The sequence below is a fragment of the Anastrepha ludens genome, chromosome 4 (assembly GCF_028408465.1).
Source record: "Anastrepha ludens isolate Willacy chromosome 4, idAnaLude1.1, whole genome shotgun sequence".
NCBI classification, from domain to species: Eukaryota; Metazoa; Arthropoda; class Insecta; order Diptera; family Tephritidae; genus Anastrepha; species Anastrepha ludens.
The window spans coordinates 72,063,387-72,180,433 of NC_071500.1; the positions used below are offsets into that span (position 1 = coordinate 72,063,387).

The following is a 117,047-nucleotide window of genomic DNA, read 5'->3' on the forward strand; positions in this document are numbered from 1 at the left end:
TTATCTATAAATCATTTAGACTTGACATACCCCCACAGAAGTGTGATATCAGACGATCTTATTGGCCAATCCGTTAGTTTACGGGGTGTGCGGTAAGTAGCAACGTCTTCATTCATCGGCTTCAATTTCTGGCATCAAAAATTTGAAGAAATATGGGCCAATGATTTCTCCAGCCTATAGGCCGCACCAAACGGTTGTTTTCAATAAATGTAATGACCGTTCTTGAATTGCTTCGGGTTGCTCTTCAGTCCAAATATGGCAATTTTGCTTATTGACGTAGCCATCAAACCAAAGATCGGGAAGAGCGATGAGGGAACACCATAAAGTGGTTTGAGCGCGCGATGAACTCTTTCCACAGAGCGTCGACGTTCGTAACTGTACGATTTGTAAACATTGTTGAGGCGTTAGTCTTTCCATGATGAAATGTCAATGAATGCTGAAAAAATTATGTATTTAGTTTGGCAGTAGTCACGCGTTATCTGCCAAAAAACCCCCTCCAACCTGATCACCCTTTATATTCCACAACCACCAAAAAGCTGTTTATATGCAACGATATATATGTAATATCTGCTTTCAAGATATATGGGGCAATACTTTCATTGTTTCACCACGGCACGTTTTCCACGCCACGCCAGTCAAATGCAACGGACACTTTGTGGCAGTCCTATAATAGTGGCAGTCTAAAAAGGCACTATGAACAAGCCAAAGGCGAATCTATTAAAGGTGGTGTTGGTAAATCAGCTGATTTGTTTTTTCTTTCGCTGTATCTATGTAGCTATAAGCACAAATTTCTACTTCGCCAATACCTTGCCGTGACAAACAAACGTACAAAACATTGTTGTTGGTCTAGTGGCACTACCTTCAATAAATGTGCCCTGGAACAAGCTATTCATTCAACTAGAATTCGTCTCGTGTAAATTGTTTCACATAAAATTTATTTATTCTTTTTATACATATGTACATTTATTTATTTATTGTTAAAATATTTCCAAATTGTTTTAAAAAAGTTAAATTAATTGAATAGAAAAAAGTTTTTATATTTAGTGTGCTGTCCTTTGAACCTTCTAGTCTGTTAGCCACGCGCAAATTTTTTATATTTTCCTATTGGATTCTCACGTTCGCTTCATTAAATGCGGGCAATTCCATATCAGCTTCGCTTTGTCTTTTGTCCTTGAGTTCTTGGGCGGTTTTTTGGTAGTAACGGAAATGTTGACGGATTCTAAGTTTCTCGGCTTTTCGGAGGAGGTTATCTTTTAGAATAGTGAAGTATATCGTTTTATTCATAATACCTTCAACAAAGACTAAATTTCCGACTCCGATTGCGAACATACACGCCCATATCAAAACACTACAAGCATCACGTTTTACAATTGGCTTAATGTTACTGTTGTGGAGCTCAGTATTGGGTTTCCATTGATTCTATCTGGGTTAAAAAGACTGAACGTCGATTGGCCAGAAAAATTTACCGACGTTCGTCCATTGAATGATGCGCATGTAGTACAAGACACACATTTTCGGCGCAAATGAATTGCCACATTCCGGCTGAGGCTCTGTGCTTTGTTTGACAGCCGATAGTTTCAGGTTTTCTTTTATTTTGTCTACGATTAAACGCTCGTCACATGTGTACATTAAAAATTTTACTTGGTGCACTTCAGCCTTTCATTAATATTGAGCACAAAATAACTAAGCATCAGCTCTTAGCCTTGATCTTTGGGCGGCTACCGGGCAAACACCAGTTCACATAGAAATTATGTGTCGTAAGTGGCAATGGATCGGACACACCTTGCGCAAACCACGGGATGACATCGCAAGGACAGCGCTAGACTGGAATTGCCAAGGAAGCCGTAGGTGCGGGAGACCAGCCAACACATGGAGGCGACAAGTAGCAGCAGAGGCGGACAGAGCAGGGCGTTCCTGGCGTCAATTTAAACATCTAGCTCTCAACAAACGAAATTATAACTTGTTTATTCAGGCCCTATGTTTCATCTGTATATGTATGTATACATGTAACTCTTAGCTCACTACTAATTAGCTCTGATCAGGTCTTTAACAAAATTGTATCCAGGCCAGAGACGTTTCGATTCCCCATCCGTTAGCGAATGGCGAGAAGGTGCAGCAACTGGCATAAATAAACCTAAATTGACACGGGGTATTATTTAATGGGTATTAGTAATGGTCTGCAGACTGACCAATGTAACGCAGTCCATAGAGAACACAAAATTGAGCAAAACTTAACCCATAGAAAACAACTGCGTTCTTTTCGTTACATATTTACACAATACATCGGTTTGTGTGTGTTTGTGTTTGGTTGTAACGACATCGGCCATTGATGTTTTTGCATACACACTTTTTCCCACATCTGCGTTATAGTCCGGGAGCCAGGGGTCATTTTGACCTCATCATTTCATGCCGACTGATTTTAATACTGAAGGCAGACGCTACCCAATGGATTACGAAACCAACCGTCAGCTGGTCCAGTAGTGGTGGGTACATGCATGGGATGCTGCGAAACGTGTCGAAAAAAATTGTTAACAAGTCATTTAATACCGACTGAAATTTTTTTTGTGTATTGTTGCATTTAGTAGAATAGAAAAAAAGTCTAGTCAGCTGCGCCGTAGAGGAGGAAAATACGGCATCTGAACAGGCGAACTTGTAAAATAAATTAAAAAGTAAAACTATTTTATGCCGATTGAATTTTTGTTACATAATTTTGGAAACATATGGAAATATAATAATAATAATCAGCTGCGTTTATAGCGGTGGAAAGACCGTCTTGATGAAAATACAACTTTATTCTGAAAAAATAGTTACAAGTGAATCATTGAAAGTATTGCCCATCGCTGGCTACTACTTTTTCCCCATCTTTCTGGTAGATCTCGTATACCGTCGCGGTAAAACTGTTCATCTTTTGAGGCTATCCACGGATCAAGCCATTTTTTGATGTCTTTATATGAATGGAACTGCTGCAGTGCTTGGCTCAATCATATCAATTGAAGTCGATACCGATCCCCAGTGATGGTTTTGCTTGATTTTAACAGTTCATAATAAATAACACGAGCTTGGTCGCACCAAATACATAGCATAACCTTCGCAGTGTGAGTATTCGGCCGAGGCGACGACGTAGAAGCAGTCCCCATGACTTTTTTTTCTTTGGATTGCTGTAATGAATCCATTTTTCATCACCTGTTACGATACGATGAAGAAAACTCTTCCTTTTTTTGCCGCTGGAGCAGTTGTTCACAGGCAAAAAAACGACATTCAACATCCCTTGGTTTTAACTCATAAGGAACCCAAGTCCCCTGTTTCTAAGTCATTCCCACAGCATGCAATCGCTTGGAAATCGATTGGCGGGTAACTTCTAATACTGAAGCAAGCTCTTCTTGCGTTCGACATGGATCCCCATTGAGCAATGCCTCCAATTCAGCGTCTTCGAAGGTTTTTGGCCTTCCTTCACGCGGACGGTCGTCAACATTAAAATCACCGCCTGAAAAAATCAGACGTTTTCACAAAACCATAAGTATTATGATACCAAAGCAAAATCACCAACGTGTCGAAGCAATTTGTTTACCATATGTCTAAGCTTGGTTTACGACGTTTAGGTTATGTTAGAATCGACTAGCACACACTGCTGGCGGCATCTACTGACAAACAGTGAGAACTTAGTTGCGCACCTAATACATGAGGCTCTCATTAGTTTCATGGTAGCAGCTGACATGGGCCTGCGTTTACGTTGGTGACTATGAGCACCATAAGTCTGTGTGAAAGATGAGAAGATATTTCTTATAACTTTCCTCAGTGGTGGCATACCGTTGTTCTGGCGTTAACCGATGCGTGATTAATTGTCAAATCTTTCTGAACAGTTTGCCATTCTCAGCTGTCAAAGCATAGTTATCGATGTTGATAGGTCTCACGCAGCTAAAAAACACCCGATGCATATGTATGTACATACAAAAGTTTGTGAAAGTATTTTGTTTAAATCCGTTTTGTTTGACTCAAAACACACCAGCCATTTGCTTCCATTTAAGGTAATTTTTTTTTATTGCAAACATCAATTTTACAATCAAGTTCTTTTTTTAATTAAAAGACTTTGCTGAAAATATTTACATACATACTTATGTATACATACATGTATAAGTAAATTAGTTTTTGCCTCAGCATAAAACTATTTTTTTACAATAATTTTAATATATTTTGTGGGAAAAATAAATTCTATTTCACTTTAAAGTCAATGTTTTACGTACATACAATATATATATATATATATATATACATATTAGTATGTGTATATATGTTTATATGTACGTTTAAATACACAATTGCAACCATAAAATTTAGCTATGCATGCTCATATATATCATAAGTAAATATGTATGTAAGAACATACAAATGCGCCTCACATATGTGTGTATAATTATATATCCATATAATTGTGTGTAATACAGCAAACATTTATCACAAACGGTTCAAATACACATATTCATATACAAGGTGGCGCAAATTAATCACCCTATCGGAAGCTTTATAATTTTTGCAAATGGCGTCGTATGCCAATCATATATGACACTCGGGAAAAAGACAGCTGCAGTATACAAACAGGTAAGCAATGGAGTGCATAAAGATTTCCATCACTTAAAATAATGTTTTTTTTTTTTGTGTATTTAGTAAAAAAGTTAATTAAAGGCAAAATTGGATGATCAATTTTTCGCTACCTTGTATATATTTATGTATTTATATATATTTATTTAATTATTTTATTTTTTATTTATATGTTTCAATAACTAGTTTTACATTTTTTTTAAAGAAAATTTTAAAATTAATTATTTCTTTACTCTAGCCTAGAAACATACATACATTTGTAAATTCGTCATTTCGGCATCGGATTCCAGTTCGGTTGTGTAATTGCATATGTTTATGTATGCATATATACTACGCATACATACATATTTGCTTATAAAACTTCATTTACTCTCAACTTTTTCGTGCACTACATCAACGACATACCAAACCAACAACATACGCTAGTAAGGCTGTAAGTTAGGTTATACAGTAAAAGGTAGGAAAAGACAAAAAAAGTGTATCCACTTATATACCTAGATAAAAAATAATAAAAATAAATAATTGGCGCATACAATCCTGTTAGGTGTTTGGCTGAGCTCCTCCTCCTATTTTTTTAATTCCATCATTGTGAATATTTTAGAAAAGGATTCTTTAAAACCCTAATTTATGATGCCTTTCTACGTGTTTATATGTGCCATCTGTGTTTTGCTAACAATTTAAAATTAATAGAAGATAAAATGAGAAATCAACTACCAAATATTTAGAGTGCCAATTAAAAAAATTTAGTTATACATAACTGTCCAATCGAAAAAAATGTTAATCCCAATAACATTGGACATTTTATCATTTCATACTATACAAATTAGCTTTAATAATTTAAAAGCCTCGGATTTGACATATAATATGTACTTATGTGTGTCCATAGATGAAAGGTGAATTCGTCCCAAATACGTTATTTTATATGAAAAACTAAAACTTGTCAACTTCCAAAACGATGGCAAAATAAATTTAATTTATTTTGTATGCCATCAGCTGACAGTTTTTGTTTTGATTGACAGCTTACAGGCAGCTCATCTTCAGGTAAACGGTATTATGTTCCCTAGCTATGCATTGAGAAATCCATTTTTTTTAGCCATTTTAGCGATTATGCTCTGATTAAGCTCTTAATTAAACATTGTGGAAACGGCCCTAGATGCACGAGCTCTCATAAATCTCGAAAATATGGGATGTAACAAATAAGCAATCGTGCGTAAGCTAAGCTAGTATATAAAAAAGTACAAAATATGAAAATAAAAATAACGGTAGAAACGACATTGCTAGGATAAGATTAACATACATATCTTAAGCCTTTCAAAATGGGGGGTTTTCGCTCCGAAAAAAGTACAAGTAATGGAGTGGACCTAAATGTCAAGTTTTTTTTTGCGCACTACGGAGAATTTCTTGCTATCTATGTTAGGATTTAGAGCCAATTTACACGATGTCTTTTCACCCTGGGTGGAAAGTCATGAGTGTCGAACTTAGTGGCAAAAAGTGTAGAGAAGTCCATGGGGTGGTTTTTATTTGATATTTCGCTTTCAAGGGCACGTTGGGCACGCTCAACGAATGAATGACCAAATAAATTTATCCACTTAAAAATCAAAATTACGCAAGGAAAGGCGCAAGCAAAAAGCCATCGTGTAAGAAGATTTTCGAGTACTTCCTTACAGGGAAATGTTCAAAAAACTCAGGGTGAAAAGTCGTCGTGTAAATTGGCTCTTAGACATTATTACTGAATTCAAATTCTGGTGTCTATTATAATATATTTTTAACCGACAATGCACTTGATATCGTGCTTATTTCCACTTAGAAGACCTATATAAATACACCAAATTTCGATATTTATTATACAATACAAATCCCCCTGGCAACAAAGCTCATGGAGGCGCAGCTATCATAATAAAAAGAACAATGAAATGCGTGGCTATAAAGCAGAACATATACAGGCGACTACAGTCTGCATCAACACTTTGACTGGCCCAATAAATATATCAGCTGTTTATTGTCCCCCCAAGTATGATATAATAACACGAAACATCAATACCTCGATTATCGGTTCCTAGCAAGAAGAGTCTAAAATGCTAAGCAGGTAACCACCACTAAAGGAGAAGACCCCTATATGAGGCCATTAAGGCAAATAACAACAGCATATTAAGCAAAAGAGAACCGATATATTGGCCAACTGACACTAAAAACTTCCTGACTTAATCAACTTCTGTATTGCGAAAAACCTGACTCATGAAAACATTGCAATAAAATAATGCCTTGACTTATCAACAGACACTCAACAATAATAATAACGCTCCAGGATAGACCTGTTGGAAACATCATCACCTCGTTATATAACCATAAGACGAACTGGAATACTCGTCTATTTCGTGATGTCGTAAAAGAAAACATGGAAAATTGAGTCTCTTGGAAATCCACCACCGAACTGAACTATGCAATTGTATATGTACTTAAATGATAACATAATAAAAGCAGTCAGATCATCGACACCAATATTTGACACTTTAACAACAAAGAAAATCCCTGCTCACTAAAACAATCATACACAAGCCTCCAATAAAAACAAATTGCAACACATGGGCAAGAACAAGCTAAGAGAAGGCTGAAATACTAGCTGACCACTTTAAAACAATACTTACAAATAGTATGGGTAATAAATGCATTAAGCTGCCCAACTCAATTGGAAATGCAATACAAAAGACGACAAAAGAAGAAAAAAAATATTATACAAAGAAACTTAAAGACAAAAAGACACCGGGATATGGCCAAATTAAGGGGGAAATTCCTCTTTCAACGGAATAACTAGGCTACAATACTTTCCAAAGGCATGGAAAGTTGCACAAGTTATAGCGATCGTCAAGCCAAACAAGAATGCCACTGTTGCTAGCTCGCTGCCCATGATCTCTAAATCGTGTGAGAAAATACTAGTTGACAGAATTTACCCGATTCTAAAACAAAAAGACGCTATCCCCTCTCATCAGTCCGGTTTCCGAAGACAACATTCGACTGTACAATAGATTCACAGAGTAGAAAACAAAATTACAGACGACTGCGATAAGAAGAAATATTGCATTGCCGTGTGTTTGGACAACGCGAAAGCATTTGGCAGAGTATGGCACAAAGGACTTCTATATAAGCTAAACAACTTTTTACCATTTAACATATTTAATATCCTTAAAAGCTACATAACTGATAGACACTTCTTCATAAAATACAATGATGAGTGCTCTGAAATCTTGACGGCAACAGCTGGACTACCTTAAGGAAGCGTACTGGGCCCCATACTATACCTAGTATACACAACAGATATACCAACGCCAACTACTTGAGGCTCCATGATAGCTACATTTGCAGACGACACAATTTTAATGTCAGTTAACAAAAATGAAGAAGCAACAACAAAAATACTGCAAGATACGCTATCAGCTACATCTCAATGGTTTGAAAAATGGCGTATTGAGGTCAATAAAGACAAAACACAACATGGTAATATACACGTAGAGAAAATCTGCAAGACATCCAATCTAAATTAACGGAGAAGGCATAAAAATACACTCAAGTGCAAAATATTAAGGCATCACGATTGACTCAAAACTCACATGGAGACAACACATATTGAACAAGAGAAACGAGATGAAAAACAAATTCCGACAACTTTACTGGCTACTAGGAAAAAAATCACCCCAAAGCTTATTTAATAATCAATAATTATACCAACACGTAGCTACAGGCAAGAAATTTGGGGGACTGAAAGTAAATCAAACCTACAAATTATACAGAGAAGTCAATCTAAGATGCTAAGGACAATCACAAACGCAAATTGGTATATATGAAATGACGATATTCACCGCGACCTCGGCATTGACACTGTCACTGAAACAGTCAAAAGAAGCAGCAGTAAGCATATCTTCCGACTATTAGAGCACAAAAACTATTAAATGAGACTGATACCGGAAAAGGAACTTCAGCCAAAAATTCTAACTAAATATCATCAAAGATAATAATGTTCTTTTCCAAAGGGAAGGGACATTTTAATTTCGACCCCAACACCAGTTTTTGTTTTTCCTTATTCACTCCTCTCGGGAGCTTATGGCCTCGACAAGACTCAGTCTTGCGTTGGTTTCGTTAATCTGTTTTTTGATTTCTGACAGGGTAGGTGATTAGCCTGCCTCTACCAGTCCTAAGTAGTGGGAATGCCCACCTGCCGTTGCTTAAGAACAACGCCTTCTTACTGCTTGAAGCGCCATCGGTGTGTCACATTTTACACAACACAACACAACGTCAATTACTTATTGTTAATATTAACAGTTTGTAATTTATAAAAAATAATTAAAATGGAATGGGGGTAATGAATAAGACCTTACGACTCATTCATGTTTGTCTGTATGCACACGCAATTTAAGAAAAAATTGAGATATATTATATATTGTAGGTATCTCAAGAAAACCTAATTCAAATGTTACCTTCTCCTAAGGTAGGTTTATTTACTAATAGTTCGAAAATTCAAAAACAATGTGAAATGTCTACCATTATTAATCTATTTATTTCCATAATTTTTCTAATTCTACTTGTTGCGCACACTTGGTATAAAAACTGCCTTTTGGTTTTTTTTACTACGAACGGAATTTAGTATGCATTCCAATTTCGCATGAGTTTTCAACCGCCGTGAACGTTAAAAAAATATGTGCTTTATATGGTTAAGCAACATGCGCCAGGTGTTAAATGTTCGATTGCTCGGGAAAGTAGACAATTCATTCATTACTTGTTGTTTTTTCAATGTATGAGCGTTGTGCTTTTTTGCATGGGTCGTAATAAACCCTTCAGGGAACAGTTTCTTAGTTTTTTAGTGTTTATAGTTTAAAAGTTGTGTTTTACCTATGTATGTACCACAATTTTGATATATGAATTTACGTGTATATCTTAAATATTTGTCTATATGTTTCTCAACTAGTTAGTTGTCTCTATTCATAGAGACTCTTATTAAAACTGAGCGCCGCGCGTAGTCGATTGCGTATTCGAGGTGAAGTCCATCGTGAGCCTAGTGCTGGTCCATTAATGTAGTTTGACATGGCCTTTAGATCATTTGGTGATACACCTTCATCCACGTCGTCAGCCTCGGTTTTAATTTCCATTTTCTGAAACGTAAATAACATACAAATTCACATACAACTATACAAATTGGCGCTATTTTTTAAATATACGTAAAATAAAAATGTTATATAATATATTTTTTTTTAATTCCTAATTTTTAAATATTTCTGCCACACCTGTACAATCAGACGCAAGAGCTGGTGTTGTTGGTCCAATAGTCGTGTGATATCACGCAATTTACGACGTTGGCGCTCCAATTCAACATTGATAAACTCGTCGTTGCTCTCGAAGGCAATTGCATCCATGGTACCTGGGGAAAATACAATACGGTGGAAGTTCAACATTAGAATTTGTATAAATAAGAATCTTTCATTTGCGTTTTGAAGAAAGAAAGATGAAAAGGGGATACCCCGAAAAATGCCTGTATATCATTGCTCTAATTCACAAAGGTCCTAACCAAAACTTATTTCGAAACTGCGTTTTTAACAGATTTTGTTTTTTTTTCTATACAAACACTGAAATGTTTAGTGAAATGGTATTTCAATATACATGCACAAGACTGAGCTAAAATAGAAACGACAAGAGCTTTGTTCTTCTTAGAGTTTATTTACTCAAAATAATCCCCTCTGGACTCGATACTCTGTTTTGCGCGACCTAAAAGTTTTTCGTTTCAGGTCATTGACCGGAATGTCCTTCAGGATGTCGGTACAAGCCTTTTGGATGGCCTCTACGAACGCAAAACCTTTTCGTTTCCTGACCAATGCAATTTTCCGAATAGGTAGAAGTCACACTGATCCATATCAGGCGAATACGGTGAGTGATTGATGGTTCAAATGCGGTTTCTAGTCAAAAAATCAGTCACAAGAGTGGATCGATGAGATGGTGCATTATCATGGAATAAGCACCAGATTCCTCCTTCGCGGTATTCAGGGCGAATTCGACGAATGCGATGCATCAAACGCCAAGATAGAAAATTGCATTGGCCTATTGGCACGAACTCCTAGTGGACAATTCCCTTGGAATCGTAAAAAAAAGAGAATCGACTTGATTTTTGACTTCTCCAAACACAATATTTTGGGTGGTGGATGGTATGGGGCCTTCCATTCGGCATTTTGGCGCTTAGTTTCAGGTTCATGTTGGAAACACCACGTTGGATCACCAGGTACAATGTCGTAAAAGAAGTTCTTTCGTCTTTTCTCGCCTCTTTCATGAGAATCAGCAGCTCAGCCAAACACCCAATAAAAGAATGTAAGCGTCAATTAATCATATACTGGGGTGTTTAACAATCTTTGCGGTTTGATAAGGAAAACAAAATTTTATGGTTTGAAATACACTTTATTATTCAGTATAGATGTGAGAATCTGGAAGAGCTGCGAAATAGGTTTCCAGAGACCTATGCCCTTATTATTTGATGAAAAATGCTTTGCGCACATGAAAGTCACTAGGGGCCAAATCTGGCGAATACGGAGGATGCTTCAACAATTCGAGCTTTAATTCAAGGATTTTAGCCATTGTCAAAGTGCTCTTTTGACACGGTGCATTGTCTTGATTAAAAATAATTTTTTTCTTTTGCAAACTGGGTATTTTTTCACGAATCTTTGCCTTCAGCTGGTCTAAAAGGTTACAATAATATTCAGAATGTATTGTTTTACCAGTTTGCAAGTAATCCACAAATAAAATTCCTTTTGCATCCCAAAAAATTTATGCTACCACCTTCTTGACCGATTTCTGGACACGAACACGTTACGGAGCCGAAGAACGAGGTTTACACCACTCTTACACTAGTTTCCTGTTTTGATTTAAGATCATGGTGATACACCAAAGTTTCATCCTTTCGAAAACACTTTAAATGTTGCTGAGAAAGTTGCATTTGAATGTGTTTTTGTTCCATTGCTAGCGAATGCGCCTCACATTGTGCTCACAGTTTTCTGAAACCCAATACTTCAGTCAAAATATAGCTTGATGCTACATACAAAGAGATGATTAGGACTACTACTAAATCTTTTTCAGTCACTCGACGATTTTCCAATAAGATATCCTGTATTTTTTCTACGACTTCTGGTGTTGTTGCTGTTTTTGGACGTCCTTGACATGGATCATCTTCAAGTTTTGTATGGCCACTGTAGTGATGCCAAAACATTCGTTTATGAATTCCCTTTGCTTTTAAACCTTCCGAAATTAAAAAAATTCAACCAATGCACGATGCATGATTGTTTCCATTGTGGAAACTACTGTGACTCGTTGGCACTAAATGGTTTGTAAACAAAGACAGATTGAAATGAAAGAGCATGCCAACATATTAAACGAGAATTTAGGCTAGTAGCAACGTCTCTTTTATTGAGCTGCAAAACTTATTGAACAACCTATTATATGTATATAATATATCCGAATAAAGCGCTTCGGTTCATTCAAATCTTATGTCAATTGGAGTTGAAGAAGTGCATTGAAAATTAATTCAAACGCATGGAAAAGTATATTGATGTTAATGGACAATATTCTGAAAAAACAACAAAGCCATTTCTGATTACTTATCTATCTTAAAACTTAAGCAGCAACCCTCGTATAGATTACTTACATATTTGTACAAGATAAACAAATACTTACTATCCTCACTGAATGGATTCGAGAACCATTTGCGCAAAAAAATATCCAGAAAACCCAGTTTGCACTTCGTGTTATTTGGATATTCGATGAGCTCCATTTTATCAATTTTTTGCAGCCACATTTGAGGCAATTTATGCTCCAGCTCGGTATGCAAAACCACCTGCGCGAAAAACAATGGTTATATTTGATTTTAAAATATATGCGCGAATGTATGTGCTAGGGATGCCACCCACGTGATGCCGATGTTTTTCAGGTCTTTAACGTAAGCATACCCTAGGGTCCCTAAACAATTTTAATGCCGAATTGAAAGCAGTTGTTGTTTACTACAGAATTTGGTTGCAGTATAAGATTTTCAATTTCAAAGAATCTGGCTTTAATTTACTTACAAAAAATGGTGTAAATTAATGGGGATTCAAAAGTGCAACATTAATATCAATAAATAAATCAATTAATTTAGTCGAGCTAAGGCAGCTTTTGTTTTTTTTATGTTTACACATCAAGAGAAAAAAGGTATTAGCTGTGAGTTTAACTATATTTATGTACATACATGTCTGTATATTTATATGTATATATTTGGCGGCCGCTCCGTGCATGAAACACCAAAATGAAAATTTTTGTCTAATAGCGGTCGCCCCTTGGCAGGTAATGGCAAACCTCCGAGTGTATTGCTGTCATGAAAAAGGTCTCCATAAAAAGTATCTGCCGTTCGGAGTCGGCCATATTTATGTATAAATATATATATATATATATATATGTATGCATATATTTGATATGTATATTGGACGCCTTTTTTAAAACCTTTGGTTGATCACCCGAGTTTGGCCTTTTTTTGACCTGTTCGATGATTCTTTTTAAAAGGTTATGTCCATAAATCGATAGAAATTTAAATTCTAGAAAACTAATATACTTGGAAGCTCAAGTCGTTAGCTATAATAGAAATATGTTAAATTCGCGATCAAAGTCGAAAAAAATTCACGTCCAAAGTGCTCTCAGATATTGAGGTATATTAAAAGAATATGTCCCAAGGCGAACCCCGGTATTATAGGATTACTTTAATAATTTTCCGAATAAAAATTTTCTGCAAATATTGGCATCCCTAGTATATACATATATACTAGTATACATATGTATATGTAATCCAAGTTCAAACCTGCATAGCTAACCGCTTGAGCTGCGCATTTCGTCTGACAGACTCAATATCACCAACCGCCAAACCGATCAGTAGATTCATTAGTAGAATCGGCATGATAATCATGAATACACCTGGAATAAGATTTAGCATAAGAATAATTGAAAATTAGTAAAAATTTCTAACTTATAAGTAAAGAACAAAAATACACATCGAACTGGATTTGAGTCAAGCGAAAATTTCAAATGAAATATTCTGATAAGTTGATATATGCAGATATTTCTTTTCTTGATGAATAAAAAAGGTATGCTCGAGTATATCAAGAGTAGGAGGTGTTCTTGTTACGATAGTTGATGTTCTCACAATAGCTGTGTAGGACAAATTCGATGGGCAGGCAAAAGGATAAGAACTATTTTCGATGTTTGGCTTGTGAGCAAAATTTCACTGCCATAGGCCTTGGTGTTCACTCACTTTGTCTCAAAACGATATCTCATACGAGGTGTGGCAATTAAGTTCCTGGAAATTAGTTATAACTCTCCGATTGCATTCGACAATCCGATGTAACATAAATCCATCGCAAACCATCAATTGGCAGACAGTTCGACCACGCATCTACTGATAATCAATTAGATAATCGTTGTTGATTTCTTTCACCCCTTTTACATAGCATGCGCTAGCAACTTTTTTCAGAGAGTTCGAGAAGTAATTTCTTTTTTTTCCTATTTTATGTGCCAAAAGAATCATTGAAAATAAGACGAAAAGCGATGTTTGGTGTGGTGTTTGGGGGAATGGCACCACATCATTTTGAAAAAGTATTTATATATGTACCAATTGTATTCTTAGACAGTTCAGCTTCAATATATGTAGATAACTTGAGTTTTGCATTGGGCATGTAATCCTATATCATGGTCAGGCAATTATCATTACCAAGCAAGAAGACGAAAATAAGTACTCTTTTCCAAGAGTACTTCAGAAAGCATCAAATGTATTTCAGAATAGCCAATTGTACTTCGTAAAATGTATTGCAATTGACTATTCCGAATTACATTTTACGTATTCTGAAATACAATTGACTATTCTGAAACACATTTCCCGATTTCTGAAGTATATGAAGTTTTTTGAAGAACTCTTAGAAAACATGTAGTCCTAAGCGAATAGTAGAGTATAAGTTAATGGGTTACTCCCGCATGCGATCCCCATAATGAAATCATAGACAAGCGAAACTATTCTGGTAACTTTTTAGAAGAAAAAAGTCGCAGAGACTTATGTGATCCCCCGTGAGTGCGCATGCGTAAAGCGCTTATAATTTATATATAAGGATAGCTAATTGAGGTTAGTTGTGGTTCAATGGTAAGGCTACACAAATGCAAAGGATATGAATCATATGGTGAAACTGCTGCGTTTTCTTCATAAACGCAAAAAACTCCGAAAGTTCATTGAGTCTAATGCCGTTGGAAATTCAAAGACATATGTTTGAAGACAGTGATGTCGCGTCCTAGCCAAAGCGAAACCATTACCGAAATAATGCTTGGCGCTCTGCATCTGCTTCCCAGTTCTGCAGCTTCCAAGTTCTGCTTGCCATGCGTCCCATTAGGCGGAGTCTTGTAATGCTATCTACCACACACATAACCAATTGAGAAAGTAAGATTAAGAGGTAAGAGAATAATATTTTATCAGAGCTTGGTTGTCAGAACATTTTGTAATAAGACTTTGTAGAGATGGAGGCTTTACTTTAAGTTAGTCAGAAAGATGATGCAATAAACATGCAAACATGTAAGCATGCCAAGTTCACTGAGAGCTCTTTTGAGCAACACTTGAGCCATAAGTGAAGAAGAGAGTACGCCCATACAATTCGCTTCTTCCTCAGCTATTCCTATGAAAAATTTGTTTCCAAATTTGAAAAGTGGTATAGCCTGGTTCATGATTCAATGATAAAAGGTTTGCTCAGTAAGCAGCTTTCTCGTTCTCTCTTGACAAATCGGCTCCCTTAGCAAGCTAGCTCTAGAAATTTTGAGTAAAAGCGGAGGAAAAGTAGAATTTGTAGAAAAAATATTTCATTTTCAAAATGGCCTGCTTACGAGCAAGAACTCGCTAAAGAGTTTTCAGGACTATGGTAGTATGACTTGAAATACATACCGCTTAAGTCAGGACATGATAGAGTAATTGACGCAGTCCGAGATCGATGAGTGGTGAATTTACAAAGCTTTATTTCTGATGATGTGGTGATTTAGAAGGAATTCATGTATTGCAAAGAGCTAGCATTTCTCAAAGAGTTACGATAGGGTGAATAAGGCCTCTTCATGTTTGAATAATTGGATAGTCTCTACGCGATCGATAACATTGCAGACCTCATTATAAAAAAGTTGGGATTGACGGAATTTGTTTCCAATGAGCCCACCTTCCCATGAATGGATGAAGTGTCTAGAGGAGGCTTAGCAAAGCACAGTACCAGCATGAAAAAGCTTCTCATTAAAAGCCATCTGCCGGATTCGGCTTAAAACTGCAGGTTTTCCATTTGTGGAACGCGCACTACAAATAGGAGGAGGAAGTGTTCGTGCCAATTATTTATGGCGATCGGTTTTAAATTTAAAACTTAATTCACAAAATAAAATCTTGGATTAAGTAAAATAATTTCTTTTTTTAATATTAGACTAGGCAATTTCCATTAATAACTTCTATTCGTACCATTATTTACAATAGATTCAAATATTAACTAAAATTTATTTTCTAATTCGTTCGCAGTTTGTTTCCATTGAAGTAAGAAAATATTTTTTTGCTACCATTTTTACCAAAAATGATTTATTTTTTTCCAATTTATTCACCTTCTTAAATACAACCTTATGTAAGGGAGTGTCAAAAAACGAATGTCACTAGTGAGCAAACCCTTAAAAATTGAATCATAAGCCTGGTTCATATAACCGAAGTTTAAAGAAATAAAAATCTAAGGCCTCTTCATGTTTGCATCGCATTAAATCTAGTTGAGACTCCGTTTACTTGGAGTTTATCTAATCTACCGGGAGCAGACTTAGTAGAAGTTGTATATGTATACGAGTATACAGCTACAAAGGTGGCAGCATTTTTAGTTAATTCTAGTCGAGATTGCTTTTGGGTATTAACTAAAGTCTCACCTTATTTAAATAAGTGTCCGTACTGTCCGATGCATAGGTGCCATATATTCTATTTCTTTGTGATCAGTTGCATTTTCACATATGCAGTGTCTTAGTTTTATAAAAAAAGATTTTCTAATACTTACTCAAAATCAGAAATGATGTTATTGGCACTTTCAGCTGGTCACGGTAAAAGGTATTAACATAAGTGCCCACAAAGTCCAGTTCGCCCAACATCATTGAAAAAGTGCGCAACAGTGACATCGGTATGTTGGAGAACGATAAATGATTCGGTTGCGCATCGTTTATCTGTAAAACGGCATAGAAGCCACACTTCATAAAATAAAAAGCCGGCACGAAAGAGCGTTTACTTTTATATTTTATCCAAGATTCTGACAGCAGTTACACTATTAATGAAAAGTAAAGAGCCTCTGCGACTAGTAATGGCTATTTGAGTTCCTGTATAAATTTATTTAAAACATACACGCAGATGCATGTTTTTATGATAAGGATTACTAAATATTTTTTAAGGAAATAATAAATAAAATAAGGTATAAAACTGAAGTAAAAATATAAACGATTAATTTTTAATATCGTTGAATGAAAAAACTATATGCAATTCAAAGACTGAAATATATTTTCACAAATATTTTTGATTGAATAATACTTTTTTCGCGTCCCTAAAAGTAGTCGGTGATCACCCAAATATCACCGAATATAAGATTGCGCAGGCTATAGCAGAAAAATGGGCATAATAATGGCGCCACATAAATGTAGATGAGATGTGCGAGAGGATTAAGGAAATATAGTCAATTTAGCGAAGATTTATTAATAAAAAATGAAAAGTTAGCTTAAATAAAGGTAAACAAAGAAGAAAATAGAAAAGGATGGCATAACTTTAGTCAAAGGTGAGATGCGCGCGTGAACTATGAATATAGGACCAAAATTTGGAAGATTTTATAAACAAAAATGGTTAAGTTAAGGTAAACAAAGAAGATAATACAAAAGAGAGGCAATCTCTGACTTTCAAATATACGCATGTAGGTGAGATGTGCGAGACAACTATTAAGAAAGGACCAAAGTTAATACTTGTAAACCAAAAATGCAATGTTAGGTTAAGTTAAGGTAAGCAAAAAAAATAATAGAAATAATGACAACCTCTGACTTTCTGAGGACCCAAATTTGGAATAATTGTAACAAAAAACTAAAGTTAGGTTAAATAAAGGTAAACAAAGAAGAAAATAGGAAATAATGACAACCTCTAACTTTCCAATATAGGTGAGAAGTGCAATAATAAACAAAAGTTCAAAATCAGGTTAAGGTAACAAAGAAGAAAATATAAAAGATTGGCATTCTCTCACCTTCTAATTAAGGTGAGATGTGCGAGAGAACAACTAAGATGGGACCAAAATTTCGATGATTTATAAACAAAAAAGCAAAATTGGGGTAAGTTAATGTAAACAAAGAAGAAAAAAAAAAGGAAATAGTTGTTTGTGTATTAAATTTAAATAAAAAACTGCAATTGCATCAGATGAACTGTTAATCTGTCCAATTTACCGAAAGCCGTGTAGCGGTATGCGCATTTTTTTGTATTTCCTCAACTGTGTTCATTAATAGTTCCCAAAATTTACTAGGGACTACTGTCAGAATCATAACATTACTCGGTTATTTCTTCAAATTTCTAAGTAGTTCAGTCAGACTGATTGATTTTACCTTTGATAAAAGAATGTAAAATGCTAAACCGAAAGCAATGATTAGTATTGAAAACACGGTCAGCACTTTTATCAGAGTTTGTAGTATCTCCAAAAACATCACAACGTATATGCCAACCTAATGAAAATATAATTATTAATTATTACTAAATTTCTTGGAAGTATTCTAGTTTTTCAACAGTACTTGGTCGAATCGTTGTAGAAAGAGCAATAGACGGAACCACGATAAAAATACCGCCACTGCCGCAGCCGAGTAGTGCACAGTCGATATATTACCATCAGAGCAGAATACAGGCCATACCATGATCAAGGCGGATATGTATAGAATCCATGATATTAAATTGACTATCTCGAATATGTAGTGTAAGCGTTGTTGATACATTTGTAGAAATTCGCGTAAAGAATTGCAGCCGATATAAACGACGATTGCTACAGCGCAGAATACCAAGGCGGTAGAATGTTGCAGGCACTCATAGGTCTCACCATATTTCATTGCAAACGATTCATTTCCCTCCGTTGGATTTTCAGACCATCCAGTATCGGTGTTATTAATATTTGTTGTAGAACTGAAAGATATATGTGCATAATAATAAATTAATACAAAGATAAATATGGTGAGAGTAAGCAAAGTTTCATTTTTCTTTGCGCTACTTGTTTTGGCAGCACGATCATCCATGGTAGGAAGGCTCCACTCTTTACCCATAAGAGTAGGTATCTAATTAAGAGACAATGAATTGGGTCAAGCAAATGAACGAGGGCCGATTAATGTTTACATGTCTTAAGAGAAACCTAACTGTTGACGTGTTTTTCGAAGAACTGCCAAACAAGAAAATATCGCAAGGCAATGCAACTAACAGGGGTGTGACCAGGGCACATTCAACAAGGTAGAAGTCATTTCGACATTTCTCTCTGTTGAAATGCGATTAAAATGATAAACCTTAATTTTACCGACTGTCGATAAATGTAAATAAACTCGTAGGGGCAGGTTAACTCTTTGTTTTTTTGATAGGAAAAGGGAACACTTTTTTCTTAAATTTTTTTAACTTTGCTTGCAAGTTTTAAGTGGCGGATAGAAAACAAAGCTAATTTAATGTCTATTTTCGTGAAAATAAGACATCTTTTTTAAATACAATTTCATTGTGAGGCAAAATGAAAATAAAAATAACCGTCATTCCTAGCGTGTTTCAGTTCGACCCCAACTTTAGATCTCATTCTTCAGTACATTGACCATAGAATGTAATCTTACAGTCTGTGTCAGAAAAAAGGATCCGCGATTATTGATGAAGTACATAAGTGGTCTGGCTTTCCGGCAAGATGCGTTTTCATAATTCCACACATTTTAAATAGGGTTGTCGTCTGGGGACACCATCTTATTGTTTTCAGGCCTTACAGAGTCGACTTTGGTGTTTTGGGTCATCAAGACCCAATCATTGTTTCTTCTTGGATACGTCTTTTTCACCGACTTCAAAAGTCTTCGGTTGTAAATTTCGGCCATTTTTACGGCGTTAAAATTTTGGGTGAAGAGTTCCAAACATCCAAAACCGCGGTCGGGTGTTTAACAGTGCGCTGTACGATATGGCTCGCGGACCAAGCTCGCTAAGTGGAACCAAAACCCAGAAAGTTGCTTCATTCGAGAACCTTACCTTACTCCAATCGCTTTCCATGTTTTCGGTAGCCCAAGCCTTGCGTTTCTCGCTGTGTTTTTCTAAGAGCAGTGGTTTTGATGGTGTAGGACTTGCCCATTCAAAAATATTTGACCCTGTAGACCAGGAACTTGTAACCTTGAGGGAATAAGTTCGAAGCGTTTTTACCGAAGACTTTTATTTAAACAAAATAAAATAATTATATAAATAAGCTAACCAATTATATATTCGCTGCTGCTATTTACAACCACTTTCCATCTTGTTGATGGCGTTCCATCAAAAATCGCCTGGTCTGGCGTCAAAGAAGTTTTTGAGTCTTTAAAAACTTCTTTGTTATGAGAGGCAACGCCCTTCATATGGTTTGACAGGGGGCGGAAAAGATGGTAAACGGTAGGTGAAAGGTCCGGAGAATACGGCGGATGCTGAAGGACCTCCGATTCGAACTTTTAGAGTGCGCCTTTGACCACTTATGCAACATGCGGCCTGGCGTTGTTGTGAAGGAGTATGGTTTGACTACGTCGATCAGGTCTTTCCAGTCGATCACGCGGTGCAGCTGGACAAGGTAGGGCTCCTTATTCACTCTTTTCGAGAATTTTCCAGTGGACCATGACCTTCCAGTCCCACCAAACACCCAAACACATGCCTTCTTCTTTGAAAGAAGATCCGGCTTGACTCTCGGCTTTGGCGTATCTCCTGGAGCCACCCTCTCCTTTCTTTGCTTCATATTGATGTATAAGCACCATTTCTCATATCTCGTGACGATTCGGTATAAAAAGCGCTGTTTATGACCGCGTCCTGCTCGATGGAGGGCGAGATGCTGAGAAGCAATTTGAAGGCGACTTTCTTTATTTTTTTCGTTCAGCTCGTGAGGCACCCAGACCCAATTTTCCGGTAAATCCCATTGAATGGATTGAGAATCTTTTTATGATCGTAGTTCATTTTTTCCGCCAATTTACGTTCACCTTCAAAAGAGATTTGAGACGTTCTTCATCGGCCTTCTGAATGCCTTCCGCTGCAGGACGTGTTATCGAAGTCAAAGCGCCATTTTTGAACTTTACAAATCATTTCTGTAGACTCGCCTGTGATACCTTATCGATACACGTCGCAAATGTCCCGGGTAGCTTTTTGATCTCGATGAAAAGCAAAGAAGAGGAGTTGTCGAAAATGTTGATTTTTGCCTCCTGGGTATTCCATTTCTAAGCCTCAAAACTAATACAAAATTAAATAACTGAAAATTACAATTAACATAGTTTTGTAGAGCAGAAAGAGTTATATCGAATGAATTCTGATACAAACTGCAATAAAATCGTTGTAAAATGAAAGAACTTATAAAAACGCTACGAACTTATTCCCCAACCCTAAATATTAATGATTTGCTTAAGGTCATTAAATATAGTGAAATACTTGTATAGGTGCCGATGATGTTCAATTATATGTTAGTTGTCCTTAACTGCCTTAACTGCATTGATATTTGCATCAACTTGATTAAAAATTTAGGGGTTACATTTAACAGAACCTTGACAAAGAGTAACCATATTTTTACTACCATAGGCATAGTGTATGGCTCCAGTGAATATTCGACTGCTTCTACCTACAACATTTTTGTTACCAACGTTACTGTATGGTTGTGAGTTACATACTCATTATGATTGTGTGTGCGTATTAAACTCAATGTTTTTTTATAATAATATTGCGAGATAGGTATGTTTACTAGAAAATACGTTATGACCACATTTCTGTTTTTATGAAAGCAATTGCATCTTTGCACCTTTTCATGATTTGCCTAAGTTTAAGAGATCGTAACTACTCAAGAACCCAGATATCTCAAAGATCGACTTATGTTTTCAAAATCTTGCTATTCGTTAAACTGGTGATAGAACGCCAATACTTTGAGTTATGTGCCTGTAGAAAATCTTCTTATACAACATTACCTTAATACGGTCAGGAAGTCTAAAATGCAACCCTACCTTTAACAGCCTGCTGTTAAGGCCAAGGTACATGGCAGAGTATACATTTTTCTTCTTATCATCTAGCAGCAGCAAAAAGCAGACGTTTTACGAACAAATTACCTTAATATTCTATCATTAAATTCAATAACTGCTTCATTTTTCATTGAACTCACTTCAATACTGTCCGTTTTTGGAATAATTTATCCCTAAATATTAAATTTATAAAAGAGAAGTTGCGAGTCAGACATAAATTGCTTCGTTATCTTGACGAATATTGCTGAATGCACTCAAATGATTTCTCATTATTTCAATCACTACTACTACGACTACTATTTATCTTTTACAGCTTCAACTTCTTTACTACTACTATAATTTCAATTTTAATTTTATTGCTAATTCTTTTATCTAGGATTTAGTTATGTAAGCTACTTTTAAGGTCAATCATTGTAAAATAACCTTTGGTTGCATGTAAATAAAATAAATAAATAATTAAATAAATATAATTTCGCATCACAATTTATGGCGTGTTTCCCGCTGCTGACAACACTATTCGTGCTTCTGAGTACCGATTAATAGAAACTGTACAAATATTGGTCAATATACTTTACAGCATATAAGAAATCTTGTGCATACATATGTATGTATTGTATTTGTTACTTGTTCCGGTAATCATTTATATGGAAACATAATTAAGATCACTCTCACAAAAGTGAACTCCTTTAAAGTTTCTGAAGCCTATTCACTTAATTTCTGATTAAATCAGACTAGTTCCGGAGCAGACTTTAAAGACGCGAACAATTTGAGCAACCATTCTTAATTTGGGTCTGTTATTGATCGACCTTCGTATTCAGTATTCCATATTTTAGGGTAAATTTTTCAATTAGTTTCCAATTAGTGAATGGACTGGAAACTGGAATGGTGAAACGAATTCAGAAAGCCAAGCCAAGATCAAATCATTAACTGGTTCTTAGCGAATTTGACAGAATCAGCTGATTGGCTGACGTCGCGGTTTGCGTACAAAAAAACTGAGATTATGTATGTTGGTGATATACGAAAAAATCAACACAGTCTACGTCCATCTTGCTTCGTTACCTGACTGATTGGACGAGTGTCTGAATAAGTGTGCCTGAGACCGAATTTGGCTGCCACGTGACCGGGTACGCGGCAGCTGAAGTTGCTTGCGCAATTTTGTTTTTCGTCATAGCAGATTGGCAAAACCTTGTAATTTATCATCTTTGGGTAACTGAACTTCTTGTCTTTATGAATACTTTTCACCATCTCCCTAACTTTTTTCACTTCATACGTTCTTTCGAGCGCGTTCAATTTCGGTAAATTTGCACTGAAAAAATAATTTTGTCAAAAACTCTTTGCTAATTTGAGCACTCCATTTCTAAACAAAAGTAGGCATATGTATGTAGTATATATATATGTAAGTAGTTTCTAGGCATTGTGGTATTTATACGAAATAATTTTGAAACTCACTTCAAATTGCTGTCATTAGTGAGCGATAGTCTCCAATTGTTCAAAGCCGTTGAGTTTACTGCCAAAGGACGAATTTCAATGTCGTTCATCATAAGCGAAGAAAAAACGGTGACGAATAGAAGAAATATTGAATAGATCAACAAATTGGCAAGATGAAAGTATTTGCCGTATGAATTCCATTTCATTTGCAAATATTTTTGGCTGAGTGGATGGGCAAGCAGTTCGACACGTCCATGTGTGACCATCGTCTGGCAAATGCGTGCAAATAAATAAATATGTATGTATATTGTTGGTGTAGCTAAATTTGGAATAAATAACATCACGACAGCAACACAAATGTTTAAAATACAGGCATACAGAAAAATATTTTCATTTACATATAGAACAATTTACATATAGGAATAACAAGACGGCACAGCTGAAATTTGAAATTAAAAGGAGTTTTCTGTTTCCCACGCAACATGCAGAGAAAACAAAAGAATCGAAAAAAAGAATATATTGTACAATTAATATAGCATTTATTTTTTTCAAAACATTTGATTATGCAGATAACACAAAACAGACACCTATTTACATATGTATGTATGTACAAAACATTTGTCAGGTCTAATGGTTTTATAAACTAAAATAAATCTGGTTATCGAAAATGTATGGGGTGTTTTTATTTGGAGTGATTAAACTTACTATAGAAATACATCTCGTAAGGCAATTGAAAGCTTTAAAGAATGGCGAAGAGATGGAGCTCTCGATTTTCGACCAGTCCGGACGTATGAGCAACGAGTAATCGCACGGCTGTTCGATGCTTATTAGTCGAAAATTTTCGCGCGCGAAATCGAGTATTTCGAATTTATTCCTATAATTTGAGCGATTCTTGTTTTGATTCAAAAGCTCGGAGCTTTCGAACAAACATTTGAGTAGTTGAGCAATGAACGAAATTCCAGCGAGTATAGGGCTTCTCGCCCTGCTCGATACCCGGGTGTCTAAGCTTTAGAATAAACTAGTTTTTCGTTTATTAGATACATAAATAATCGAAATTGTTTCTTATGTAGTGAGACGAGGCAATTTCATTCGACGCGCGTTAATATAATTGGTATCAAATCTTTCCGTAATTGTATTTATTGCATAACGAGATTAAAGTCTCAAAATACGAGTAACTTATTTTGATTTCATACATATTTACTTATTACACCGCCTGAGTTCAGGTTCGGATTCAGTACTTCATCATGTAATCTGTATTTTAGTTTGAAATTTTTGTTCGCTTATGTTATCAGCTCCTCTATTGGGACAACGTGCCTTGCAAGTTTTTTATTGTTCGGTAGTGTTGAAATTATTCTTCTGTCAGCATTCTCAGCACGCGTGGTGTTTTCACTTTCAGTTACTTTTAAGACAGTTTCACTTTAGGAAAATGATAGAAATTGCACGGTACAAGATCTGGTGCATAAGCTGATGGCTAGACATCAGGATGCTGCACTTGACTGGATCCTATTGACAGACAATGCAGAATGTTACATTGTTTTTGTGATTATCCCATGTCTTCTCCAAATTCGGGTCGGATTTTTCTCCTACTTTTTAACAGACTTCAGCTGAAATGCGAAGAAAGCAATGCCAATGACTAGTAGTTTAATTTTCCGGAACTCAGTGCAGATGATAAATCACTATTATTATCCATATTTGACGGGGAAGTGCGATCTGGGCAGGAATTATCTTGAAAACGCGCTTTCTTCAATAAGTTTTAAGTTCCAGTAACGGTGATTCGAGTTTCATGTGAGCGATGCAGGCAAATAATTTACGACTTTTTGGTTTGCCATACCAACTAGCCATGCAGCTGACCAAATCATCTCAGGAAATGGGCAAATCTCTGTTGATAAGGCTGACATGGAAGCCCACATTCGGCGTATTGCGGGTATTACGGAGATTCGATCGGTATTGCTACTAACAGTACAGGGCACAAAAATGGAGCGACTTAAGGGGGTAGTATGGTATTTTTTTTTTTTTTTAATTATTCTATAACATCTTAAGATTATTGTGTGAAAGTTTGAAGTGCATTAGAGTAAAATTGACAAAGACACAAAGGATTAAGTATCTACCTCTCCAACCGGATTTCACGCTGCCGAAAATAGCTACCTAATCTTTAAACGCGTTTTTCTCACACTTGCCTTTTTTACGGTCGGTGTCCACTGTAGAATCATATCTACTGCACCGATTCTTTTCAAATTTGTTTTTTTTGTTTCTTTACTTTATTCACGAGGTAATGACGTCGAGTTTTTTTTTTTAAATTTTGTCATATTTTAAAACAACAAAGTTTTCAAGTTTTTTTTATGAAAAATCGGTGTTTTGACTTCAAAGCGCTTTAAAAACTTTAAAAAAAAAAAAAAAAAAAAAATTCGACGTTGTTACCTGCGAAACTTTATTAGCTGATGAAATCAATTTGGTTTTTTGATTTTAGTTGATCCAGTAATGAGTTCTGAGGGACACCGCAATAAAACTTTTTTATGAGACGTCCGCGAAGATTCGCTGCCACCAACTCATTTCTTCATAAAAATCAATGAAAATTTCACACAATATTCTTTAAATATGACTTTATAATGAAGTAATTTTAAAATTTTGAATAAATCAACTGTGTCGACAAAAAAAATTTCGAGAAATATGCTTGTTTTACACCGAATTAACCATACTACCCCCTTAACATTCCTCCTATGAAATAAAGTATACGCCATGGATACCTCAGTTTACGTTTCCCCTTTGAATTTATGGTTATTTAAATTTATTGCAAAATGAAAAACTGAGTATGCAACATTTCTTATACATATAAAATCTGTAGCTTCACGTGCTTTTATCTGGATAACAAAAAAAGTTGATATGTGCCGCACGGTGTAATATGATAATATACTCTCCAATAAAGTTTGTATTTTGGCTTTATATATTCACTCCCTCGAAAAAATTCACATTATATATAAGTAATATTATAAAATATATTATCATGGTATAGGGTGTCTGGTGGCAGAATTAGGAATGAACAGCCAAATTAAAAAATAATTCCTAATGATAATTATATCCATAATTATTACAAATTCAAGTGCGGATTTTAGTTTTTTTAATTGTTTCCTCTAAATGTTGATCATTACGTCGGATACTCTCTAGGAATGTAGACTACGGAACTCTGTGCCACTCGCTGGAGAAGCGATGTCGGGATGGCATTAACCTCGCGAACGATATTTTCTTTTAGTGGTCCGATGTTCGCCGGGTTTGTTTCATAGGCTTTACTTTTGAGGTACCCCACAGAAATAGTCTATAGGGGTAAGATCGGGCGACTTGGGTGACCATCGTCACCGAAACGGCTTATCAGTTTATTAACGTTCCCACGACTGTCGGTTCTACGTATATGTATGGGGAATGTTTATACTGCTACAACAACATCAGTTTGTTGGGGAAGAAATCTTGTCATATAGCCACGGTACCTTTGGCCGTGCGTCACATGACGCCATCTTGCTGAAACCATATGTGTGTACTGAAGGAAGATATTCTCTCATTATGGGCAGAAAAAAATCGCATGCGCTGATAAGAGACACTGTTCACTGAAATTTCTTGCCCTTGACGATTTTCAAACAAATATGGTCCAAATATTCCACTGCTTCATAATGCACACCAAACTGTCACTTTGGGACTGTGAAGTGGCTAATGATGCTTTAATAGTGGCTTTTGGCCTTTAGGTGACTAATAACGGAAATTTTGCTTATTTACACTTCCATTTAAATAAAAATCACTCCAACATGTCTCGCAGAAATTTGTACGCAAATAGTAATCGTTAGGCTTAAGCGCTTGCACGATTTGAATGAGTGAGGTCTAAGTTCCTTTCGTAATATTTGCACAACATTTTTTGGAAGTCCCAGGGCAGCTTTCTTGCGCACGAACTGATGCAGACTATTGTGCAAACTTGTTCTCGATGTCCGGCTGGGCCTCGGCTTTAGGGTGTTTGCCACCGAACTTGTTACCCAGAACCTTCGCAGCCATGAATGAATCAAATCTTCACTTGAGATATCACGTAAGCGTTAAATATTGGAACGTGAATAAAATATACTACGAGAATTATTAATTTTGAAGTACGCTTCGATTGCGGGCGCACGTGGTTCACCCGTTCACTGCGTCTTCGTGAGTATATCACCCGCACGAGAGAGAAACTTTAAATTTAAAACCTAATACTGCCACTGGACACCCTGTACTTATGTGTGAGTGTATAACAAAATAGTTACATTACGTAAAAGCAGACAAGCACATTTTTGTATCACATACTGTAACAGCTGAAATTTTAAGGTTAACAAACGGTTGCTTTCACAAGAAATATTTTAGCTAAAAGTAACAAATACACAATTCACAGCACATAATTTTGGGTTGGTATTACAAATAAATACTGTTGGCGACAAATGAAAGTTTACGAAGGTTTAAATCTTTCTGTGTTGAAAAAAATTCTGGGAAGTGAACTTTTAAGGGCAGTGGCATTGAAATTTGACTGCCTAAACACGTTTCAAAAATCGAATCAAAGCCTTTTCACCGATTCCTTATGTCAAATTTGTTCGATTGGGGTTTAACAATTTATAAATTATTGTTAGCATTATTGTTATTACTAGTATCATTAGTATTATTATTATTTTTTATTTGCACATCTCAGCAAGTGCAAGAGAGAAAGTGTTTTTTAGCCGTTATTTTTCGAAAAATTTATTAAATTAATTTTACCTTCCGGACGCGATAGTAGATAGTCGGCACTTTGCCGGAACTATGCATTATATACGGCACATTTTTTTAGATGTTTTCGTTATGAAATTTTCTTCAATTAAGTTTTTGAAAGAATTTGATCGATTCTGAAGAATTTTACGCGATTCCGATCGATTTCTAAAAATTGTCGCCATATTAAATCCGCCATTTTAAATTTGAAAGTATGATATGTCAGATTCGTAATCAGTTTCTATAGTTATCTTTTTCAATTTAGTTTTTTTCATTGGCGGGGCTTCTCATTCTATTCATCATAATGCACCAAAGTTTTTATCCAAATCGCTAAAATGTAGAAATCGATTTTTGTTTAATCTTCAAGACACATAAACCAGGTTGATATGAGACGTGTGGTTTGAGTGTCATGAAAAAAATAACGTAAAAACTACAAAACTGACTAACCGTCATACACCATTTACACCTTTCTACGTAAGTTCGCAGGAACGGTGTTAAATAGAGTGAACATCGTGTGCTCAGATTATACAGGATGACATAAATTTTAAACCACGACCCAGATTACAATTTTTGATACGTAATCTGATCTAATGTAACATAACCTCAAATATAGCCATTTCTTAAGCTTGAAAATTTTTAAAAAGGTACAAGCTGGGGGTATTCCGAGGTTAGATTAAGTTTTGCATGTCCAGAACCTTCGAAAACTGTAATCTAGTTCTTGCTTCTGGAAACGAATCAAACTTTTTCATTTTTTTAATTCAATACAATAATTCAAATATACCATCTAAGAAGTTTTAATTTTCCTAACAAAATGCACAATATAAATTAAAAAAAAAGCACAAATAGTGTAAGCGAAAGGATCGCTTGACATTCATTTCTTATGATTTGAATAATGTAAACTCTGTGACTAAAAGATATTATGAAAATTTAATTGGAAACTGTAAACTTTCATTTGTCGCCTTGTGTATTCATGAACCATTTCTATAAGAACAACTCACATTTATGGTGAGCAGAGGATCTGGTCTCCAATTGGGATCATTGAGATCCAAACGTTTTTTTGCTATTTCAGCAGGCGATTTTTGAATTGTGTGAAATGAATATTTTATCTGAAATTCGATAAAAAAACTTTCTTATTTAAATTTGTATTGAATACTTTTTCGCCGAATACACTGAAATGGTTTAAAAATAGTTCACTGATTATACGGACTTTTGAGCCATAATGCGGGTTAACAAGTGAACTCACTGGAGTGAAGAGGATCTAAGCGAAAGAAGTAGAATTTCAAAAAGTACAGAAATTAGTGCCGACCCATTACAGAATTTTTTTTTTATTATATTTCCATTATTAATTACAATTTGTAAATATTAACACTAAGTAATTGGTGTCAGAGCTTGGAATTAAAATGTCTCTTCCCTTTCGAAGAGAACAGTATCGTCTTTGGTGATAAGTTATAATTTTTGGTTGAAGTTCCATTTCCGGCATCAGTCTCATTTCATAGTTTTTGTGCTCTAATAGTCGCATGATATGCTTACAGCTGCTTCTTTTTACTGTTTCAGTAACAGTGTCTATGCCGAGATCGCGGTCAGAATTATGGTATGGAAAATAACAGAAGACCTACAGAATAGTAATAAGCGCATTGGGGTAGGCGATGGGCAACACGAATGACCACACCGCTCACCATCTAGTGATGACCTGCAAGCTGACATTTGTAACCATGTAGATGGCCGCGGATGGAATGTATGAACCAAAGCTTAAGCAAGAGACAAAGCTGTGGAAAAAAACAAACTGGAAAGTCTGAAGAAGGCTGAAAGAAAGTGGGTGTTCTACGCCTGTTTACATCGCTCGAGTTGAATGGCAGGCCTGAAAAGGCAACGAACTTTCAGAAATGGATCAGGCACCACATAGCCAAGGCCTGTCTGCATTATTAGGTAAGTTTATTATTCTATTTGTTAATGTTAAATTTTACGTGATACTGTGGTAGACGTACTTAGATCGAAATTAATGCATACTGTAAATAGTATAATGCATCTTCATCTTTCATAAAATTTTTGTATATATCTTTTACGATTGTTTTATAAAATACCAATTTCCACTCAATTGATTGCATTTTCTGCCAACACAATACTCGTCATATTTTAATGATAGGCACTTTTGCGTAAAACACGAAAATACATATTCGTCTCTAAAAAATATAAACGCAGGCGTACCAGACGACAGCATTTGGGTCTTCTGCTATATCTCCTGTTTACCCACGACATTGCAACATTGCGGATGACACTGCCATACTTGCAGTCGATAATATTTATTTACTATCGAAAAAGCAACGAATAAGTTGCAAGAAGCAGTTAACCTTATTGCTATATGGGAAAGGAAACTAAACAAAATAAAGTCAGTCAGCACATATGGTATAGTGTTTTGCATAAAAAACGCTACTTACAAGTAAATCTTCATCGATTCGTCGATAATCCGATAAGTCGATGGGGCCAAATATCTGAGCATAACACTCGAGTAAAGAAAAAACGAGAAGACTTTAACTTGACTTGAAATTAAATAAGCTCATCGGTAGGCACTCAAGTCTATCCGCAACAAATTACTTATTTACAAGCAAACACTAAGACTGGTTTGGACCTACGGTATATCATTTTGGGGATGTACTAACCACAAGTACATCGCCTCCATCCATCGTTTGAAAAACAAAATTCTGCATGGAGCATAGTAATCGCGCCATACTATAAGTTAAGGCAACGGAGTCATAAAAATGATACAATATGTTAAAGCTGTTATCTAATATTACAGAAAAGTTGTGCTTTTAAAGTGAACTAAGAGTTTGACTTTGTATTGAGAGTTTACTTTTGCATTCAATATTGCACTCAAAGTTAATCTTTTACGATGAACTTGCGAATACTTTTCCTCGAAGCAACAACATATCTGTTTAGCAACAACTGCATTTTGACACGTAGAATCGGAGTTATTAATGCAATTCCAAAACAAAAAAAAAAAAAAAAAAAAACACGCAAATCACCCTACATTAAATACACCTGCAGCTACCAGAATCAACAGCGGCCTCTTTAAGGGGATAGATACAGTTAGAATTTTCAAAAAATCGATTTTTTTTATTATTTTTATATACACATATGTATTTTTAAGAATACCCACAGGAAATTTAATATCGTTCCGGTGAATATTTTCGAAGTTAAACGCAAATTTGAAAAGGCGTTTCAGAGAGCTTGAAAGTAATATACAAGGCAAGCTTTAAAGGCGTTTTTCTCAAAATGGTGTTTTCAAAGTCGGTGACCAACATTACTCCCAAAGGGCTAAGCCGATTAGTCTCAAATTTTAACACGAGCTTCTTAAATATATTTTTTAGTAATTAAATGAAGATTTTTTCTCACCGATAAATATTTTTTGTTTTATAAACAATTTAAGGCCGAAACTTTGGTCAAAAATCGATTTCTTTATTTTGAGAAACCGCCATTTTTTCAAAAAAATTTATTTTGCTTATTCCTTCAACTAATTTCTAGATTTAACATTACTTTAACGAAATCTGTTTGGTTTTTTAATTTCAGAGGATCCCGGATATCAGCTGCAGCTCCTTTTCAAATAAATATTTTTACTAATACTAAGTCTTAAAATACGGTTAAAAGATAATAAAATATGTGTACAAATTTTTAGATCAATAAATTTAAAAGTTTTCTCAGAAAAAATTCTGGAAAACTCGCTTTTTTCGGCCTTCAAACTGTATATAACCCCTTAACGAAATTCGAGTGATAGTGGGACATTAAATAAATGTGAATAAAGAGACCAACATCGCAGTAGGCGAAAATAAAAACTTCAAGCACTTTTATTAATTTATAAAGGAACCTTCAGCGTTATCTTGGCATACCAACTGTTACTGAAGTAACGAAGCAATTTCACATACATAGCTCACAAACAGCGACTAAAAAAGCATGTCAACGAAGCAGCATCCAGCTTACTTCGGCTGAGTTCTTCTCAAAGACGATTGAAACGTACAACGGCAGCAGACCTTATGGAGAGCGAATAGCGATATTAAATTGCTTCTTAAAACAAGTTAAATTTTCAATTGAAAATTGCGTATTAGTATCCTTTTATGTATACTAGTAGCAATGCTACAACCCTTCGGAAAAATAAATAATAAAAAAAAATGACATTGTACTTTGAGATCTTTATATCAATATTTGGAATATTAGAGAGGTGTGGGTTGTGATAGATCAGTACGAAGGCCGTGTGTAGATAGTATGATACATTTTATCCTTCACAATCATTTTGATCACGAAAAAATCGCAAAACAACTTCCGATTGATAAAAACAAGCGTCTAACCTTTACGCTACACTTACGTAATTATCTTAAACACTCAAAACATCAAAACCATCAAGCAGTATTCAGAATTGGTTAACTATTGGAAAGTTTTTAGTAAAAATATAATCCCGATAATCGGGAATGTTTTACGCAACGCTTTTACTATTTTCTTTGAAAACCTATTTATCTTTCTCCAATGAAACTAAGACTTCTGCTGACTCTTATTGCACTTCCATTCGGATTGATTTCCAAGAAAAGGTGGAATACACATACTTTTAATTAATTTATGATGTTACCTTTATGAAATTACATGTAACTAGCGCTATGAGTACAACTCTATCAGCGGCAATAGAAAGACTTCTCGACTGGCATCCAATCAAATTTGTAGTAAGAAACCAAGCCAAAAGATCTTCACTAAGACTGAGGATGACTGGACAATTCTCTCAAAGGCTTTTTGGTCACAGCAACAAACAGGACATAAACAGAAGGTCAGACAACGTTATTCCACAAGTAAATTTTGGGAAGAGACATGGTTTTGTAACAGAGCAGATTGGCTCCTATTACCACGCATACAATTTCTTTACATATGGATTCAAAATGACGGCAGCTTTCTTCTGCCCGCAGTTTTTCTGTCTTCTTCCCAAAAGCAGGCTTCCTGATCACTGTAGCATATTTCATTGGAATTCACTCCCCTCGACACTCGCACAAACATCTTTATTGATAGTCAAGCTGGTATTAAAGCAATAATGGATCCAAAATGGACGAGCTCTGTGAGAATAGACAGGTCAAAATTTATTGGATACCAGAGCACACGATGAGTACGTGGAACATTTATACCTTACTCTCAATTTTGAAGACGGCACTAGACAAGGAACTATCTCCGAAAGCAGAGTCTATGGGAAAAGCCTCGATCTCCCACAGCATTGCCAAAAAATGTTACTAACGTGCATCACAATTTTATTTTATCACTCTCAAGGAAGGAATGTAAAATATTGGTTTGAGTACTGACGGGACATTGTCTCACTGCATATCACGCAGCTCAAATGGGATTGGTCCACAACTACGAGAGTAACTTATGCAAAAGAGAAAGGGGTACGTTAGAGCACCTCTTTCACCTCCATCCTGATTTAAGTAGAACTCGCTTCAACTGCCTGGGATTGGTATACTTTTCATCTCTGAAGAATGTTGCTGAAAAAAGTTTAAACTATTTATTAAAACTCGCCAAGACAGGTATCAGGAACTATGATTCACACCACTCCAACAACACTGGTAACACTACGAACCCTTGTGGTCTATATGAGATCTATTCAGATCAGTCAGATATACCTAACCCAACCTATGAAAATTTAAATTAAATCTAAAATTTTCAAAAATTTCGTCTCTCAACCAACATTTTGTGAATATTGTTGACAACACATTACAATGTAATAAGAAATTCGAAGTAGGATACAATGAGAAGAATATTACGGAAATCGCCTGCAAGGACCATCTCTTGAAACGCTTTAAGTCTTCCGGATGATTTAGTCATCGGAATAGGTGTCGCCTATGCAAAGGACGAAGGTAGCAATTGGGAAATACTACAGGGTGACATGGATGAATTACACCATTCATGTGAGGGGTTGTACGCTGTCAAAGAGTAATGGGATGAACCTTGACTGTAAACTGCGTGCTGTAAACTGCGAAAGATTTAGATAAAAGGTGATTAAAAGATTGACTGATGTAGTGTATCGTATACACCAATGCGAAACCGGACGGGGGAGAGACAAAGTAGTTCACCTGGAGAAATTGGCTCCATTTGGATAAAAGAATTTGGTGCATAACCGGGACAATTAGACTTAAGCGGAGGACATAGTGACAAACCACGAATATTCGAGAAACTACTGGCAATACCAAGCGAATGAAATACTAAAACAAAACATGAATGCCAGATGACAAGACGGAAGTTGTCAGAAGATACGAGTTGTCACATCTAGAAATTACGATAAATAAACACAGTTATATAAGCAAAGGTGCATGTGCACAAAGTAATCAGTCTTAAGTTGAGCGTGTGAACTTCTAAACGTAAAGTAAAATGAATAAGAATTGAAATTAAATAACGCAAGCAAGTTGTGTTGTCATTAGTTTGAGACTTTTACCAAGCAATCCAGTGATCGAACTGAGAGGAATTGTAGAGATAAGCTTTATTGGAGAAAAGTTTAACAATATTCACAGGGTGGTCCATATTGTGGCATCTTTATAAAAATTAAAAAAAAAACTAAAACTTAATTTTTGGGGTATACTATTTCTTTATTCGAAAGAGCGAGCTTTTCTATTATTTACGGAACACGATTTCATTCATTTGGCTGCCTCCGCTGGCTTCATAGTGGCGTGTTTCCTGTATATGCAGTTTGCCAAGACCTTGCTGGAAATTTCTGGCTCTATCTCACTAATTTCATGCGCAATTTTCGCTTTAAGAGCCTGACTCCTTAATGGATTATTAACGTAGCATCCGTCCTTCATCGCAAAAAATGTCTAATTGCCATCGCCGGGACGGCTGATAACACGGTTACCGAACTTGGCGCTACTTGGATATTGACTTATATGGGCCACCCTGTATAACTATGGTATACATGTATATATATAATAATATATAATTGATGCTTGCACCCTTTATTAGGTGATTGGCCAAGCTAATCCGCCTATTTGCGTTGTGCTTCTTGCTGTATATGTATGTATAATACAAATAAAAAATGTGGGATATAAACAAAACAATTATACTATTGTATATTAAGTGTATAAAGATGAACATTTGTGGAACACTAGACGACAATTAAAATTTTCGGTTAAAAATCATATACTTAACATATCTATAAATATGTACAATATATTCATATCTATTTATTATTCTTCACAAGAAATATGTGTCTTAGCCGAAAATTACAAATACACAATTCACAGCAGAAAAATGTGATTTATTGCTTAAAATATTTCCTGTTGGCGACAAATAAATGTTTACGATTGCTTTAAAATTTGGTGGTTTGTTTAAAAAAAATATATAATTCAATGTTTTATTAGAATGCAATTTCCAATTAATCGGGTATTTTTTTAAGAACTTAAGAACTTCGAATTATAATACAAAACAGAAATATTGTTGGCTCCTTCTTTATTTCGAACGAAATAAGGACCGATGATGCGCTCAGTGCTCTATGAAAATCGCGAACAGATTTTTTTTCAAAGTAAATTTCCAAAATTCTGGGGTTAAACGATCCATGATAACTTTCCAAATCTTATGATATAGAAATGTCAACACATTTTGCCATTCTCAGCTGTCAAACCATAGTTATCGATATCTACATATAGTTCTCATGTGGCAAAAAAAACACACGATACTTTTAGTGTTTGGCGATTTTTAATCGTAATCCGAATGAATTGTTGCTCTGACAATACTAGGCAAAGACTGAGCGTAAAATTTTAATATTAGTATTTCATATTGTTCACTATGGCTCAATGCATTTAAAGTGTACAAATATGTACGCATAATTAATCACTTTATCGGAAGATTTAAAATTTTTACAAATGCCTCTCAATTCGCCTACTCGTTGTCAAAAGTTACTGGATACCGACACTTATATACGGTTCAAAATTGTTTACTGTGCATGCAATAAAATCCCAATGTACTGTGCAACAATACTGCAATATTACTGTGTAATTATTGATCGAAAAGTTCCCGAAACAACCGCCAGGTGAGGCTCCTGAGCAAATCTACCTCTGCACGTGTTTTCGATTTTTTACAGTAGTAAAGATGGATTTGAATTTGCAACAGCGAGTTTGTATTAAATTTTGCGTTAAATATGCGATGCAAATTCAATGGTGCGAAAACCTTAAGAAAACAGTCGATTACGAGTGAAGCATGAGCGCTTCAGAACAGATCGTGAGTCCCTCGACGGTCTGCCAGACGAAAAACCACGTTGTTTTCAGTCAAAAAAGAAAGCGATGCTCACGGTTTTTATGGATTACATCGGTATTATACACCACGAATTTTTGCCAGAAGGTCAGGCAGTTAATTATGCCTATTATTTGGGCGTCAAGAGACGTTTACGTGACGCAATTCGCCAAAAAGTAAAAAATTTGTGGGAAAACATTTCGTTGATTTTGCTCCATGATAACGCACCGTCGACACAGACCAAGAACGAAGCGAATACCTGCCAACAGCCATCGAATTCATCTGATATGACTCCTTGCGATTTTTTAACAGCCGAATGGAATTAATGGAAAAATCTAAGTCGTATCTGATGGCTATACTAAAAATAGAGTTCCAGAAATGTTTCGAGAGCTGGCATATGTGCGTCGCGATTGATGGGGAGTCCTTTTAAGGCGATAATATCACTTTTGAAGAATAAACTTGTAATTTGAATTTTCTGATTTTATTCCGGGAACTTTTTGATCAAGGCGGTATATGTATGTGTCAGCGCTGAAAATAGTCAGTGGGTGTTGCGTTGAAATGAAGTCAAATAAGTAAATATATCTCTTATCTAACATAGTATTTTTCTGATGTGACCATTTGATTTCTCCAAATATGAAGAAATTGCTCGGCATTAACCCGGCGCTCGACGCTACTGGGTAAAAAATACCACAGAGGTAAATAAATCCATTTCTAACTTTTTTTCTACAAAATATCGTGACCTGCTCCTGCAAGTACCTTTCTGCATAGAAACAAAAGACGCGCTTCCTACGTAAAATAAATATTTAATTAATTATACCGCGACCGTTTGTGTTTGTATTTGTCTAGCGCCAAACCTCAGGTTAAGAGATTTGGGTCAACTGAAAATCGAATCTAATAGCGCCCCTCTGCAGGCAATGGCAAATCTCCGTGTGTATGCCATGAAAAAGCTTGTCATAAAAATATATATATATATATCTGTCTATCGGAGGCGGCATAAAACTGTGGGCTTTTGTGGAACAACAAAAATACCCACACCACAAATGGGAGCAGGAGCTTGGCCAAACACCCAAAAAGGGTGAGAGTTTACACCTGCCATAACAAAATCCAAAAAGAATTTTTTGCCTTTAGATAGATTTCATTAAGATGTTTTAAAGTTTTATCGTGTAACAAATTTGTAGCATAGATCCTAAACATTCATTTGTCGTGCTGTAAATTATATATTTTAAATTTTATTACTAAATGAAATAATATGTAAAGATTGTGGAGTAAATTATAATATAAACTCTCCATTGTCGTCTAGCATATTCATGAATTACTTCTATAAAAGAACTCACATTTATGGTGAGCAATGGTTCTTGTCTCCAATTGGGATCATTGAGAGCCAAACGTTTTTTTGCTACTTCATCAGGAGAATACTGAATGGCATGAAAAGAGTATTTTATCTGAAATTTGATTGCATTTTCTTTATGTAAATACTGTGGTGTCTTTGGTTGCGCTCTATGTATATGATAATTTCGTTTGATAATTTCGGTGCCTACATAAGGTGCTGAGTGATGATTGGTTTATCAGTTTGTTACTGGTAAAACTAGTTTCGATATTCATGTATTTTGTTCTCTGTTATATTGTATTGTATTACGTAAGAGGGGGGTTCAATAAATACCCGTCCTAGAAATGAATACAACATTTAAAAAAAAAAATTTAATTTTCAACATAGTTCCCCTTTGGAAGGATACACTCCTCCCAACACTCGGTCCATTTTTTAACCCCACCATTCAATTATAGGATTTGTCGAACTCTCTAAAATAAGCCTCTGTCTCGGCGATAACTTCCTCTTTTGAACTAAATTTTTTTCCCTCGCGCCATGTATTATTGTCCACAGACTGTAGTATTGCCCAGTGATCGTTCTTGGTTTTTCTAAAAAATCCCCGATAATGGCGCTGTACATATCCCAAAAAATCTTCGTCATAACCTTTCCGGCCGATGGGACTGTCTTCGTCTTCTTTGGAGCAGATTCACTGGGAGAAATCCATTGTTTTGATTGTTGCTTAGTTTCTCGAGTGTAATGATGAATCCAGGTTTCATCAATGGTGATAACTCGATGTAAAAATTCCTTCGGATCTCGCTTAAATTGCTTCAATAACTGCTTCGAAGTTAACAGCCGCATCCGCTTGTTGTTGCTTGTGAGCAAACGCGGCACCCATAGGGTCGACAATTTTTTCATCACCAACTTATCATGTAAAATATTAATTTCCGTTCCGGTCGACACACCTATGGTCTCTGTTACTTAGCGCACTTTCGTTCGTCAATCAGCGAGAGTCATGTCGAGGACGTTTTGAATGACTTTCTCGGTAATCACGTCTGCCGGGCATCCTGGTCGCTCAAAAGTGAATGTTCGCCCACGTTTAGATTCGTTGAACCAATATCTAACTGTAGTCATAGATGGCAAATCGTCTCCATAGACAGCATCCAACGTGCATTTTTCCCATCCAAAAACAAAAAACGAATTACCGAACGATACTGATCTTCTTCCATCTTAGCGAAAATCAGGAAACACGTCTTACTTGAATAGCTGCCAAATCCAAGCTAACCTATCAATCAGTCTGAAATTCGTTTTGTCGTCGTTTGATAGATGTCAGCACACGATGCTAATACGAACGCCCTCAGTCATCAAACACGGGTTCTTATTGAATCGCCCTCGTATTTTGTGTTTTGCTCATAATAATTTGAATTTTTCATCAATCTCTACAAGATTCTGAGTCAAAAAAGTAACGGAACCAAATAGTGCTCGAATTGCAAGAGGATATATTCGGAAACTGAGAATTTACGATATAGTATAGACCCGGCTACAAGGACTCTTATTTTTTAATAAAAAAAGAGCTACGATGCCGAAAATTATCCAACTATAAAGCATACAATTTGTCTTAGATAGCCCTTCTGAAAGCGAAGCAATTTTTTCGACATGATATAGCTGTTGCGAAATACTTCTCTCTCGATTGAATCTAATTCACAAATAAAAAATATATTCCCGAACTTTTTATCGATTTAGTACCTTAGACGCTGTAAATATCAAACGTCCCATATCTGGGAAAAATACATATTTTGCATCTACTTGTGAAAAAACTAGTTCCTTTCAGATTGGTTCGCTTTTACTAAAATATCACTGGATCTGAATTAAGTAATTTGGTTTTTTGATGGTAAGTTTTACACATAGGAGAAATATTTGATATACATATAGTAGGTATCAATTATTTTATTAGATATAGGCGTGTGCCTAAACGGTGGGGAACACAATACGCCCGAGAAAAACCAGCTCACTAGATACATTTCCTTCGGATTGGACAGGCCAAACTCCCGCTTAAATTCAGTGCCGTCCGCTATGGGGGAAAACAAACCGTAGCCATAGCAATCAGCTGTTCTGATTAAACATATTGATTGGCTGACGTAACCGGGGTCATGTCAGCGGTTTGTTTACGAAAAAAACTGAGAATGTGTTGGTGATATACGAAAATGGTAGGTATTACTAGCCAGGGCATTTGAACAGCTCAGAATGGTAGCTCGCCAGCATCCATTGCTAACGATATTTCTGTTCATATCTGTGCATCCTGCGGGTGCCACCGTTTAGCGGGCGGAAGGAGTCATCATACATTCCTAGAGTTCCAGTGTGGAATATAGGGCCACAGGGGTGCAGGCCCTGCACATACAGTCTTAAAGAATTTCTGACTTTGCCAAAGATCGCTTCCTTCTCCACAGCTGCAGGCGCCAAACAAACGCTTGTAGAAGCAATATTCACCCTTCGCTTCTCTCGATGATGTCAGGACGGAGTTAATTTAATTTTTCACCTTCCAGACGCGTAAAATAAATTGTCTTAATACGTGATCGAATAATTGCTGCGTTTTCACAAAAGTCAATTGGAAAATAGAGTTTCCTGCTTTAAATGACGATTTAAGAATGATGGGAAAAATTCTCTGTTTTAACTGCTGTTTTTATATAAATAATTTTTTAACTGGGTTTTTTTAGTTCTACTAAGAAAATCTATTTTTTATCAAAAATTTAGTAACGGTAGATGATATGAGCATTTTACAACAACAAATATTATATGTATATTACAAAAACAGCTTTTTGCGCATTTGTTCTAAGTTTTTATGTTTTGATATAATGATTTTAAATTAATAGTTCAAATAACACGTTGCTGAAAAATATGCAGCTTTGACGAAGGGCAGGAAATATAGGGTTTTCCAATAACAAGTGTTATTTTGAATAGGATTGCGCTAACGAGAGATGATTAACGATTTTTTATGGCCGGAAATGGATGGTATTGATCTGGACAACGTTTATTTTTAACAATTCGGCACTACGTGCCACACAAGCAACGAAACCATTGATCTTTTACGGGAAAAGTTTCCGGACCGTGTTATTTCTCGAAGAGGTGAACACCTTGTGACTTCTTTCTTTGGGGCCACGTGAAAGAGAAGGTCTACGCCAACAGCACAGGGTCGATTCAAGACCTCAAAGATGGAATTCGTGAGGCTATCGAGGTCATAAGGCAGCCACTTTGCAATTCGGTTATGGAAAATTAGATGAAAAGGATATTGTCCTGTATGCGTGGATGTGGTGGTCATTTGCCTGATGTTATTTTCCACTATCAACGGCAGCCTTCCTCTTTATAATAAAATAAACATCCGATCATTTATATTAAAAAATACCATTTTTCTTTGAATATCAAAATAACACCTCTTATTAGAAAACCCTTTACTTTACGTTCTGCCTTTAACGTTCAGGTAATGAACAAAAAATTCTTACATAGGTATGAGTGTACTTAAATCACCATAATTCATGCAAGCAATCAACATCCTTTTTTAAAGCATTGCTAAGTAAGTAAGTAGTAAACTACGTAAAATTGCAAGCAAGCACTTGAAATTATTTAAAAAGCTTATGGGTAGTTGATATTATAAAATTGCAAGCAATACGTCATAAGGGGAAAAATTCGCATGCAAGTACAAAAAGTGACAGGCAGGCAGGCAGTCAGAGGGGTAATAAATTCGGTGTCATATGCTCTATGCTTACATTCAACGCTGGCAATGGTGTCGGATTCGAATGAACTATCGATTCACCGGTTTTTTCATCCAATTTTGCATACATGAAGGGGCATTGCAGAAAGGAAAACGAATACTTAATCTGCCGTATAGATGAAGCATAAGAATTTTCGGCATCTTTTATCTCACACAAACAGTTTATGGTAAGTTAAGGTTAATTAATAAAAATAATAAAAGTATATATAAGAATATATATATATATATGTATGTTTAAGCAATACAATTTTCTAATTTTGTACAAAGAAAAAACTTATAAACAAATACTTACGTAAAAGCTCTTTGAATCACGCTTACAATTCGCCTTGGTTATACACTTATCCAAAACGGCCTCGAACACCTTTGGCATTGACGCAATTAGTGCCAGTATAACACAGGGGTATTTGTCGGAACGCATTGCCATCACCTCATTGGCGCGATCTTCATGTGTGACCATGGCGAGTGCAGACTCGGGGTACTTATAGTAGATGGCATAATCGATGGCGCTCATGTCCATGTAGTTGTAGAAGAGTTTGCAACCCATTGAGAGTAGCACCGAGATGGCGTGTGGTTTATTCTCCATGGTGGCCAAGTGCAAGGCAGTATTCTGTTAAATAGCGATACAGGTTTGGAAAATAAAAAGGGTTTCAATACATAGTTGCATAACATTTTTGCTTTTAAATAAGGCATGCATAATAAATGAAATTTATCTCACAATGAGCAAGTTGGCTGCGATCGCTTTTTTGAAACCTATTTTCCTCACAGAACATTTGCATGTACGATATTGTTTCGGTAGCTTCTAAATGCAACTCCGAACAAAGGGAATTTAGTAGAGCGTCATCTCTCGCCGCGAAGATGAGCCACCATTACTGGAGTTCTTTGTTTCGAGAATTTTTAAGGAAACGAGTACATAAGGCAATATCTAAGGGAAAATTCCTATACTTAAAGCAAGATCGATCCGCGCGTGATGAGGTTTTTATCGAATGTTGTATTTCATATATAATCTCTTTGTCTGCAATCTTAATTGTAATGGAGTAAAATAAGGCCTTAAAAAGTGCTAGGTAGTACACAATGGAACAACCTATGTTTTGACAAGCACGTGAGACATGAGAACAGAATTCAAATTCTTTGCAAATTTGGCACAGTTATTGTCCATGGTCCATGAATCCCATGAGAAAAAGTCCCAATTATTTTGTATGAGAAAAAGTCGCTCTTTTTGGGTGTTTGGCCGTGCATGACTTTGTGGAGGTAACTACAGGCTTCGAACGGCATATGTCTTCTTTTATAAGGAGCTTTTTCATAGCAGAAATATACTCGGAGGTTTGCCATTGCCTGCCGAAAACTTTTTCTTCATTTTGGTGTTTCACAGAGATTCGAGCCTGTGCACTTCCAAATGGTAGTCGTGCACCAACTCATTCGGCTACGACGGCGCCTAAAATAAATTATATTACCTACTATCTAAACAGTGGCTATCTTATTATATTTTGTTTTGCTTTTTCGGGTTCTATCACTGAATAGAAATGTAGTTTAATAGTTTGCCTATTGAGATATATAAGTAAAATTTAATATTTTTATATCAAATTTGCAAAACAAAATACACATACATATATAGTGCAAAATAAACGTCATGGGGTTTGAGGCTCCATTAAATATCAGCTGTTTCAAAATAAAACAATAGGTTTTTTTTCTTGCAATATATTGGTTGGGGAATAAGCTCGTAGCGTTTTTACCGAAGACTTTTATTTAAACAACAAACAATAATTATGTCAATAAGTTAATTGATTATATAAGCGCCGGTGCTGTTCAGGTGCAGCCTCTTCCCACCACTCGACCAATTTGTTGATGCCGTTCCGCCAAAAATCGCCTAGTATGGAGTCAAAGAAGTGGTTGAGCCAATTTCTAAGGACCGTTTTGTTATAGAAGGTAGCGCCCTTCATATGGTTTGACATGGAACGGAAAATATGGTAATCGGTCGGTGCAAGGTCCGGAGAATTCGGCAGATGCTGAAACACCTCCCATTCGAGCTCTTCGAGTGCTGCTGTGACGACTTGTGCAACATGGGGCTTGGTGTTGTTGTGAAGGAGTATGGTTTGGCCATGTCGATCAGGCCTTTTCAGCCGAATAGCCTCATTCACGCGGTGCAGCCGGATAATGTAAGGGTTCTTATTCACTCTTTTCGAGCATTTTCCAGTACACCATGCCCTCCCAGTCCCACCAAACACATGTCTTCTTCTTTGAATGAAGATCCAGCTCGACTCTCGGCTTTGGCGTATCTCCTGGAGCCACCCTCTCCTTTCTTTGCTTAATATTGAGTACTTCGGCTTTTAGTGAATCACCTTAATGTGCATACCATTGGTTAACATACATATATTATATTTGTGTACATTTAGATTTAGTTTTGAGCTGAGTGAGAAGGCGCTTATTTTGTGATTTAATAAACTTCTCATACTTTTCGAATAACATAAAAGCAGGTTGCCAAAATGAGACACCGTGAAGTTTTGTAGGACTGTAAGGGCATAACTGGTTCAAGCTAAAACGCCAAGAATTATTTTGTAATAACTTTATAGGCCACTGGTATTTGCTCATGCGTAATCAAGAAAAATACAGAAGTGAGAGTGGTTATTAAGTTTCTATTTAAGTCAATATAATTTACAATTCCTGCAATATCCACTCATATGCAAATACGTGTGTCGAGAAAAATTTTCTGTTTCGTATAATATTAAATTTGACAAGCAATACTTACACCATCCTTGTCGACTTGATCGAGTAGATGCGAGTGCACGGAATGCAACAACTCAATGGTCTGTGTATAGCCCGACATCGCGGCCAAATGCAGAGGATTACGTCCATTGTGATCTCGATGTAAAAGCGCGCCCCGATTTAGCAAAAATTGTACCACACGCGTGTGACCTTGTTGTGAGGCGATATGTAGTGGTGTGAGTCCTTCTCCATCACTCTCGTTGATTATGAAAGATCCTTTCTCCGAGTCGAGTAGCTGTTTAACGGTGTTAAAGCGACCATAACGTGCCGCAAAATGCAATGGACTCTCGTTGTTGTTATTCTTGAGGTTAATGCAAGCGCCTAACTGAATAAGATTCTCCAAAGAACGTATATGTCCATCACGACTGGCATAGTGCAATGGCGAACAGCCAGAAGCATCCTTTTCATTAAGCAGCTGTACTAATTGAGAATGCGACTGTTTTTTGTTCACTTCATCTGCGAATTCTGGTAAACGCCCACCATTCATAATCACAAAATGCAAAACATTACGTGACGATGCGTCCTTGACATTAATGCCAGCACCGAGACGTATTAGCAGATGCACAGTTTTCCAACCGTTACGTGAAGCGGCCAATAAGATCGGTGGGCGATGTTCCTTGTCGAGCGCATTGATGTCAGCGCCTTCCTTCACCAAATACTCAACAATATCTGGATGATCAAACATAGCAGCGCAGTGAAGGGGCGTCATCTTCTGAACATCGGTGCAGCTGAGACAAGTTAGCTTCTCAGAAGGTTGCATGCTGAACATGAGTTTCACGATTTCGATAGCGCCCTGGAAAATATAGAAGCGGTATAGTAAAAGAACTAAGGTGTGTGATATTTGGAAAGGCAATATAGAGAGGCGTAGGGGAATAAGAGTAAATAAGCGAATTATGAAATTTTTTATTGGATGTGAAAGGAGTGAGGCCCCCTATTTTATTAAGTGTTCATACGAAAACATAGGTGTTGACGGCCAAATGCTTCCATCTCGTTGGCAAGTTATTTTCGTATACCTTGGTCTTCAAATAAGCCCACAAATAAAAGTCATGTGATGTTAAATTGGATCATCTGTGCCAAAATTGCAATTTTCCGATATCAGTCGAATTCGGAACAATGAACACAATAGACTGATGCGGTGGAGCTTGTGGGGCATTTATTGACTTTCGTACGGCTTTCGACAGCTCCACCGCAACTGCATCTAGAGAGCGCTTCCAGACTGTAATATTCCACCAGAGTTTATTGCTTTAATTCAAACCCATTACGAAAACTTCAGCTAAAGAGTGCTACACAACGGCCGCCTATCAGAGCCATTCAATAGCAACACAGGCATCACAGGCAAGGCTGCCTAATGTCGTCTATACTCATCTTTCTAGTCATTGACAATGTTCTGCATAAATCTCTTGATGGTAAATTCCGCGCATCCAATTATGCTGATGACATATGTATGTTTACTCTCACCGACACACTCTGATATGACCTAGCAAGGGAAGTGCGGCTTGGGTTGAAAATAAACATCTAAAAGTAAAAAAAAATGAAACCAATATATCCTTAAGTTTCGTCATTGATGGAGAGAATATTGAACTTGTCGACTCATTTCAATATCTTGGAATTGAAATTACCATGAAAAGTGGTGGAATGAAAGATATAGAATCCAGATTAGCAAAGTGCTGGAGCTTTCTCAGCTTACGAAAAATATGGAATTCTACCAGTTTATCTGTGAACACAAAGGCGAACACATTCAAATCCAATGTTCCCACAGTTCTTTTATATGGTTCCGAGACATGGCTAGCTAACGGCAGCTTTACAAGCAAGCTACAAGCCTATATAAATAGAGGACTGAGCCGCATTCCCAAAAGCCGCACCAGACGCCATAAGGCCGGCGCGCCAATTAAAAGGTCAAAAAAAATCGATTTTTTTTTTCCTGAAATCAATAGCTTAGATATTCAAGAACATGAGACACAAATTTTCAGAGTTATTACAATAAATTCCAAGTATTTGCAGAGCTACAGAGCCGAGCGTAGCACATACCGGTATTTTGATAATCTAGGCGGCCAAAACTATTTTAACGTTTTTTATAGTCTTAAATACTTTTGTTCATCATCATTTAGACAATGGACTTTTTTTATTGAACTATTATATTATTAACCCTTAAGTGACCATGGTATCTTTAAAGATACAACCATTTTGTACTAGAATAAATAGAAAATGAATTTTTTTTTGGGTATTTATAGGTTAAATTATATAAAATAGACATCATTATTAATGTTTTTATTATTTATAATCAAATGCCAAGTTTCACAGAAGGTGTCAAATAAAATACATTATTTGAACCAAAAAAAAAATATTTAATTCAATCAATAATCTTACGTCAATAAGAACTAAAGCAAAATGAAACAAATTAAAGGAAAAAATTAGAAATTTTCATTATCTGATGAATCAGATTCGTTAGGTTGGGCCGGAATGAGTAAACTTAACGATTCCGGTAAATAAGATTTTAATTTTCCTCTTTTCACATTTCTAGTGCTGCTAAATAAAGGGTCTGAACTTAAAAAAAGTCGATTAAAAATGTCTCTATTGCAGTTTTCTCGGGAAATTTTTCTTGCGAAGTCTTGGCGGTAAGTTCTAAAATGTTTATTCCTTGCTTCTGCAGCTTCCTCCGAAAGTTGCCCAATAGGCACCAATGCATTTTTTATGATTAATGCACCATGCACAAGTATTTTGTGCATTGTCGGTGTCATCGGGTGCCATAGTATAATTCAACGTACAACTGAGCTGTGTCAAATGCATATTTATCATACTTCTCCGAGTCCACTTTATGTCCGCATGAAATTGTCTCCAATATGACTTTTAACCGATAAATGAGATCATAGTTGATTCCGGTTATTTCAGCAGCTAACTTTGGATCTTCGAAAAATCTCCTCCTTGTGTTACCATCATTCGTGTTTCCAAAGCTTGCTTTTGGCATATCAACAAGCAAGTCAGTCTCGTTACGGAATCTCCGTTGGATTTCAAGTTTCCTGTCTTTCTCGAGCGTTTTTTCCGCTTCTGTCTTTCTTTCTCTGTATTTTCGAACAGGCAACTTGTAGGCAAACCAAACTCAAGGCACTCGTGGTTAATATCATGCTTTAAATGCAGCTGATTAAAATCTTTGGATGTAGCGCCACAAATATAGCACTTATTGGTAGAAGTTGTGCCAGAAGCAGCGTTGCACACTTTGCCATCTACCATAGTCATGACGAACACGTGACTGACTTTAAAGGTTAAACTATTTAATTCTAAATCCGTAGCTGACAGCGATTTCAAAGATTCAGTTACGAAGTCAATTTTCTCTTTAGTTAAGTCCACACTTTCTTTCACAAACCGGAACCTCAAAGGACGACAAAAACGAGCTGAAGAGGGCGTTGGATTTTCCCAAACTACTGTATCACTTTTTTCACAGACTAACCTTAATGGAACAAAACAGGTTTGGAAGATATTTGAATCACAATCCATATCACTTTCTTGTTTTTGTTTAAACTGTGACTGCTGTGAGCCGTCGCATCCCCATTTACAAATAAGTTTCAGGGACAATCTTTCTTGTTCTTTAAGGCTGAAAGAACTACTTCCAAATAAGCTAATAAGAGTTTCACTGTAACATCGACCAAGGGCTGTAAATCACATTCGGCACTAGTGCATGTAATTCTGATAGATTCAGTAGGCGGATACAATTCAGTTTTTGCTTTTTGAATAAGTGTGTAGCAGGGACAAATTTTTTTACATGTGTTCCTTATAACTTCGTACTGAGCACTTGTTAGATCAGCATCAATCATCATTTTCAATGCTTGCATTGGTGATAAAGAGTGGATTTCTTTTTTCCTAGTGTTTGAAAATGCCTTTTTGTATTTTGTCGCACGTATCGGAGAGTTTTGAATATCTTTTAATACTTTAGAAGCATCTCTCTTTCCACTTTTGATTAACTCCACTGAAGCAGCATGCATAATCAAGTTTTTATCCTTTTCTGTAGATCTGAGTTCTGCAGTTTTGCGTCTTTTAGATCTTTCACCTGAGTCACTGAAATGTTTCTGAGGACGGTCACATCGTTTCGGTATTGCCGCAACAGTTAATTCAAAACCACCTTCCAACCAAGACATGTACTTTGATAGGAAAACATCTTCCTTTTTATGTACTTGTAGCCACTTTTTCTTGATTTGTGATTTAAAATGTGAAAAATTGTGCTTAAGAGCTGATATCTGTTCGTCAGAGTATTTTTCACTTGATAAAAGCTCCTGTTGTAAGAGTTTAATTTTTCGTCCAAATTTGGTAAATTCTGACCTTGCATGCGGTCGAATAGGTATTTTCGAGTCACAATTCGAACCCCTGAAGTGCCTTGAGAACCTTAAACAAACCACAAAATAACAAGTATAGAAAACGCTTTTAAAAGAAACTGTTCCATGAATCTTTTGAAATTCCACAATTAATTAATCGGCGGTTTTCTGCGGCTAATTCTACTTTATTCTACATCTCAAAGCATATATACACAATCTGAAAACAAAAATCAAGCTTGGACTGACTTGGAAGTATAACTTTCAGCTTAACAAATAAAAAATAAAAAATGTGTACAAAATGCACTATTTCTCCTTGTACGGAATTCAATAAATTACGTTATGAACGAAATCTATAAAATATTTATTAAATTTAGAAAAAACATTCCTGAAGCTTCAATTTCCATCATTAAAACGATACATATAACTTTAAATAAGTTAACTTTACTTTTTTGAAGATTTGTTGCTTGCCGAACGCCGAGCGAGATATGTGTAGTGTGATAAGCAATGAATTTTTGACTGCCAATACGGCGGGAGCGCACGCGACGAAAAAGCGCGAGAGGGGGTGGAGTGAATACTCTATTGTGTTATCTTTCTATTTTATTCATTATTAAAATCAATTAATGCATTTTACAAAATTGACTTTTGGCCGCCTAGATTATCAAAATACCGGTATGTGCGTAGTGCGGCGTCGAGCAACCGTGCGCTTATTGTTGTAGTTTGAAGCGCGTTTTCTCGGCTTTTCATTTTCACGATTTTACCTAATTTATGTACACGATTGCAAAAAAACTAAACGAGCTATCCATTTCATTCAAAATGCGTTATCTTCAGTATTGTTTTCTCTTCTATGTGAACTAAAAAAAACATCCAAAAACTTTTTTTACCCAGTTGAAGAGTTTTTTTTTTCCTTGAAAAACCACTTTTTTTTCTACCTTCCCCAAAAATTCGAATTTTACGTGTTTCTCCCAATTTTCTTAGTTCACATCGAAGATAATTACATCAAAATTAATAATCATTTTTTTTTTTTTTGTTTTCAGATGAAAATTGCAAGTTGTATCTTGTACAGAAGTTGGATACTTCAGTGGCAAGGCGCTCTGGGAATCTATTGATAACTCGGCTTACAATATATTGTTGGAGATTGTACACATTTTTTTTTTTAGTTCAAATATATATTAAACTATCCCCAAAAATTCATTTGGCTAATTGTTTTTTTTTCTTATCCTACAACGCTTCGCGAAAACTACTGAATTTAGGACATCTAATTGGCCCGCCGGCCATAATCAAAAACAAAAAAAAAGGCGAAAATGAGGTTGGATGGGGCATACTCTACGAAAACCTCTCTAGGAAATCTGTAGCTTTGCAATTGATTGGAATTCCCAAGGCAGCCGTAAAGGGTGAACGTCTTAAAATGTATGCCACACCCCATTATAAAGGAAGCAAAGAATGCGGGAAAATCATGGCTTAAAGGATTTATCAAAATCTCGAACTCAGTTCAGATGTTTTATATCCTCCCTATTCTCCCCAAGGAGATAGAGGAAATGATGGTGATGATGGCTCGACAACGTCGCCATAGATGCTTTTTATTAAGGGATGTTCTTTCGGAGTGCACTGTTCTTTATTATAAACCTTTTTCCTCTGACCATTCCAAAGTGGTATGTCATTATACGGAATGACGGGGCTGTCAAAAGTTCCACTTTACAACGTACACCGGTATGTATTCACCTTCTATTCAATCGACTTGAATTGAATGGAGTCTATTAGGTTTACTATAGCATGTTAACAGTAGTACTGTGTGAATTGAATAAATTTTAAAAAATCCCCTAAACTGATTATATTGCAAAAACCCTAAAAATACAATAATACGGTAGAATTTTAGATTTTCCTCCGCCATACTGTATCCACCTTTTAGAATTTTACAGGTCTGATATTAAATTTGTATTCAACGATACTGAACATCTCCTCGTAACAAATTACTACCGCTCTTAGCAACTGAAATTTTTATAAATTGTCGCCCATGCTAGGTATAAGGTTGAGAAAATCATGTTTGGCCTCCTGCTCAGAATAAGTATTAAATAAGTTGCTTGCTAAATTTGCTAAATAAATGTTATGTCTGAAACGAATATTACAGTTAATATTTATCATTATCATATCATATAACATTTTCTGGCTCAAACAAAAAAACTCAACAGTCGTCTGTTATAAGTCGGCAATACATTTTTAATGATGTCAAGTTTATTAAATGCTTCCATGCTACTTTTGTCAGCCTAAAATGTTGCCAACACATACGTGTGTATGATGTGTGTGCGTGTATTTACATGGGTATTAAAGGAATTTTGCTAGCCTGTCAACGGCCGAGGAAGAGTATCTTTGTAAATAATTGGCTAAGCAGACGAAATAACGAATGCTAACTTGACAAAATACAAGAACATCGAAGGCAGTTGGTCGCCGTGAGAAGTGGAGGTAGTTATTTTTTTGTTATTTGTTTGTTGACGTGCAGTCTGGTGTCAGATATTAAATTAAAAAAATTCTTGCACCTATACGTATGTATGTGTACATACTAGGGTGATCGAAGTGTTTTTTCGTCCTCCATATGTGGTTTGCTTTAGAAATTTTAATTTTTCGGACATGGAGTAAGTCAATAATTAAATCCCTAATTGTCGACAGGCGTATCAAAATATTTAATATATAGGATTCTATTTGCAAATAAAGTCGTGGCTCAATTAGTGCAACTTATTTTGTAAAATTCGGCGCTGGGTGCACTAATAGAACACTAATCGAGCTAAAAAAAGCTTAAATTGCGTTAAGAAAAGACGAATTAGACAATTTTGAATGCATTCATTCTTATGAAAAATACATATTTAAATGGAAGTATTTGGAAGTACTACAAAAATATGACCCCTCTTTCTTTCATTTGTTTATAATAACATCAATGGTAGTATTGACTGTTCTTTTTTTTTTGGAAGAATTATTTTCGCTTTACCTTTCTATGGTACTAACGGAGTATCCTCTTGTTCGAACCTTAAGTGAATTTAATTCAATCTCGTTTTCTATCAAACTAGATTTTTCATCTCCGAAAAGTGTATTTTTAATTACTTTATATACTATTTTTAGTTACCTAAATCGTGTTGAATAGTTATTCTACGTTTTGTTGTGCTTGTGTTCATAGACTAAATAATAATAATAAATATGTATATAAACAAGAAAAGATGCTCCCTATAGAGCCACGCTGTGATCGGGCATAACCCGAGCCATGTGGGAGCTTAAGCTTGAGATGCTGACCAATAGGAACTACGCCCGAAAATTCTACCAGAAAGTTTGTCGGCTTACAGAAGGTTTTAAGACCGGGGCGATTTCTTGTAAGAACAAAGACGGCGATCTGAGGACAGACATCCAGAGCATATCAATTATGGAGGAAACACTTTTCGAATGAGAAGATCGCGATATCCCAGTCGTTGACTACGGAATTGTCATTCCGTTACCTGACCATGACGAGGTGAGAATAGCGATAACGAGGCTAAAGAACGACAAAGCCGCGGGCACCGAGCGGTTTAAGAGCGTACAATTGTTGGCTTATGCCGATGATATTGATATTAGAAACCAGCATTAACACCGACAACTTCATATGCCAGCCATGAAATTCAAAATTCGAAACATGAAACAAAATTTGTGAGTTTTTGGTGAAAATAATCGTCGAATTAATCCACAATTCAAAAGTTGCTGAACAATTTCACGAAACTAGTTTTGTTTCTGCCGAAGGTAGAAAAAGGGCTGCCAGACTAAAAACTGGACGTTCTGAGTACTGTTGCTGTGGCGCAAAATGTTGCTAACCAATCTTCAACATCGATATCTCGACGACCTCAACAATTAGACATTCATGAATCAAGTGATTGGCGGATTTTACATAAGCATTTGCATTTGCATCCTAACTAAATTCAATAAATATATAAATTTAGGCCAACAGATCATTATCAACGCAGAAATTTAGTTAATTCGTTCTTTGAATTTGATGATGCTTTTTCACGCTAAGAAATCTTTAGTGATGAAGCTAATTTCACAGATTTTTGTCGAGGGGAAAAGCCTTGAGTATTTTCAGAAAAATCATTACATCCCCTAAATTGGACTGTTTGGTGTGGCTTTAGTCTGGGTGAAGAATTGATCCTTTTTCTCCGAAGATGCAAAATCTGTTAGATAGACAACCGATTGAGTACTTTTTGTTGGCTTGAAGGAATATACACAGATGATATTTGCCTTCAACTGCATGGACAAGTCGTACAATACGGGCGCATTATTGCAATCTAAGTTTCCAGGTCGATTAATTTCACGTAATGGTGACATAAACTGACCGCCTAGATCATGCATCTTGGCTCCACTAAGAGCCGTATTTTGAATAAAAATAGTGAGACCTGAAATACTCTAAATTTTGCATTAAATATGCTTTATTTCCTCATTTCTAGCCTGAAAGCAAATTCCTGATACATTACGGTTATTATTTTTGTTGTCAAAAAAAAAAAAACATAGTTCAAGTTCCAAATGCTAGTTTAACTACCCTGTATATACTAGATTTTATGTACTTACAATGGAAAAAATCAAGTATCTTGCAGTGATTGAATTTTTATTTTTGGAAGATTTAAAAGCAAAGGGAATTTATGAGGGAATGTTGAATAAGGACTTTTCGTCATCAATTAGTATAGTAAAAAGATGGGTTGCTGGTGGTCGTACAAGAAGATGAAGATGATCCACATCAGGGACTTTCCAATCAGCAACAACACCAGAAATCGTAGAAAAAATACAGGTTACCGTCGATTTAGTATAAGCTCTGGGCATCTCATTGGGCAGTGTCAGCAACATTTTGACTGAAGTATTGGGTTTCCGAAAGCTGTGTGCTCATTTTGAGCGTTTTCGAAAGGATAAAGTGGATTTTGTAAGTCAATTCATCGCTGTGGATGAGACTTGGGTCCATCACCATGATCCTAAATCAAAACAAAAGGCTAAAGAATGGTGTGAACCTGGTATTTCGGTTGCGAAACGAGTTCGTGTCCAGATATCGGTTAAGAAGGCGAAAGGAATTTTCTTTGTGGATTACTTGCAAACGGGTAAAATAATAAATAAATTCTGAATATTAATGTAATATTTTAGAACAGCTGAAGGAAAAAATTCGTGAAAAAAGACCCAGTTTGCAAAAGAAAACAAAAATCGTCAAGGCAATGCGCTGTGTCACAAGAGCATTTTGATAATGGAGAAAATCCATGAATTAAAGTTCGATTTATTGGAGCATCCACCGAATTTACCAGATTTGGCCCCTAGCGACATGCACTTGTTTCCAGACCTAAAAAACTCATGCGTGGAAAGCGTTTTTCATCAAATGATGAGGTCATAACAGCTGTGGAAGCGCATTTTGCAGCCCTTCCAGATTCTCACTTCAGGGATGGGATCCATAATTTGTAATTTCGTTGGAACAAGTGTTTGATGTTCAGGGAGACTGAATAATAAAGTGTATTTCAAACCATAACATTGTGTTTCTCCTATCGAACCGCAAAACTTTTGGAACAACCTAGCATATATAAGCTGTATGTATATATGCATTACGGCGGGTCGATTTAAAAATCGCTCATTGCTCTGTGAAAATCGTATTCTAGGGATCAAAATAAGAAACTTTGCCGAAGGAACCATACCTCTAAAACGAATTCTGATGTCCCCCAATTTCAAAATATCACCATTTTTGGCTTTTACATGAAAAAATCAGCTAAATGGCTATGTTTTTTCTTTATTTTTAATAATATTTATTATTATTTATAATAATATCTATTTTTTCTCTTAAGAAATTTATTTAGTCAGAACATATGTAAATGAAAAAATTAATTTAAGAGAGTTATAGAAAAGAAACTAAAAAGTTCGACCCAAATTGGGGGACATCAGAATTCGTTTTACAGGTATGGTTCCTTCGGCAAAGTTTCTTATTTTGATCCCTAGAATATGATTTTCACAGAGCAAATGGCGATTTTTTTGCCTCCCCACAAAAGACACTAAAAGTTCGACCCAAATTAGGGGACATCAGAATTCGTTTTACAGGTATGGTTCCTTCGGCAAAGTTTCTTATTTTGATCCCTAGAATATGATTTTCACAGAGCAATGGGCGATTTTTTTGCCTCCCCACAAATCGACCCGGCCTAATATGCATGGATATAATCATGTGGGTTGCCTTTTATGTAAAATACTTTTTACTGGTTTGTGTGTCAACATCTCCTTTAATTGGTACAATGATTGTATTAAGCGATTATTTAATGACTTATATTCGAATAATTTTCATAGGTAAATTAGGGGAAGAATTTTTAAACGTTAAAGTTTTCAGTTAAATATTTATTTGGTAAGAATAAAATGCCGGGGAAAGGTAATTATGTAAAAGTAAAAAATTCTAACGTAACGAAATTTTTTTAAGCAGTAGAAGAATTTATTACCAATTGGTTGCTCCACCGTTGCAATGTTTTCAACTCACCTGTGCGCACGCCAAATGCACCGGCGTCGAGAGATCATGTTGCTGTGTAGAGATTTTCGCACCAGATTTCAGACACAATTCCACCGCTTTGATATCGCCGCCATGAACGGCGGAATGAAGTGGCACGTTGCCCTCGGAATCGTAAAAGGATATCATCTCTTCGCGTGGACAGCCACGTTGTTCGCCCCACTGTCGAAATAGAAAGTGATGATAGATGTAAATTGATGTGCTTGTAGTTATTCAGTACACGTGTCGTTGCCGTGATTAGATGTGAGTTAAATGCTTTTAACTTTTACGATTAAGTAAAAGTTGTGAATATAAAAAGGTGAAAACTTGATTACGTTTTCGATTAGCAATCATTTACAGATATTGTCCCTAATTATAGGGGGTTGGATTTTATAGACATGCATAAAAATACTTATTACATACATATGCACATAACACATTTAAAAAATATATAAATGAACAAGCAAGGCTAAACTCGGTTTGGCCGAACTTTATATATGTAAGTATATCCGCGCACATTTTAGTAAAATTTAATTTGAGCGCACTGTTAATTTTTGCTAACAAAGAAACATTTATAGACAATGAGCGTTAAATCTTGTAATATTGAATTTCGACCGCAAATTTGGTCTTAACATAAATATTAGAAATGGCATGGTTTTTATCCGAAACCGAAATCCCTTGGCCAAAGACTAATATGTGTACCATTGAAATATTAGGGGTCCTCCTACCAAGCTCGTTGTTTCGTTACTGGGCAGTTTTGCATATAGTTGTATTTTGTTTTTGTAAATCCAATGAAAGCACCTAAGCGCCAAGTAAAACGAAGCGCTGCGGTAATAAGCCTGGTAATTTGATCGGTAGTTGGCAAAATAACATCAGCTGTTCGACAATTGTCGTCTGATGGTTAGGTGCGCGGTAAATGAAATAAGTGAAGTGAAAGAAAAAAAAGAAATTTTATATTTGAAGGATATTTTCTTCTGCGGCAGAAGCCTGAAAAAATTGACGGATGAGGACCAACTATATTTTACATTTGATGGCTGAGAATGCTTAGGAGGGAGTTTCGATAAGTACTCGTGTTAGACATGAAGGCACCATTTTCTCAAAAAATTTTTTTTTTTAATTTTCACCATAGTTCTCTTTTAGAAAGATACACTTCTCTCAACACTCCAGCCATTTTTTAACCCCTCCAAAAAGTAGGACTTGTCAAACTCTCCGAAATACGCCTATGTCTCGGCGATGACTTCCTCGTTCGAACTAAATTTCTTACCGCGAGCCATTTCTTCATATTAGGGAACAAGAAAAATCTGCAGGGAGCCAGATCGGGTGAATACGGAGGTGCGGCAGCAATAACGCCGTGAAACAGCACCTTCTTTTTCGCCAAATGCGATCGCGTCTCCTTCAATTTTTTTTTACCAATAACTTACTGTAGTATTGTCCAGTGATTGTTCTTTCTTTTTCTTAAAACTTCAAGAGGATGACGCCGTTCGTATCCCAAAAAAATACTTGCCATGACCTTTCCGGCCGATGAGACTGTCTTCGCCTTCTGTGGAGCAGATTCACTGGGAGAAATCCATAGTTTTGATTGTTGGTTAGATTCTGGTGTATAATGATGAATCCAGGTTTCATCAACGGTGACAATTCGATGCAAAAATTCCTTCGAATCTCGCTTAAATTGCTCCAAACACTGCTTCGAAGTTAACAGCCACATCCACTGTTGTCCACCGCGATGGGTGCCGCGATCCCAACGGACCGACAATTTTTTCATTCCAACTTATCATGTAAAATATTAATTGCCGTTCCGGTCGACACACCTATTGCCACTGTTATTTCGCGCTCTTTCGTTTGTCGATCAGCGAGAATCATGTCAAGGACTTTTTGAATGATTTCCTCGCTAACCACGTCTACCCGGCGACCTGGTCGCTCCTCATCAAAAACGGAAGTTCGCCCACATTTAAATTCTATGAACCAATATCTAACTAACGAAGGATTCCCATAAATAGCATCCAACTTTGTTTGCCTTTATCTGCTCGCATTTTTTCCCATCCAAAAATAAAAAGCGAATTGCCGAACGATACTGCTCTTTTTCCATCTTAGCGAAACTCGTCTTACTCGAACTCAATCGGTCTGAAATTTGTTTTGCCGTCGTCTGATAGACGACAGCACCCGATGGTAACACCAACTCCCTTCAGGAACGCCCTCTGCCATCAAACTCGGGCCCTTATTGAACAGCCCTCATAAATTGCAGTACGTGTATGATGCTGCTTTTTTTGCTACTTGATTAATAATTTTTGATCTTTCACTATATTTCAGTACTTCCAGTTTTTTTTTGTTTTATTCAAGGCAATTGGTGCGTTTCGGGCATAATTAGTTTTGTTATTGCTTCCGTGAAAGAGGTAGAAATTTCGAAGTTCTCTTTTTGGGATATTAAAGTTTATTTTTTCCAGAAGGGCAGCACAGCCAATACCTCCTTTTATAATGCCATAAGTTAAGGAGAGAACAGATCTTTTACTTTCTAGAGGCCTGAGATTTAAAAAAGTAAACGAGCATTATAGGATGGAAGAGGTTCAGTAAATCGTAAACACCGCAAAAGAGAAAAACTTATTAAATTTTCTGACTCCTATTGATTGAGAGTTGAAACCAAATAATAGTGGCATACTCAAGGTGAGAGAGTACAAAAGAGGTGTAAAGCAATTTTAATGTGTTCAGAGCTATTCCGCCGAATGAAATCAAGCATCGTATAAGATTTTGAAATGAGAAAGTGAATGTGATTAATGAATGTAAATTTCGTATCAAAAATAACACCGAGGTCTTTTATTTGACCAACAGTCTGCAGGACATGGCTAGCAATACTATGATACATATAGGAGCTTTCATAAATAAAACACGACACGAGTAAGTGGCACGAAAACATTTTTTAATATTTAAGCAACGGTGAGATCTAGAGGACGCGGAATTTATTAGCGAGTAAACTTTCAAGTTATCAGTGTATAACAGAAATTGAGCGGATGAAATGCAAGAACTAACGTCATTAATGAATAATACGAAAAGGAGCGGACCTAGAATACTGCCCTGCGGGACGCCGGACATTAAACGGAAGCTCCGCAGAATTTTTAACTTTTAACTTTTTAAATTGTACTTGAGTATAATGCAATTGCTGTAAATCAGCTGTTCCGAAAGAGCATTGCCAAACTAATAACTAAACTATTAACAGAAATAAGTCAAAAAGATCGTTCACAGCAAAAAAACATTTGACCAATTGCCAACAAAAGTAACGGAGTATCTTTATTAATTTTTGCTCGAATTGTCGAGTGCACGGACAAACGGATGGATGGACAGACATGGCTAAACCAACTCCTTTTATCGTCCTGAGAATATTTGCGTAAATATGTATTTATTATTTACTTATCAGCCGTTATGTGAACAACTTTATAATATCCTTGTACACAAATGCGCGAGTATAAAAATATATGAAATCGAAAGTTAGTTTATTTGTTTGTTTGTAGTTTATGGGCTGGAATCGATTATTTATTTAAGAAATCGTGTTTATGGTCCGATTCAGGTCATACTCAAAATATATCTTGTTTTAAAACGAAATATATCCACAGGGTTGAGCTGTGGAATTGACGTTCCGGAAAATATTTTCTATATGCAAGTAAGTATTAATTATTTCTGAAAGAAGTGTGTTCGAAAAAATTAATTTGGATTTGTTTGGATCCTTTAGCGGGGACTAGAGTTAAGATATTTGCATGTTAACACTTTATGTACGGGCGAATTGGACAGCAGATTGCACCTAAACCGGTCCGGTTTTGCGATCATTAAAGTTCATTGCCATATTTGCAGAAATCTGTCTCTGCTCAAAACTTTTGAAAATATTGGTATTTCAATAAATGGATCAGTTTACCAATAATCTTTAAGTCGTTCTTTGCGCACTTGTCCCATTATAATAATTAAACCTAAATATTTTTTCATTTCTGGTACCGTAATGTTCGTCCAATTTCTTGTCTTTAATGATATTTTCAATCTTTTCTCTATTTGAGAATGATATATGTTTGATTGGCTAACCATATACTCAAGTAAATCTTCTCCAATAAACAACTCTATAACATGTGCCACGCATTCTTACGATTTTGGCATAACTTTTATCCTGGAGTCTCCTCTAAAGGGTTCCAAAGTAATTGGTTTATCAGTCGTTGACCAACGATTATCACATGTCACAAAAACATCATCTTCTGAATCGCTGTATTGTAGTGACACTCCAGAATGCTTTTGATAACTTATAATATTGCTATCATCACTGCTCACAGAACATCCAGATAAAGAATTAACAAATCTTTCTTCGTTTTCGCTAGTTAAATCCATTTTAAAGGATTACAATTTGAATGTATGTAAGTGTACCGTAAAACACAACCAACCATAAAATGAGACACCGATAACGAGTCTTTTCAATAACTACTTTTCTTTTCAAGAATTCCACCAGGTGTTGCACTAACGATAAGCAATTCACAAATGGCGTCCTGGGAGATTGCACCACTGTTTATACCCTTCGTCTACCATTTGCTAAATATTACTCAACAGATAATTAGAATGCATTTCGTTATCTACATTTCATAGTCTAACGAAAACATTCCGTTCGGCCACTCATCATCGCGGCACCTTTATCCTATCATACCAATGGTGCGGTTTAATTATTTTATTGCTCTACCGCACTCAGCTGGTAGGATCTTAAAGGCGCCTGATAGTTGATTAAAGGATATGACATTTTGATTGCGATGTTATATTTATTATTTGTGTGGCGAATGTGATCACGGAAGATTGGCTTTTTGTCTAATACTAAGCCCAAATATTTAACGGTAGAGTAGAATGGGGTAAGATAGGTCATTTTTTTTTGGAGAGCTCTTGCTACGGTGTTTTTGCATTGATTTTGAAAAATAAGCAAGATTTTGAAAGGTTATTTATCTGCTAACATTTTGGTTATACTGACTTATGTTTGGCTAAATATTTTGGAAGCTGCATTCAATAAGGCAAAGGTACTTTTTTTCGATATTTTCAAAATCGGGGGGCACGATAGGTCACTATATGTGAGGGGGAAAGAATAATGTACATGGCTTGGAAATTAACGTTTTAACTTTTATTTATAGAGTGGGAACACTGCACATGTTATAAAAGTTAGAAATTTTTCTTTAATTCATCACGCGAGCACGTAATGTTTCGAACGGAATTTTAATTTGTTTAGAGGCTGATCGAACACTAGCGCCATCTCGGACTGCCGCGATTGCGTTTTTTACGTCTTCTCTTCACTTTGTTTCGGCGTTTTTCGCACATAATTACGCACCATTTTGCTGCAAAAACAAATAAAATTCATTTTATTCAATTAAAAGTAGTGACCTATAATGCCCCCAGACGGCTGACCTATAGTGCCCCCAAGCACATGTTTTATGTTAGTGTCGATATTTTTTTTTTAAACAAAAATATCAAAAAACTAACACATTATTCGTGTTCAGCATTATTTTCTACGTAATATAAAACTCACCTGACAAATATTTACATACATTAAATGCACTGCACCGTAGAATAAAAAAAATGCTATGTCGGAGAAAAGCTCACAAAAAACTAAACGACGCCAGAACTAGGATAACTAATCAATGGTGACGGCCGAAATGACAGTCGCGAACGTTGTTCCCCACCACGTATTCAATTCACATAAGACGAGTGACCTCTGCAAAAACAGTGCGACAAAAACCCCACCTACCTATTGTGCCCCCATACCTATCTTACCCGATTCTACTCTACTTGCCCAATTTATATAATGCCTATTAATATTGAGGTTTGTGCTGGGCAAATTGCATTAAGTTTTATTTTCTATCTGTGAATATAATTTGCGACATGATTCAGCGCACTTTGCATTTTACTCACTATATCATGAGCAGACTCGTGCGAATAAAAAATACCGATATCATCAGCATACATGGCGTAGTGACAATTGACGAACTTAAGGTCAGACACATAAATATTAAATAAGATAGGTCCTATAACTGATCCTTGAGGGACACCAGCTGGAATTTTCTTTATTCTTTACTTATACAGACCCAGAAATAACAATTTTTTAGAAAGCTTTGAACAATCTTGATAAGTTGGATAGGAAATTTTAGATCTATGATTGTGCCAAACGGAGCCAAAGGCTTTTTTAACGTCGAAGAGGACTAAAGCGGTCGACTTTTTGTTATTGAAACTAGATTTTACGGGGTTACAAATTCTCCGGATTTGGTGTGTTGTACGGTGAAAATTTCTAAATCCAAATAGTTCAGCAGGCAGTACATTATTTTCATTAATAAATTCTGTTCATTTATCTTTCAGTTCTTGCTCGAATATTTTCCCGAGACTACTTAAAAGACTTATTGGTCGATAGCTTCTGATTTCATTTGCGGGTTTTCCGGGCTTTGGTATTGGAGTTACTTTTGTCGTTTTCCATGTCTCCGGAAAGTACTGAAGTTTAAGACATATATTGATAATAAATGTAAAGAAAATAACTGCTATTTTATGCAAATTCTTAAACATTATATTCCGTATATCGTCTAAACCTGGGAATTTCCGTAAAGCTGTTTGTTGAATTAATAAATCGAAGTGTTCGCACTTAACATAGTCGGTTGGTGAGGTATTACCATATCAAAGAATTCAGTTTACATTTTTTTTCATTTACCGGATCTTCATGTAGTTTAGAGCTTAAGTGCTCCGAAACTTTGTGATTATTTTGGAAAGTATGAGCAAATGCCTTTGCTTTTTCGTGGTTTAGCACAATAGTTGTGTTTTGATCAAAGAGAGTGGGACATTGTACACGCCTCTTTTTTAAAACTTTGCTTATATTCCCGAAAGGTTTACTTCTTGTACCTAGTTCACCTATCCTTTTATTCCATTCTATGTTCCTATGTTGAAAGACTTGTTTCGGTATACGAACAGACAATCAAAATATCTCTAACTGATCTTCCTGTTGTCGATGGTGGCTCCATTACCTTCGAAAGTATTTTCTTATTTTAATTAAATTGAAAATATGAAGTGACAGTTTAACAAAATTAATCTTAGGAACTGAAATTCTTACTGCATTCATTATTTGACTACTAAAAATTGTTATATTTTCGTCAACATTTTCGCGGCAGTTAATCTTCTCTAATTTGTAGATGTGTTTTGAAGAGCATTTTTTAAAAAACTTCTTATATGAGCACCAGTTAGCATTTGATAAGTCCCAGTTTGAACTAGAAATATATGGATCGTCTTTCTTTAGATTAAATTTGATGGGCAAATGATATGAATTCAATTCATTAATTAGCTTAGGTGTATAAGTTGGAATGCTATTCAATGCAATATCTAGATTTGACGGTGAAGATATTGTCACAGGTAGATTATCTGAATAAGAAATGGTAATTGGAACATGTAAGAAAGCCTGATACGCCAAAACAAGGGTGTGAAGACTGCGCAAAATTACTTTGGGGATGGCCTGAAGTGTCCATTTGAGACCAAGGCAAAGTGTAATTGAAGAAGGATGTATAAAAGAGACAATTTCAATAATTTCCTATTCTGGCGGTAGGCTTTGAACTAAAATCAATATAGTGACAATTACCAAAGTTTAAAAAAATTTAATATCTCAGTAACTAAATGAGAATATTTCTTGAAAAACCAAATTGTTAAACTCCACTAAATTTGGGACATTTGATCTTACTAATTAAAAATTTCCGAAACATATAGAAGTTTCGGTTCTGGTCACTTCGCAAGGAATGACTCGAGTAGAGAGGTGCACAGGGCTTGATTGAAAAGTAATGAGCCTTATTTTTTTAAGCAGTTTTATTAAACCTTTTGGCTTATACAACTAATATTCTTCAAAATAGGACCCTTGAGCGTCTATACACCGCTGGTAGCGGTCCTTCCACTGCAGGAAACATTTTTTAAACTCATCCGCCGGAATCGCGTTTAATTTGGCTGTCACAGTTTTTTGGATCGCCTCGATGGAGTCGAAACGCCTCCCCTTCAGCTTTCTTTTCAGGCGCGGGAACAAGAAGAAGTTCGAGGGGACAGGTTTGGGCTCTAGGGAGGGTGGGGAAGCACCGGAACCCCCATCTTGGCCAATGCTGAGGTGCAGACGAAGGCGGTGTGCGCCGGCGCATTGTCGTGATGAAGGGTCCAATTGTCGACGAGGTCGGGCCGAACCCGGGCGACCCGGTTTTTCAGCCGAAGGAGCACTTTTTTGTAAAATGCCGCGTTTACAGTGCTTCCTGGAGGTACAAACTGTTTAGCTTTACGCAAAATTTGATCGAGTAACGTTGCTCCAACGATCGCTGCATTTTTGCCACTGCAAAATCCTAACGCACTTTTAAAACAGCTTTCACGCGCGGAGCGATGTTGACTGACCCGCTGTTGCCAGCGAACTGGGACCGGTTTCTAGTGGAAGGGGAAGGTCCAACTATCATTTTCCCCCACCAGCCGATTCGGTTGATCGCTTGGCAGACGCTCCGCACGGGAAGGCTCATTATTTTTCAATCAAACCCTGTATATAAAAAATCTATTTAATGTTTGTCAACCCACAATAGGGTTCGTATATACATTCATGAACCAAATGATTTTTATTGTAATTCCTATATTAAATTAATTGAAAAGTTCTAAATTTTTTCGCTAGATGCCTTTAGTGAGGCATATCTCACGGTGTGTCCATTGAATCGGCTCATAATATATGCCGATTAAATGTGTACATTACGCTTTAAAAAAGTTCTTGGACAGATTTGTATTTACTGAAGCCAATTGTGCGTTTTTGCGTTCCAAAATAAAAGTAATCAATTGAAAATTCGATTCATTCTTCTGTACCACTAATCCCAAGGAGAAAAGTGGGAACAAAAAAAATTGTGCTGTTTATGGCCCCAATACAGTACCAACTTCAAATCACAAAGGGTTGATTCCAACGATTCCATTCTGGTAGGCCAATCGTTGATAAAATTATGAAAGATGTTGAGTTTAACCGGCGATGAGTTGGAAAACTTCTCCAGTCGTGTAATGAACTTATGAAAATTTCAATATTTCTTTTGTACTTTTTTAATTTACTTATTTCTACATATTTACAAATGCACGTAAATATAATATGTTCTTTGCTAGGATTAAATCCGCTAAACAAAACCTAAAAATGGCACTGGAAAGTAATGTTGAAGTTGTTTGTAAATATTTAAACATTTCAAAATTTGATCATGGTAAATTGCATTTGCATTTTACCAAATCACACAAAAGGTAGAACCAGAGGAAGCAATTCTCAACAGCCACTTGGTAAACAAGTAGTCCGGCCAAAGTTAGGTAGACTTACTGCCAAAGCAAACAAGGAAAATTACAAAACTTGAGCTGCATATCTATATAAATGTGAGTATGCACTAAATATATGTATGTATATACATTAGGGTGGGTCAATTATTATTCTACTTCGTGCTTAGCAAGACTCGATTTCGACTTAAATTTCTAAGTCAAAAGTCTAAAAAGTCCATTAGAGCATTGCTCTAAAATCAATTTCGATCCTCCTAAATTTTAAAAGAAGCCATCTTTAATGAATACAAAAATTTAGAGGGGGTTATGGCAATGAAGAAAGAAAGTATTGAAAATAATTCCTGTTGAAAAAAAGAAATTAATGATTATAATAAAAATGATAAAAATATTGCAAATTTTTAAATATTGTGCAATTTAATTTCTCTTGCTTTTTTGCAAGTTTAAACTTCATTTACATATAACAAAATTATATTCATTCCCTTTCCTTTTACAATACTAGAATATACAATATAATTTGTTTTATAGCGCCATAATGAGGTTCTTCAAATGAAAAATGATAAAATAAATTTTTCATTCCATAGAAATTGGCTTGCCCTAATATGCAACGGTATTTGAGGACATGTGTAGCATGTGACTATAACTTCCCGAAACCATACCTTTTCTTTTTGCTCTCCTTCAGCTAAGACAAGGACGGCTACAACTTAACTCATGAAATGAAGAGATAAGCAGTTATCGTCGCTAATTTTTCTAAGTGCGCCCGTTCATTCGCTCATAGGTTCGCTGTGAGAATCTGTTATACTATAAAAGGCATAATCTGTTATAAAACGCAAAAAACACAGTCTGATCGTCAGAATTTATTCAACAAGTGCAAGCGCTCGAGGACCCTTCAAAATCAATGAGGGTTATTGCGAGGGAGCTTAGTGCGGCTGAGAGTCTTATCCGTCAAGTTGTCCATGAAGATCTCCGGTATAAATCCTACGTTATGCCCACAAGATTATGTCGGAAAGCAGCGAGTTGTCCGATTAAAGCGGCTTCTAAAAGAATTAAACACCCTGAAGTGCCTGAGAACACTGAACTTATGGTACCTAACTCCGCAGATCTTAATCCCCGGAATAACTAATTATGAAGCGTAGTTGTGCGTGAAACCATTAAACATCCGCATAACACCATTTTTCTCGGAAGGCTGCAATTAATACCGTTATGGTATCAATATGAATAAGGAGCATTTGCTTCGGTCTTACCATCGTACGGAGGTTATTACGGCTAATGGAAATTTTATTGCATAATTTTAAACATATTTAATAAGTTAATATTAAGCAAAAAATTCGTGAAGTTTAATTAATTTTGTTCAAAATAAAAGCTAATTATCATAGTTTTACACTCCAGTTACCATATTCTCAAATACTCTACGCACTCTGTATATTATACCGAAATATACAGCGTAGAGCGACTGCCTTTTAAAGGAATATTATTTAATATGTTTAAATATATATATATATATATATATATATATGTTGTTCCACAAATGGAGGGACCTACAGTTCCAAGCCGACTCCGAACGGCAGATATTTTTTATGAGGAGATTTTTCAGGGCAGAAATACACTCGGAGGTTTGCCATTGCATGCCGAGGGGCGACCGCTACTAGAAAAATGTTTTTCTTTTTCTTTTAATTTTGGTGTTTCACCGAGATTCGAACCGACGTTCTCTCTCTGAATTCCGAATGGTAGTCACGCACCAACCCATTCGGCCACGGCGGCAATAAAATATAAAGTTTATATTATGGCATTTTTACCACCATACTCAGAGTCCTTCAAGGTTAGATGTGTAAAGAAATGTAGCAATTTTTAGGTTAAATATTCAATTAATTGAAGTCGCAAGTGACTGTTCTGACTAAGATTGAGAAAATAGTCTTTTGTTAGTTTGATTTATGCTTGATAAATTATTTGTTTAGTATTTTCTTGTTAGGCATTTGATTTTAAATTTTAATTTTGCAATTCCGAAATTTTAAATATTTACAGTGTTTTGCACAGGTTGCGAGTATGTTTTTTTAGAAAATGTACTCTAATTCTATACGTAACAAGTGGACCAAAATTTTGCTTTATGCCATAAATATTAACTTGCGATTGCGAAAATGACTAATAACTCATGAATAGCAGGAAGGACTAATAACATCAAATAGTCAAATATGTTTTTCATCGGTTACAGTTAAAAAGTGTAAGTCAATGATTGTGCTGCAGCGATTTAAAGTAACGATGGTTACATTCTTCAACCCTTGCGTTTAATGGTTACTTAAGTTATTCTTTAGTATAGATTTTGAAAATTTCCGTTTCAAAGCCGGCTACAATTAAATTATCATTTTTTTGTAAATTAAAAAGAAATAAATTATTATAAAACTGTAAAAAAATGTTTCCTAAAAAAATATTTACCACTTGAAATTAGCTGCCGTAAAAATATTATTATTATTCGTTATTTATTAAATTATAATTAATTATACAGTAATATGTTTACAGCACTAGCTACCAGGGCTATCGGCTAACGGTATAAATAACTGTTTAGAATATAATCAAGCAAGCTTAAAATTTAATTCTTCATTATATTTACAAATACACAACCGCCGAAAGAGCCTTGACGAAGTTCTTACTTCCATTTGAGATGGTTCCTTTTGATATACCTAAAATGCATTTACTATCAAGCTCGCTAACTCCTTAGTTGCACAAAGTCGCGTTTACTGCCTTATTTTTGCTTTTTGTCCGTTTCTTTACTTATTCTTTGTTTCACTCTTCGTGCGCCAAGAATTATAGAAGAAACGAAACAAATTACCTTATTATTATTTTAGCCGATAGCCCTGGTAGCTAGTGCTGTAGACATAATTTTAATTCTAATTTAAGTTTTTTCGTTCTCAGCTTCTTAACTTATCTATCTTCCAGGAATTTAAATTGCTCCGCTATTTCGTAGTTTTCAGTTTTGCTCTTGCTATTGCTGCGCATTTGAATAGATGAGTAGTAGAGCAGGTAGGGCAAAACGAGGGATCTACTGTTTTGCTTCGCCCCAAGCTACGTTTCATTACTCTTAGTAGCTCAGAGCAATGGTCAAACAAAATTGTCTGTGCTCTCCGTAGTTGGAGTACTAGGAAGGAAATTAGAGTCAGCCGGATTGTATCCTTCAGCTGCCGCTATAAGTACTGCTCAGTATTTCTTAACCTTTCAAGGATTGATTTTGACATTCACCATTGAAGTTATGCTATTCCTAGCTTTAAAGCGACCATTAACTCTTTTCGTTCCCTCAACTGCCAGACAAAGACACTTATCCTCAAATTACGGTAAGACTGGAGCAAAAATCCAATAATTTAACTTTTTTCAGGATTGGTAATGACGGTGAATAACATCATCTTTTCACAGCGCCTTAACAAACAGCAAATTTTAAACGCCACATTAAAAAACATTTAAATACACGTATACTATACATGCCTAAGAGTCAATCAAACATTTCTGAATTATTTAGACTCTGGACTTCTCTGGACTCTGCTTACTTCTCAAAAAGCTTTCATACACAATTCGTAGCCACCGAACTTTTCCGTTGGCTATTTTTCGCAGTAAAACCACGCGTAAATTAGTTTTTGATATACAAATTTATTTTACAAGGAAACTGCAAGTGACACGAGTGAACCTGTGCGGTCTATCAAGCGTTCAAAAAACTAATGAATTCCCCAGCCAGAAACTTGTCGGTGATATGCATCGAGTGGAAAACCATCAAAGAATAACAACAATTATTCTTTGAGTGAAGGTAAAAGCATAGATACATTTCTTTTGCTAATTATCTTTTCACGCTTCGCAGGACAAGCCACAATATGTATGCATATAAGAATAAGTACATATGAATGCACATAAGTCTGCACTCTTGCTTTGCCTTCGTGTTCTAAAAAAAAGGTTATGTAAATGTTCTGTTTAGTCTGTGACTGTTTAGATTCTGACTCGTATCGTCAACATTGCTTAATATGTATAGAAACTATGATGGCCAGGTAGTACATTTATCTGACGGCAAAAATGTCTACGTTCGTCCCGAAAAATAGCGGGAAGGAATACTTCATTATTACCTTTTAAATAAACTTAATCCCATACCCAATATATCAAAATGTTCAGAACGAGGAGGGGGTCGATTGAGTCATAACTGCCCACCTGAAGGGAACATGAGTAAATATTTAATAAATTGCAATGGACATTGGTATCCATATTACTCCTTAGCTAAAATAGTTTCGTACTGAAAATGGGCGAAATCGGTCAAAAACAACGCGCACCTGCCTTAAACATTATGGCAATTTTCAAAAAAGCATGCCGGGCGTCCTTGTCGCTTCTCATTAAAAACGGATGTTCGCCCTCGTTAAAATTCGTTGAACCAATATCTAACTGTAGTCAAAGAATATCTAACTGTGTCATAGAATGCTTTGCTTTTATATCCTCACATATTTTCCCATTCAAAAACAAAAAGCGAATTACCGAACAATGCGCCCATTTACACACGGAAACATTTTGAAGGGAAACATTTTGTTCGGTGGAGAAGGACGGCCGCGGAAGAGAGAAGGGCATTTGTCTCCCGTACCGGGGACACGCTTTGCAAGCAATTTTTGACAGTTGCTACATTTGTTTTCTTCTTTTGTGAGAGAAAATTCTGAGTTATGTGTGGGTTTTCAATCGAACGGAAGATATCAACGATGACAAACATCCGAACGCTGCTTGGGAAATGCAGGATTATTTTTGCTAGTAAAGTAGGTATAGTTTAAAAAAGTTATGGGACATGTTCATGTTAAATTCTAATTTTTCTTCCCATTTCTAGATAATCAAGTTAATTTCAAGCTAATTATTTATATATGAAGTTTTAATTAATTTTTTTTTATTCAAGTATTAAAATTTATATAAAGTCGCCTATCACTTGCCTGAAGCGATCAGTATTGATAGGTGAGGTTTGTTTTCACTCCAAATACGGCAATTCGTTAAAGATGATTTCCTTATAGTATCTGGTTGAATTTTTAAATGGCTTGGTGACTAGAATGAACAAAGATTTCATTCACTAGTTGGTGTTCGTCAAGGTGTGTCCACTTACATATGTATGTAGTTGACGATTGAGCACAACACGAGCTCTGTGAAGGCTTTGCCCGAAAATCTTTCCAGAAATGTGAGTGGTTTACGGAAGGTTTCAAGTCCGTGTTGAATTCCTGTAAGAATAACTGATGCCCAGAACATACATAAATTGTGGAAGGCATTCTTCTCCTCCACTCTGAAAAATAGTGTGAGCATGGAATTTCACAAAGAATATGCGATCGGTGGCGACGAAATCGACAGTCGATTGAGGTATTTAAATACAACAATGAGGAGCTAAGCCCCGAAACTTTGGCTACCACCATTTGTATACAAAGAATGTCTGACGAATGTAACGAAATTAGTGCAACCAATTTTTGCTTTGGTTTATGTTCTTTTGAAGGTTGAGGAGACATTGTGAAAAATACTCAATTAAGAGCTTGATAAATCAAAATTTCAAACTTTGTAAAAAATTTAACAAGTTTTCAGGCATTCTAATCCAGGTCTTTACAAAATGCTTAGTTGAATTTTATAAATAAAGTGCAAGTTTAAATTAGCTCAAGAATTTTTTTTTTTTTTGTTTCACTGACAGAAGATGCACAAGCTTTTCATTATAAACAAACGATTTAAAAAGCACGCGTTACCCATATGCCTACATTATGTCCTCTATAGTGTCGCAGAGCTTGAGCATGATCTGTCAATTAGCTTGTTTCTGGCAGTTAATTATATCAGTCAACCGCAGGAGTGTTCTGCAATTTTCACTATGGATAAAAATATTGAACAAAGAATTTGTCTTAAATTTTGTGTTTTGAACGGGATTTCGTGTGTCAAATCGTTGGAAATGTTGCAAAAAGCCTATGGCAAGTGTGCTTTATCAAAAACAGGGTACACGGGTCTACGAATGGTATAAGGCTTTTGCAGAGGGCCGAGAAGTCGTGGAAGATTTTCCCCGATCTGGTCGCCCATCAACATCTTCAACGGATGAAAACGTCGGCAAAGTCAAGGAAATGGTGCTGGAAAAGAATAAGTTTGAGGGAGGTAGCTTATGATCTTAGCGTGTCTCACGAATCAATTCACAACATTTTGCACCATCAATTGGGCATGAGACGCGTGGCTCCTCATATCGTTCGAAGAGAGTTCAATTTCTTTAAAAAAATTTAATCGGAAGAAGGTGGCCCGAAGACATGCTTAAGCAAGTGAATTTGGACCCACGTTTATCCAGCGTATCATAACATGTGATGATACGTGGGTATATGTGTTTGACGTGCAAAGCAGTCAACAGGCGGCTGAATGGCGCTATTCACATGAGCCGAAACCGAAAAAACCACGTCAAAGTCGGTCTTTGACTACCATGGTGTTGTGCACTCGGAATTCATTCCAAAGGGTTCTACGGTAAATAAATAATATTATTTGGAAGTTATGCGACGCTTGAGAGAGAATGTGCATGAGAAACGGCCCAATATGTGGAAAGAAAACTCATGGATCTTGCACCATGATAACGCACCGTCTCACAAGGCTCATATTGTGAACACTCGACAGATATCATCGAACAACCACCGTATTCACGTGATTGAGCCGGTAGAAGCCATTAAGGAGAATTTGCTGAAGCAGCTGAAGAAGATTTCTTCAAACGCGTTTAAAAGGTGCTTTGATGACTGTACTAATGTTGGGCTTTCTTGAAGGCGACAAAATAAATTGTGATGATTAAATAATTATTTTGCGTTTTATTGACCAATTCCCGGTACTTGTTTGACAGAACGTATACCCTTCTTTATGCCAAACTTCAAGGAGCTGTGAGACTGCATATAAACAAATTTTGACTAGAAAGTTTGAAATTTCGATGAAAATTTAAGTTTTAAACTTTAGCTTAAATGGCTTTTGTTGTAATATGAATTATATTTTATAAAAAAAAATGTATGTACATTTTATTAAAAAAATAAATGAATATTCAGAACTTTGTAATAAGTCGCGCTGCTTTATTGTGAATAGAAGCGTTAAAGTTTTAAGATGCGGTTAATTAATATGACTGAAAATTCTTTTAAACCTAAGACCAGACAGAGAATTGAGGCTTTCCTTTTTTATGGAATCACTTCAGAGTACCTCGAAATGAAACATCGGACCTACTGACCAGAGTGGTACGTAAAAATATAGTAAAGGTGTGTACCTAGACGATGGAATGACAAACTACATCAAATTTAACACGGTACTTTTGAGGCTTTTACGCTGTGACAGACAACAGGAATGAACTACTTTTAGTAACATAATTTTGACTTTCCACTAGTGTTGGTGACTACATTAGGACATTAAAAGTGTAGAAGAACAAACACTAACTGACTTTCTTATTTAGACAACTGTAGCGACAGAAAAAAATTGTATATTTAAGGAATTTTTTCCAGCCGGTCAATGACATAAATAAAAAGTTCCGAAAACTGTAAAAGAAAAGCTTTTCTGCGATAAAGTAGTTTTTGAAAAACGCGCGGCCCGATAAACTGCCACACAATTTTTTAATTTACAGTGAATACAATTTTTTTCGATTTTACATGTAAACATCTATGTTTTTCAAGAGCAGTGCAATTAAAAAAAAATTAATTTAAAAAAAATGTAGATTCGAAAAGAACGCGCTTAAAGTTTTCTGTACGTTACGTCAGGGATAGATCGAGGCAGCGCCAAAAATTCAAAATATAAAAATTTTGAAATTTTTCCTACTTTAATCCTTTGAGTATTTACTTTTTGAGAACTTGGCAACTTAAACAAAAAAAAACAAATAAAGTAATTTTAAGTTGCCTTAATTCAGCCTGCATCGCTAAGATGACCATAGAAAAGAAGGAAAATATGCAAAGAAGCAGGCACATTCCTATGTACTTGCGTAAGTGTGTGCCCATGTACATTTCATGGCGCATACAGATGTAAAGAAAATGTCAGAGCCTGATTTAATTATGGATGTTCTTCTGATAAGTTGGTAAACACGCTCATGCAAACACGAGTATGTATGTGTACATATATTTGCGGGAATGTTTAGCATGCAATTTCTGTTACAAAAAATTGGTAAAGATTTTCGTACATGTGCTTAGACACCCACGCAGATGTACACATTTACATACATAAGAGCTTATGTGTGTATTTGAGATCAAAGCGAAAAATTTCCTTGAAAATATATATTACATGCACACATCCATTCACACATTTGCGTGCGGCTTTGTGGTAACATTAATATATCTACAAATGTGCGAGTGAATATGTGTGTACGTACGTGTAAGAAAATGCATTGCATATATGCTATTTTTTATACAGAAGCTTTATTCTTTGTTTCTATTAAATATGGCAAGAAGAGGTACAAGAATACTTAGGTTTAATAGCATTTCATTTGTCTTAAACCACTTTTATATTTTTAGTGCGAACGCTTCAAATACAGGGTGGGCCATGTAAAATTTGCTTTTTGAATCGGCTATAAAAAAAAACTAACCAATATTTTTTCAACTTTTTTTTTTCATTTTGAAGATTGAACATTGTCATTTATGAATGAAAAATAATATCGTTCAAATGACTGCCATGACTGACTTTACAGGAGGCCATTCGATCAACCAAATTTTTAAGCACATTTTCGATTGTTTGGGCTCCAATTTCATGAATGGCAACTTCGATTTTGTGTTTTAAAGCATCAATTGCCTCTGGATGGTTCACATAGCATTTGTCCTTAACGGCTCCCCACAAAAAATAGTCCAACGGGCTTAAATCACAGCTCCGAGGCGGCCAATTGATATCGGAATTTCGGCTGATTATTCGGTTTTCAAAAACGGTTAGCAAAAGTTCGAGTGTAACTTTGGCAGTGTGACAAGTTGCACCGTCCTGTTGAAACCAAATGTCGTCCATATCATCCTCTTCAATTTTTGGAAACAACTCGTTGAGCATGTCACGGTAACGCCCGCCATTTACTGTAACCGCGGCTCCTCGCTCATTTTCGAAAAAAAAATGGCCCGATGATGCCGCCAGACCAAAAACCGCACCAAACCGTGACTCGTTGTGGATGCATTTGCTTCTCTACAGTAACGTGTGGATTTTCTGAGCCCCAAATCCGACAATTTTGCTTATAGACGTACCCACCGATGTGAAAATCAGAAAAGAAGAATAAGCCTAACCACTTTGGAAATAGGTTTTCAATATTTCCCAATTTTGTTGAAGCGTATAGCGTCCCATTTCGTAAATGTCAAACCTTTAAGTAAATTATGAACACATTTGACATGTGATTTGTGTTAATAGGACTATGAATAAGTTCGTGCGGGTTTACAACAGATGGCGTAACTTGATTATTATTCCATCGATCCACATTTCCAAACATTCATTGGAGAGCTACTGTCGTAAGGCACAAACGTCAGTATAAGTTTTTTATTTGAAGCGTAAACAACAATATTTTTACCACACTTGAAAATGTCGAATTTCGTGCCAAATAATGTGTTTTTGCGGGGAATTCTTCTTCATTATTTTAATATGAAGAAAAAAGCAGCCGAAAGTCATCGTATCTTGGTGGAAGTTTATGGTGAGCATGCTCTATCTGAGCGAACGTGCCAGAAGTGGTTTGCACGCTTTAAAAGTGGTGATTTTGGCTTGGAAGACGAAGAACGCGAGGGTGCGCCGCCAAAGTTCATGGATACCGAATTGGAGGAATTGCTCGATCAAGATCCGGCTCAAACGCAAGAAGAGGTTGCAAAAACTTTGGGAGTTGATCAATCAACCATTTCCAAACGTTTAAAAGCCATGGGAATGATCCGAAAGGTAGGCCATTGGGTGCCGTATGAATTGAAGCCAAGAGACGTTGAACGCCGTTTTATGGCATGCGAACAACTGCTTCAACGGCACAAAAGAAAGGGTTTTTTGCATCGAATTGTGACTGGCGATGAAAAGTGGGTCCATTACGACAATCCAAAACGTCGGGCAACGTATGGATACCCTGGCCATGCTTCAACATCGACGTCGGCGCAGAATATTCATGGCCTGAAGGTTATGCTGTGTATCTGGTGGGACCAGCTGGGTGTTGTGTATTATGAGCTACTGAAACCGAATGAAACGATTACGGGGGATGTCTACCGACGACAATTGATGCGTTTGAGCCGAGCACTGCGAGAAAAACGGCCGCAATACGCCGATAGACACGACAAAGTTATTTTGCAACATGACAATGCTCGGCCACATGTTGCACAAGTGGTCAAAACATACTTAGAAACGCTCAAATGGGATGTCCTACCCCACCCGCTGTATAGTCCAGACCTTGCGCCATCCGATTACTATCTCTTCCGATCGATGCAACATGGCCTGGCTGACCAGTACTTCCGTAATTACGATGAAGTCAAAAAATGGATCGATTCGTGGATTGCGGCAAAACCGACCGAATTTTTCACAAAGGGAATCCGTGAATTGCCAGAAAGATGGGAAAAAGTAGTAGTAAGCGATGGACAATATTTTGAATATTAAATTTGTAACCATTTTACGTCAATAAAGTTTCAAATTTCGAAAAAAAAACCGCACGAACTTATTCATAGTCCTATTACTATTCTCAAAAAAATAGCTTACATATAAAATACAAGCTTACAGAATCGAGAGTTGAAAATTTCTGCATTCTAAATTATTCTAAATTTTCATTACGTACGAATTTTCCGAAAGTTCGTTTTTGACAAAATGTGGGGTGATGTATAACACTGGTAAAAGGCAGGTAATATCGGCAATAAAGCCTGCAGACATTATTTTTAAACATAAATTTATTGAGTTTTGGGGAAAACAAAAGTTTAGTATATGTAGCGCCGTGCGTCAAAAATCAATTTTTTTGTTATTCAACAAATCCGTATACACATGAAACTATAGATTTTATGTATGTACTTTTGTATTTTCTCATCAATTAAACTTTTTAACGGACTTTGAAGTTTTAAAGCACTAAATTAAAAAAAAAAATTGTTTAAATATTTATACTGGAAACTCGTCCTTTTCAGCTCCCTCCATCCACATCTATCACCCGAAAAAAAACCGCACAACCAGTACGGAGATAACGTAAGCTTTAAGGGAAACTGGAAATTAGGTCTCTCCGGCTCCTAGCTACGAAGTACACTTACAACTTACACTCTAGATTGGCGCATGATTCATATGGCTGAGCAATAGCTCCATCTATGGTATCCTACAAAGTCTGTCGTTCAACCCAGTCGGTACGTTGCTTTCATGAAGTAAAGATGATTCGTTACGTTGAGCTGTATAAAGTTGGCATTCAAGAGGATCGTCGAAGTAGTTGTATCTTGTGCGACAAAAGGATGGAGTTTCATATGTTGAGAGACATATGAGTATTCGTGATTAGGTCAACAACAGTCTACAAATTACGTCTGTTGATCGTCAGCTGTGTGCGGAGACTAGAAACCAAACATTTGAAACTACCGGCAGGTGTCTAGACAAGGACAGTTACTATAGCGTTTCTGTGGCGAAAGTCGGTTCACAGCCGGTTGCCGCCCAATGAATTTCTTCGCTGAACTAGCCTCAGCAATGCGCCAATATTGCGAATCATTATGTTTGATCTATAAATGTTGCAACTTTTGGAAATCTCAAGCGTTCGAGCACTTCGAATTTTGACGTTTCATGCGTGCAAAACTATGCCCGCAAAATTTTTGATGGAAGGAAAAAAGTAAGCAAAATCACCATATTTTGTATTTTTTATAAAATTATTATATTTTATTATGTTAAAATATTGACACTAATGAATAATGTGTTGTTTTTATTGATTGTTTCAGCATTCGAAATTATGAAAACTATGCATGCATTTCGTCAAGATACAACTGAATTATTTTGTCACGGCTTCTGCTTTAAAATTTCGGTAATAAGACACTTTCTTTTCCAAGTTATTCATTGCTAAATTTATCAAAAAATTCATTATTAAAATCTCATTTCGAGCAAATGCAAACCGTGCAAAGTATCCGCAATATTTAGGTTAAATATCAGCAGCCGCCGTAGCCAAATGGATTGGTGCGTGACTTCCATTGGGAATTCGGAGAGAACGTAGGTTCGAATCTTGGTGAATCACCAAAGTGAAGAAAAAGTTTTTTCTAATAGCGGGCGCCCCTCGGCAAGCAATGGCAAGCCTCCGAGTGTATTTCTGCCATGAAAAAGCTTCTCATAACAAAGCAAGTGCCGTTCGGAGTCGACTTAAAAATGTATGTCCTTCCATTTGTGAAACAACATCAAGACGCATACCACAAATAGGTGGACGAATTCGGCCAAACACCAAAAAAGAATTATATATATACATACAGTGTACAGCAGAAGTCTTGATACCCTACCACTTTGAAGATGTATTATAAAAAAATATCACGGGAGTTTTTGAGTCTTTTAATATTTTATTTAAAATTAAATAAATCCAATTGTTGCGTGTGAAATATTAGAAAATGGGTTTCTGGTCACAGCGACATTACGGGAAACTGTCAGAGGGATGTGTTGGCCAGACAAGGGACATGTGAGGTGATTTCACCGCGAAGGGAGAGAATTGGGATGCCCCCGACTACCTGCGGTCTTCTCCTGGAAAGATGGGCGTCGTGCCGATTCAGTGAGCGTTGGAAAAATACTCAAACTTGAAAGGTCGCGAAATCCTTATGGCCATGTGTGGACCAGGGGCGTTCGGCCGAGCTTCTGAGATTGACAAAATATCAGCTCTCGAATCTCGTGGGTTTTCTCATAGGTCACTACGGGCGAGGAATGCATGCTGTGAGACTTGGAATCACCTCGAGTCCTTTTTGCGCTGGATGTATGGAAGATGAGGTGGAATCATCTCAGCACCTACTCCTTAGCTGTACTGCTATAGCGGGGCTAAGATCCAGGCATCTTGGCTCTTACTTCTTTGCTACGCCTGCTGATATAGCAGGCGCTGACATTAAAAATCTGATGAATTTCATCAGCAGCACAAAGCGATTGACGCAAACGCAGCATAGTCATCGTTCGTAATCCACACGCTCCTAACCATCCCAGCACTACCTCCCCCCGCTTTCTCCCTGTATCCCATCGGTTTTTCTCTTGCACCTCACAAAGGACGAATCCATTTTTCTTCGTCCAAGTGTGCTCATTCCTTGGGCAACCATACCAACCTAACCTAACCTAACATTTAATATATATTTTGCCATCCCACTTGGAGCAAGTTTCTAAGTTGATTTTTGGAAGTTATGATGTGTTTCCTTAATCGTTAATCCTTAATGCACCACATCATCCCATTTTGTCATCGCTTTGTACCAAGTTTTCTTGAAGGATTTTAAATATACTTCTTTTGTCATTATTTTTTGGATATAATTCTCCATTTCGCTTCCTAAACACTTTAAGTCGCCCATCATATCCGAAAATATTATATTTCGATTCATCGGAGAAAATTACTCTGCCCCAGAAGTCAAATTCTCTGAGTTGATAAGTTCTGGCAAATTCGAGACTTTTATTGCTATTACTATCACTGACAAAGGGATTTTTCCTAGCAATACGTGCCTTATGTCCATTTCCCTTGACGGAATTTTGCACTGTATCCGACAAAACAATGGTGTTTAGAGATGATTGCAATACATTAGCTATATTCGGAGCACTTTCGAAAGGATTTTTTTCTATAGTTTTCTTGATAAGGCGTTCATCTCTCTCAGCTAACTTCCTAGGGCGTCCTGATCTCTGCTCATTTTCGACCCTTTTCTCCATTTTTAATCTTTGTATTACCTTTTGTATGTACTGTTGATTTAGTTCTCCTGATGGTTTTCCCGATTTCTGAGTATGATTTTCTACCTTTATGCACGCGTACAACAATTTTTGTCTCCTCTAGTGACAATTATTTTCGAGACGTAAAAAAGTAAACACAGATGCGAATAAATGACCTTCATCATTTATACTGAAAATATTCTGCCAAAAAATATTATTTCCAAGCATCGCAAATTAAAACTACCGTTGTTTCGCGCATTGGCCACTTCAAAGTGCGAGCGTGTCAGCACTTTTGCTGTATTACTTTTTTACTTACAGTATTTGCTTCCTTGACGTAGCAGACTAAGTTGTTTCTTGTTTTTTTCATTACGAATGAGTACAAAGTGTATTATTCATATATGTATTAATAAAGATTCCCTGAATCTATAATAAAGAGCCAAATTTCTTTCGTTTCGTTTTTGTATATCCAACGAATTTGGCAACGAATCACCGCCGTGGTAAAGCTTGACTATTTGATTCGTAGTTGGCAAAATAACAATCAGCTATTTGACAATTCGCGTTTGGTGGCTAGTCGCAAAGTTTAAGTTTAAAATATCAAAACGTAAAGGAAAGAAATTAATGATTGATTTTTATAGTAAAAATTCTATGGGATTAAATGGAAAATAGGAACTATAATAATTGCATTAAATTTGTTTAATGAAATTTCCATAAATCAGCTGGAAAGCGGAAACTACAGAAATAAGTCAAAATGGTCGTTCACATCAAAACTCATTTGCCAAAGTAACAACCCGCTAAAGTAACGGAATTGGTGTGAGTACCCCTATTGAGTAGCATGAAAAATCCCTTTGTTTGAACCCAAAATGTGTTCATCTACATATATAGGGTTTTTTAATAGGTGCGCTTCAACTTTTTTTCCGATAGGGAGGGCGAACGACGCAATATTTTTTATTTTTCGCTTGTCATTTGTAAACTTCATTAGTATACATTTCATCATGGAACGCTACACACTTGAGCAACGATTGCAAATCGTGCAAATTTTTTATGAAAATAATCGTTCTGTTGCTGCTACTTTAAGAGCATTACGGCCATTTTACGGTCCATTTAACAAGCCGTCCCGTTTTGGGGTTATGTGAAGTCATTGGCCTACAGTAACAAGTCGGCGACGATTTGTGAGCTCAGAGCCAATATTGAACGATAATAAAAAAAAATTAGTTAAAAAAGTCAAACCGTTTGTGTTTTATTCAAAAAAGTTCAAAAGTTGAAGCGCTCTTACTGAAAAACCCTATATATAGACAAACAGCATTTCCAAATACTTGCGTTATATTCTCAATGGAGTATACAAATAAGTGTTAAAGTCATGATTGACATACATACATACATTTAAATGCATGCAAACACCTACATAGATTGAATGGTTTGTCCAGGAACGGCCGCTATTCACGCACCAGAATTAGAAAATACAGAGAAAATGCCGGCAAGTGGCAAGGGCTGACAGGCCATACAATTACGGATATGTGCATACATATTTATGCAAATACGAAAAAAAATGCAAGAAAAAAATAGACAGCAACACATACGCAGGCACATTCGACGATGCAAATTTTACTGAAATAAAGCACATCCAAAGACAACAAAACTTAATGGGATTTGAGGTTGTGCACGTGTATAAAACGTTTACATACATATGTACATATAAACACATAAATGAGAATACTTGCCTGCAAGAAGACCTCCATCGTTTTGGAGCTGGCATTTTTAGCCGCTTCGTGTATGGGATAATAACCGTTGTTGCAAGGTTTACGGGGGCATGCTTCGAATTTGGTTATCTGTAAGATACGTCAGACATATGTAACGCGAATTAAAAGGTATTCGACTGACGCTGACAACAACAACAATAATAATGGAATCAATGCAAATACAATCAAATTAGAGTTTTAACTGAAAAATAATACAATAACAAAATGAATGCAAACATACTTATATATGTATGTTCCTATGCACATACAGTCACTCACACCTTATTTAATAAAGATACATTTTTTTTGTAGAGTGTTCTAGATTTCAAAATAATTTGTGAAAATGGAAAAGCAGAGTATGCAGAAATCTTTTTTATTTTGTTTTATTTTATTTCTCAGCATAAAATACAAACGAGTATCCATTTATTTCATTGTAATGCCAAAAACAAAAAACAAAAAACAGACAGAGAATTCACGTCACTGCTTAAATGATACAGTTAAAACAGAGGTATTATATTTAGTATTTTGAGTGTCCTTTGTTGGGTATCATGTTTTATCAGTCTTGTTCTTGCATCTTGTTTTGAAGTCTGCTTGGCACAGAGTCAACCAATTTTTTGTGACAATGACGATTGTTTTCGAGAATCCCTAGCGAGACTTAGGGCACCAACAACACCTACGCGCCATCTCCTCCGCTTACTGCATAACGCCTTCGCCAACTTTTAGCTTAGCCCGAGTTGAGCCGTCTTCAGACCCACACTTTTTTCCAGGTTTCCCAGGAGCTTTTCCCCTCGCCGCGAGTGGGTTCCATTTCATTGCCTTCTTCGCTATGCTCCCATCTTCTTTGCGTAAAGTGCGTCCAATCCACTTCCATTTCTGTTTTCTAATCCAAGTGAAATCCCTTGTTGGGAATTATTTTTGGTCAGAAAATTTGGAATATAATTCTTAGGCAGCGGTTGACAAAAACTTGTAAGCGACTGGTTATAGCGGTGGTGATTTTCCAGGTAAAGCTACTGTACAGCAGTGCCGACAGCACATTCTGCCTTACCTTTAAACTGGAACTCAGGTTGTTGTTTTGCCATACAGGGAAGAACATCTCGAATGCTCCTCTGATTTTTTCGATTCGGAAGCGAATGTCTATATCCGTGCCGCCACCCGGGGCAACATTGCTTCCGATTGTGTAAATTCCTTCACTGTTTAATTACCTGCAATCTCCACACACCCATCTTATTGCCCAGACTCATCACCTTGTCAAAATTGAAGTGTTTTATAGTAGCTTACAAATTTTGGGGTTGGATCTCCGTATTGGCTTCACGTTTCTTTTTACCTCGTCTGCAAAATGTATAGTTTTCCGAAATGCTGGGTTCTTATTTAAATTTCTACCATTTAAATTTGGTTCCCTCCGTATTTTTGGAACAGTTTCTGGATGGCAAGTTTTACCTAAATCCTTTTAGGCCATTATAGTTAACATTGGCGCGCTTGTTGCTGGATTTTCCTTCACTTGGCGAACTAACCGCTGACACTCATTCTCTGTGCAAGTTTTATTTGGGCCTTTAGTCTCTCATTTACCACACGTTTTTCATCCATAAAGCGGTCAATAATGTACCGAGCTCTTGACGAACTTAAATGTACAATTTCAGTTATTTTATAATACAATGCGACATTCCTTTTTTGAAATGCTCCAATACTAACTCACGCTTTTATATCGATCTACGAGGTCCCACTGTTAAAACAACAAGCGTACATAAAATTTAATACACTTGTTTGAACATTTGTTTGTATTTTATGTTGAGAAGTAAACTAAAGCAAAATAAAAAAGATGTCTGCATACTCTATTTTTCCATTTTCGGAAAATGTTATGAAATATAGAACACTTTACAAAAAAATCGTTTCTGTATCAAATAAGGTGTGAGTGACTCTATGTACATATAAGAATAATAAAAGTAAGTAAAACATTTTTTAAGGAGTAACAAAGTGCTTTCCTCAACGCCGACACACACATACATATGCATAATTAAAGGATCATGTGTTGTTATATTAAGTGAAGTAAAAATTTCTTTTACTGAGCTATATCTCTCGGATGTGTATATTGAATCGGTTCATACTGTAACGCGATTTAAAAGTGACTTTACGTATTAAAAAGTGATTTGCAAAACAGTATTGAATGCCATGAAATAATTCAGGTCTGGTAATATGGACCTCGAAGAAGAGACAAATTATTCAAAATGTCGATAAAATCATGAAAATCGTCATGCTAACATAGATCGGCATGTGAGCTCTTTTTCCAATTAGTCAGAAGGCTCTTTGGAGCCACTTACGTAGGTAAGGTTACAGCTATGCTATGTTTATTTAATTGAAAAAATGTAGCAAAATAAACTCAGAAATTTTTACTTTACCAATATATTATTTACTTTCTGTAAAGTCGACAAAATACATACGTACATATATATGTACTTAGATTGGATAAATAGTGGGTTAAGGGTACATATATAAAGGTTCCATATGAAGTCTACTTACGACTAGTTGAGGGAATCCAAAATTTATGTAGGTATGGACATAGTAAATACCATGTGGACATGTGGTGGTATATATATATTTATGTGTACATATATAAGTATATCTTCCCCATTTTTTATAGAATTTCTACATATACATATATATGTGCACTTAAATATACCCTTAAGTACGCGCTGTAGTGATTGCCTTCTCGTAAGTAGACTTTAGCGAGTACTGGGGTCAATCGCCGCAGCAGCATTACAATGTGGATAGCAAAATACGTGCTAGGGGTGCATCGAACAAATAACATTGACTTAGAAGTGTGCAGCAACCATTGCGATTTGGTTGTGCATGCACCTCGTACTTTAAAATTTATGTTTTCTGTATTGCATGCGAAGAAGAGCTCAATAAAATACAGTTTGTGTTATTGTCGCGCCATATTCTATGGACATTTTTCAATTATTTTGAGATTAGTGAAGCAGGGAGAATATCATTTTATGAGCAACGCGGGTGTCGTTCAAGGGTAGGTATTTTTTCTTTTTAATTTTATAAATTTTTAATAAAATTGTAATCATTTTATTATAGAACGCTTTAACAACAACGAAGAAAATTTATCTTGTAATGTCTTTTATGGAAACTATAATGAATCGGATAAATATTTAGTATAAAGATTTTTCATACATAATATCTTTTCAAAAACATTCCGAAAAGAAAACAATTTTTTTTTTAATGTAGGCCAGCCAAAAGAAGAAGCTTTCTAAGTGTATTTCTCTTATAAACAAGTAATACAAGGCGAAGTTCAAAATAAACAAGATACAAATATTTTTTGGATGACGCCATCTTTTTAATGAGTTAGTACGTTGGAAGTTACATCCCCAGCTGACTCCAGTGAAAGCTTGGTGACATTCGGTTCAGTAGAAGCGAAAATATTGCGTCTAAGGTGTCAGTATGTTGGAGACATCGGTACAAAAATTAGTTTCGAGCAAAGGCTTATATCAAATTTTGTTTTAAAATCGGTAAAACGTTTACCGAAACAATTGAATTGATGGAAAAAGTTTTTGGCAATGAGTGTCTAAATCGAAATCGCTCGAAAATTTATCAAAAGCGAGCCGAAATCATCGCTGAAATTCTTGAAGTCGGAGTTGAATATCTCCAAAACATCGATTTATCACATTTTAACTGATCATTTGGGCTTACGAAAGGTTTGTGCACTGATGTCAATGTAAAATTTCTATCTTGGTGTTTTGAAGCGTTTGTTGCATCGCATTTGTCGAATTCGCCCTAAATACCGCGAAGGAGGAAACTGGCGCTTTTTGCATGTTAATACCCCATCTCATCGATCCACTCTTGTGACTGATTTTTTTACTAGAAATCGCATTTTAACCATCAATCCCTCACCGTATTCGCCTGTTATGGCTCCCTGTGACTTTAACCTATTCGGAAAATTGCATTGGCCATCAAAGGAAAGCGTTTTGCGCCCGTAGAGGGTATCCCAATGGCTTGTATCGGCATCCTAAAGGACATTCCGGTTAATTACCTGAAACACTCCTTCGAGAAGCTTTTCGATCATGCAAAATAGTGTATGTAGGACAGAGTGGGCTATTTTGAATAAATAAACTCGAAGTTATCAGAAAAAAAAACTCCTGTCGTTTCTATTTTAGCTCAGTCTTCTTTATTTTGGACTCCACTTTGTATAAGGAAGAGGAATGAATAGAATGTAAATTTATATATTTCAGCATGCTTATTTTTGTCCTGGCCCCCTCTTGTTAATGTCCCCCCACTTCAACTTGGCGATTGCCCACCCGCATGTGTCCTTTTATCTTCATTGTAATGCTGTGTTGGTGATGGCCCGTTATCCTAGGTAATAAGCAAATGCTAAATACGTGTATTGAGAGTATTGCGAGTAGATTGAGTTGGGACCGTGATGTATACCAAGTGGTTGGCAATTCGTCAGTCTATGATCGGTTCCTGGTAGTGGCGGGTAATAATACACATACGTACATACGTGACTGTTTGTCTCTTTGCTTAAACTCACCAATATCCTGGCGCACTCCTCATGATCATATATGGCAGCCAAATGCAATGCCGTGCGTCCATGTTCGCCACCTTGTTGTATATCGATGACTTTTCGATATTTGCCCATCACCCGCAATGCTTGTACCTTATTTAGTTCAGTTGCCAAATGGACCGGCGCTTGCTTTTTGTCGTTGTGCAAACCAGTGTCGACAGGGCTGTGGTAGTGATATTGAGCAAAATATATACATACATAAGTATTAAACAAAAAATAAAATAAACACGTCTTAAAGCAAAGAAGTTCGAGTAGGTTACAGTGTCCACAATTTCCACGCAATGTTGAAAACCCTATATGTTACAATTTTATCGATTCCTTTCTTTTAAAAACTGCTCGGTCCCTATTTTGTATTCAGCAGAGATATCGAAGTGAACGATACCTTGTTCTTTGTTTAGGGGAAATCAAAAGATGCTGAGCCCTACCGCAATGGTGCGCACTATCAAACCTTACGAGCTTAAAAGAAAAAAAAAACAGAAAAAAGAATAAAAAGAAGAATAAGTAGAAGTTCCACTATCCTCGCTTCTCCCACTCTCCTTAATGAATTTTTGATTTATTTGAATCTTGCGAGCGAATGAGAATAAGTCTTTATATAGGACTCTTCTGAGGTCAGTGCAACTGATGTTGAGTTGCTGAGATGTGATCGGGTTCATGAGTACACAATCGGCCAAAGCAGAAATATTCTCTTGAGTAGACCGGACGAATACGAGAATAGCTTGTAAGTTCAATTAACACGCCAATTTACTATATAGGAAATTCTTCATAAATGGTCCCACAAAAAGAGCGATTTCATGCTTATGCAGAAAATTCATGACAATATTTTGCTAATAGACGAACTGTCAATGAACCTTTTAGATGCAATTTTTTTTAACCTTAAACATGAGCTAAGAAGCTGTAAGTAGATTTGGCTGAGCTCCTCCTCACATTTGTGGCGTGCGTCTTGATGTTGTCCCTCAAATGGAGAGAGTTTCAAGCCGACTCCGAACGGCAGATATTTTTTATGAGGAGCTTTTTCATGGCAGAAGTCCACTCGGATGTTTGCCATTGCCTGCCGAGGGGCGACAGCTATTAGAAAACACTTTTTCTTCCTTCTGGTCTTTCACCGCAATTCAAACCTATGTTCTCTCTGAATTCCGAATGATAGTCACGCACCGACCCATTCGGCTACGGCGGCCACCTCATTGCAATTGACTCCCATAAAATTCTATTTTCTGAGAGTTTTATTGTGTGAAATGGGTTTGTAAACTCTTCATTAATTTGTTTTTAAATAAAAGGTAGTAAAAGAAATCCATTCTTTTTGCAATAGATGTCAATAGGATAAAAAACTTCTGACAATTTTGTAGTAGTTTGACTCAGTGTTGCTGGAGCGCCCGTCAGAGACGGACACCTGCAAGGAGAAAATACGCCATATATAAAATTTTTTCCGCGATGAACTCACGACAGGCGGCTGCAAATGTGAATGTGCTTATGGTCCCCTGTGGAGAGAATTTAGAAAGGGCATAGGTCTGTCCTCATTGGATTTAATGGGGTACCATTGGAAATCGCAGGGGAAACTGCCGCTGCACGCGTCGCGATCAGATTGAGGTGTTCGGGCCACAAGCTGGACTTAAGTTACGACCATTCTAGTATTCCTAGAAACTTAGAGTTCGTCCCCATGATGCTTGAATAATATGTATATCCTCGCTAAGCCTTTCATATTTCATCAATGGAGTATTCTGCGAGGAGCTCCCCATCAAACTCAAGTTTGGGCTGCCGGATCACTGTAGTGGTTTCCAAGCGGAACTAGCCACAATTAAAGAAGCAGTGGATTGGTTGCTTGCTTCTGCAATTACTGTAAGGGAGGTAAAAATCTACTCTGAATTGTGCGTTCCAAATTAGTCGGGAATGCTTGATTTTTCTCTTGACTGCATAGGAATACCTTGGTATTAGGCTCATTTGGGTTCCCAGTCACAGCGGCACAGCGAGGAACTGCTGGATTGATAAACTGGCTAGGCGAGAGAAACGTGCAAAGTTGTGAGATCCTTCTAGCCACGGGTAGAGCGGGGGCGCTCGAGGAAACTTCTGAGGCTAACAAAGCTACAGCTTTTGAATTTGGTGGATCTTTACCAGACATTGTCCGTTAGGTATCCATGCGGTGAGATTTGGGATTGTCTGGGTGGGCTAAGATTTAGACATCTGGTAGACATCTTAAGATTTTTTGGAACATCTGCGGATATATCACTCTCTCTCATCACTCTCCAATTCAAAATCCGTCGTCTTTTCTCCCTGTTCGGTTCTTACCCCTCTGTTTTTCCTCTATATGGGCGAATTCGATGCTTTGTCCAAGTGGGCCCTCGCTTGTGAAGCCATTTATTATAACCTTACCTGATGCGTTTTCAATGTTTTAGACGCATTGTGAAAAGCAACGTTAACGTTCTGAACTGTAATTGTTCTACAGAAATGGTCTGCTCATGGCGTATTTTTAGAATTATATGATCGATCTTCTTTCTTTCAATCATAAAATCTAAAGGTACTTGCTTTTCTGGCTATGTTCACTTTGCTTTGCTTTGTTTCACTTTGTAAGCTCCTATGACCATATTATAAAAAAACAAAATTGAAATGTCAAAAGCGTGAAATTGATATGTCAAAGGCCGGCAAAGCGCTGTCAAATAAAACATTGCGCTATTTGAAATTTTAAAGCTCTTCAAGCACGTGAAGCAAAGTTGTCGTTTGGTTAACTTTCATAAATACACTACTCTACTTTCCGTTCTTTTTTGACAGCTGTGTTATTGAATATGCCGCTACCCTCCTCTTGCTACATTTATTCTTTCGTCGAACTGAGAAATATTTTGATTTTCCAACAAGTAAACTAACGGATTGAGTATTTTGGTGTGCTTATAAAAAAGGTTATAAATTGTTTTTCTTACATGGATAGCAAATAACTAATTGCATCGAACGAATCGTTTTCAACTGCCACATGCAATGGAGTATTGCCCGCATTATCCTTTGCGTTAAAATCTGTAAAAGAAAACAAATTAGTCAATCTTTTTTTCATATTAAGAGGCCTTTAAAATAATAATAATAAGATGAAAAGTTGAACAAGAAAAAGTGCTCTAATAATTAATTAATTACAGTTCAATGCAAACGGGTTAAGGTTAGTATTAAGCGGAAAATCAAAAATTCACAACTAAATTTGATTAATGCATACATTACACTTACTTCCATTCTGATCATTTATGTATCGCAATATATTTACACGATTTCGTGCCGCTGCTTGGTGTGCTGCCGTCCGACCTTTGCCGTCTTTTATAGACAAACGTTCGTTGTCTGCTTGATACAGACGCTTGAACTCATCCAAGTTTCCCGATTCAGCCGCCTGAAAATTAAAAATTGAAACAGAAAATCACTGAATATATTATATTCATATTCGTATATATACTTATATATTCTTCCTTCCTAGTAGTGTATGGAATATGCATTTGTATGTACACATGCAAGTGTGTGCAGCATACGCGTGTGAGATTTTTCCTATGAACTAATGTCCTTACACTTATGATTTATGTTTTGTTAACGCTTATGAGAATATTTCGTAGTGAGGTGCCTTTCCTTAGATCAATATTTTCATATTCAGTTTGCATTTAATATATACATAGGTATGTACATACATATTAGGAACGACAATCTTAGCGGGAAAGTTTGATTCCGGGATTACTTTAAAAATTTTGCGACATCCCGGGTTCACAATTTTCCAGGATTCATTCAGTAATTCACTTTGAGACATAGCTTTTTTATATTGTAAAAGAGTTCAGAAGATGCGACCAAGATCAGACCGTTAACCGGCTCTCAGCGAGTTTGAAAGAATGAGTTGATTGGCAGACGTAACTGGGGTCATGACAGCGGTCTGTTTACGAAAAAACTGAGATTGCATTGGTTATACAATATATGAAAAATTCAAAACGGTCTCCGCTCATGTCACTGCGTTGCCGTTCTACAACGAGTGATAGTATAAACACTTTGACGAAGGCGGACGACAGGCAGAATATGTTAAATATCATATTAAAAAATTCACGTTCGTAAGACGATAGAACAACTTATAGGACTGTCACAATGGGTCCGTTGCGACAACGCATTTGGCTGAGGTGACGTGTAAAACATATCGTGGTGCAACAATGAAATTATTGCCGCATATAAAAAAAAAACACAGGTTTTTGTTGGTTGTGAAATATATTATGAGTTGAAGCGAAAGAGGGTTTTAATAGAATTTATGGTAGTCACAGACGATGGGTGCGACCATAACTTCGAGATCGGGACGCACATTAAAATTTCAGGACAATTTCGGTAAGCCTAGCTTTTTCTCTATTCTTTCAAGCGTTTACCGAAAAGATAAGGGTGCACTTGAATTGACTCACCTAATTAAAATTCCTTTTATATTCTGCATTTAATTTGACATAATAAAAAACCCCATCTTCTTCTTTAAACAGTTGTCATTTACGCCGCAACTGCCGTTCGGCAAAGTAGAAAGTTGCCAGTTTTTGTGCATTATGGCATGGCGTATGGCACGTTTGTGGCACCTTCAACTCAAATACAACTCATCTATAGTATTTTGCTGTCAGTCAAATTCGTTGCCGCAACGGACCCATTGTGACGGGCCAATTAGGCTGCAAAATGTAAATTATAGTAGTACTCGTTGAATTAAATCTATTTCTCATTTTGCTGACGACAATTCACAAGTACTGGAAGTACTGCCACTATGTGACATTTCACAAAACTTTTTATGATTCTCGCGTTGTTTAATCAAAAAATGATAAAATATCTATGACCACTTAAAAGTAATAATGCACGATATTCCAAATATTATATTCAAAACAATTTTATTTCCTTTTTTAGACTTACACATTTTTGACTTAAACTGATTTAAAAATGTTTGTGGTGTAAACAAATATGGCCTATCCAAGGACATCTAAAGAAAAATATTTCCTAGGGAGGCCTTCATGTTCCATAAGTAAGCACTTTTGGCACTTTTGACTTCTAAGAATTGACTATCGATACTTTGATGAGTGCTTACTACTTTAAATATTAAGTCCCTCTAATACTGGCGTAAAATAAGCAACAGCGGTCTTATGTACTTAGTTAATGTTAATTAAGTTGATATATATTTAATTCACTGCTTAACATTTTATTACTAGAATTTGCATTTTTGCCAGCTGTCCGGGTATTGCATACATTCATGAAATTGTAGAAACTAGAGGAATTTGCTTATTAAATTTTTGCGCAAGGGGATTTAGGTAATTAAACGCTTATGTATGTATGTATGCATGTATGTATGCACATGGAAATATTAGAAGTCAAAGAGAGTGGAAAGTACAGAAAATATTTTAATCAATATATATGATGAGCGACATCTCGAGAAAAAGTATTTCAGTTCAATCAAATTTGGTAAATGCTAAGGATTTAGCAAACTAAAGAACTATTCAATTATTCGAATTCAAACTACCTCAAACACGGACTCTTTCGGGATACTCGTAGAATGAGGTTTTGAGGGTCTCAAAAGAATTTTATCATTACAAGTATGCCAATTATGCGTATTCACATATCCAATAAGTTAGCAATCGTCCTAATTGATAAATATGATTTTAAGGTCAAATACAATCCAACTCTCACTTGATTTCACCGAACATCCGACGCAAATGAACACCAAACCCAGTTGATTGTTATAAGAACCATTCAGCCTTTTGTCAGTAATATCTTTTAAGGATGAAAAATATCGTGATCTTAGGCACATTTGTCGAGTCTTAGCAAAAGCGGGGCAGTAACAAAGCAAAGTACCCCTAGCATTCGCTTCGTTGCATGTGTTACATGCATCGCTCTGGACTTATCCCATTTTGGCTGCGTGATGTGGTCTGAAACAGTGTCTCATCAATACTCCAACCATTATTTTGAAATCTATTTTAGATAGGAATAAAATAAAGCCTGTTGTGGCTTTCGTATTCCAAGTCCTTAGCACAATTAAGACAGTTGTGTACGAGGTTGAGTATTCCCATATCGACTGCGTTTCCAAAGCACGACTACGTTTCATTCAGCTCCGCTTTCAGAAACAAGAGTGATGGGTATATCGCACCCTAAATACAAAAGGGTCACAACTCAAAATGTACGTTCTGCTCAAATATGAACGAGACGTTATCAATAAAACGGTCCGCGGATGACATATGGCAAAAATAAATTTTTTGTTTTTTGGTAGGACTGTTATAAGCTTACATGGCAAATTTCAGCGTGATATGTCACATAGTTTGTTTTCTGTGCTACTGTAAACAAGTCAAGCTCGAGTGTTGAAAATTTTGAGTTGTGACCCTTTTGTATTTAGGGTGCGATATGTCTGGCTTGCTCAATCTCACTAATACTTGGTGCAAGACTACCATAAAAATTCCAAGGACAAAATTCACGATGCGTTAAATCAACAAATAGGCAGTTGGTAAAATTCAAACTAACATGAAACCTAAACTGTTGTCGCATTTATAATATTACGAAAAAAAGAGAGTGAAAAAAGAAAGTGAAAGCGTGTACGTATACTTGAGCATTGGTGCGAACGAACAGTCATTTTGTTGCGCATTTTTCCATATAAAAAAATATTGTGCATTTATTATACGGAGAAAAAAGGCAACACCATCAGGGAAAATAATCATAAAAAATTAGTTTTAAACTTGCACTTTTATTTTACTAAAATGTATTAAGTCATAAAACTCCATGCCAATATTTTTAGAATTGTGATGATTTGTGATTGTGGATTTTTTCTAAAAAGTTTGAAACTTCGATTTATATGGTTTTTGTTAAAAAGCTATACTTTTATGTAAAGATAATGAACATTCAAAAAACAAAAGAAAAAAAAACTAAAAAAAAACAGAGATTGTGAAAACTGGTTAGAATATTGATATGCCATTGATATGGAATACGTTTCCGTCCTTCCTTAGCCAAAGTTACGAATTATTTAAACAATTAAATAATGCATGATATTATGTGAAGTATGTGCCATTAAAAGCTCCAACTTTACTCCATATTTCAGTCAGCATACGGATTCCTCTGACGAAAAATTCGAATTCTTTTGACTTGATCCTTTTATTGAGCCAGTTTGCGATGCTCTCATAAGAAGTGAACCAACAGGGCTAATTGTATTGATTAGAACAGATGGAAATCCGAAGGTACAATGTCTGGGAAATACGGCGGGTGGGGCAAGATTTTCCAATTCAGTCCCTCTAAACATTTTTGGACCAACTTTGCAACGTGTGGCCTGGCGTTATCATGCAGCAAAATCAGTTTGTCATGTCTACCGTCCCATTCCGGCCGCTTTTCTTTGAGAGCTCAATTCAAACGCGTGAGCTTCAGTCGGTAACGATCGCCAGTGATGGTTTCATATGGTTTAAGGAGTTCATAATAGATGACACCCTTCTGATCCCACCAGATGCACAACGCAACCTTTGAATCGTGAATATTTTTTTTCGCAGTCGATGCAGATGGTTCACCTAGCAGGCTCTAACATTTCCGACGTTTGGGGTTATCGTACCTGTTTTCTGGAAATTCCCATCGCGTGCAAACGTTTACCGACGGTTGCTTTGCCAACATCCAACTCTTTAGACATATCATCAAGGGTTCGACATGCGTCTTCATCCAATAGCTGTTGTAGTTGAGTATCTTCGAATTCTTACGGTGTCCCTTCGCGATCTTTAACACTCACGTCGATTACCACTTTGGAAGCGTCGAAACCACTCTTTACAAGTTGTATTTGATGGACGTGAGTACCGTAAATATTGATGAATATACATCACGTTTCAGCTGTACTTTTCTTTGAAAGGTAATAATGATGCATGATTTTCCGCAAATGCTGTTTTTTCGGGACGAACTCAGACATTTTTGACGTCAAACAAAAAAGGATCTTTACGCTTCAAACGAATGTTATCTACTGCGATGGAAACCTCACATATACACCTTCAAATTACTGGTATATTGCTAAAGCGAACACAAAAATAGTATCAGCCGCGACACCTATTTTCAGAGGGCGGAAACTTATTCCCATACCCAATATATTCTGTGCATCGTGTTTATTTCAAAAAAGCGACACATAATTAGGTTAAGCTCAAAGTAGCATGACAAAAAAATAAAAATTAAACAACATTTTTTTATACACATAACATAAACATAAAAAAGCACCCGGATAGGATATGCTGACAGGCAAAGCACTTACTGAGCTACCAATTGAGGCCCGATGCGCGTGCAAATACTCCATGATGAGCGCCATTATATAATATATATATAAATATGAATATGTATGTAGTGAAGAAATGAATTCAAAGTATTCTTGAAGGAAGTCAAAAATACCACGAAAACTAAAGGAAGAAAAATTGGCGACACGGTGCCAAAATTAGGAATCAAAAGCTTAATTAAAAAATAATTACTAATGATAAAAGTTCATTTAAAAAGAAGCAATTGCACTTTTAACTTTCAAAAATTATTTCCTCTAAATGTTGATCGTTACGTCGGATACACTCTAGGAATGTGGGCTCCATACTCTGTGCCACTCGCTGGAGATGTGATGTCGGGATGCCATTAACCTTGCGAACGATATTCTTTTTTAGTGCTGAGATGGCCGCTGGGTTTGTTTTCATATACTTTATTTTTGAGGTGCCCCCACGAAGTTAATATATGCCATAGGGCAAACATCGGGCGAGCTGGGTGGCCAGGATATGACACCGAAGTGGCCTATCAGTTTGTTAGGGAAGAAATCAAGCAGTATCGCCATGGTCTCTCTGGCCGTGTGCGGCGTGGCGTCATCTTGCTGATACCATGTGTGTGCACTCATTATGAGCAAAAAATAATCGGCCAGCATGCACCGATAGGTGACTACGTCGGCTTGAAAAAGTTGTCCCTAAAGGGTAATTTTGCTTATATTTACTTTTCCATTTAAATGCAAATGGGCTTCATCACTCCAAAAGATATTGTTTACAGTACGAAATCGCTCCAACATTGTCTCGTAGAAATTTTTTGCAAAAATTAAAATCGCGTGATGTAGTTGCTGCACGATTTGAATTTTGAAAGTGTGAAGTCTAAGATCTTTTCTCAATCTTTCCCGTGCACTTTTGATTACGGATTAACGCCGGTTGTCGTGCAAACTTGTAGCGGCGAGTTCACTCGTCCACCGCGATATCGTGAGTAAATAACCCGCACGAATAACGAAACTAACGCGATCCCCTCCCGCTCATACGCTCCGCGGTTAGAGCGAAACATTAAATTCAAAACCTAATTCTGCCACCGGACACTCTTTACGTATACAGTTTTATCATACGAGTGCTTGTGCATATGTATACTTTCTATGTGCGTATATAAACTTTAGACGCTGCTTAAAAATGCCAGCAGCAGATGTATTCAAGTTTAGCTCATAGCAACTGGCTGCTCAGCTATATAACTTGAACGACATTTTAAGTAACCTTCTACAGTAGTTACAGCAGTAGTTGGTAAAAAATATGTATGTCTTTACATATTTATAGTGGCAATATTTTTATGTTAGATGTCAAATACATTTCAGTTTGCAAAATTGTAAATAAATAAAATCAAGGCTAGCAAACAAAGGAATCAACAAAAAGGAAGCAGGAAACTACAAGGTCTGATGCCAAAAAAATTAGGAATTTTATAAACATTTTTATCCACATTTTTTGCTGTTTTTACACATTGTTTGCTCTACCACAGGGTTGGGCACATTTTCGGCTCGCTAAGCTGCCAAACAGCCAAGGTTAAAGTAGTTCTCAACGGACAAGGGAAAAAACCTAAAAAATACATTCAGAGTATCGTATACTTTCACTCGCGTGATGTTCAACGCACAAAAACTTTGGAATTACCATGATGTTCTATTTACCTGCTTAATTGCAGAAATCTGCAGAGGTAGGTAGGAACTACATACCCAGATCTTGGAGGGCTGTGAGCGTTAATTTCATACCCAAGCCAGGTAAAATCTCAATCAGCCTCTCAAGGGCCTTTAGCAAGAACGATCTGCACCTCAGTTGTGTAATTCCTCGGGAGCGTTTATCGTACGCTCAACATGCCTATTGTAAAGGCAGATCGGTAGTCTGCCTTACATCTTATTGTTAAAGATATCGAAAAGCCCCTATCTCAGAAAGAGTTCACGGTGGGCGCCTTCCATGACATTGAGGGGGCTTTTAACAATGTCCTTCCGGAGGCAATCACTAGGTCCTTGGATAAAATAGGGGTTGGAACCGACCTTAATAGGCTAAACATAACATAAAATGCTCAGCGACAGAAAGGTCGCAGTAGAGTGGTCAGACGTCTTTCTTCGCCGGCAGGTGAACAGAGGCTCTCCGCAAGGAGGTGTTCTCTCGCTGCTTCTTTGGGTTGTTGTGCTTAACGACTTGCTAGCGTAGCTGAAGAGGAGAGGCTGTAAGGTTATTGCATACGCGGATGACGCGGCACTTATTGTCTAAGGAAAGTTGTGAAATGGATCGCAAATCGCGGTCTCTCGATAAATCTTATGAAGATGGAGCTCGTCTTATTTACGAGGAAATATAAAATACCTAGAGTCTTTCTCCACTCAATGGCAAACACCCCATTCGTGCTCTCTGACAGGGTTAAGTACCTGGAGCTTGTCCTTGACAGAGAGTTAACGTGGAAGCCAAACATTGAGGAGACATGGAAAACATGTTTGTGGATGGCTCGAAGTTGCGAGGATCTCCCCACCAATTTTAAATTTAGGCTTCCGGACCACTGTAGTGTTTTCCTAGCATAAGTAGTCGGAATTAAGGAAGCTGTGGATTGGTTGCTCGTTTGTGTTATTACAGTAAAGGGGGTAAATATCTACTCCGAAACCCAAGCGCAATTAGGTCCTTGGATTCATTGTTTAAGTGTTCGAAACTAGTCGGAGAATGCCTGATTTCCCTGCTCGATTGCATCTGAATACTTCGATATTAGGGGACCCTTGAAACGGCTTGATCGCAATATGAGAGGATTGGAGTTCCCTTAAGAACCAGTGGTCTGCTACTGGAAAGATGGGCCTCTCGTCAACTCAGCGAGCGCTGGGCTAGTGCGCAAACGTGCAAAGTCGCGATATTCCTCTGGCCGCGGGTAGATCGGGGCCGCTCGAGAGAACTTCTAAAACTAACAAAGCCACAGCTATCAAATGTGGTAGGTATCCTCACCGGGCACTGCCCATTAGGTGTCCAACCGGTGAGGCTTAAGATTGCTTCAAGCCCTTTCTGCAGAAGCTGCCTGGAGTGGAATCATCTTAGTACCTTCTTCTCAGCTGCCCTGCTCTGGCCGGGCTAAGGTGTAAACATCAGGGCTCTCACTTTATCGCTACACCTGCGGATACTGCGTTTTTAAATATCACACATAGACTTATAGCAGTTTCATCAATTTATCCTTTAGTATGTATTGTTTATGTTATTTTATATTACAGGGTCCGGCATTGGAAGCGTAACCAATTGAGAAGGCCATAAAATTAGTTTGGAAAATGACTTTTATTCAATTCAAAGTAAAAAATTTGTGAAAATAATATAAAATTAAGAATCAATTTTCTTTTGCTCGATGTGACTCGATTTTGCCTTGAGACAGTCCAGAAACGAATAGCAAACTGCCCGAATGTGACTTGCAGGTATTTAGGCCCACTCGCGGAAAATGGCTCATTTCAGCGCCTCGAGACTGGTGAATATTTTAGTTCGAACCTTGCTCTCCATAATGGCCCAAAGGGAATAATCCATCGGATTCACGTCTGGTGAATTTGAGAGCCTTTGTGTGGGCGTTATGAAGTTCGGAACGTTGTTTTTTGCAATTCTTGGTTCACTCGAGCTTTGTGAGACGGTGCGTAGTGCTGTTGAATGCCGGGAGTTCCCTTCTTCACTTTTTGAACCATTTTACTTCACTTCCGAACGACAAATAAATGATTTTTTTTTATGAGGAGCTTTTTCATGGAGAAATACACTGTTGCAAAAAATTCTCTTTCATTTGGTGTTTCGGGCCCGAGGTTTCGAATTCGTGCACTTCCGAGTGGTTGTTATGCAGCAACTCATTTGGATACGGCGGCCGCCGTATTTATTATTTATACTTATATTAATCCATTGGGTTGGGGAATAAGTTCAAAGCGTTTATATATTATCGTTTTTTTTACAACGGTTTGTGTGCTGTTTGTCAAAGGGTAAGTATTCATTGGATAGAACTCTTTCTGCTCTACAAAACTATGTTAATTGGAGTTCTGAGTTATTTCATTTTTTATTAGTTTTGAGGCTTAGAATTGGAATACCCAGGAGGTAAAAAATGATCTGTGATCATTCATATGAAGTGTCTTACCTTCGATAACAAAGAGGCCCTTAAAAACTGGCTCAACAACACCAGATCCGGCGATTTTTGGCGGAACGGTATCAATAAATTGGTCAGGAGGAGGTGGTAAACAGCAACGGCGAATATAGTATAATCATTTAACTTGACATAATTATTTTTTGTTGTTTAAGTGAAAAGTGAAAATAAAAACACACGAACTTATTTCCCAACCCAATATTTATACTCTTTTTACGAGATTTTACAATATTTACAATAAATAAGCTTAGTAAATATATTTTTGCAAACAAAACAAGAAAAATTGCTAATATGAAATGTACGTATTTTATAATTAAGATATTTATTCCTGTATATATTTGTTATTGCATAGGCATGAGGTGTAAAACATATATTTTTAGTACCTACTGTTCAGCCACATACGCATATGGCCTCATTCTCTTATGACTATGCCTGGCAAAGTAAATTGGGCAATATAAAAAAACTGTCACATTCATCGTCTCATTCATGCTGATTTTTGGTTCCACGACTCATCTCTCCCGAATGAACCAAGCTGTCTTGTAAGTGCAAACGGCTCGTGCGAGCCACTGCTCGTCCCTGCTCTATACACATTCACTGCTTCCGGTCAGGCAGTCCTCCATAATGCTTTTGTTGCCATTCCACTGCATACATTTTGTTGCTTACATTACTTGTCTCCATTTGCATTTTTAATTAGCAGCATTTTATATGGAAAACGATGCTTTAGGGTAAAGACGCAAAATCGCTGTTTTCACAATTTGAACCGACTTTTTGGAATGCAATGGGGGGTTTTGAAAAAGTTTATTTGTAGTCTTATGAGTTGAATAAGAAATTTTAAATTCGAATGTAAGAGTAAGAAATGTTAAAGTGAATGCGGCCAATTGCTGCTGCTATCCTCACTATCAGCAATCTTGAGCAGATATGCCTCGATGAATTGATTTTGATTTGCTATTGAGCGCGTCCCAAAGGAAGTGTTAACTCTTTCTATGCAGAGAAAATTATAATGACACTCTCCATAAGGTAAAAAATCGAACCACTTGCTAACTAGTATAAGTGTCATATTAGTGTTACCATCCGCCTCGGTTATGCCTATTGGCGACCTCTGAGATTATTTTGTGGGCCATCCCTAAAGATCGGTGATGTGCAGTCCAGAAACGACTGTCATCAGCCCCTGTCATCAGCCACTGCCACTGTCACCAAGTGGAAATACACGTTCTCTTTATTAAAATAAAATTTCATCCCAACGATAAGCGTCATGAGGTGCCAATTTATCGAATATTATGTTGTCCACAACACTTCAATTTTTAAACTCTTTATTATAATAAAAATACCAAAGTTTTGAAAATAAACGTTAAGTCTTTTCCCAAATTGCAAAAGAGGCAACAATCTCAGTGGGACTATCTCGGCAGCTACATATAACTTCCGCATTCAGACTGGGCGAACTGGTTTTCATCTTAAAGTCACATAGAAAATTTGAGTTTCCATATACCGCAAAGATTTTTATTCTTACTTTACACGATAAAAATTATATTTAATATGGTTTATATTGATATCCTTTAACGAATGTAAAATACACAGACTCGCACACAATTGTGTATGGCTGCATCATAAATCATAGAGTTAATCGAAATTTTTTATTCAGTGAACACATTAATCAAATTCAATGTACAAGGTGTGGCAACTAAGTTCCGACAATTTAGTTATAATTTGAGAAACTTATGTTCCGAAAGAAGGAACCTTTCTTTAGTTCCAATCGAGGGTTGAAGTCGATGGCTCGCTGGGTTTGTGTTTTATGCGTGTTTTTCGACAGTAACTTTTTTAGTGACGTGGTGAAAATGAGCGACTCGTATAACAAGTGACTTATTGTAAATAAATTTTAGAGAAACCGAAGATGTATGCACTCTGAAAACGCTCAAATTTCAATGGTCGAAGCGGTTCAAGTAGGAATGTGAAGGAGCGTAAAGGAGCTTTCGTCCTACAGTGGCTGTGGGCACGCATTTTCCTGCTGCATTGTGCAAAAGTTTTTAGCGAATAAAAATATTCAAACGTTTCAGCATGCCGCCGTACAGAAGGTTATTTAAATTATAACCGTGTAATGCACAGGTTAACTTTGACGAAGTACCAAGAGTGCTTCCAATCGTGGAAACGTTGGAATCATTATGTAGAGTTAGACGAATACCATTGTGAGCGACGGTAATAAAATTTATAAAATCTAGCCTGGAAGTTAATTGCCACACCCTGTATGTACACCGTTTCTCATTGATTCTTTGCACAAGAGTGTGCCACTTTTGATTTGCTTTTTGTAACGTTCGAGATTCATTTTTATCAGGGTACTAACATTTTTTCACTCGGCCTTTAAATTCATTATTTACCATGCTTTTTAAATGCTTTTTGTAGTTGCTAGTACTATTTTTGTTCTATAAAATACTATAATTTTACCTGCAGTAATTCATTAGGCTGCATTTTAGGCGTTGCCTGCATCCGCAACATCCGTGTCCACTGCGTTGACAGTTTTAGTGGGGCAGCAACACTCAATTCAGCGCCTCGTGCACATCCATTAATTAGATAACGTATTGGTCCTACAACAACATCCCGTTTTGATGTATTTTTCATTTTATTTCTCAGTCTGAACATCAGCGCATGTATGGGCGTGTAAAAGCACGCACAATCTACTCACACTTAAACAAATGTCTGCATCAGTGAGGTTATATTTACTTGAAAGCTACTAGATTGAGAATTATGCATTATAGTCACGAAGCAGCTGCTATTATTTACACTTTTAATTTTGAATAAATTATTTTTCGTTCAAGTGCTTTGAATACTATTTGGTAATGCATAAGTAATGTACTTTTTCAATTAATTAGTGAAATTTATTTTAAGCTGCAAATACTTTAGGTGTTACTGCAACAAAGACTTTACTTTAATTTAATATTTTCTTATTTTTTAATATTGTTGCTAACACTGTTATTGTGACTGAAATAGTTCAGGTACACACGTACAAGCCTCGGTGGTTTTAAAGACGAAGAACTTACGGAGAACTTGCACCCGTTCATAATAAAATAAAAGTAATCAAATCTTTAGTAACGCCAAATATTTAGTACCATTGGTCTATGTATTTAGTTAGTTTGCGTATGGAGGGAAAACCGTTTTCTCTTAAGTGACGTTGCCTCATTTTGTTGTGTTTTCATGTAATATGTGGCCTTACTGCCTGGATTGAATTGTTTATATGCAGATGTATGTGCTTTGCTCAGAGTTTTGAGTTCTTGAAACTAATAGTTTCTTACCGTTCGCAGAGAAGTTGAAATTGAAATTTGAAACGGTCGAGCCAAAGAGCACCAGGAGATTTGGTGGCTCCTAAAACACTCAGGCTAAAAAGCCCATTGTATGTAAAGCTCTGGAAAGAGGGTAGATAGTCAAGGAGGGAAGGAGAAAAGTATCAGAGAGAGAGATAGGAAAGAATAGAGACAGAGATAGGGACAGTTAGTCCTGTGAGAATTTTCCAGATTCTTTGGCAAATCTGTAAATATCCTCCAGTTTTAGAGAACGAATATTACTCATTCTCACGACATCGGAACCCAAAACCCGTGCTCTAGCAAAGGCAGGACACTCACAGAGAAAGTGCTCAGTACTATCCGCCTCCTCCAAACATGACAGGCACATTGGGTCCGCAATGATTCCAATGGTGGCCATTCATCGGCAATTTCGTTTCCTTGAACACCTATGAGTGTCCTGGAACCCATATAAGTACAAGCCTGTTTTGTCTTGGGACAGAATTAAGCTTCTTCTTACATTCTTGAACAATCTTTGAGGTGTACTTCGCGTACTCCAGGACCTTCAGTGCAGCCTGACCGTCACTGAAAACTCCAATCTGTTTCCCGCTCCATTTTCTCTCGATTATTCATTCGGCTACTTTCAGGATGGCAAAAACTTCCGTTTGGAAAACAGTTGCCATTTCACCCATAGTTGTAGAAGTTGTTAATTAAATACATACATTAGAAGAAATGAGAAGGCTAGTGCAAGCAAACTGTTTCGTTTGCCACCTTAATGTACCCACATGGCTGGGAACGTGAATTATTTTGAGTTTATGTGTGTGCACACTGCATTAAATAACTATGGCACCCAGACTAATTGACAAGTTCTGACAATTTATTTATTTCGTATTCAATTTTAAAAGTCCTTTTATCAAAATATAGTGCATTCTCCTACAAAAACTACAGAAATCCACGTTGCAAGCTTTGTACAAATATGAAAAAAAAAATTGATCAAAATTTCAGACTATTTAATTAGAGTTTTCAGAAAAATTTCGAGAATTAGTTTTTTCATATGTTTTCTTCCATCATAAACAAATGTCGAGTATTCGTATTAAATTTATAGAAAAGTTCCTCTTCATAGCTGTCAATGCTCGGCCGACAATAGTGCATGCCATGAAATCGAGATTCTCTATTTGTAGAACAATTCGAATCCTTTTGTATGGAGCAGTTGGTCCATATAAGCGCTTTACAAAACAAAAAAAAACAACAATAACACTGTGGAACAAATTCAGGTTACCAAAAATTAGGTTCATTCTGAGAGTGGCGGGTGAAAATAGAGGCGAAATTAGAAGACCCGTATCGCGCCGTTTTTTTATGTTAGTTCGAATTTTTTTTTAATGGGCATTTGAAGTTCGAAATCGGAGCAAAATTGTTTATATGGTTTTTTGGCTATAACTCGTCGACTAATTAATATTTTTTCAATCTGTAAAAGCCAAATTATTGCTAGAGACCTGTGCAACAATTACAATTTTTGAAAAAATTGATTTCGAAAATTTTTGTGGTACTTATGAAACAATATACCGAAAATCGGCTCCGATGTCGAACTTCGAAGGCCGATTAAAAAAAAATTCGAACTAACTTAAAAAAACGGCGCGATACGGGTCTTTTAATTTCGCCTCTATTTTCACCCGCCACTCTCAGAATAAACCTAATTTTTGCTAACCTGAATTTGTTGCACAGTGTAATCGAAGAAAATTTGTGAAATCGCCAAAAAAAATTATTTATGCATTTCACGATTTTTACAATAAAATTTTTTTTTCAAAATTTTAATTTATTTCATCAAACCGCTGGAAAAACTATTAAAATATGCCGCCGCGACCTTTTAAATAATAAAAAGTAATGTTACTCACTATTTGTTTGGCAAGTGTGATACTTACAAGGTGGCACAAAATTAATCACCTTATGGGAAGATTTATAATTTTCGCAAATGGCATCGTTAGGTTAGGTAAGGTTGAAGCGGTTATGCGGTGGGACACACTTAGGCTCATAGCCCATTGTGACGCCGCGTGGGGCGCTTGTCTCTATCTCTCTTGAAACCAGTATGTCCCTTTTAAAAGTGCTAGAAATTTCCTGCTTTCTCCAGAACTGAGATCTTCCAATTCATTAAAAAATTGTCTACTTAGAATAGTAAACTTATGTCTGAATAGAGCGTCGTATGCCAATCATATTTGACACTTGTGAACTAGACAGTTACATTATACAAACAGACAAGCAATGCAGCGCGTAAAGGTGAAAATAAAGATTTCATCACTCAAAATATTTTTTTTATTTAATGAAAAATTTATTCAAAAACAAAATTGGATTTAATTTGTGAAAGCAACATATATTGACTGATTATTTATGCAAATTATGTATATCCTTTTGGAAAAAAATTTGTGTTGAGATACATACATATGTAGATGACCTAGAACAATTTTCCCTAATTAAAAAAAAAAAAATAAAATGACTTGTGCTGGAAGAAATAAACAAATATAACAAAGATGAAAAAGTAAAGAATTGAAAATGTTTATTTAATTTCATAAACCATTAATTTGAATTTTAGGCAATTTTTATTTAACACTTTACCTGGTCCTGCGCTCTCTTGAAAAGCTAGCGATTTGGAAAGACGTTGTTTTATCAGCTTAAGAGGCTCTCAATAGATGAGCTCGCGCTCTAGCGGCCATCTTAGTTAAGCTACAGCTGTTGAATCTGACTGGTATAATTAATGGAATGTTAAAGTTTATAAACAAAATCAGATTTCGGGAAGAAAATCAGATTACGGGAAGAAAATCAGATTCAGTGGCGAGGCTTATTTCCGCTTAAGTGCCTTCGTTAACAAGGAAAACTATCGGGTTTTGAGCGGAAAGAGAGAGAGATTCGTCAAATAACTCTGTACTACGAAAAAGCCAATGATTGATTAGAATTTCGGTTTGGCTATATCATCCGCCTTTCTTTTTTCGAAGACGTGCAAGTATCAGAGCTCACTGTAAAAAGCTACTGATATCGAACAATGATAAAAAGCTAAGATGGAATGTATAAACTACACAAATAAGTGGCTTCAACAGAATGGAATAATTTGAATAACTTTTTCCCATCAAGAAGAAATTCTTTTTGATCCTTTGATTTCAAAATAACAAAAGTAGCGTTACTGTTACGAAGGGTGCCTTTTATATTTCGGGATTAGAGAACAAAAACAAATTTTAATCATCGAAAATCACTTTATTGTTTTTCAAAATATTCTCCATGAAGATCTATACAGTTTTGCATGCGTTTGAACCAATTGTCGTAGCACTTTTGCCACTCTGAATGAGGTACCTCCAAAACATGCATTCTGAATGCCGCAACCGCTTCTTCAGGTGTCGAAAAACGTTGACCTCTCAGTTTGTTTTTTACGTACGGGAATAAAAAGAAGTCATTCGGTGCCAAGTCAGGACTATACGGCGGATAACCCATTAATTCGATGTTTTGGGTGCTGAAAAATGCAGTTGTTTGAGCCGATGTGTGAGAGCTCGCATTGACCTGGTGAAGAGTGATCCGTCTTTGGCGATTGGTTTTCCTAATTTCTTGGAAGACAACTGCCAAACAAATGGTTGTGTACCATTCAGAATTTACTACGTTGTTCTAGTGGTACGGTTGCGACATGTCCAGTTTTTCCGAAAAAACAGGCGACCATTTGCTTGGAAGTGCTTCGTGCGCGAACAACTTTTGTTGGATTTGGCTCATCTTGAAACACCCATACAGTCGACTGCTGTTTACTTTCGGACTCATACGCGTAAATCCATGATTCATCACCTGTCACGATGTCATAGACGTGTTTCGAATCCCCGCGATCGTATTTTTTGAGCATTTCCTTCGACCAATCGACACGAGCCTTTTTTTGAGCGATTGACAAATTGTGTGGGATCCAACGCGAACAAATTTGTTTGACAGTCAAATGTTTATGCAATATTGAATGAATGCTGGTCCCACTAATGCCTAAGATTGTCTCAATCTCACGATAGGTCACATGTCGATCTTGCAATATCAGTTCGCGCACAGCATCAATGGTTTTCGGAACAACAACTGATTTTGGACGACCTTCACGAAATTCGTCTTGGAGTGAACTACGACCACGATTGAATTCACAATACCATCGATAAACAGTGGTCCTTGATGGAGCTTCATCGCCAAAAAATGAATTAAGTTCATCCATGCAATGTTGCTGAGTTAATCCACGTCGAAAGTTGTAAAAAATAATCGCACGAAAATGTTCATGATTTTATTCAATTTTTGGACCGAGATGAATCTTTTAAGTTACTGTAAACAACACAAATAGCGCTGGTATTTCAAAACGTTCTGAGTACGTAAAAGCCAAAAAATGTCAAACTTTGTGATACAGCTGTTAGTTGCCAGATTGCAACACCAGGGTTTCCAAATACCGAAATATAAAAGGCACCCCTCGTATTACAATAACTCACGAACTTCTTCTTCTTAATTGGCGCGATAACCGCTTACGCGATTTTGGACGAATTTAACAAAGCGCGCCAGTCGTTTCTTTCTCGTGCTAACCGGCGCCAATTGGACACACCAAGTGAAGCCAAGTCCTTTTCCACCTGATCTTTCCAACGCAGAGGAGGCCATCCTAATGAATAGAATATCATGAAATTGTAACAGCTGCCTCTTTAAGATTTGTAATATCTAGAAAGGAGTAAACGTAACAAAACTAGTGCCATCTATGTGTTAGACCCTCTGTGAAGACATGTGATAACATACCTCTGGGTTATGCAGAAAAACCACAAACGAGGACCAGCATGAATTCCTGATGAAATTGAGTCCCATTTATCCGAATACGCCATTGGGAAGTGGTGCACTAGAATACGCCACTTATAAGCGTGCCACATAAAATTGTGCCAATATAAATTGGCAACTTAAACTATTTGGTTTATTTAATTTAAAATTTGGAGCGTTCTTATTGAAATCCTCTATATGTTTGTAGAAAAAGTAGTCTTCTAAAATACAGTTTTCCATTTCTCTACTATTTAGTTTTAGCAAGTGCTTAACATACTTTTTTTTACGAAACTGAACTAAAAGAAAATTGCAGTTGCGAAAATAAAGCGTGAAATTTTAATTTTGGAAAGCGCAATAAAAATATCTGCATCCGTTTAATTACACACAACTACTGCACACACAAAATTCTCATTAAAATAAATTAGTCTATTAAATGTATTCACAAAGTCAGCCAAACTAAAATATTTGAAAGCACAAATTTAATTAAAAATTTGAACAATCTTAAAATCTTCCTCATCAAAATAATTCCGTATTCAGCCCAGTCAAAAGTCTCTTAAAATATGCAATTTTTCTGTAACGTTCGTATTGCTTTCTTTTTTCCTCGAATAAACACACAGTAAATCACACAGTTACCTGTCAGTTAGAATTATGTTCAAATCAACGAATGGATGAAAGGGTACATATTTTTTGGAGCTGATATGCTCCATCCATATTTTGTGTCCTACTGTATTGTAAATTACGGATTGAAGCAGCTTAAAAATACTTTAATTTTTTTCTTCGAATATATAAAATTTATTTCGGGAGATTAAAAAAACTTATTTTTCTGATGTTACCCCTACATTTGCCCTATGGCAAAAAAAAATAAGCAGCTATTTATTTCTTTAAATCTTCGTTTTTAAAATTTATCTATGCCGCCAACGCTCTGAAAACTACTTTTGAACTCCCACTTAACAAATGAACCTTTCACTTTACAGACAAATATTATTTAATCATTGAATTCGGTAGATTAGGAATCTGTCTTAAGCAGACCCGGAATATCACAGGTTTACGATGATTTGGTAGAAAGGCTGGAAGTGGTAATTCATATGTTCGTTCATATAGTGGCAGTTAACCTTAATAATAAAAAATCCAAGCATAAGAGTACGCCGCAAATCTAAAAATAACGCAGAATTTTATGAAGCGTTCAGTCGGTTGCAAAAAGAGTTCGCTTTTCTGAACAAATTTCTAGATCAGAACTACTATACATTTCTAAAGTAGAGAGTGGTATAAGGTATTACAGTAAAAGTAGGCAAGAATAAAAGCACCGGAATTCCTGACAAACTGCATTGGGGGAATGTTATCGGACATACAAAAAATTAGTAACCTTTTGGTGGTTTTTGCATTAGTAACCTTTACAGATGGTGCTATATTGTTAGCAAAATCATTAACAATTATTTTTAATAAATCGATGGATTTTGGTACATTTTTAAATAATTGGAAAAAAGCTTTTATCATACCGATACATAAGTCAAGCAAGTGGAAGTGGAAGTTGCGTGCCCAAAATTATCGCTCGATCTGCAAAATCTTAGTATACCTAAACTTTTTCAAAAACTGACTCACCCCACGGCTTTGTTAAGGGTATATTTAGAGTCATAAATAGACTTTATTCGCAAATTTTGTCTTAAAATAAATTGAAACCGGCCAACAGTGCGCTATCATATCCACCGACTTTTAGAAAGCATTTCATAGAGTCTCCCCCAGCTTACTTAACCCTTTACCGCATATGTGCCCATACATGGTTTTGATTTAATTTTATTTCCAAACTAAGTATTATAAAATAATTCAAACTATTTTAATCCATCAAATGACCTATATATTTAGCAATAATAAAACGCGAAAAAATGTTTGGTTTTATGACATTTACAAATAGCTTTTGTGCAGGTGGGTGAAAAAGAAGAATTGAAGTGCGAGTGTTTCATTAAAAAAAACGGTAACGCAAGAAGAACATAAGTATGTTATGATGTGTGGATATATGCGCTTGGCTGTAACGGATAGGTAGTACAGTGCCTTTTTATTTTATTACTTTTAAAGTATTCCCCCTTCATAGAATATATTTAAGTCAACAATTTTTTCCAATCCTTGATTTCGGAAATGATCTTTAAAGTGACACTTTTTGATTTTTAGGGAAGCGCTCCCGAAAAATAAATGCGGAGTGAGCTGGTGCATTAAGTGTTTTTAATATCAAACGAGAATTCAAATTTTTCAGTTAGAAAACATATTTGAAGAGATTTTTATATATCCCGAATGAAAAGTTCTCAGCATTAGATAGTTGTTAATCGATGTATCAGCTTCCAGTTGTCAATCGGCGATAGCTGGGCGTCAAATCTTTTACTTTCTTGACGTGTTTTTCATTGGCCACTATTGTTTTCTCTAACTTGTTTGAATTATTTGTATTTCTTGTAAAAAATTTTGTTTGGGACATAACTTGATAACCCGGGTTTTCTGCAATATTCTCAATATTTTTCCAAATAAAATTTTAAATAACTTCTTATATCAATAAAATCAGGTACAATTAGTTTATATCGATAAATTCAGTTTTAACACGGGATATTCAATTCTTTAATATTTTTTTATTATATTAATATAAATAATTTTTTTAGCATGTCTCTGTAGCATTTTCCGCTAAACTTTTAAAAGTTGGTCACAACGCATAAAAATAATTAAAGATAAGTTAAGGTAGAACGATTATTTCATTTAAACTCAAGCAAACATGACAGCGACATGAAATCGGGAAGATCAGTATCTCAAGAAAGTTTCAGCAAAAACCATCTGACAATATATTGGCTTACTCGTTAATTAACTGTTTTTTTAAATCGGGGAATACTTAAAACTAAAATCTTGGCTTTGAAAAAAAAATACTAAATTTTAGTTTGCAAGTACTTAGAGTTCAGTCTTCTGTCATTATGATTTTAATTTTTCTAAGATAAAATTTAGTATTCATATCCCACTATGGCAAGGTTGGATTAAACACGCTGCGCTTAGAAAGAGCTCACTCGGTGGTCGCAACTGCTAATTGTTACGCCTAGCAAAGATTTTCCCACTCCTTTCCTTATTTATATTCATCATTCCGATTTTTCGCGAATCTTTCAGCGAGGCGGTGTCTAAATTTACCTGGTCTCTTACAAAGTAGTCCCTCACGTGAAGCCCTGATTTAATTCTGTTTTTGATGAGCTGTCATAAATCATTATTTTTTCTACAGTCGTCATAAATCTTCATAGGTGTAAATTGACATAAATTATAGTCATCAATTATTTGTGATATGTAATCGGTACTAAAGGCTTAGTCGTGGATTAATATCCACTAGAATGGTCGTTCTGTAAGAAATGCATTTCGCGAATTGCGATATTGAGCGTTGAGATACATTTGCACCTTCTCATTCGAGCAAAAAACTATGGGAGTCACTGTTTGGTGTGATTTTGGGCTGGCGGAGTTATCGGCCCGTACTTCTTCGAAAATAAAGTCAGCAATGCTTTTATGGTGAACTTCATCGGTAGCAAACTTTTTATGGCCTAAATTAGATGACGTGGACTTGGACAATAAGTGGTTTCCTCAGGACGTGACAATTGTGACCAACTTTCTTTCTCGATTTCAAAATTCTTTGCCCAAAAGCCTGTCTAACTGTTTACAAATTCAGTCAGCTTTAAATGGAGGACGACTCTTTTTATTTGTCTTAATTTAATTACGCTTTGTGTAATTAGTTGGTTGTGTGATAAATTTAGAAAGCGTACGTTGGTTTTACAAAAATAATTCCCTGTATGAAAAACTATTTGAAGCAATGTTCTTATGTACACACCCCAAAGGTCCAAAAATCTTAGATGCATCTGCAGCAAAATATTTGAAGAAGTCGAAGATGTTCATAAATAAATCGATGCAATGATATTCCGAAGTTTAAAGCGTTGACCACTTCTGCGGACGAGGCCCAAAAGAAAATGTCTCTCCAAAGTTAAATCACAGTTTGACTGATTTGTTTGTAAAAAAGCCCAAACCCAAAGTTGTGTGAATGTATCCAAAGACACGATTACAGGATGTTTACGTGCAAAAAATCTCAAATTCCGGAGCGCATTAAAAAAACCGCTGCTCTCATTATCACACATTGAAAAAGGACTTGCATGGGCTAAGACAAATTCAGAATAGAATTGCGCAAACGTAATACTCACGCATGAATCTTTCTTGAAAGAAAACAAATATGGACAATCAAACGGTTCTCAAAGCAAATTCGGATGATTTGTAGCCGATGTTTTGGAGGTACAGCTTGCGCAGATATCAACCATATTATAGCCAGAAAGCTATTATAGTTAATGGTGGTGACTATACATTTTATAGAATATATTTCAGTTTGTTAAAACCGAATTTGTCAAATAGTTTCTAAGTTATAGCGGTCACGATCCTATTTTTACTTTGGTTCACAAATTTCAAAAACGGGAATTGATTGCTACAATCGAATATAGTATTAATCCAATATAAAACATTATAAGAGATATCTAATATTATAAAATACTCGTATAGTTGATGCTTACTAGCTCATATATTCCTCACAAATGATTTCAATTTACATACCCAGATTTAACTCCCAACGACTACTCGCTGTTCACAGACCTAAAAAAATGCTCCCCGGGAGGAAATTTCGCTCCAATGAAGAGGTTATCGCTGAAACTGAGGCCTTTTTAGAAACAAAAGATAATCGTTCTACAAAAGTGGTATTGAAATGTTAGAGCGGCGCTGAAATGATTGCGTTGTTCTTGATGGAAACTACTTTAGTGACTAAAACTAATTAAAAAAAAAAACGTGTTTTCGTGTTTAGACCTGGCACTTTTCAGCGCATGAGTTATAATAAGACATTGTCATGTCCACTTTGGCAGCACCTTTTCAAAATTTTTAAAACTTGTTTCCATTTTGAAAAGAAACCAGCCGTTGTTTCACCCTTTAGTGTTCTAATATTTGTGAAGTGCAATTCTACAACACCAATTTCTGCGACAACAACAACATCTTGCATGCACTCAGAAATAACTTGTATTACTGAGAAAACTGGAGAGGATAGTTCTGCTTAAAGATATGGGGTAATATACATACATATGTAGGTATAAAGAAGGCTTATCATGCACGATTTCTCTTTAACATTTATTGCAAAGTATTGCATTTCATTGGAAACGTAGCTGCATTCGAACATTTAAAAGCTCCTCGCATAGAATTAAGTAGCTCAGTGAAATTGTTAAGCTTATTAGGATGTGTTTTACTTATTATTATTAAGTAGCTTGTTTAAGAGTGCAATTGGGAGTGGATACTCAACATAATTAACAATCGTGGGTTGTTAATTTTCTGTCACGAATGAACTGCTATTGTGTAAATTTTTATTTTTTGGTTGTTTTGCCACTGTACATCCGAAAGTCCTAAGCTAATTCAAATACAAATACTAAAGGTATATGCACTTCAGTTTAAAAATTGTATCCACTTAGGAATATTTTTCGAATAATTTGCACTTTTGCAGACGGCAGCACTAACATTTCGCTAAATTACATAACTTTAACAACAAATTACTATGGCTTTCAGTTTTAGGACAGAGATAGACTTAAACCGAAGTTCGCTGATAATTTTGAAGTTTAAATATGAGTTACCATTTTGCTTGCAAGTTGTATGTATTTTCTCCCTAAAAGTATTGTAATATATAAACTGCAAGAAATTAACAGTTTTTGTTTTGCTTTTCACTGGGCAACAGCACCGAAACACATCGAAATACATTTTATTGTCAATAAAGTCTTTTGTTTCAGACTTTTTTGTGTGCCTATCCAAATTTGACTTTGTTTTCGAAGTCAGATTCCATGCTGGCCTTATGATTGACAGCAATCATATCTAGATTAATAAATTTAGTAAGCAAGATGTACATATCTTCAAAAGAGGCACAACTCAATATTTGTAACTTTTCAGCAAACACAAGAAACTGAATTGGCTTATAAAATGTGTATTTTAGAAAAATGTCATCAAAAAATCATGAAGTACTTGTTGGATTGATCTATGATGACTCGTTTAATAAAATGTGCGCGCAATTCTTATCAAATTGTTTTTGGCAATGACTCTTTTGTTAATTCAAGATTGTAAAGTAAGTGAAAAATAATTTTAAAAAGAAAAAAAAAAGAGTCTCAACTCGAAAAAGTCGCTTTTCAATAACTGATTTCGATCAACACATTTCGGGCATCACAACAAAACTCAATATATGAATTGCTTATCATTGCCGAAATTATGAAATTTATTTCGGAAAAATATTAAGATTGACGTGAGTTGAATCGATTTCAATTTTATGTTTCTCAGAATTTTTTTGGTGGAAATCTTAGAATAAATTTTATAATTGCGCTGGAAAAACAGTACCGCTGTTTTCTATCGGGAGAAATGAACCCGTTACTTTTGCGTAACATATTTGGGCAAATGGCTTAACACTGTTTTATGGCCGATCTTTGGCTTCTGGGCGATGCTAAGACTACTAACATATCGGCCGATTCTTTCTGTGATGTTATCGACATTTTCTTTAACATCAAAAATGTCTGAACGGAATCGACGAAACCGTTCGGCACCATAAACAGCTTTCACAATTTTAGAGGCCTGGCTTGCATTTTCGCCTTTATCAAACAAAAAAAAAAAAATGGTGAAATGTACCGAATTTCTCTTTGTTGATTTCCATTGTTCACAACTGAATGGCACAAAAAAAAAACTGTAAAAGTTATTTTTTAGTGTGAAATGTCACCTTGATAAGAAGTCTAGACTTTAAATTGTTTTATCGATACTTTACGAATTATCGAACACTACAGCCATTTACCGAGAAAATAATGGATGCACTTTTTCCCAAACTTAAAGATACCCCTATATACGAGGTTTCTTCAAAAAATAAGGTGAATTTTCAAATTTCGCGAGCTACGAAAATTGCCGAACACTTGTCTTATGCCTCTCACAAACAAACTAAATATGCTATATTGCTAAAACCGTGAACATATCTTCGAGGCGAGTGTACCAACATAAAAAAATAATAATAATCGCAAGTCGAATGTACGTAACCCGCGAAATTTAAAAATTCACCCTATTTTGTGAACAAACTTCGTATATAAAAGAAAAAAAGCAAGCATACTAATTTTCACTTAATGTATACCCTTTTAAGTTTCAAGTCTTTTTAATTAAAGTTTCAATTAATAATTTTATTTTTATTCTCCTACAAAAATCGTATAAATCCAAGTTTCAAACTTTATGTAAATTATAAGAAACTTCAAAAAATTTGCATCGAAATTCCAAACTTTTTATTCGGAAGTTTTAGAAAACCTTCGAATTTGAAGTGGCTCCTGAGTGACGTGGATTTTTGTAAATTTTTTCCATATGATGTTTTCTTCCATATAAGAAAATTTTAGTAAAACATTAAATAATAATTAAATGAATTGCTAATATTTTTCAATAAGTCCCTGTTCTATAGTTATTTAAGGCATTGCATAATTTTGTTAAGCAAAGAACTTTGGCTAATTTTCAAATATTTAGGATTTTAAGTCTGCTACAACGCTGACAAAGTTTTAGAAGTAAATCTTATTAAGTTAATCAAATAGAAAAATTATTGTGATTCATTTCGGCACTAACTTCAAATAGTTATGAAATTAACCCTGAAATCCGTTCTCAACATATTTGAGCAGATATAAGCGTAATTTTTTGACAAACTATTTTATATCGGTGGTTCTTTAAAAGCTAATGATAATACAAAACAGAAATATTGTTGAAAAGAATTTTTTTATTACATTATAATTTAATAAGATAATTTCTTGGCATTTTCGAATATGATATCCGGCATATATCCGCCGCGACTACGAGTTACATGGTCCATTGGACCAAGCCAATGCTGGCTTCAATATTGGCTTCCAATGCTTTAAGAGCTGCCGGTTTGCCGATATAAACCAATGACTTAACATAGCCCCATAGAAAGTAATACAGGGGCGTTAAATCGCACAAACTAGGGGGTCAGTCAACAGGACCACTTCTGAAAAGAAAGTTTTACCAAATTGATTTTGCAATAAATCGATTGCTAAGCTGCTATATGGCAAGTTGCGCTGTCTTGCTGGAAGTAAATATCATCGATGTTTAGCTGATTAATTTTTGGAGACAATAATTCGGTCAGCATTGCTCGTGGCAAGTGTTTTACGAATTGGCGAACAGATTTATTTTTCCCAAAGTAGATTTCCCCTATTTGGATGCGTTATGCTGGCGTTAAACGATTCGTGATGACTTGCCAAGCCTTACTGAACAGAAATGTTCAGAAATTATCGATATCAATAGTTTTCATGCAGCTAAAAGCATCTGATACTATGCATATTTCAAGCAGTTATACACTTATTTTATATTCGTTGTTGTTTTTTTTTTGTTTTCCAGAAAGGGTTCCAAATAATACCTATTTGTGAAGAAGGCTAGAGTGTTAAGTTGTTCGGAAACACTGCAGATAAGGATTGTCTTCTTTTGTATACTGTTTAGTTCGTCCTCAAGGCACGAGTACGGTACCGTATACCGCTACTTATAATTCTATCTTGCTCAAGAACTGTATCGATGATCAAGAAAATCGCTGAATGCGATTGGTTTTTTGTCCAATTTAATTATTATTTGTTAGTTAAAATTAGTTATTTGTTTATTTTATAATATACAAACTTCAAAGCTTAATATTTTAAAATTAAAAGCGGCATCACGTACTGACTCTCGCGAATAACGTAAAATTGATGAACCGCTTGGTTAAATTTTCTGTTCATCTGTAGGTATGCAGTCAGTTGCGCTTTTGGTTGTTCATGCCGCAAATGATGAAGTTAAATTGAAATTGTGAATACTGGCTATCAAATTCTTCTCATAAGAGCCCGTTTTTCTGAAAGCTTAATATATTTGAAGAAAGATAGTTAGCTGCATTCTTGATGATTTTCCACAAATGCAGGCCAACTTTTTCTGTCATTTGGTGTTTCATGCATGGGGTTTCGAATGATAGTCACGCATCTTCCCATTCGGCTACGTCAGCTGCGAGCCGACGAGCTATAATGTTGAAATAATTTCCCTATGCTAATCCTATACCGGGTGCTCTAACTGCTAACTCCCATGGACCTAACAACAATTAAAAACGATGTCTGAAGATTAGTGTTCCATTGCTTCTTCACCTCATAACCCTGATTTTTTTTTGTGGAAAATATATATTTGACTCATTTTGTGTTAAGTAGAGTATCTTGCAAACTCTTGTTTGCTATGGTCACAAGGATGTCGTAAGTAAGTATGTATTTTACCGTTACTTATTTAACCATTAAAAACTTTACGTCATAAGCAAATATACCAGCTTTTGAACCATCCAATTTTTTTGTTAGCTCTGTTATTCGATGTTTCTCGTTTTTAGACACTTGTATTTTTGCCTGTTTTATTAAGTTGTGAGTTGAGCTACACACTTTATGATATTGTTAGAGTTTCTGTTATTATTATTAGTATTTTAATATCTTTTAATAGTATATATTAGTATTTTTATATCACCGTTCGTTTTATTTCAATATTTGCTAGTTTTGAATAATTATTAGATTTTAAGACATTTTTTGCAAATGGAGGAATTCCTCCTTGATTTACACCAATTTTTTTAAATATTATTTAATTTAATTTTTATGCTTGCCTTTCCACTTCACATTAGATATGTATGCATAAATAAACGCGCTCAACCTTTTTTTCTTTAGGGTGCCTCACCAAAATCAAATGCGGTTTTTTCACCGAATGTATAAAATTATTATATTTTAAAACATTCGCCAAAATATTTCGGAGGAGATATTAAGATTTAATTACTTGAACTGGATTGAGTGAAAATTCCTCAAAAAAGCGGGTATTTTCAGATTACTTTTAAAATTGTTTCTTGTTTTTTAGCGTTGATAATTTTTGGATAAAAGTATAGCTCATTGTTTAACAAATACCGCTTAAATTCAATTTTCCGGTTTTACATAAAAATCAGGAAAATTGCACAAATTTTTCATCATAATTGCACCGTTTTCAATTGGAGTCTTGACCCGCAGTTTTGTAGCTCACTCGAATTTTGTAAAATTAAGTGAAAGTTGCTAAAAATCCCATTTGTTTTTTATAATTTTTTCCATAACAGTATTACGAACTTTTTCCGTATAACAAATGCACTAAGAAGGAAAAAATTATAAAATAATTATAAATTGTTATTATTTTTGTGCAACTTCAAATATGCACTTTATTCCACTAAAATTTAATTGGCTATAAAAAGCATACTAAAAATCGTTCTAAAAATTCGAATTAAAAACCCTGAAATTGTGAGTAAAGGTTTTAGCAATTTTTTTAATTTTTGTATAAAGTGTGAAGCTTTAATTTTTATACTTTATAGGCAAATCTGATCAAACTGTTGATGTGCTATCGTTTGTGGTGAGTTGTACATTATTTAAATAATTAACAAATAGTGCACAATTTTCAACCGAAATCAGTTATTAAACCGAAAAGTTATTTTTCTCAAAATTTATCTTTATGTTTAGTTTTTTGAAATTTTAATAAATCTCAAGGTTTTCAATTAAACAACTCCATCAAATTTCCGTTATAATCCAATATTGTTATTTCTACGAAACGTCCTTTTGAGAAATTCGCGTCGAACTGAGAATTTCATTCTGCTGTTGCTTGCTTTTATAAGTGCGCTTTCCCCCTGTCACCCTTACAATGATGACTCTCTGCATTTACTTAGATTTGCGTATCCTTTTGGGATGTGCGTGTTGTGCTTTAGTTTGCGATGTGGTGAGTTATTTTCTCTATTCTCTGCCGTTCCATTTTCTTTTAAATTTTCATTTTGTTGTGCTCTGTTCATTCTTAAATTTTTTCTTCTGCTTTTGATTGCTTACATCCACTTCGCTATTGCGAAGTCACAAAGCGATAGATTAATTTGAATGTATTGGTTACTACGGTGAGCTTTTCTCTTTGATTTGCCACAATTAGGTGATAAGTTGTAACCTGTAACAGCATCTCTTCTCTTGTCTGCATTGCTTGTATGTGCTTATGGATATGTGAGCTAATGTCTAATAAACAGACTTGCAGGTGCTTGTTGTGCTCATAAATGAATTTGGCCGGTACTTCGTATATTATGAGTGCTTATTACACTATGCAACAAATTAATGAAAACCACTGGCAAGCAAATTTTTTTAAATTTTTTTAATTTTATAAAATCACTTGCTTATATAAACAGTTTTATATTACATCAGGCATATCAGCTTGTGTTATACAGCTCAAATTTTTGCTATTGAATAGCTCGGAACTACTTTTTGCTTTTGTAAATAGAAACAGTACAAACAATATTTTATTTTGTGGATTTGCACGTTGTAAACTCAATTTTTTTTTTACTTTTTTATGCAGAAGTGGAATAGTCTAAACTTCATATTATATTGTACATACTGTCCCTTTAGACATTTGTAGAGAATACATATATATATATATATACACGTAACTTCCTTTAACTCCTATTTGAGGTATAGCCCAGAACAAAATTATTGAAACCACTTCGATTGTGAGCAAGTTGTTTTAAGGAATTCCTAGTAGAGTTTGAGTTTGATAGATCCGTATCCACCATGCGTCGCCAGGAGGTCTTCCACAATGCCATGCGGATTCCACCATAGAGCAGTCCTGTAAACTTCGCCGGTATCTTTGTGCAAAGTGTGGCCTATCCAGCCAAATCGTCTGCGTTTGATGATGAGCTCGATTGGGAGTTCGTTGGTCGAAATAAGAAAATTCTTGTTTGAAATAACATGAGGTCACCAGATTCTCACAATTTTGCGTAAGCACGGTTGACGAAAGAGTGTAGTCTTCGAATGAGCACGGATGTAAGCGACCAGGATTCGCAGCCATATAGCAACACCGATTTTACGTTGGAATTGAAAATTCGTAATATAGTTTAGTTTTGACTGATAGGAAATTTGAAACCCATGTTGTACAACAGTGAAAATACTGCACGAGCTTTGTTGATACGGTGTGCGATGTTTTCAATCATCCCGCCTGCGGGTGGGATGTAAAATCACTGAGGCTGATTTAGTGGAAGAGAAGCTAAGTAGAAGTTCAGGATACTCTCCGTGTACGAAACACCGAGAAGAAAAAGTTGTTTCTAATAGCAGTCTCTGCCTGGCAGGCAATGGCAAACTTCCGAGTGTATTTCTGCCACGAAAAAGCTTCTAATAAAAACCATTTTACAACTTTCCAGTGCTTGAGCGTTTTTTAACATTTCACTTCTAAAGATTCATTTATCTGAAAAATCTCTATAAAAAAATTGTCGTAATACTGCCACATGGTTTAAGAATTTTGTTGATTATCTTTGAGGGTTCCATCATCCATCTCTACTGCTTTTCGATTTGTCAATCGTTTCGCTAAG

The 117,047-nt window shown here is 36.1% G+C and overlaps 1 protein-coding gene across 1 annotated transcript; it reads right to left on the bottom strand.

Annotated features, from left to right (window-relative positions):
* Positions 1 to 9,138: 9,138 nt before the first annotated feature.
* On the bottom strand, positions 9,139 to 99,182 carry LOC128861871 (transient receptor potential cation channel subfamily A member 1). Its single transcript, XM_054100246.1, has 17 exons — positions 99,009 to 99,182; positions 87,447 to 87,603; positions 87,155 to 87,245; positions 84,216 to 84,411; positions 79,670 to 79,777; positions 54,900 to 55,088; positions 44,089 to 44,898; positions 41,638 to 41,952; positions 29,037 to 29,144; positions 23,320 to 23,567; positions 18,430 to 18,811; positions 18,247 to 18,363; positions 16,680 to 16,842; positions 13,448 to 13,560; positions 12,298 to 12,457; positions 9,870 to 10,003; positions 9,139 to 9,737 (listed from the first exon to the last, which is right to left on the bottom strand). The coding sequence occupies exons 1-17, from the start codon at positions 99,180 to 99,182 to the stop codon at positions 9,564 to 9,566; spliced, it is 3,639 nt and encodes a 1,212-aa protein (XP_053956221.1). The 3' UTR covers positions 9,139 to 9,563.
* Positions 99,183 to 117,047: the final 17,865 nt, after the last annotated feature.

Bases quoted from the DNA above. Each gene is read 5' to 3' on its own strand.
- LOC128861871 (XM_054100246.1), bottom strand. From the start codon at position 99,182: ATGAAAAATACATCAAAACGGGATGTTGTTGTAGGACCAATACGTTAT. The intron at 41,953-44,088 runs GTAAGTATTGCT...GCTATTTAACAG, and splicing joins ATCAAGTCGACAAGGATGGT to AATACTGCCTTGCACTTGGC. The intron at 9,738-9,869 runs GTGTGGCAGAAA...TTTACGTTTCAG, and splicing joins TCTTGCGTCTGATTGTACAG to AAAATGGAAATTAAAACCGA.